Here is a 124550-nt window from a genome sequence, read left to right as displayed (position 1 = left end):
TTTTCAACACCTGACTAGAGGTGTTGATTGTGCTTCTGGAATATGGTGAGTCATTGTCAGTGGTGTAAACTACTTAAGTAAAAAATACTTGAAATACTTGTCTTTGTCCAGCAACCGGCTCAGAGGCTCACAGACTGTTGATAGGTGTGGCATGAACTTTGCAAGATAGTTTGCAAAGCCGATGAGAAGCTGTACTCCTTTTGCATCAGACGGGTTTGGCTTGTCGAGGATCACTCTGTCTTTGTCAAGGTCCGGCTTCGGGCCTTTGGCCGAGAGAATGCGACCATGGAAGTGGACATCTTTCACCTTGAACTGCAGCTTCTTCTGGCCAAGGCCAAGCTTAACTGATCGGCAGCGCTCCATCAGTGCCAGGAGCTTCACATCATGAATACGTTCTGCTTCTTCGTCTGTGTCACCACAGCCTACGATCAGGACATCACCGGCTATGGGTTCAATGCCCTTGAGCCCAGCCAGTAACTCGTGCTGCTTGCGTTGGTATACCTCAGGCGCCACTGAGACACCAAACGGGAGCTTGAGCCAGCGTTTCCCACCCCAGGGGTCCAGAAGGTAGTCATGAAGCTGCTTTCTTCGTCCAGCTTGCATTGAAGGAATGCATCTCGGGCATCCACCAAGGTGAAAATCCTGGCCTTTGGAAGCTTATAGAGGACATCCTCTAGTGTCGGCATGATGTAGTGGGATCGTTTCAGTGCTTGGTTCAGATGCTTTGGGTCGATGCAGACCCTCAGCTTCTCTGTTTTTTTCACTATGACCATATTGCTGATCCAGTCAGTTGGTTTAGTCACAGATGTCATGTGGCCATCTGCGCCTTGTCCAGCTGGGCCTTCACATTGCAATGGGCACATTGCGAGGAGCACACTGGACTGATGCTCTCATCCAATTCAAAGTGTACCTCCCCAGGCACTGATTCAACGGGCCTGTTGAATACATCGTCATATCTGCTGAGTAGTTGTTCTTTGGACAGGGGTCCATGCTGGACATGATCATTTGGTATCATACTGTACACATACCTAAACCTGAACTAAATACTATGTCAGGTATCATACAGTATACAGTGCCTTGCGAAAGTATTCGGCCCCCTTGAACTTTGCGACCTTTTGCCACATTTCAGGCTTCAAACATAAAGATATGTAAAAACTGTATTTTTTTGTGAAGAATCAACAACAAGTGGGACACAATCATGAAGTGGAACGACATTTATTGGATATTTCAAACTTTTTTAACAAATCAAAAACTGAAAAATTGGGCATGCAAAATTATTCAGCCCCTTTACTTTCAGTGCAGCAAACTCTCTCCAGAAGTTCAGTGAGGATCTCTGAATGATCCAATGTTGACCTAAATGACTAATGATGATAAATACAATCCACCTGTGTGTAATCAAGTCTCCGTATAAATGCACCTGCACTGTGATAGTCTCAGAGGTCCGTTAAAAGCGCAGAGAGCATCATGAAGAACAAGGAACACACCAGGCAGGTCCGAGATACTGTTGTGAAGAGGTTTAAAGCCGGATTTGGATACAAAAAGATTTCCCAAGCTTTAAACATCCCAAGGAGCACTGTGCAAGCGATAATATTGAAATGGAAGGAGTATCAGACCACTGCAAATCTACCAAGACCTGGCCGTCCCTCTAAACTTTCAGCTCATACAAGGAGAAGACTGATCAGAGATGCAGCCAAGAGGCCCATGATCACTCTGGATGAACTGCAGAGATCTACAGCTGAGGTGGGAGACTCTGTCCATAGGACAACAATCAGTCGTATATTGCACAAATCTGGCCTTTATGGAAGAGTGGCAAGAAGAAAGCCATTTCTTAAAGATATCCATAAAAAGTGTTGTTTAAAGTTTGCCACAAGCCACCTGGGAGACACACCAAACATGTGGAAGAAGGTGCTCTGGTCAGATGAAACCAAAATTGAACTTTTTGGCAACAATGCAAAACGTTATGTTTGGCGTAAAAGCAACACAGCTGAACACACCATCCCCACTGTCAAACATGGTGGTGGCAGCATCATGGTTTGGGCCTGATTTTCTTCAGCAGGGACAGGGAAGATGGTTAAAATTGATGGGAAGATGGATGGAGCCAAATACAGGACCATTCTGGAAGAAAACCTGATGGAGTCTGCAAAAGACCTGAGACTGGGACGGAGATTTGTCTTCCAACAAGACAATGATCCAAAACATAAAGCAAAATCTACAATGGAATGGTTCAAAAATAAACATATCCAGGTGTTAGAATGGCCAAGTCAAAGTCCAGACCTGAATCCAATCGAGAATCTGTGGAAAGAACTGAAAACTGCTGTTCACAAATGCTCTCCATCCAACCTCACTGAGCTCGAGCTGTTTTGCAAGGAGGAATGGGAAAAAATGTCAGTCTCTCGATGTGCAAAACTGATAGAGACATACCCCAAGCGACTTTCAGCTGTAATCGCAGCAAAAGGTGGCGCTACAAAGTATTAACTTAAGGGGGCTGAATAATTTTGCACGCCCAATTTTTCTGTTTTTGATTTGTTAAAAAAGTTTGAAATATCCAATAAATGTCGTTCCACTTCATGATTGTGTGCCACTTGTTGATTCTTCACAAAAAAATTACAGTTTTATATCTTTATGTTTGAAGCCTGAAATGTGGCAAAAGGTCGCAAAGTTCAAGGGGGCCGAATACTTTCGCAAGGCACTGTATTCATAGCTAGCACTAGCTCAAGATGTCCTCTTAAGGAGCCTAACCTCCCCGTTACTCCTTAAGGTCCAAGGACCTTCTGTTATTTTCAGAGGAAGACTGGCTCTGGCAGCCAAAACCTCTAAGCGCCAATCGATTCTCAAATGCGATACTAGAAAAATAAAGCCCTTTACTTTTATATCACATCAAAATAATTTAACAAATGCAAAATATACACATAATGGAAACCACAGGAGGATGGTGGCACCTTAATTGGGGAGGACAGGCTCGTGGTAATGGCTGGAGCGGAATAGTGGAATGGTATCAAATAAATAAAACATGGTTTCCATGTGTTTAATGCCATTCTATTAGCTCCTTTCCAGTCATTATTATGAACCGGCCTCCCCTCAGCGGCCTCCACTGCTGTATATTGTTTTTAACATTTTTATTTCACCTTTATTTAAACAGGTAGGCAAGCTGAGAAGAAGTTCTCATTTTCAACTGCGACCTGGCCAAGATAAAGCCAAGCAGTGCAACACAAACAACAGAGTTACACATGGAATAAACAAACATGCAGTCAATGATACAATAGAAAAAAGTCTATATAGTGTGTGCAAATGAGGTAGGATAAGGGAGGTAAGGCAATAAATTGGCCATAGTGGAGAAATAATTACAATATAGCAATTAAACACTGGAGTGATACATGTGCAGAAAATTAGTGTGCAAGTAGAGATACTGGGGTGCAAAGGAGCAAAATAAATAACAGTATGGGGGATGAGGTAGTTGGATGGGCTATTTACAGATGGGCTATATACAGGTGCAGTGATCTGCTCTGATAGCTGGTGCTTAAAGTTAGTGAGGGAGATATGGGTCTCCAGCTTCAGTGATTTTTGCAGTTCATTCCAGTCATTGGCAGCAGAGAACTAAGGAAAGGCGGCCAAAGGAGGAATTAGCTTTGTGGATGACCAGTGAGATAGATATACCTGCTGGAGCGTGTGCTATGGGTGGGTGCTGCTATGGTGACCAGTGAGCTGAGATAAGGCGGTGCTTTACCGGCGCCGACAGAGATGGCCGCCTTGCTTCGCGTTCCTAGGAAACTATGCAGTATTTTGTTGTTTTACGTGTTATTTCTTACATTGGTACCCCAGGTAATCTTAGGTTTTATTACATACAGTCGGGAGGAACTACTAAATATAAGAGCAACTCACCATCATTACAACCAGGAATATGACTTTCCCGAAGCGTATCCTGTGTTCTGCCTTCCACCCAGGACAATGGATTGGATGCCAGCTGGCGACCCAAAACAACGACGTCGTAAGAGAGGCAAACGAGGCGGTCTTCTGGTCAGGCTCCGGAGACGGGCACATCGCACACCACTCCCTAGCATACTACTCGCCAATGTCCAGTCTCTTGCCAACAAGGTTGATGAAATCCGAGCAAGGGTAGCATTCCAGAGAGACATCAGAGACTAACGTTCTTTGCTTCACGGAAACATGGCTAACTCGAGAGACGCTAACGGAGTCGGTGCACCTAGCTGGTTTCTTCACGCATCGCGCCGATAGAAACAAGCATCTTTCCGGTAAGAAGAGGGGCGGGGGGGTATGACTTATGGTTAACGAGACGTGGTGTGATCATAACAACATACAGGAACTCAAGTCCTTCTGTTCACCTGACTTAGAATTCCTCACAATCAAATGTCGACCGCATTACCTACCAAGGGAATTCTCTTCGATTATAATCACAGCCGTATATATTCCCCCCCAAGCAGACACATCGATGGCCCTGAACAAACTTTATTTGACTCTATGCAAACTGGAAACCACATATCCTGAGGCTGCACTCATTGTAGCTGGGGATTTTAACAAGGCTAATCTGAAAAGACTCCCTAAATTGTATCAGCATATCGATTGCGCAACCAGGGCTGGTAAAACCCTGGATCATTGTTATTCTAACTTCCGCGACGCATATAAGGCCCTCCCCCAACCTCCTTTCGGAAAAGCTGACCATGACTCCATTTTGTTGCTCCCTGCCTACAGACAGAAACTAAAACAAGAAGCTCCCGCGCTCAGGTCTGTTCAACGCTGGTCCGACCAATCTGATTCCACGCTTCAAGACTGCTTCGATCACGTGGATTGAGATATGTTCCGTATTGCGTCCAACAACAACATTGACGAATACGCTGATTCGGTGAGCGAGTTCATTAGAAAGTGCACTGACGATGTCGTACACAATAAGTATTTGGTCACCTACAAACAAGCAAGATTTCTGGCTTTCACAGACCTGTAACTTCTTATTTAAGAGGCTCCTCTGTCCTCCACTCGTTACCTGTATTAATGGCACCTGTTTGAACTTGTTATCAGTATAAAAGACACCTGTCCACAACCTCAAACAGTCACACTCCAAACTCCACTATGGCCAAGACCAAAGAGCTGTCAATGTACATCAGAAACAAAATTGTAGACCTGCACCAGGCTGGGAAGACCGAGTCTGCAATAAGTAAGCAGCTTGGTTTGAAGAACTCAACTGGAACTCAACTGTGGGAGCAAAAATCCAGAAAATCACATTGTAGGATTTTTAATGAATTTATTTGCAAATTATGGTGGAAAATAAGTATTTGGTCAAAAACAAACGTTTATCTCAATACTTTGTTATAAACCCTTTGTTGGCAATGACAGAGGTCAAACGTTTTCTGTTCCCGAGAAAGCAGTATATCGTTTGCATTGTGCTCGTCAGACTCATTAAAGGAAAAAAAGGATTCTGCCAGTCTGTGGTGAGTAATCACAGTCCTGATGTCCAGAAGTTATTTTCGATCATAAGAGACGGTAGCGGCAACATTATGTACATTATAAGTAAAAAAACAAGTTACAAACAACGCAAATAAAAAAACACAATTGGTTGGGGACACGTAAAACGACGGCCTTCTTCTCCGGTGCTATTTTACAACTGTCCTACCCAATCATCCGAACACAAAATAAAAGCTTGTTTTTACTCCAATGTTTGTAAACATAGTAAAAGTACACAAACACTATAACTTACCATTTTGATATCCTGGACGGTCAGTCCTTGCATCCATAGCTCTGTCTGTAAATTTAAGAGTGGTTACATTTATCCAGCCCTATCCCTCAGCTTTTTACCAAAACAGGGCCAGGGAAGACGTTTGGTTATTGTTTCAACTGCGGATTGACACTTTAAGATGGGTGGGGAATAACACATCAATTCTTCAGAAACACCGTTCTGTTAATAATTCCCTAAGGCTTATTGCAACATACTGGCCGCCTACTCGTCTTCAGTTATTCCATAGTACTGACTACTTCCTGATGTTATGGAATGGTAAAGAAATGTGGGCGATTACTGAGAAACATCCTCCTTTAACTTGTCACAGAATTCTAATGACTTCCATAGAGGGGTGTTGAGTAAAAACCTTCCAGAGAACCATTGTGAGTGGGAGTCATGCCTATTCTTCCAACATTGACACATTGAATAAACAATCTGAAGCATTCTATCAATTAACACACGCTAGTGTTAAGCGTCTGTTACAGAAAGGGTAGGTTTAAGGCCCTTTCTTACCAAGTCCTTTCCTCACTCCTGAGTCCTAAAGTAATGCCTTGGCACGTTGAGGAGAAAGTGACACTTTGAGAATGAGGAACCATTGCAGGAAAACGTTCAATAACAGATTTATTTTCATCACAGAAAAACTGATAGACTACTACAGGATTCTCTAGACATGGGATTTCACCAACTATGAACTTTGCAAGATAGTTTGCAAAGCCGATGAGAAGCTGTACTCCTTTTGCATCAGACGGGTTTGGCTTGTCGAGGATCACTCTGTCTTTGTCTAGGTCCGGCTTCGGGCCTTTGGCCGAGAGAATGCGACCATGGAAGTGGACATCTTTCACCTTGAACTGCAGCTTCTTCTGGCCAAGGCCAAGCTTAACTGATCGGCAGCGCTCCATCAGTGCCAGGAGCTTCACATCATGAATACGTTCTGCTTCTTCGTCTGTGTCACCACAGCCTACGATCAGGACATCACCGGCTATGGGTTCAATGCCCTTGAGCCCAGCCAGTAACTCGTGCTGCTTGCGTTGGTATACCTCAGGCGCCACTGAGACACCAAACGGGAGCTTGAGCCAGCGTCTCCCACCCCAGGGGTCCAGAAGGTAGTCATGAAGCTGCTTTCTTCGTCCAGCTTGCATTGAAGGAATGCATCTCGGGCATCCACCAAGGTGAAAATCCTGGCCTTGGGAAGCTTATAGAGGACATCCTCTAGTGTCGGCATGATGTAGTGGGATCGTTTCAGTGCTTGGTTCAGATGCTTCGGGTCGATGCAGACCCTCAGCTTCTCTGTTTTTTTCACTATGACCATATTGCTGATCCAGTCAGTTGGTTTAGTCACAGATGTCATGTGGCCATCTGGGCCTTGTCCAGCTGGGCCTTCACATTGCAATGGGCACATTGCGAGGAGCACACTGGACTGGAGTGATGCTCTCATCCAATTCAAAGTGTACCTCCCCAGGCACTGATTCAATGGGCATGTTGAATACATCGTCATATCTGCTGAGTAGTTGTTCTTTGGACAGGGGTCCATGCTGGACATGATCATTTGGTATCATACTGTACACATACCTAAACCTGAACTAACTACTATGTCAGGTATCATACAGTATACAGTGCCCTGCGAAAGTATTCGGCCCCCTTGAACTTTGCGACCTTTTGCCACATTTCAGGCTTCAAACATAAAGATATAAAACTGTAATTTTTTTGTGAAGAATCAACAAGTGGGACACAATCATGAAGTGGAACGACATTTATTGGATATTTCAAACTTTTTTAACAAATCAAAAACTGAAAAATTGGGCGTGCAAAATTATTCAGCCCCTTTAAGTTAATACTTTGTAGCGCCACCTTTTGCTGCGATTACAGCTGTAAGTCGCTTGGGGTATGTCTCTATCAGTTTTGCACATCGAGAGACTGACATTTTTTCCCATTCCTCCTTGCAAAACAGCTCGAGCTCAGTGAGGTTGGATGGAGAGCATTTGTGAACAGCAGTTTTCAGTTCTTTCCACAGATTCTCGATTGGATTCAGGTCTGGACTTTGACTTGGCCATTCTAACACCTGGATATGTTTATTTTTGAACCATTCCATTGTAGATTTTGCTTTATGTTTTGGATCATTGTCTTGTTGGAAGACAAATCTCCGTCCCAATCTCAGGTCTTTTGCAGACTCCATCAGGTTTTCTTCCAGAATGGTCCTGTATTTGGCTCCATCCATCTTCCCATCAATTTTAACCATCTTCCCTGTCCCTGCTGAAGAAAATCAGGCCCAAACCATGATGCTGCCACCACCATGTTTGACAGTGGGGATGGTGTGTTCAGCTGTGTTGCTTTTACGCCAAACATAACGTTTTGCATTGTTGCCAAAAAGTTCAATTTTGGTTTCATCTGACCAGAGCACCTTCTTCCACATGTTTGGTGTGTCTCCCAGGTGGCTTGTGGCAAACTTTAAACAACACTTTTTATGGATATCTTTAAGAAATGGCTTTCTTCTTGCCACTCTTCCATAAAGGCCAGATTTGTGCAATATACGACTGATTGTTGTCCTATGGACAGAGTCTCCCACCTCAGCTGTAGATCTCTGCAGTTCATCCAGAGTGCTCATGGGCCTCTTGGCTGCATCTCTGATCAGTCTTCTCCTTGTATGAGCTGAAAGTTTAGAGGGACGGCCAGATCTTGGTAGATTTGCAGTGGTCTGATACTCCTTCCATTTCAATATTATCGCTTGCACAGTGCTCCTTGGGATGTTTAAAGCTTGGGAAATCTTTTTGTATCCAAATCCGGCTTTAAACTTCTTCACAACAGTATCTCGGACCTGCCTGGTGTGTTCCTTGTTCTTCATGATGCTCTCTGCGCTTTTAACGGACCACTATCACAGTGCAGGTGCATTTATACGGAGACTTGATTACACACAGGTGGATTGTATTTATCATCATTAGTCATTTAGGTCAACATTGGATCATTCAGAGATCCTCACTGAACTTCTGGAGAGAGTTTGCTGCACTGAAAGTAAAGGGGCTGAATAATTTTGCACGCCCAATTTTTCAGTTTTTGATTTGTTAAAAAAGTTTGAAATATCCAATAAATGTCGTTCCACTTCATGATTGTGTCCCACTTGTTGTTGATTCTTCACAAAAAAATACAGTTTTATATCTTTATGTTTGAAGCCTGAAATGTGGCAAAAGGTCGCAAAGTTCAAGGGGGCCGAATACTTTCGCAAGGCACTGTACACACCATAACCTGGGCTAAATACTATGTCAGGTATCATACAGTATACATACCTACACCTGAACTAAATACTATGTCAGGTATCATACAGTATACACACCATAACCTGAACTAAATACTATGTCAGGTATCATACAGTATACACACCATAACCAGGGCTAACTACTATGTCAGGTATCATACAGTATACACACCATAACCAGGGCTAAATACTATGTCAGGTATCATACAGTATACACACCTAAACCTGAACTAAATACTATGTCAGGTATCATACAGTATACATACCTACACCTGAACTAAATACTATGTCAGGTATCAGGCGTTTGCATGTAGAGCCTGAGAGGAGAGAATGTTGACTGGTTTTCACAATCTCAAACTCCAGCTACTTTTTGCGTCCACGAATTACACATTCAGTCACAAAGATGCCCATAGAGCTCATTAGCTCTCCTGAGTACAGCTTTAGTCTAGTATCACTGGGCAAGAGGTGTGTATCAGGTGCCAGGTTGATTTTGTCTTTGTAGCTCATTACGTTGCTTGTTGTGTAATCGTAGTGTCACAAACCATTTCTTCCCTCTTGAGTGTACAGCCCCAATTGATTCATGCATGTAAATGTCACTTTCACTGTTCTGAAACTGAGTGACATCATCAACACAGTAAATCTTGCCCTCACTCACCCGTCTTTTTCTTTTGAGACACACTTTTACAAAGTGATTATTAGTTCCACAAGCTCTGCTTGGTTTTCCGTGGGCAGGGCAGTGCTCTTTGCCTCGTGCCTGTGTATTTTCACAGTATTTACATCAATGCAGGTGTAGCAGCACGGTGGCTAGGAAAAACTCCCTAAAAAGGCCAAAACCTAGGAAGAAACTTAGAGAGGAACCAGGCTATGAGGGGTGGCCAGTCCTCTTCTGGCTGTGCCGGGTGGGCATTATAACAGAACATGGCCAAGATGTTCAAATGTTCATAAATGACCAGCATGGTCGAATAATAATAATCATAGTAGTTGTTGAGGGTGCAGCAAGTCAGCACCTCAGGAGTAAATGTCAGTTGGCTTTTCATAGCCGATCATTGAGAGTATCTCTACCGCTCCTGCTGTCTCTAGAGAGTTGAAAACAGCAGGTCTGGGGCAGGTAGCACGTCCGGTGAACAGGTCAGGGTTCCATAGCCGCAGGCAGAACAGTTGAAACTGGAGCAGCAGCACGGCCAGGTGGACTGGGGACAGCAAGGAGTCATCATGCCAGGTAGTCCTGAGGCATGGTCCTAGGGCTCAGGTCCTCCAAGAGAGAGAGAGAGAAAGAAAGAAAGAATTAGAGAGAGCATACTTAAATTCACACAGGATACCAGATAAAACAGGAGAAATACTCCAGATATAACAGAATGACACTAGCCCCCCAACACATAAACTATTGCAGCATAAATACTGGAGGCTGAGACAGGAGGGGTCAGGAGACACTGTGGCCCCATCCGATGATACCTCCGGACAGGGCCAAACAGGCAGGATATAACCCCACCCACTTTGCCAAAGCACAGCCCCCACACCACTAGAGGGATATCTTCAACCATCAACTTACCATCCTGAGACAAGGCCAAGTATAGCCCACAAAGATCTCCTCCACGGCACAACCCAAGGGGAGGCGCCAACCCAGATACGTGCTATGGGGTTCTCTGTCTTCACCGTTCATGGTGAATTACTCTGCCTTGGTTTGTTTTGTCAGAATGTCTGCCTGGCAACAGCATGAACAGTATCAACGTCGGTGCATGGGGCCTCGATTTCCATTGCTCTCATTCTTATGTCACTGACTTCGGCAGTGCAGCACATTTCAAAGGCAGTTACTAATGTAGGCAGGGCAGGGCAGTGCTCTTTGCCTCGTGCGTGTGTATTTTCACAGTATTTACACCAAATCAAATGTATTCATATAGCCCTTCTTACATCAGCTGATATATCAAAGTGCTGTACAGAAACCCAGCCTAAAACCCTAAAGAGCAAGCAATGCGTCTCTCTCTTAGTAGACGCCGGCGCGTATCCTCATTTGCAATTCCCAGCACTATTTTGTTACGAATCAATTCATCTTTCAATCCCCAGTATTCACAAGTAGCGGATCTTTCTCTCAAACGTGTTACAAAGATGTGTACTGACTCACCCTGTTTGCAGCTTTCGAAAACGAACCAATCGTAAATGACGTTCCTGGTGGGTTTGAAGTAATTCTCCAATGCAATCCAATATAGCCTTTGCATCACACTGTTGTCGTGCTGTGAGGGTGAGTTTGTGCCGGTAGAAATGCCTGCATTCGCTGCCCATTAAACTCCTCAGTTGCCGCTTGGACCTCGTTGGGTTTCTTATGTAAACCGGTTGCCAGCGCATAGTCCTCGAATTCATCCCTGAAGTTGTACCAATTAGTATTCGAGACCCCTGTGAGAACCATGGGATTTGGTGGCGGAATGTTCGCTGCCATAGCGATGGAATAGGAGATATCTTTGCCTTCAGCCATCGGGGTAACATTAGGTAGTGATGCTAGCTTGCCAGCTAACAACAAGTTGATCAGTGTTGTGACTAGCAGTAGGAAACGGCGTGTGTTCGCATATGGGACGTAACCGCGCCAATACTGTACTTAGCTACAGAAATAACAGACGTGTGGTTTTCAAGACACTTCTGATACCATGTTTCAGTACGAAATGTTGGATAAAGGAATGAAGACAGACACCAATGTCAAGTTCAATAGCCTTGTTCAAGCATTGTACAAATAAATCCCTACACACGGAGTCCAGGAAACAGTCCGTGTAGTCGATTACCTATAAATTACACTCCGTAACAATCATCCTGGTAATTTCTACTGCCTCTGATCTAGCGGACTCACTAAACCCTAGCTTTGTTTGTAAATTATGTCTTCGTGTTTGAGCGTGCCCCTGGCTATTTGTAAATATATATATTTTTTTAATAGAAAATGGTGCAGTGTGGTCTGCTTAATATAAGGAATTTGAAATTATTCAACTTTTACTTTTGATACTTAAATATATTTAAAACCAAATATATATATATATATATATGTATTTGTTTTTTTACTCAAATATAATTTTACTGGGTGACTTTTACTTTTACTTTAGTCATTTTTTTATTAAGGTTTCTTTCCTTTTACTCAAATGACATTTGGGTACTTTTTCCCACCACTGGTCATTGTATCTATCATGTACATTTCTGCCGCATTTGGTCAAATTTAATGTACAGTGGACACCACCCATTTCCTCATCCTTATTACTCCACCCCCTTCACCTGAGCAGGGATATAAGGCCAGAGCTGCTTCATCACCGCACAACTGCAACCTGCAATTCACCTCTTCAATCTACTGCTCCTAAATACTTGGAAGTTCATTTAAGAATTTGAGGTAACTCCTATTTTAACGTGTGTTTTTTTAATTTATGTAATTCATGTATAGCCAGTTAAATTAGGTCTTAATGAGATGCATTTCTATTACTTTTGTGTATTATTTAGTTGTTTTTTACATTTGCCATTTAGAACTGAAATGATACATTCTCATTATAAAAGGGCTAGTTTAGGCACATTTCCTCTCTCTTCCTTTTGTCTAAATGTGTTTTGCTCCTTCCTGTTTGTGTGGGTGTTTACTATAATAAACTGCAGCGAATAAACAATATAAATTCTCTCTTTCAGAATCATGAGTATGAACTACATGAGCACCGAGAGGATTCTGCTGAAAGAGGACTACCTCCTCTCCAACAATGGACAATTTAAAGCTATCTTTCAGGTACAATAGTTAGTGAAACACTTACATTTCAATTATATTAACATTAGATATCTGGTCTGCAACTTATTTTGACCTTAGAAATGGTTTTTGTAGGGATGTAACGATTCATGCTGTGATCAGACAGTGTCATTAAATCAATGCTGTGTAATAAATTATGTAGTCAAACTTTAATTATATTTAAAAAATGTTTAATGGATATGTGTACAACAAAAGTTCAACATTCACCTTCTGCTTCCATTAACGTCAAGCCATCTAGCATACAGTTTGATGCATTCGATAAATCCAACATATGCACCACACAGAACTCACTGCAACTGACTCTGCAACGCAATGCTGCAAGGCGAACGCAGCGTTCAATTGGAAATGATGTTGCATATGTTGGATTTATCAAACGTATGCATCAAACTGTATGTGTAGACGGCTTGACATCAATGGTAGCAGAAAAAGTTACTGGCAAAGTGAGAGGATTTAACTCTGGTGCCTTCAGCTGAACCTTCATCTTGAAACATTATTTTTATTCTCTAATATATATAAAAAACGTTCAAAAGTTTGGGGCCACTTAGAAATGTCATTGTTTTTGAAAGATAAGCACATTTTTTGTCAATTAAAATAACATCAAATTGATCAGAAATAGGTTCGATTACAGGCTCAAAATGACCAGCAACAAATAACTTTCTTCTGAAACTCGTCAGTCTATTATTATTCTGAGAAATTAAGGCTATTCCATGTGAGAAATTGCCAAGAAACTAAAGATCGAGGCATCTGTTTTTTCTCTAAGTAAGAAAAGCTATTCAAGAATTTACTGGATAAAAAAAAAATGATAATGATCATTCTGATTAATTACACCAACAGAAAAATACACTTATTTTATTTTTTTCCCCTACACAGCAACTGTAGTAGGATAATCATCAGCGAGCATCTTCTGGATCCGAAAAGTATTAAATACGTAAATTAAAATATTTACCATTACAAATGTAGACAGAGGACAGAGAAAAGCTGATATAATTTGGTATGCATTTAAGGTGTACATTGGGGCGGCAAGTAGCCCAGTGGTTAAAGCGTTGGGCCAGTAACCGAAAGGTTGCTAGATTGAATCCCTGAACTGACAAGGAAAAAAATCTGTCCTTCTGCCCCCAAACGAGGCAGTTAACCAACTGTTCCTAGGCCGTCATTGTAAATAAGAATGTGTTCTGACTTGCCTAGTTAAATTACCATTTTTAAAAACATTAGGGGAATGATAATCTCATACTCTGCAAAAAGTTACATCTGATTTAGAAATTAAAATGCAAGATAAATAAATCACAATATTAGAAAGCCCATAACAAATCTTTACAAGATAAAGAAGAAAATAACATTTTCTAAATTTACGCAGGAATACGATCTTTTACTTTTGAAGAGAGCCAACAACTACAGGTTAAACTCAAATAAAGCATATTACTTAATGGAAGATAACCCTGGTAAATATCTCACAAAACGAATACACGCTAAACCAGTTATAATTGTAAAATATACAAATTCATGTTACGTAGAAACAACGCAATTAATGACAATTTTAAAAGCTTTATGGAAATTGATATAAATCCGAATTAAACAGTTGGACGAATCCTATAGCCTTAGACTCAACAACCCTGAAGCAATTATCAGCAGACGAAAAATAAATCACTCAACAGGCACCACTAAAAAAGAAATATTAGATGCTTTTAAAACATTCGCGTGGAGAAAAAGCACCAGGAATGGATAGCTTTATCATCGAATTACCTGCTGAATGGACTTAAAATAGATTTCATTTTTATTGTCCAGGTTCACGATCAGAAATAGTTTTGGTAGTTTTTCTTTAAACAATCGGTGTATACTAGATACATGGGCTCCGATATGAGACACAAATGATGTTTTAGTAGGAAACGATATGGTTTGATTAGAGAACGAATTGAGATTCAGTTCGATGCGATATGATTCTATGCACTGTTGCATGAACACATTAATTTCCCATTCTAAATGAATATCTCCTGCTGATGTAGATCATGAGATAGATGTTTTTATTTCACCTTTATTTAACCAGGTAGGCTAGTTTAGAACTGTCACGAACCGGCTCAAAGCCCGTAACAAAAGGGAGACAACGTGGAGATAAGGAGTAACAAAATATATATTTATTAACTAAAGCAACTAAGGAAAATATACAATGGTGTGTGTAATCAGTAGTGTAAGTGAGTGTTTTGCATGCATGAATGTGATAATGCAGGGTTTTGAAAGGTGCTAAAGCAAACAACCAAAAACCACCAAGAAACACAACAAAAAAACCTATCAAAGTGTCTGCATGGAGAGAGACTCCTCCATGAATGGGGAAGTGGTGTATTTATCCTGGGGAACACCTGGGCCCAGGTGTTTCCCATGTAGCTGAGGACCCTCCCAACTCCGCCCACCAGCATCCTAATAAGGGAACAACAGAGAGAATACGGCAGACCGAGTGGGAGGCTCGTCACAGAACTCTCATTTACAACTGCGACCTGGCCAAGATAAAGAGTTACACATGGAATAAACAAGCATAGACTCAATAACACAGTAGAAAAAAAAGTCTATATACAGTGTATGCAAATGGCGTGAGGAGTTAACGCAATAAATAGGCCATAGTAGCGAAGTAATTACAATTTAACAGATTAACACGAGTGATAGATGAGCAGCTGATGATGTGCAAGTAGTGATACCGGTGTGCAATAGAGCACAAAAGTAAATAAAAACAATATGGGGATGAGGTAGGTAGATTGGGTGGGCTATTTACAGATGGACTATGTTCAGCTGCAGCGATAGGTTAGCTGATGTTTAAAGTTAGTGAGGGAAATAAGTCTCCAGCTTCAGCAACTTTTTAAAATTATTATTTTAAATGATTTATTTATTTTGCAATTCATTCCAGTCACTGGCAACAGAGAACTGGAAGGAAAAGTGGCCAAAGTAGGTGTTGGCTTTGGGGATGACCAGTGAGATATACCTGCTGGAGCGCGTGCTACGGATGGGTGTTATCGTGACCAGTAAGCTGAGATAAGGCAGAGCTTTACCTAGCATAGACTTATAGATGACCTGGAGCCAGTGGGTCTGGCGACGAATATGTAGCGAGGGCCAGCCGACTAGAGCATACAGGTTGCAGTGGTGGGTGGTATATGGGGCCTTGGTAACAAAACGGATGGCACTGTGATAGACTGCATCCAGTTTGCTGTGTAGAGTATTGGATAGTCAGTTTTACGAGGGTAAGTTTGGCGGTGTGAGTGAAGGCGGCTTTGTTGCGAAATATAAAGCTGATTCTAGATTTCATTATAGATTGGAGATGTTTGATATAAGTCTGGAAGGAGAGTTTACAGTCTAGCCACACACCTAGAATGTGGACAACTACAAATTCCTAAGTCAGAACCGTCCAGAGTAGTGATGCTAGTCGTGCGGGTGGGTGCGGGCAGCGAACGTTTGAAAAGCATGCATTTTGTTTTACTAGCGTTTAAGAGCAGTTGGAGGCCACGGAAGGAGTGTTGTATGGCATTGAAGCTCGTTTGGAGGTTAGTTAAGTGTCCAAAGAAGGGCCAGATGTATACAGAATGGTGTCGTCTGCGTAGAGGTGGATCAGGGAATCACCCGCAGCAAGAGCGACATCGTTGATATATACAGAGAAAAGAGTCGGCCTGAGAATTGAACCCTGTGGCACCCCCATAGAGACTGCCAGAGTTCCGGACAACAGGCAGGGCAGGATGGATATAGGTCTATAACAGTTTTGGTCTAGAGTGTCACCTCCTTTGAAGAGGGGGAGGACCACGGCAGCTTTCCAATATTTAGGGATCTCGGACGATACGAAAGAGTGGTTGAACAGACTGGTAATAGGGGTTGCAACAATGGCGGCAGACCATTTTAGAAAGAGGGTCCAGATTGTCTAGCCCAGCTGATTTGTACGGGTCCAGGTTTAGCAGCTCTTTCAGAACATCTGTTATCTGGATTTGGGTGAAGGACAAGCTGGGGAGGCTCGGGCAAGTAGCTGCGGGGGTTGCGGAGCTGGTAGCCAGGAGGAAAGCGTGGCCAGCTGTAGAGAAATGCTTATTGAAATTTTCGATTATCATGGATTTATCGGTGGTGACCGTGTTACCTAGCCTCAGTGCAGTGGGCAGCTGGGAGGAGGTGCTCTCGTTTTCCATGGACTTTACAGTGTCCCAAAACATTTTGGAGTTTCTGTTTGAAAAAGTTAGCCTTTGCTTTCCTGACTGACTGCGTGTATTGGTTCCTGACTTCCCTGAACAGTTGCATATTGCGGGGACTATTCGATGCTAGTGCAGTCCGCCACAGGATGTTTTTGTGCTGGTCGAGGGCAGTCAGGTCTGGAGTTCTACATTTTTTTGAAAGGGGCATGCTTATTTAAGATGGTGAGGAAATTACTTTTAAAGAACGACCAGGCATCCTCGACTGACGGGATGAGGTCAATATCCTTCCAGGATACCTTGGCCAGGTCGATTAGAAAGGCCTGCTCGTAGAAGTGTTTTAGGGAGCGTTTGACAGTGATGAGGGGTGGTCATTTGACTGTGGACCCACAGCGGATACAGGCAATGAGGCAGTGATAGCTGAGATCCTGATTGAAAACAGCAGAGGTGTATTTGGAGGGCAAGTTGGTCAGGATAATGTCTATGAGGGTGCCCATGTTTTTGGATTTAGGGTTGTACCTAGTGGGTTCCTTGATAATTTGTGAGATTGAGGGCATCTAGCTTAGATTGTAGGACTGCTGGGATGTTAAGCATTTCCCAGTTTAGGTCACCTAACAGAACAAACTTTGAAGATGAGGGGCAATCAATTCACATATGGTGTCCAGGGCACAGCTGGGAGTTGAGGGGGGTCTATAACAGGCGGCAACAGTGAGAGACTTAATTCTGGAGGGATTCATTTTTAGAATTAGAAGTTCAAACTGTTTGGGCGTAGACCTGGAAAGTATGACAGAACTTTGCAAGCCATCTCTGCAGTAGATAGAACTGCCAAAGGGGGAGGAGTTGCAATCTTGATGAAAAATGTTGTAGTTTGGTATGGAAATCTCAGAATTCAGACACGGCAAGGACATCAGGGTTGGTGGAGTGTGCTAAAGCAGTGAGTAAAACAAATGTAGGGAGGCGGCTTCTGATAACATGCATGAAACCAAGGCTTTTTCGAAGTCAACAAATGAGTGCCTGGGGACACGCAGGACCTGGGTTCTGTGTGTGTGCGTGCGTGTAAATGATGTATGTCTATATAGGCACCTGAACTGAGCAATAATAGAGACTAGGCATCTACCACCCCACTCAATGTGGTCTCCGAGCATTTCGTATTATTCTGTAAGTAATTCAACAAGGTTGAATCATGACGTCAGTGATCTTCAGGTCGGAGCTCTAGAAAGAGGCCCGAGTTCACAACTTTGAATTCCGAGTTGAATGACCGTTCAAAAATGTATTTTCCCAGTCTGAGCTTGTTCCCCCCCCCCCCCCCCCCCCAGAGTTCCCTGTTGTCTTGAACTCATTAAAGTCTGAGATTTCCAAGTTTCCAGTTGTTTTGAATGCGGCAGAAGGCATGCTGGATTGACATCATGGCCAATGTATTCAAACTTTTCTGGCCCATGGTGTTGAATGTTTATCCTTTTAAGTTTGGAATAGAGACCCTTAAACCCAGACTTGGACCAAACACCCTCTCTACTGAATAGCAGGCTAATGATTGCTTTGCAACCACTCATTGTTGAATTTGCATTTTCCAACTTGTGTAATGTTTATGGTTGATGAGCAGCAATACATTTTATCTATAATTTCTCTTCATATGACAAGGATTGAAAAGGATTTGCCAGCAGACTGTCACCGTGATTCATGAAGATGACTGCTTGTCATGCTTGTTGACATGATCAGTCCAATCAAATCTACGGTAGATATAACGTGATTTAACAATTTATCTGTGGCCAACGACCTTGAGCCTTCTTGGATGGGCACTTCTAATGTAACTATGGCAGCACCCATGGGACTTGAATTTGAGGTCTCAATGTATATTTTGCGTTTATGTGGTGTCCCAATGAGTGACAGAACATTGAGCCAATCACTGCACAACTAGAATACATTACCAATCCCTAAGCTCTGTATTTTCCAATGGCTGTCCCACCACCACAGAAAGCAATGAGCTATGCTGAAACACCTGCATTTTGAAGCTGCCTTACTCAAGAAAGCAAAAAAAGAGACCATGTTTGTATGCGGATTTATTAACTTTTTTTAATTTTAATGTTTTTACATTGTTTGCAAACTGATATGTGACACGTATTAATGCCAAAATAACATGCAAAACAGGCTCTGCCCTCAATGACGGGTCACCATTGATATGTTACGTTTCCTAATGTGTGTATTCATTTGTGGATGTCCATTATACATTCTGATATGTTACGAATTGCAGATTTTAATTTAGAATGGGAAATTAAAATCTTAGTGCATCGATTTACATCGCATCAAACCAAATCGCATTGATTCATTCTCTAATCAAAACCGCATCGCATTGTTTCAAATGAAAACGTATCATTCCTGTATCATATCGCAGACCAAGTATCTAGATACGTATCGAATGGAATAAATGCACACCCCTAATATTTTGATTTAGCTGACGAACACTTGCCGCGAATATTGAAAAATAATTTGGGAAATATTTTTCACCCTAAACTTTAAGTAATCATTTAAGTGGATGAAAGGAATGCACAGCAGTACAGTGGTCATCTGTCTAACATGTTTATATGCAAATTAATTTTCTCTTTGCAGACCGATGGCAACTTTGTGCTCTACGGTTGGGGTCGGGTTGTCTGGGCATCAAACACTGTGAACAAAGATGCTCAGAGGCTCATCCTCCAAAAGGATGGCAACCTGGTCATCTACACCAAACAGGACCATCCCATTTGGTCAAGTAACACTGGCCGTTGCAACAATACACAAAGAGGCCACCTCACCCTCACTGACAAAGGTACCCTGGAGCTCTACAGAGACCGAGAGGTGATCTGGACATCGTAACATCGACCGGCCCAACAATGCACAGCGGTCACCTCACCCTCACTGACGAAGGTGCCCTGATGCTCTACAGTCCCAGAAATGTGGTCTGGTGCTCTCGTGAGGACACTAGTAATGAGGCAGAGTAACAGCTTCACTTGACCATACCTGTCTACATCTACCACTAAACTGTATTCAAAAGCCTTGAGGCTTTAACCCTTTGATTTGGTCAAATAAAACTGTATTGACTTAAAGTAGTCATTTGTGTTGTAATTATGTGCATTGTGTCAGGTACTCTCTATATTCAAAAGACAAATATCACTAACTTTTCATGAAGAAAATGGCTGTATTGGCTCATATAAAAGAGAACATGAGATCTGACTGTTTATGTATATTTTTATTATGAAAGACACTATCATGCATCACAACAGAATAATTTATGGAGGGACACATACACAACTGCAACGTTATAATCCATGTATGAGTCTGTTGGCGTTTGTCCCATAGAGAATGCTAGTGGCCTTGATGTCGCATGGGCAGCACCATCGAGGGCTTCCGCCATTTTAAAGTGGTCAAAGTAGTCAACTGAGTGGGGATTCCTATGGGTTATAGCCTCAATGGCACTGCCCATGCTGTCACAGATATAAAGATGAGTCCTATCTCTATGGGTGAGTGGGAGGGTGTGGGCCCATGTGTGATGTTACAGGAAGGCACACAGTCTCTCCAGTACAGAAGGGTTTCTGTTGCTGAGGAAGATCAGTTCTTTCTTCCCTTCCTCTGTCTGACCTTATAGAGAGAAATCTCTCAATCAGTTCAACATGTCATAATCTAAACCATCACAAACAGTGGTGAAAGTGAATATCTCTTACTGTGTGGGTGTTGTAGCCAGTGGCGGTCCAGGTAGTAGAGGTAACAGCTCTCAAACTCCTTCTCACTGTAGAGGGAGACTGGTACTGGGATAAATGGGTCCATGCTGTCAAAGCCCTCCTGTAGGAGGAACAGAGGATAGATGTTTTTAATATGTGAACTTCTGTTTCTATATGCATCATCAGTCAAATAAACACATCAGAAGGGTCTTGTCCAAAAACATCTACATCATTCCCTTGTTAGCCCAGATCAATAGACACCAAGGGTTAGAGGTAGTTTTTGGACTGGACATACAACAACATTAACCAGGGTGTAATCATGACCACTGCCTCTCCCAGCAGCTCCTGGGGCAGGTAGGCAGAGCTTGGAGCGTAGAGAGATCCTGTCTGAGACAGCGTGGCGATGACCGCCCCTCCACACTGAGGAGAGAGAGAGAGGAACAGAGGTGTAAATCACAATTGTCTAATGTCTATTACACAGAGGATAACCACCATGCAGTTCTCACCCAGTCATTGTTGATCATCTTCCTCAAGTTATGAACCAACGTCAACTCCTCTGGAGCCACCTGGCAGAGAGGAGAGACACGGGAAAAGTGACAGGGGAGAGAAAGGTCAGTCAAGTAAGCAATCTTTACACAGAAATTACAAAGGCAAAAATGGAAGCAATAGAAATCAACATTTTTTATAGATCCACAGTGAGGTGAATGAATGTATAGGTGTATTAGTACAGGGCTCTTGTCCTCCTTCTTGAGCGTGGTCCTTCCCCAGAGACCGTTGACTCCATCAACAGCCACAGCCAGCCTGAAGCCCCCCTCTGTCCCCCCAGCCTGTAGCCTCAGCTCCTTTAGAACTGCCCCCACCACATCACTGCTGCTCTTCACACGAGACACTCCCTGGGGAGAAAAAAGCACAGCTTAACAATGATACGTGGTATGAGATTCTTAAGAGAAGTGCACTGAACCAATTATGTTTCAGAACTGGAGCCCAGACGCAAGGCTTCCACATGAAAACAGTAGGGATTCTGCAATAAAGTCTTTGTTGTCATTCAACAAGAGATTACTTGTTTTCATGCAAATTTTTTTATTGAAAAATACTGCACAATACATCTTAGTTAAATATAAAATTGCATGACTAAGATCGCCTTGGCAAAAACGTCATAACAGATTAAGTTATTTTAGATTAATTCTGACTACGGCATCTCAAAAATGGACAAACAGCACTATTAACACTCATTTTTCAAGTGAAGGTCTTAAGGGAGCATGCGAGCACACTCGTTCGGCCAAACTGAAGGATGCTGACGCCTTAATAAAGGGCACGTTGACACTGGACTCACCATGTCCACCAGCTCCCCTAGTGGCCGTCCCTCCTCAGTGCTCTCTCTTTTAGTCCACACCTACCGCTGCCTCAACTTGATCTAAAACAACAAGGGGAGACACAGTCACGAATACAGGATGCCTCAAGGAGTAAAAATATGCTTAACAACTGTGTGCAATAGTATTTAAAATGACATCTCTGTACCCCACACACACAATTATCAGTAAGGTTCCTAAGTCAAACAATGAATTTCAAGCACAGATTCAACCAAAGGCCATGGTGCTTTTCCTGTGGTTCACAAAGGGCACCTATTGGTAGTTGGGTAAATATACAAATAAAACAGACATTGAATATCCCTTTGAGTATGGTGGAGCTATTATTGATGCACCATCCAAAGTGTAAAATTAAACCCACAACGATACAGGCGGCAATCCTAACATAGTTTCCGGAGAGGCAGGAACCGCTCAGGGATTTCACCATGAGGCGAATCGTGATTTAAATAAAGTTTGAGTTTAAAGGCTGTGATAGGAGATAACGGAGGATGGATCAACATAGTAGTTATTTCACAATACTAACATAATTGATAGAGTGAAAAGAAGGAAGCCATCCTGTTTGCAATAAGGCACTAAAGTAATACTGAAAAAATGTGGTATGAAATTAACTTTTTGTCCTGAATGCAAAGTGTTGTTTGGGGTAAATCCAACACAACAAACACATCACTGAGTATCATGTCATATTTTCAAGAGTGGTGGTGGCTGCATCATGTTATGGGTATACTTGTCATCGGCAAGGCCTCTGGAGTTTTTTTAGGATAAAAAGAAACCGACACTGTGAAACAAACAAAGTTTCATATACACTGGAATTGCTTACAAAGATGACGTTGAATGTTCCTTTTTTAAATATTAGGCAAATATGGTACAATCCAGGTATGCAAAGCTCTGAGACTTACCCAGAAAGACTCACAGCTGTAATTGCAGCCAAATGTGATTGACATGTATTAACTCAAATCAAAATATTAATTTTTTTATTTTCCATGAATTAAAAAAATAAAATGTTTCTTCCACTTTGAGAACTTGTGTAGATCGTTGACAAAAAACAACAATTAAATCAATTTTAATCCGGCTTTGTAACAACAAAATGTGGAAAAAGTCTAGGTGTGTGAATAGTTTCTGAAGGCACTGTATCTTACTTCTAATGTTAGGATTAGGGGATGGTAAACTGATCCTAGATGTGTTCCTACAGGCAACACATACAGTGCCAGTCAAAGGTTTGGACACACCTACTCATTCCAGGGTTTCTTTCTTTCTTTCTTTTACTATTTTCCACATTGTAGAATAATAGTGAAGACATCAAAACTATGTAATAACATATGGAATCATGTAGTAACCCAAAAAGTGATTACAGCTTTTTGGGTTTGTACGGTGTGCAAAGCCTTGACAGTTTTGCACACCGTGTGTCCAAACTTTTGACAGGCACTGTACCTGGCGCCCACTATCTATCTGAGGAGGAGGGGCTACCTTGGAGAGGAAGTGTTCATTGGTGGTTCTGAAGTTGCGTAGCCAGTTGGAGGCCTGTATTGGCTGGTCAAAGCGGGAGGCGTGGTAGGAGGAGGGCAACAGCTCCTTACAGTTCTTCACCCACAGGTGGGCTATAGAGAGGAGATTATTATCATCATCATCATCATCATTATTTTGTGTGTCTGTGTGTATGCCACGTCGGGGTGTGTGTGTGTTACTCACCATCTGGTATGTGTAGTACTAGCCATCCTTGTGTGGAGCAGTAGTGGACAGTTTGACAGAGAGACATGGTCTTCCCTCTGCCCTTCACCCCATCTACACAACCAGTCAAGGTCAACACCAACATAATTCAACACAATACAGGTAGACAACACAGGTCATAGAGAGGTACAGGGATGACTGTGTACAGTCGTGGCCAAAAGTTTTGAGAATGACACATTCATTTCCACAAAGTTTGCTGCCTCAGTTTGTATGATGGCATGGCAATTTGCATATACTCCAGAATGTTATGAAGAGTGATCAGATGAACTGCAATTAATTGCAAAGTCCCTCTTTGCAATGCAAATTAAATGAATCCCCAAAAAAACATTTCCACTGCATTTCAGCCCTGCCACAAAAGGACCAGCTGACATAATGTTAGTGATTCTCTCGTTAACACAGGTGTGAGTGTTGACGAGGACAAGGCTGAAGATCACTCTGTTATGTTGATTGAGTTCAAATAACAGATGCTTACCTGCAAGGAAACACGTGCCGTCATCATTGCTTTGCACAAAAAGGGCTTCACAGGCAAGGATATTGCTGCCAGTAATATTGCACCTAAATCAACCATTTATCGGATCATCAAGAACTTCAAGGAGAGCGGTTCAATTGTTGTGAAGAAGGCTTCTGGGCACCCAAGAAAGTCCAGCAAGCGCCCGGACCATCTCCTAAAGTTGATTCAGCTGCGGGATCGGGGCACCACCAGTACAGAGCTTGCTCAGGAATGGCAGCAGGCGTGTGTGTATCTGCACGCACAGTGAGGCGAAGACTTTTGGAGGATGGCCTGGTGTCAAGAAGGGCAGCAAAGAAGCCACTTCTCTTCAGGAAAAACATCATGGACAGACTGATATTCTGCAAAAGGTCATTTTCTCTGATGAATCCCCTTTCCGATTGTTTGGGACATCCGGAAAAAAAGCTTGTCCGGAGAAGACAAGGTGAGCGCTACCATCAGTCCTGTGTCATGCCAACCGTAAAGCATCCTGAGACCATTCATGTGTGGGGTTGCTTCTCAGCCAAGGGAGTGGGCTCACTCACAATTTTGCCTAAGAACACAGCTATGAATGAAGAATGGTACCAACACATCCTCCGAGAGCAACTTCTCCCAACCATCCAGGAACAGTTTGGTGATGAACAATGCCTTTTCCAACATGATGGAGCACCTTGCCATAAGGCAAAAGTGATAACTAAGTGGCTCAGGGAACAAAACATTGATATTTTGGGTCCATTGCCAGGAAACTCCCCAGACCTTAATCCCATTGAGAACTTGTGGTCAATCCTCAAGAGGCAGGTGGACAAACAAAACCCCACAAATTCGGACAAACTCCAAGCATTGATTATGCAAGAATGGGCTGCCATCAGTCAGGATGTGGCCCAGAAGTTAATTGACAGCAAGCCAGGGCAGATTTCAGAGGTCTTGAAAAAGAAGGGTCAACACTGCAAATATTGACTCTTTGCATCAACTTCTGGTAATTGTCAATAAAAGCGTTTGACACTTATGAAATGCTTGTAATTATACTTCAGTATTCCATAGCAACATATGACAAAAATATCTGAAGACACTGAAGCAGCAAACTTTGTGGAAATTAATATCTGTGTCATTCTCAAATGTTTTGGCCACGACTGTATATTAAATGTGTAAAGGTACACTGAGGTGTGATCAGGTATATTAGGTAGGGTAGGATACAGAGTAGGTAGCGCAGGGTGGGCTTGCTGTAGTCAGCTCTTTTCAGGTGAGATATCAGCTCCAGAGCTGGCTGCCTCACCATCACACAGCCCTCGTTAAACGTCTTCACCTGGACATGGGTACAGACAGTCAGTCATACTGTAACACACACACACACACACACACACACACACACTACCTGTTGTTGGTATCGTGGAGGCAGGCCATGGGGGAAGACAGTGTGGAAGTGGGAGGGGGGCACAGTGTAGTACTGCCCTAGGTGCTGTTCTGACTGACAGGCCTGGGGACAGAGGGAGATGAAACATCAGTACCCTCCACACTTATTACCACATGCTACAGAATAAAGTGTGGTTGATTATTCCACCTACCGGGTCGTTCTCCTGTGTTCTGAAGATGGAGAATGTCTCCGGTCTCATCTCCATGCCAACCGCCACCTGCTGCTGGCCACACCCACTGCCATGGAGCGGCCGCACCTGCGCTACCTGTCCGTGACATCATCACATTCCACAGGTAAGAGGCAGGTGTAGAGCGTCTATCATAGTCCAAAACGTGTACGCCTAAGCACAGCAGTGTTCTAGAATTTAGGACCGTTAGAATGAACTACAGTACAGTGGTGAAGCACAAAACACATTTTTACTAGTACCAGAAAGACATCTCCAGAAAGACATGTACTGTATATGTAGCGCTGACTTTTCAAAATGCATTGATCACATGGAAACTGACATCCCAATGCATCTTAAATGTTAATAAATATTCATAGCTAGCACTAGCTCAAGATGTCCTCTTAAGGAGCCTAACCTCCCCGTTACTCCTTAAGGTCCAAGGACCTTCTGTTATTTTCAGAGGTAGACTGGCTCTGGCAGTCAAAACCTCTAAGCGCCAATCGATTCTCAAATGCGATACTAGAAAAATAAAGCCCTTTACTTTTATATCACATCAAAATAATTTAACAAATGCAAAATATACACATACTGTACACCACAGGAGGATGGTGGCACCTTAATTGGGGAGGACAGGCTCGTGGTAATGGCTGGAATGGAATAAGTGGAATGGTATCAAATAAATAAAACATGGTTTCCATGTGTTTAATGCCATTCCATTAGCTCCTTTCCAGTCATTATTATGAACCGGCCTCCCCTCAGCGGCCTCCACTGCTGTATATTTTTATTTAACCAGTTAGGCTAGTTGAGAAGAAGTTCTCATTTTCAACTGTGACCTGGCCAAGATAAAGCCAAGCAGTGCGACACAAACAACAGAGTTACACATGGAATAAACAAACATGCAGTCAATTATACAATAGAAAAAAGTATATATACAGTGTGTGCAAACGAGGTAGGATAAGGGAGGTAAGGCAATAAATAGGCTATGGTGGAGAAATAATTACAATATAGAAATTAAACACTGGAGTGATAAATGTGCAGAAAATGAGTGTGCAAGTAGAGATACTGGGGTACAAAGGAGCAAAATAAATAACAGTATTGGGGATGAGGTAGCTGGATGGGCTATTTACAGATGCAGTGATCTGCTCTGATAGCTGGTGCTTAAAGTTAGTGAGGGAGATATGGGTCTCCAGCTTCAGTGATTTTTGCAGTTCATTCCAGTCATTGGCAGCAGAAAACTGTAAGGAAAGGCGGCCAAAGGAGGAATTAGCTTTGGGGATGACCAGTGAGATATACCTGCTGGAGCGCGTGCTATGGGTGGGTGCTGCTATGGTGACCAGTGAGCTGAGATAAGGCGGTGCTTTACCGGTGCCGACAGAGATGGCCGCCTTGTTTCGCGTTCCTAGGAAACTATGCAGTATTGGTATTGGTACCCCAGGTAATCTTAGGTTTTATTACATACAGTCGGGAGGAACTACTAAATATAAGAGCAACTCACCATCATTACAACCAGGAATATGACTTTCCCGAAGCGTATCCTGTGTTCTGCCTTCCACCCAGGACAATGGATTGGATGCCAGCCGGCGACCCAAAACAACGACGTCGTAAAAGAGGCAAACGAGGCGGTCTTCTGGTCAGGCTCCGGAAACGGGCAAATCACTCACCACTCCCTAGCATACTACTCGCCAATGTCCAGTCTCTTGACAACAAGGTTGATGAAATCCGAGCAAGGGTAGCATTCCAGAGAGACATCAGAGACTAACGTTCTTTGCTTCACAGAAACATGGCTCACTCGAGAGACGCTAACGGAGTCGGTGAACCTAGCTGGTTTCTTCAGACATCGCGCCGATAGAAATAAGCATCTTTCTGGTAAGAAGAGGGGTATGCCTTATGATTAACGAGTGTGATCATAACAACATACAGGAACTCAAGTCCTTCCGTTCACCTGACTTAGAATTCCTCACAATCAAATGTCGACCGCATTACCTACCAAGGGAATTCTCTTCGATTATAATCACAGCCGTATTCCCCCCCAAGCAGACACATCGATGGCCCTGAACAAACTTTATTTGACTCTATGCAAACTGGAAACCACATATCCTGAGGCTGCATTCATTGTAGCTGGGGATTTTAACAAGGCTAATCTGAAAAGACTCCCTAAATTGTATCAGCATATCGATTGCGCAACCAAGGCTGGTAAAACCCTGGATCATTGTTATTCTAACTTCCGCAACGCATATAAGGCCCTCCCCCCACCTCCTTTCGGAAAAGCTGACCACTACTCCATTTTGTTGCTCCCTGCCTACAGACAGAAACTAAAACAAGAAGCTCCCGCGCTCAGGTCTGTTCAACGCTGGTCCGACCAATCTGATTCCACGCTTCAAGACTGCTTCGATCACGTGGATTGGGATATGTTCCGTATTGCGTCCAACAACAACATTGACGAATACGCCGGTTCGGTGAGCGAGTTCATTAGAAAGTGCATTGACGATGTCGTACCCATAGCAACGATTAAAACATTCCCAAAAAAGAAACCGTGGATTGATGGCAGTATTCGCGTGAAACTGAAAGCGCGAACCACTGCTTTTAACCAGGGCAAGGTGACCGGAAACATGACCGAATACAAACAGTGTAGCTATTCCCTCCACAAGGCAATCAAACAAGCTAAGCGCCAGTATAGAGTCAAAGTAGAGTCGCAATTCAACGGCTCAGACACAAGAGGTATGTGGCAGGGTCTACAGTCAATCACGGATTACAAAAAGAAAACCAGCCCCGTCGCAGACCAGGATGTCTTGCTCCCAGACAGACTAAATCACTTTTTTGCCCGCTTTGAGGACAATACAGTGCTACTGACACAGCCCGCAACCAAAACCTGCGGAATCTCCTTCACTGCAGCCGATGTGAGTTAAACATTAAACGTGTTAACCCTCGCAAGGCTGTAGGAACAGACGGCATCCCCAGCCACGTCCTCAGAACATGCGCAGACCAGTTGGCTGGTGTGTTTACGGACATATTTAATCGAGCCTTATCCCAGTCTGCTGTTCCCACATGCTTCAAGAGGGCCACCATTGTCCCTGTTCTCAAGAAAACTAAGGTAACTGAGCTAAATGACTCAGTTCCGTCATCATGAAGTGCTTTGAGAGACTAGTCAAGGACCATATCACCTCCACCCTACCTGACACCCTAGACCCACTCCAATTTGCTTACCGCCCAAATAGGTCCACAGACGATGCAATCGCAACCACACTGCCCTAACCCATCTGGACAAGAGGAATACCTATGTGAGAATGCTGTTCATCGACTACAGCTCAGCATTTAACACCATAGTACCCTCCAAACTCGTCATCAAGCTCGAGACCCTGCGCAACTGGGTACTCGACTTCCTGACGGGCCACCAACAGGTGGTGAGGGTAGGTAACATCTCCACCCCGCTGATCCTCAACACTGGGGCCCCACAAGGGTGCGCTCTGAGACCTCTCCTGTACTCCCTGTTCACCCACGACTGTGTGGCCATGCATGCCTCCAACTCAATCATCAAGTTTGCGGACGACACTACAGTGGTATGCTTGATTACCAACAACGACGAGACGGCCTACAGGGAGGAGGTGAGGGCCCTCGGAGTGTGGTGTCAGGAAAATAACCTCACACTCAACGTCAACAAAACAAAGGAGATGATTGTGGACTTCAGGAAATAGCAGAGGGAGCACCCCCCTATCCACATCGACGGGACAGTAGTGGAGAGGTTAGTAAGTTAAGTTCCTCGGCGTACACATCACGGACAAACTGATTTGGTCCACCCACAGAGACAGCGTCGTGAAGAAGGCGCCTCTTCAACCTCAGGAGGCTGAAGAAATTTGGCTTGTCAACAAAAGCACTCACAAACTTCTACAGATGCACAATCGAGAGCATCCTGTCGGGCTGTATCACCGCCTGGTACGGCAACTGCTCCGCCCACAACCATAAGGCTCTCCAGTGGGTAGTGAGGTCTGCACAACGCATCACCGGGGGCAAACTACCTGCCCTCCAGGACACCTAAACCACCCGATGTCACAGGAAGGCCATAAAGATCATCAAGGACAACAACCACCCGAGCCACTGCCTGTTCACCCCGCTATCATCCAGAAGGCGAGGTCAGTACAGGTGCATCAAAGCAGGGACCGAGAGACTGAAAAACAGCTTCTATTTCAAGGCCATCAGACTGTTAAACAGCCACCACTAACATTGAGTGGCTGCTGCCAACACACTGACTCAACTACAGCCACTTTAATAATGGAAATTGATGTAAAATATATCACTAACCACTTTAAACAATGCTACTTAATATCATGTTTACATACCCTACATTACTCATCTCATACAGTGGGGCTAAAAAAGTATTTAGTCAGCCACCAATTGTGCAAGTTCTCCCACTTAAAAAGATGAGAGGCCTGTAATTTTCATCATAGGTACACTTCAACTATGACAGACAAAATTAGGGGAAAAAAATCCAGAAAATCACATTGTAGAATTTTTAATGAAATTATTTGCAAATTATGGTGGAAAATGCACGATTTCTGGCTCTCACAGACCTGTAACTTCTTCTTTAAGAGGCTCCTCTGTTCTCCACTCGTTACCTGTATTAATGGCACCTGTTTGAACTTGTTATCAGTATAAAAAGACACCTGTCCACAACCTCAAACACTCACACTCCAAACTCCACTATGGCAAAGACCAAAGAGCTGTCAAAGGACACCAGAAACAAAATTGTAGACCTGCACCAGGCTGGGAAGACTGAATCTGCAATAGGTAAGCAGCTTGGTTTGAAGAAATCAACTGTGGGAGCAGTTATTAGGAAATGGAAGACATACAAGACCACTGATAATCTCCCCCGATCTGGGGCTCCACGCAAGATCTCACCCCGTGGGGTCAAAATGATCACAAGAACGGTGAGCAAAAATCCCAGAACCCCACGGGGGGACCTAGTGAATGACCTGCAGAGAGCTGGGACCAAAGTAACAAAGCCTACAATCAGTAACACACTACGCCGACAGGGACTCAAATCCTGCAGTGCCAGACGTGTCCCCCTGCTTAAGCCAGTACATGTCCAGGCCCGTCTGAAGTTTGCTAGAGTGCATTTGGATGATCCAGAAGAAGATTGGGAGAATATCCTATGGTCAGATGAAACCAAAAAAGAACTTTTTGGTAAAAACTCAACTCGTCGTGTTTGGAGGACAAAGAATGCTGAGTTGCTTCCAAAGAACACCATACCTACTGTGAAGCATGGGGGTGGAAACATCATGCTTTGGGGCTGTTTTTCCGCAAAGGGACCAGGACAACTGATCCGTGTAAAGGAAAGAATGAATGGGGCCATGTATCGTGAGATATTGAGGGAAAACCTCCTTCCATCAGCAAGGGCATTGAAGATGAAACGTGGCTGGGTCTTTCAGCATGACAATGATCCCAAACACACCACCGGGTAACGAAGGAGTGGCTTCGTAAGAAGCATTTCAAGGTCCTGGAGTGGCCTAGTCAGTCTCCAGATCTCAACCCCATAGAAAATCTTTGGAGGGAGTTGAAAGTCCGTGTTGCCCAGCAACAGCCCCAAAACATCACTGCTCTAGAGGAGATCTGCATGGAGGAATGGGCCAAAATACCAGCAACAGTGTGTGAAAACCTTGTGAAGACTTACAGAAAACGTTTGACCTCTGTCATTGCCAACAAAGGGTATATAACAAAGTATTGAGATAAACTTTTGTTATTGACCAAATACTTATTTTCCACCATAATTTGCAAATAAATTCATTAAAAATCCTACAATGTGATTTTCTGTATTTTTTCTTCTCATTTTGTCTGTCATAGTTGAAGTGTACCTATGAAGAAAATTACAGGCATCTCTCATCTTTTTAAGTGGGAGAACTTGCACAATTGGTGGTTGACTAAATACTTTTTTGCCCCACTGTATGTGAGAATGCTATTCATTGACTATAGCTCAGCATTCAACGCCATAGTGCCTTCAGAGCTCATCAATAAGCTAAACACCTCCCTCTGCAACTGGATCCTGGACTTCCTGACGGGCCGCCCCCAGGAGGTAAAGGGAGGTAACGACACATCTGCCACACTGATCCTCAACACGAGCCCCTCAGGGATGCGTGCTCAGTCCCCTCCTGTACTCCCTGTTCACCCACGACTGCGTGGCCAGGCACGACTCCAACACCATTATCAAGTTTGCAGACATCACAACAGTGGTAGGCCTGATCCCCGACAACAACGAGACAGCCTATAGGGAGGAGGTCAGAGACCTGGCCGGGTGGTGCCAGAATAACAACCTATCTCTCAACGTAACCAAGACTAAAGAGATGATTGTGGACTTCAGGAAAAGGAGGACCAAACATAAGTATTTGGTCAAAAACAAAAGTTTATCTCAATACTTTGTTATAAACCCTTTGTTGGCAATGACAGAGGTCAAACGTTTTCTGTTCCCGAGAAAGCAGTATATCGTTTGCATTATGCTCGTCAGACTCATTAAAGGAAAAAAAGGATTCTGCCAGTCTGTGGTGAGTAATCACAGTCCTGATGTCCAGAAGTTATTTTCGATCATAAGAGACGGTAGCGGCAACATTATGTACATTATAAGTAAAAAAACAAGTTAAAAACGCAAATAAAAAAAACACAATTGGTTGGGGACACGTAAAACGACGGCCTTCTTCTCCGGTGCTATTTTACAACTGTCCTACCCAATCATCCGAACACAAAATAAAAGCTTGTTTTTACTCCAATGTTTGTAAACATAGTAAAAGTACACAAACACTATAACTTACCATTTTGATATCCTGGACGGTCAGTCCTTGCATCCATAGCTCTGTCTGTAAATTTAAGAGTGGTTACATTTATCCAGCCCTATCCCTCAGCTTTTTACCAAAACAGGGCCAGGGAAGACGTTTGGTTATTGTTTCAACTGCGGATTGACACTTTAAGATGGGTGGGGAATCACACATAAATTCTTCAGAAACACCGTTCTGTTAATAATTCCCTAAGGCTTATTGCAACATACTGGCCGCCTACTCGTCTTCAGTTATTCCATGGTACTGACTACTTCCTGATGTTATGGAATGATAAAGAAATGTGGGCGATTACTGAGAAACATCCTCCTTTAACTTCTAATGTCTAATGACTTCCATAGAGGGGTGTTGAGTAAAAACCTTCCAGAGAACCATTGTGAGTGGGAGTCATGCCTATTCTTCCAACATTGACACATTGAATAAACAATCTGAAGCATTCTATCAATTAACACACGCTAGTTTTAAGCGTCTGTTACAGAAAGGGTAGGTTTAAGGCCCTTTCTTACCAAGTCCTTTCCTCACTCCTGAGTCCTAAAGTAATGCCTTGGCACGTTGAGGAGAAAGTGACACTTTGAGAATGAGGAACCATTGCAGGAAAACGTTCAATAACAGATTTATTTTCATCACAGAAAAACTGATAGACTACTACAGGATTCTCTAGACATGGGATTTCCCCAACTATCTTTCTTTCCTCAAACCGTGGCAGAACTTAACTGCTTTATAATGGTGAATGTGGTATTTTCTGGTTTATTTGAATAGGGACAGGTACAAACACATTAACACATTTAATAAACAATAATCTGATGCATTGCACCATAGTGTATAGCTCATACTAGTTTTCAACACCTGACTAGAGGTGTTGATTGTGCTTCTGGAATATGGTGAGTCATTGTCAGTGGTGTAAACTACTTAAGTAAAAAATACTTGAAATACTTGTCTTTGTCCAGCAACCGGCTCAGAGGCTCACAGACTGTTGATAGGTGTGGCATGAACTTTGCAAGATAGTTTGCAAAGCCGATGAGAAGCTGTACTCCTTTTGCATCAGACGGGTTTGGCTTGTCGAGGATCACTCTGTCTTTGTCAAGGTCCGGCTTCGGGCCTTTGGCCGAGAGAATGCGACCATGGAAGTGGACATCTTTCACCTTGAACTGCAGCTTCTTCTGGCCAAGGCCAAGCTTAACTGATCGGCAGCGCTCCATCAGTGCCAGGAGCTTCACATCATGAATACGTTCTGCTTCTTCGTCTGTGTCACCACAGCCTACGATCAGGACATCACCGGCTATGGGTTCAATGCCCTTGAGCCCAGCCAGTAACTCGTGCTGCTTGCGTTGGTATACCTCAGGCGCCACTGAGACACCAAACGGGAGCTTGAGCCAGCGTTTCCCACCCCAGGGGTCCAGAAGGTAGTCATGAAGCTGCTTTCTTCGTCCAGCTTGCATTGAAGGAATGCATCTCGGGCATCCACCAAGGTGAAAATCCTGGCCTTTGGAAGCTTATAGAGGACATCCTCTAGTGTCGGCATGATGTAGTGGGATCGTTTCAGTGCTTGGTTCAGATGCTTTGGGTCGATGCAGACCCTCAGCTTCTCTGTTTTTTTCACTATGACCATATTGCTGATCCAGTCAGTTGGTTTAGTCACAGATGTCATGTGGCCATCTGCGCCTTGTCCAGCTGGGCCTTCACATTGCAATGGGCACATTGCGAGGAGCACACTGGACTGATGCTCTCATCCAATTCAAAGTGTACCTCCCCAGGCACTGATTCAACGGGCCTGTTGAATACATCGTCATATCTGCTGAGTAGTTGTTCTTTGGACAGGGGTCCATGCTGGACATGATCATTTGGTATCATACTGTACACATACCTAAACCTGAACTAAATACTATGTCAGGTATCATACAGTATACAGTGCCTTGCGAAAGTATTCGGCCCCCTTGAACTTTGCGACCTTTTGCCACATTTCAGGCTTCAAACATAAAGATATGTAAAAACTGTATTTTTTTGTGAAGAATCAACAACAAGTGGGACACAATCATGAAGTGGAACGACATTTATTGGATATTTCAAACTTTTTTAACAAATCAAAAACTGAAAAATTGGGCATGCAAAATTATTCAGCCCCTTTACTTTCAGTGCAGCAAACTCTCTCCAGAAGTTCAGTGAGGATCTCTGAATGATCCAATGTTGACCTAAATGACTAATGATGATAAATACAATCCACCTGTGTGTAATCAAGTCTCCGTATAAATGCACCTGCACTGTGATAGTCTCAGAGGTCCGTTAAAAGCGCAGAGAGCATCATGAAGAACAAGGAACACACCAGGCAGGTCCGAGATACTGTTGTGAAGAGGTTTAAAGCCGGATTTGGATACAAAAAGATTTCCCAAGCTTTAAACATCCCAAGGAGCACTGTGCAAGCGATAATATTGAAATGGAAGGAGTATCAGACCACTGCAAATCTACCAAGACCTGGCCGTCCCTCTAAACTTTCAGCTCATACAAGGAGAAGACTGATCAGAGATGCAGCCAAGAGGCCCATGATCACTCTGGATGAACTGCAGAGATCTACAGCTGAGGTGGGAGACTCTGTCCATAGGACAACAATCAGTCGTATATTGCACAAATCTGGCCTTTATGGAAGAGTGGCAAGAAGAAAGCCATTTCTTAAAGATATCCATAAAAAGTGTTGTTTAAAGTTTGCCACAAGCCACCTGGGAGACACACCAAACATGTGGAAGAAGGTGCTCTGGTCAGATGAAACCAAAATTGAACTTTTTGGCAACAATGCAAAACGTTATGTTTGGCGTAAAAGCAACACAGCTGAACACACCATCCCCACTGTCAAACATGGTGGTGGCAGCATCATGGTTTGGGCCTGATTTTCTTCAGCAGGGACAGGGAAGATGGTTAAAATTGATGGGAAGATGGATGGAGCCAAATACAGGACCATTCTGGAAGAAAACCTGATGGAGTCTGCAAAAGACCTGAGACTGGGACGGAGATTTGTCTTCCAACAAGACAATGATCCAAAACATAAAGCAAAATCTACAATGGAATGGTTCAAAAATAAACATATCCAGGTGTTAGAATGGCCAAGTCAAAGTCCAGACCTGAATCCAATCGAGAATCTGTGGAAAGAACTGAAAACTGCTGTTCACAAATGCTCTCCATCCAACCTCACTGAGCTCGAGCTGTTTTGCAAGGAGGAATGGGAAAAAATGTCAGTCTCTCGATGTGCAAAACTGATAGAGACATACCCCAAGCGACTTTCAGCTGTAATCGCAGCAAAAGGTGGCGCTACAAAGTATTAACTTAAGGGGGCTGAATAATTTTGCACGCCCAATTTTTCTGTTTTTGATTTGTTAAAAAAGTTTGAAATATCCAATAAATGTCGTTCCACTTCATGATTGTGTGCCACTTGTTGATTCTTCACAAAAAAATTACAGTTTTATATCTTTATGTTTGAAGCCTGAAATGTGGCAAAAGGTCGCAAAGTTCAAGGGGGCCGAATACTTTCGCAAGGCACTGTATTCATAGCTAGCACTAGCTCAAGATGTCCTCTTAAGGAGCCTAACCTCCCCGTTACTCCTTAAGGTCCAAGGACCTTCTGTTATTTTCAGAGGAAGACTGGCTCTGGCAGCCAAAACCTCTAAGCGCCAATCGATTCTCAAATGCGATACTAGAAAAATAAAGCCCTTTACTTTTATATCACATCAAAATAATTTAACAAATGCAAAATATACACATAATGGAAACCACAGGAGGATGGTGGCACCTTAATTGGGGAGGACAGGCTCGTGGTAATGGCTGGAGCGGAATAGTGGAATGGTATCAAATAAATAAAACATGGTTTCCATGTGTTTAATGCCATTCTATTAGCTCCTTTCCAGTCATTATTATGAACCGGCCTCCCCTCAGCGGCCTCCACTGCTGTATATTGTTTTTAACATTTTTATTTCACCTTTATTTAAACAGGTAGGCAAGCTGAGAAGAAGTTCTCATTTTCAACTGCGACCTGGCCAAGATAAAGCCAAGCAGTGCAACACAAACAACAGAGTTACACATGGAATAAACAAACATGCAGTCAATGATACAATAGAAAAAAGTCTATATAGTGTGTGCAAATGAGGTAGGATAAGGGAGGTAAGGCAATAAATTGGCCATAGTGGAGAAATAATTACAATATAGCAATTAAACACTGGAGTGATACATGTGCAGAAAATTAGTGTGCAAGTAGAGATACTGGGGTGCAAAGGAGCAAAATAAATAACAGTATGGGGGATGAGGTAGTTGGATGGGCTATTTACAGATGGGCTATATACAGGTGCAGTGATCTGCTCTGATAGCTGGTGCTTAAAGTTAGTGAGGGAGATATGGGTCTCCAGCTTCAGTGATTTTTGCAGTTCATTCCAGTCATTGGCAGCAGAGAACTAAGGAAAGGCGGCCAAAGGAGGAATTAGCTTTGTGGATGACCAGTGAGATAGATATACCTGCTGGAGCGTGTGCTATGGGTGGGTGCTGCTATGGTGACCAGTGAGCTGAGATAAGGCGGTGCTTTACCGGCGCCGACAGAGATGGCCGCCTTGCTTCGCGTTCCTAGGAAACTATGCAGTATTTTGTTGTTTTACGTGTTATTTCTTACATTGGTACCCCAGGTAATCTTAGGTTTTATTACATACAGTCGGGAGGAACTACTAAATATAAGAGCAACTCACCATCATTACAACCAGGAATATGACTTTCCCGAAGCGTATCCTGTGTTCTGCCTTCCACCCAGGACAATGGATTGGATGCCAGCTGGCGACCCAAAACAACGACGTCGTAAGAGAGGCAAACGAGGCGGTCTTCTGGTCAGGCTCCGGAGACGGGCACATCGCACACCACTCCCTAGCATACTACTCGCCAATGTCCAGTCTCTTGCCAACAAGGTTGATGAAATCCGAGCAAGGGTAGCATTCCAGAGAGACATCAGAGACTAACGTTCTTTGCTTCACGGAAACATGGCTAACTCGAGAGACGCTAACGGAGTCGGTGCACCTAGCTGGTTTCTTCACGCATCGCGCCGATAGAAACAAGCATCTTTCCGGTAAGAAGAGGGGCGGGGGGGTATGACTTATGGTTAACGAGACGTGGTGTGATCATAACAACATACAGGAACTCAAGTCCTTCTGTTCACCTGACTTAGAATTCCTCACAATCAAATGTCGACCGCATTACCTACCAAGGGAATTCTCTTCGATTATAATCACAGCCGTATATATTCCCCCCCAAGCAGACACATCGATGGCCCTGAACAAACTTTATTTGACTCTATGCAAACTGGAAACCACATATCCTGAGGCTGCACTCATTGTAGCTGGGGATTTTAACAAGGCTAATCTGAAAAGACTCCCTAAATTGTATCAGCATATCGATTGCGCAACCAGGGCTGGTAAAACCCTGGATCATTGTTATTCTAACTTCCGCGACGCATATAAGGCCCTCCCCCAACCTCCTTTCGGAAAAGCTGACCATGACTCCATTTTGTTGCTCCCTGCCTACAGACAGAAACTAAAACAAGAAGCTCCCGCGCTCAGGTCTGTTCAACGCTGGTCCGACCAATCTGATTCCACGCTTCAAGACTGCTTCGATCACGTGGATTGAGATATGTTCCGTATTGCGTCCAACAACAACATTGACGAATACGCTGATTCGGTGAGCGAGTTCATTAGAAAGTGCACTGACGATGTCGTACACAATAAGTATTTGGTCACCTACAAACAAGCAAGATTTCTGGCTTTCACAGACCTGTAACTTCTTATTTAAGAGGCTCCTCTGTCCTCCACTCGTTACCTGTATTAATGGCACCTGTTTGAACTTGTTATCAGTATAAAAGACACCTGTCCACAACCTCAAACAGTCACACTCCAAACTCCACTATGGCCAAGACCAAAGAGCTGTCAATGTACATCAGAAACAAAATTGTAGACCTGCACCAGGCTGGGAAGACCGAGTCTGCAATAAGTAAGCAGCTTGGTTTGAAGAACTCAACTGGAACTCAACTGTGGGAGCAAAAATCCAGAAAATCACATTGTAGGATTTTTAATGAATTTATTTGCAAATTATGGTGGAAAATAAGTATTTGGTCAAAAACAAACGTTTATCTCAATACTTTGTTATAAACCCTTTGTTGGCAATGACAGAGGTCAAACGTTTTCTGTTCCCGAGAAAGCAGTATATCGTTTGCATTGTGCTCGTCAGACTCATTAAAGGAAAAAAAGGATTCTGCCAGTCTGTGGTGAGTAATCACAGTCCTGATGTCCAGAAGTTATTTTCGATCATAAGAGACGGTAGCGGCAACATTATGTACATTATAAGTAAAAAAACAAGTTACAAACAACGCAAATAAAAAAACACAATTGGTTGGGGACACGTAAAACGACGGCCTTCTTCTCCGGTGCTATTTTACAACTGTCCTACCCAATCATCCGAACACAAAATAAAAGCTTGTTTTTACTCCAATGTTTGTAAACATAGTAAAAGTACACAAACACTATAACTTACCATTTTGATATCCTGGACGGTCAGTCCTTGCATCCATAGCTCTGTCTGTAAATTTAAGAGTGGTTACATTTATCCAGCCCTATCCCTCAGCTTTTTACCAAAACAGGGCCAGGGAAGACGTTTGGTTATTGTTTCAACTGCGGATTGACACTTTAAGATGGGTGGGGAATAACACATCAATTCTTCAGAAACACCGTTCTGTTAATAATTCCCTAAGGCTTATTGCAACATACTGGCCGCCTACTCGTCTTCAGTTATTCCATAGTACTGACTACTTCCTGATGTTATGGAATGGTAAAGAAATGTGGGCGATTACTGAGAAACATCCTCCTTTAACTTGTCACAGAATTCTAATGACTTCCATAGAGGGGTGTTGAGTAAAAACCTTCCAGAGAACCATTGTGAGTGGGAGTCATGCCTATTCTTCCAACATTGACACATTGAATAAACAATCTGAAGCATTCTATCAATTAACACACGCTAGTGTTAAGCGTCTGTTACAGAAAGGGTAGGTTTAAGGCCCTTTCTTACCAAGTCCTTTCCTCACTCCTGAGTCCTAAAGTAATGCCTTGGCACGTTGAGGAGAAAGTGACACTTTGAGAATGAGGAACCATTGCAGGAAAACGTTCAATAACAGATTTATTTTCATCACAGAAAAACTGATAGACTACTACAGGATTCTCTAGACATGGGATTTCACCAACTATGAACTTTGCAAGATAGTTTGCAAAGCCGATGAGAAGCTGTACTCCTTTTGCATCAGACGGGTTTGGCTTGTCGAGGATCACTCTGTCTTTGTCTAGGTCCGGCTTCGGGCCTTTGGCCGAGAGAATGCGACCATGGAAGTGGACATCTTTCACCTTGAACTGCAGCTTCTTCTGGCCAAGGCCAAGCTTAACTGATCGGCAGCGCTCCATCAGTGCCAGGAGCTTCACATCATGAATACGTTCTGCTTCTTCGTCTGTGTCACCACAGCCTACGATCAGGACATCACCGGCTATGGGTTCAATGCCCTTGAGCCCAGCCAGTAACTCGTGCTGCTTGCGTTGGTATACCTCAGGCGCCACTGAGACACCAAACGGGAGCTTGAGCCAGCGTCTCCCACCCCAGGGGTCCAGAAGGTAGTCATGAAGCTGCTTTCTTCGTCCAGCTTGCATTGAAGGAATGCATCTCGGGCATCCACCAAGGTGAAAATCCTGGCCTTGGGAAGCTTATAGAGGACATCCTCTAGTGTCGGCATGATGTAGTGGGATCGTTTCAGTGCTTGGTTCAGATGCTTCGGGTCGATGCAGACCCTCAGCTTCTCTGTTTTTTTCACTATGACCATATTGCTGATCCAGTCAGTTGGTTTAGTCACAGATGTCATGTGGCCATCTGGGCCTTGTCCAGCTGGGCCTTCACATTGCAATGGGCACATTGCGAGGAGCACACTGGACTGGAGTGATGCTCTCATCCAATTCAAAGTGTACCTCCCCAGGCACTGATTCAATGGGCATGTTGAATACATCGTCATATCTGCTGAGTAGTTGTTCTTTGGACAGGGGTCCATGCTGGACATGATCATTTGGTATCATACTGTACACATACCTAAACCTGAACTAACTACTATGTCAGGTATCATACAGTATACAGTGCCCTGCGAAAGTATTCGGCCCCCTTGAACTTTGCGACCTTTTGCCACATTTCAGGCTTCAAACATAAAGATATAAAACTGTAATTTTTTTGTGAAGAATCAACAAGTGGGACACAATCATGAAGTGGAACGACATTTATTGGATATTTCAAACTTTTTTAACAAATCAAAAACTGAAAAATTGGGCGTGCAAAATTATTCAGCCCCTTTAAGTTAATACTTTGTAGCGCCACCTTTTGCTGCGATTACAGCTGTAAGTCGCTTGGGGTATGTCTCTATCAGTTTTGCACATCGAGAGACTGACATTTTTTCCCATTCCTCCTTGCAAAACAGCTCGAGCTCAGTGAGGTTGGATGGAGAGCATTTGTGAACAGCAGTTTTCAGTTCTTTCCACAGATTCTCGATTGGATTCAGGTCTGGACTTTGACTTGGCCATTCTAACACCTGGATATGTTTATTTTTGAACCATTCCATTGTAGATTTTGCTTTATGTTTTGGATCATTGTCTTGTTGGAAGACAAATCTCCGTCCCAATCTCAGGTCTTTTGCAGACTCCATCAGGTTTTCTTCCAGAATGGTCCTGTATTTGGCTCCATCCATCTTCCCATCAATTTTAACCATCTTCCCTGTCCCTGCTGAAGAAAATCAGGCCCAAACCATGATGCTGCCACCACCATGTTTGACAGTGGGGATGGTGTGTTCAGCTGTGTTGCTTTTACGCCAAACATAACGTTTTGCATTGTTGCCAAAAAGTTCAATTTTGGTTTCATCTGACCAGAGCACCTTCTTCCACATGTTTGGTGTGTCTCCCAGGTGGCTTGTGGCAAACTTTAAACAACACTTTTTATGGATATCTTTAAGAAATGGCTTTCTTCTTGCCACTCTTCCATAAAGGCCAGATTTGTGCAATATACGACTGATTGTTGTCCTATGGACAGAGTCTCCCACCTCAGCTGTAGATCTCTGCAGTTCATCCAGAGTGCTCATGGGCCTCTTGGCTGCATCTCTGATCAGTCTTCTCCTTGTATGAGCTGAAAGTTTAGAGGGACGGCCAGATCTTGGTAGATTTGCAGTGGTCTGATACTCCTTCCATTTCAATATTATCGCTTGCACAGTGCTCCTTGGGATGTTTAAAGCTTGGGAAATCTTTTTGTATCCAAATCCGGCTTTAAACTTCTTCACAACAGTATCTCGGACCTGCCTGGTGTGTTCCTTGTTCTTCATGATGCTCTCTGCGCTTTTAACGGACCACTATCACAGTGCAGGTGCATTTATACGGAGACTTGATTACACACAGGTGGATTGTATTTATCATCATTAGTCATTTAGGTCAACATTGGATCATTCAGAGATCCTCACTGAACTTCTGGAGAGAGTTTGCTGCACTGAAAGTAAAGGGGCTGAATAATTTTGCACGCCCAATTTTTCAGTTTTTGATTTGTTAAAAAAGTTTGAAATATCCAATAAATGTCGTTCCACTTCATGATTGTGTCCCACTTGTTGTTGATTCTTCACAAAAAAATACAGTTTTATATCTTTATGTTTGAAGCCTGAAATGTGGCAAAAGGTCGCAAAGTTCAAGGGGGCCGAATACTTTCGCAAGGCACTGTACACACCATAACCTGGGCTAAATACTATGTCAGGTATCATACAGTATACATACCTACACCTGAACTAAATACTATGTCAGGTATCATACAGTATACACACCATAACCTGAACTAAATACTATGTCAGGTATCATACAGTATACACACCATAACCAGGGCTAACTACTATGTCAGGTATCATACAGTATACACACCATAACCAGGGCTAAATACTATGTCAGGTATCATACAGTATACACACCTAAACCTGAACTAAATACTATGTCAGGTATCATACAGTATACATACCTACACCTGAACTAAATACTATGTCAGGTATCAGGCGTTTGCATGTAGAGCCTGAGAGGAGAGAATGTTGACTGGTTTTCACAATCTCAAACTCCAGCTACTTTTTGCGTCCACGAATTACACATTCAGTCACAAAGATGCCCATAGAGCTCATTAGCTCTCCTGAGTACAGCTTTAGTCTAGTATCACTGGGCAAGAGGTGTGTATCAGGTGCCAGGTTGATTTTGTCTTTGTAGCTCATTACGTTGCTTGTTGTGTAATCGTAGTGTCACAAACCATTTCTTCCCTCTTGAGTGTACAGCCCCAATTGATTCATGCATGTAAATGTCACTTTCACTGTTCTGAAACTGAGTGACATCATCAACACAGTAAATCTTGCCCTCACTCACCCGTCTTTTTCTTTTGAGACACACTTTTACAAAGTGATTATTAGTTCCACAAGCTCTGCTTGGTTTTCCGTGGGCAGGGCAGTGCTCTTTGCCTCGTGCCTGTGTATTTTCACAGTATTTACATCAATGCAGGTGTAGCAGCACGGTGGCTAGGAAAAACTCCCTAAAAAGGCCAAAACCTAGGAAGAAACTTAGAGAGGAACCAGGCTATGAGGGGTGGCCAGTCCTCTTCTGGCTGTGCCGGGTGGGCATTATAACAGAACATGGCCAAGATGTTCAAATGTTCATAAATGACCAGCATGGTCGAATAATAATAATCATAGTAGTTGTTGAGGGTGCAGCAAGTCAGCACCTCAGGAGTAAATGTCAGTTGGCTTTTCATAGCCGATCATTGAGAGTATCTCTACCGCTCCTGCTGTCTCTAGAGAGTTGAAAACAGCAGGTCTGGGGCAGGTAGCACGTCCGGTGAACAGGTCAGGGTTCCATAGCCGCAGGCAGAACAGTTGAAACTGGAGCAGCAGCACGGCCAGGTGGACTGGGGACAGCAAGGAGTCATCATGCCAGGTAGTCCTGAGGCATGGTCCTAGGGCTCAGGTCCTCCAAGAGAGAGAGAGAGAAAGAAAGAAAGAATTAGAGAGAGCATACTTAAATTCACACAGGATACCAGATAAAACAGGAGAAATACTCCAGATATAACAGAATGACACTAGCCCCCCAACACATAAACTATTGCAGCATAAATACTGGAGGCTGAGACAGGAGGGGTCAGGAGACACTGTGGCCCCATCCGATGATACCTCCGGACAGGGCCAAACAGGCAGGATATAACCCCACCCACTTTGCCAAAGCACAGCCCCCACACCACTAGAGGGATATCTTCAACCATCAACTTACCATCCTGAGACAAGGCCAAGTATAGCCCACAAAGATCTCCTCCACGGCACAACCCAAGGGGAGGCGCCAACCCAGATACGTGCTATGGGGTTCTCTGTCTTCACCGTTCATGGTGAATTACTCTGCCTTGGTTTGTTTTGTCAGAATGTCTGCCTGGCAACAGCATGAACAGTATCAACGTCGGTGCATGGGGCCTCGATTTCCATTGCTCTCATTCTTATGTCACTGACTTCGGCAGTGCAGCACATTTCAAAGGCAGTTACTAATGTAGGCAGGGCAGGGCAGTGCTCTTTGCCTCGTGCGTGTGTATTTTCACAGTATTTACACCAAATCAAATGTATTCATATAGCCCTTCTTACATCAGCTGATATATCAAAGTGCTGTACAGAAACCCAGCCTAAAACCCTAAAGAGCAAGCAATGCGTCTCTCTCTTAGTAGACGCCGGCGCGTATCCTCATTTGCAATTCCCAGCACTATTTTGTTACGAATCAATTCATCTTTCAATCCCCAGTATTCACAAGTAGCGGATCTTTCTCTCAAACGTGTTACAAAGATGTGTACTGACTCACCCTGTTTGCAGCTTTCGAAAACGAACCAATCGTAAATGACGTTCCTGGTGGGTTTGAAGTAATTCTCCAATGCAATCCAATATAGCCTTTGCATCACACTGTTGTCGTGCTGTGAGGGTGAGTTTGTGCCGGTAGAAATGCCTGCATTCGCTGCCCATTAAACTCCTCAGTTGCCGCTTGGACCTCGTTGGGTTTCTTATGTAAACCGGTTGCCAGCGCATAGTCCTCGAATTCATCCCTGAAGTTGTACCAATTAGTATTCGAGACCCCTGTGAGAACCATGGGATTTGGTGGCGGAATGTTCGCTGCCATAGCGATGGAATAGGAGATATCTTTGCCTTCAGCCATCGGGGTAACATTAGGTAGTGATGCTAGCTTGCCAGCTAACAACAAGTTGATCAGTGTTGTGACTAGCAGTAGGAAACGGCGTGTGTTCGCATATGGGACGTAACCGCGCCAATACTGTACTTAGCTACAGAAATAACAGACGTGTGGTTTTCAAGACACTTCTGATACCATGTTTCAGTACGAAATGTTGGATAAAGGAATGAAGACAGACACCAATGTCAAGTTCAATAGCCTTGTTCAAGCATTGTACAAATAAATCCCTACACACGGAGTCCAGGAAACAGTCCGTGTAGTCGATTACCTATAAATTACACTCCGTAACAATCATCCTGGTAATTTCTACTGCCTCTGATCTAGCGGACTCACTAAACCCTAGCTTTGTTTGTAAATTATGTCTTCGTGTTTGAGCGTGCCCCTGGCTATTTGTAAATATATATATTTTTTTAATAGAAAATGGTGCAGTGTGGTCTGCTTAATATAAGGAATTTGAAATTATTCAACTTTTACTTTTGATACTTAAATATATTTAAAACCAAATATATATATATATATATATGTATTTGTTTTTTTACTCAAATATAATTTTACTGGGTGACTTTTACTTTTACTTTAGTCATTTTTTTATTAAGGTTTCTTTCCTTTTACTCAAATGACATTTGGGTACTTTTTCCCACCACTGGTCATTGTATCTATCATGTACATTTCTGCCGCATTTGGTCAAATTTAATGTACAGTGGACACCACCCATTTCCTCATCCTTATTACTCCACCCCCTTCACCTGAGCAGGGATATAAGGCCAGAGCTGCTTCATCACCGCACAACTGCAACCTGCAATTCACCTCTTCAATCTACTGCTCCTAAATACTTGGAAGTTCATTTAAGAATTTGAGGTAACTCCTATTTTAACGTGTGTTTTTTTAATTTATGTAATTCATGTATAGCCAGTTAAATTAGGTCTTAATGAGATGCATTTCTATTACTTTTGTGTATTATTTAGTTGTTTTTTACATTTGCCATTTAGAACTGAAATGATACATTCTCATTATAAAAGGGCTAGTTTAGGCACATTTCCTCTCTCTTCCTTTTGTCTAAATGTGTTTTGCTCCTTCCTGTTTGTGTGGGTGTTTACTATAATAAACTGCAGCGAATAAACAATATAAATTCTCTCTTTCAGAATCATGAGTATGAACTACATGAGCACCGAGAGGATTCTGCTGAAAGAGGACTACCTCCTCTCCAACAATGGACAATTTAAAGCTATCTTTCAGGTACAATAGTTAGTGAAACACTTACATTTCAATTATATTAACATTAGATATCTGGTCTGCAACTTATTTTGACCTTAGAAATGGTTTTTGTAGGGATGTAACGATTCATGCTGTGATCAGACAGTGTCATTAAATCAATGCTGTGTAATAAATTATGTAGTCAAACTTTAATTATATTTAAAAAATGTTTAATGGATATGTGTACAACAAAAGTTCAACATTCACCTTCTGCTTCCATTAACGTCAAGCCATCTAGCATACAGTTTGATGCATTCGATAAATCCAACATATGCACCACACAGAACTCACTGCAACTGACTCTGCAACGCAATGCTGCAAGGCGAACGCAGCGTTCAATTGGAAATGATGTTGCATATGTTGGATTTATCAAACGTATGCATCAAACTGTATGTGTAGACGGCTTGACATCAATGGTAGCAGAAAAAGTTACTGGCAAAGTGAGAGGATTTAACTCTGGTGCCTTCAGCTGAACCTTCATCTTGAAACATTATTTTTATTCTCTAATATATATAAAAAACGTTCAAAAGTTTGGGGCCACTTAGAAATGTCATTGTTTTTGAAAGATAAGCACATTTTTTGTCAATTAAAATAACATCAAATTGATCAGAAATAGGTTCGATTACAGGCTCAAAATGACCAGCAACAAATAACTTTCTTCTGAAACTCGTCAGTCTATTATTATTCTGAGAAATTAAGGCTATTCCATGTGAGAAATTGCCAAGAAACTAAAGATCGAGGCATCTGTTTTTTCTCTAAGTAAGAAAAGCTATTCAAGAATTTACTGGATAAAAAAAAAATGATAATGATCATTCTGATTAATTACACCAACAGAAAAATACACTTATTTTATTTTTTTCCCCTACACAGCAACTGTAGTAGGATAATCATCAGCGAGCATCTTCTGGATCCGAAAAGTATTAAATACGTAAATTAAAATATTTACCATTACAAATGTAGACAGAGGACAGAGAAAAGCTGATATAATTTGGTATGCATTTAAGGTGTACATTGGGGCGGCAAGTAGCCCAGTGGTTAAAGCGTTGGGCCAGTAACCGAAAGGTTGCTAGATTGAATCCCTGAACTGACAAGGAAAAAAATCTGTCCTTCTGCCCCCAAACGAGGCAGTTAACCAACTGTTCCTAGGCCGTCATTGTAAATAAGAATGTGTTCTGACTTGCCTAGTTAAATTACCATTTTTAAAAACATTAGGGGAATGATAATCTCATACTCTGCAAAAAGTTACATCTGATTTAGAAATTAAAATGCAAGATAAATAAATCACAATATTAGAAAGCCCATAACAAATCTTTACAAGATAAAGAAGAAAATAACATTTTCTAAATTTACGCAGGAATACGATCTTTTACTTTTGAAGAGAGCCAACAACTACAGGTTAAACTCAAATAAAGCATATTACTTAATGGAAGATAACCCTGGTAAATATCTCACAAAACGAATACACGCTAAACCAGTTATAATTGTAAAATATACAAATTCATGTTACGTAGAAACAACGCAATTAATGACAATTTTAAAAGCTTTATGGAAATTGATATAAATCCGAATTAAACAGTTGGACGAATCCTATAGCCTTAGACTCAACAACCCTGAAGCAATTATCAGCAGACGAAAAATAAATCACTCAACAGGCACCACTAAAAAAGAAATATTAGATGCTTTTAAAACATTCGCGTGGAGAAAAAGCACCAGGAATGGATAGCTTTATCATCGAATTACCTGCTGAATGGACTTAAAATAGATTTCATTTTTATTGTCCAGGTTCACGATCAGAAATAGTTTTGGTAGTTTTTCTTTAAACAATCGGTGTATACTAGATACATGGGCTCCGATATGAGACACAAATGATGTTTTAGTAGGAAACGATATGGTTTGATTAGAGAACGAATTGAGATTCAGTTCGATGCGATATGATTCTATGCACTGTTGCATGAACACATTAATTTCCCATTCTAAATGAATATCTCCTGCTGATGTAGATCATGAGATAGATGTTTTTATTTCACCTTTATTTAACCAGGTAGGCTAGTTTAGAACTGTCACGAACCGGCTCAAAGCCCGTAACAAAAGGGAGACAACGTGGAGATAAGGAGTAACAAAATATATATTTATTAACTAAAGCAACTAAGGAAAATATACAATGGTGTGTGTAATCAGTAGTGTAAGTGAGTGTTTTGCATGCATGAATGTGATAATGCAGGGTTTTGAAAGGTGCTAAAGCAAACAACCAAAAACCACCAAGAAACACAACAAAAAAACCTATCAAAGTGTCTGCATGGAGAGAGACTCCTCCATGAATGGGGAAGTGGTGTATTTATCCTGGGGAACACCTGGGCCCAGGTGTTTCCCATGTAGCTGAGGACCCTCCCAACTCCGCCCACCAGCATCCTAATAAGGGAACAACAGAGAGAATACGGCAGACCGAGTGGGAGGCTCGTCACAGAACTCTCATTTACAACTGCGACCTGGCCAAGATAAAGAGTTACACATGGAATAAACAAGCATAGACTCAATAACACAGTAGAAAAAAAAGTCTATATACAGTGTATGCAAATGGCGTGAGGAGTTAACGCAATAAATAGGCCATAGTAGCGAAGTAATTACAATTTAACAGATTAACACGAGTGATAGATGAGCAGCTGATGATGTGCAAGTAGTGATACCGGTGTGCAATAGAGCACAAAAGTAAATAAAAACAATATGGGGATGAGGTAGGTAGATTGGGTGGGCTATTTACAGATGGACTATGTTCAGCTGCAGCGATAGGTTAGCTGATGTTTAAAGTTAGTGAGGGAAATAAGTCTCCAGCTTCAGCAACTTTTTAAAATTATTATTTTAAATGATTTATTTATTTTGCAATTCATTCCAGTCACTGGCAACAGAGAACTGGAAGGAAAAGTGGCCAAAGTAGGTGTTGGCTTTGGGGATGACCAGTGAGATATACCTGCTGGAGCGCGTGCTACGGATGGGTGTTATCGTGACCAGTAAGCTGAGATAAGGCAGAGCTTTACCTAGCATAGACTTATAGATGACCTGGAGCCAGTGGGTCTGGCGACGAATATGTAGCGAGGGCCAGCCGACTAGAGCATACAGGTTGCAGTGGTGGGTGGTATATGGGGCCTTGGTAACAAAACGGATGGCACTGTGATAGACTGCATCCAGTTTGCTGTGTAGAGTATTGGATAGTCAGTTTTACGAGGGTAAGTTTGGCGGTGTGAGTGAAGGCGGCTTTGTTGCGAAATATAAAGCTGATTCTAGATTTCATTATAGATTGGAGATGTTTGATATAAGTCTGGAAGGAGAGTTTACAGTCTAGCCACACACCTAGAATGTGGACAACTACAAATTCCTAAGTCAGAACCGTCCAGAGTAGTGATGCTAGTCGTGCGGGTGGGTGCGGGCAGCGAACGTTTGAAAAGCATGCATTTTGTTTTACTAGCGTTTAAGAGCAGTTGGAGGCCACGGAAGGAGTGTTGTATGGCATTGAAGCTCGTTTGGAGGTTAGTTAAGTGTCCAAAGAAGGGCCAGATGTATACAGAATGGTGTCGTCTGCGTAGAGGTGGATCAGGGAATCACCCGCAGCAAGAGCGACATCGTTGATATATACAGAGAAAAGAGTCGGCCTGAGAATTGAACCCTGTGGCACCCCCATAGAGACTGCCAGAGTTCCGGACAACAGGCAGGGCAGGATGGATATAGGTCTATAACAGTTTTGGTCTAGAGTGTCACCTCCTTTGAAGAGGGGGAGGACCACGGCAGCTTTCCAATATTTAGGGATCTCGGACGATACGAAAGAGTGGTTGAACAGACTGGTAATAGGGGTTGCAACAATGGCGGCAGACCATTTTAGAAAGAGGGTCCAGATTGTCTAGCCCAGCTGATTTGTACGGGTCCAGGTTTAGCAGCTCTTTCAGAACATCTGTTATCTGGATTTGGGTGAAGGACAAGCTGGGGAGGCTCGGGCAAGTAGCTGCGGGGGTTGCGGAGCTGGTAGCCAGGAGGAAAGCGTGGCCAGCTGTAGAGAAATGCTTATTGAAATTTTCGATTATCATGGATTTATCGGTGGTGACCGTGTTACCTAGCCTCAGTGCAGTGGGCAGCTGGGAGGAGGTGCTCTCGTTTTCCATGGACTTTACAGTGTCCCAAAACATTTTGGAGTTTCTGTTTGAAAAAGTTAGCCTTTGCTTTCCTGACTGACTGCGTGTATTGGTTCCTGACTTCCCTGAACAGTTGCATATTGCGGGGACTATTCGATGCTAGTGCAGTCCGCCACAGGATGTTTTTGTGCTGGTCGAGGGCAGTCAGGTCTGGAGTTCTACATTTTTTTGAAAGGGGCATGCTTATTTAAGATGGTGAGGAAATTACTTTTAAAGAACGACCAGGCATCCTCGACTGACGGGATGAGGTCAATATCCTTCCAGGATACCTTGGCCAGGTCGATTAGAAAGGCCTGCTCGTAGAAGTGTTTTAGGGAGCGTTTGACAGTGATGAGGGGTGGTCATTTGACTGTGGACCCACAGCGGATACAGGCAATGAGGCAGTGATAGCTGAGATCCTGATTGAAAACAGCAGAGGTGTATTTGGAGGGCAAGTTGGTCAGGATAATGTCTATGAGGGTGCCCATGTTTTTGGATTTAGGGTTGTACCTAGTGGGTTCCTTGATAATTTGTGAGATTGAGGGCATCTAGCTTAGATTGTAGGACTGCTGGGATGTTAAGCATTTCCCAGTTTAGGTCACCTAACAGAACAAACTTTGAAGATGAGGGGCAATCAATTCACATATGGTGTCCAGGGCACAGCTGGGAGTTGAGGGGGGTCTATAACAGGCGGCAACAGTGAGAGACTTAATTCTGGAGGGATTCATTTTTAGAATTAGAAGTTCAAACTGTTTGGGCGTAGACCTGGAAAGTATGACAGAACTTTGCAAGCCATCTCTGCAGTAGATAGAACTGCCAAAGGGGGAGGAGTTGCAATCTTGATGAAAAATGTTGTAGTTTGGTATGGAAATCTCAGAATTCAGACACGGCAAGGACATCAGGGTTGGTGGAGTGTGCTAAAGCAGTGAGTAAAACAAATGTAGGGAGGCGGCTTCTGATAACATGCATGAAACCAAGGCTTTTTCGAAGTCAACAAATGAGTGCCTGGGGACACGCAGGACCTGGGTTCTGTGTGTGTGCGTGCGTGTAAATGATGTATGTCTATATAGGCACCTGAACTGAGCAATAATAGAGACTAGGCATCTACCACCCCACTCAATGTGGTCTCCGAGCATTTCGTATTATTCTGTAAGTAATTCAACAAGGTTGAATCATGACGTCAGTGATCTTCAGGTCGGAGCTCTAGAAAGAGGCCCGAGTTCACAACTTTGAATTCCGAGTTGAATGACCGTTCAAAAATGTATTTTCCCAGTCTGAGCTTGTTCCCCCCCCCCCCCCCCCCCCAGAGTTCCCTGTTGTCTTGAACTCATTAAAGTCTGAGATTTCCAAGTTTCCAGTTGTTTTGAATGCGGCAGAAGGCATGCTGGATTGACATCATGGCCAATGTATTCAAACTTTTCTGGCCCATGGTGTTGAATGTTTATCCTTTTAAGTTTGGAATAGAGACCCTTAAACCCAGACTTGGACCAAACACCCTCTCTACTGAATAGCAGGCTAATGATTGCTTTGCAACCACTCATTGTTGAATTTGCATTTTCCAACTTGTGTAATGTTTATGGTTGATGAGCAGCAATACATTTTATCTATAATTTCTCTTCATATGACAAGGATTGAAAAGGATTTGCCAGCAGACTGTCACCGTGATTCATGAAGATGACTGCTTGTCATGCTTGTTGACATGATCAGTCCAATCAAATCTACGGTAGATATAACGTGATTTAACAATTTATCTGTGGCCAACGACCTTGAGCCTTCTTGGATGGGCACTTCTAATGTAACTATGGCAGCACCCATGGGACTTGAATTTGAGGTCTCAATGTATATTTTGCGTTTATGTGGTGTCCCAATGAGTGACAGAACATTGAGCCAATCACTGCACAACTAGAATACATTACCAATCCCTAAGCTCTGTATTTTCCAATGGCTGTCCCACCACCACAGAAAGCAATGAGCTATGCTGAAACACCTGCATTTTGAAGCTGCCTTACTCAAGAAAGCAAAAAAAGAGACCATGTTTGTATGCGGATTTATTAACTTTTTTTAATTTTAATGTTTTTACATTGTTTGCAAACTGATATGTGACACGTATTAATGCCAAAATAACATGCAAAACAGGCTCTGCCCTCAATGACGGGTCACCATTGATATGTTACGTTTCCTAATGTGTGTATTCATTTGTGGATGTCCATTATACATTCTGATATGTTACGAATTGCAGATTTTAATTTAGAATGGGAAATTAAAATCTTAGTGCATCGATTTACATCGCATCAAACCAAATCGCATTGATTCATTCTCTAATCAAAACCGCATCGCATTGTTTCAAATGAAAACGTATCATTCCTGTATCATATCGCAGACCAAGTATCTAGATACGTATCGAATGGAATAAATGCACACCCCTAATATTTTGATTTAGCTGACGAACACTTGCCGCGAATATTGAAAAATAATTTGGGAAATATTTTTCACCCTAAACTTTAAGTAATCATTTAAGTGGATGAAAGGAATGCACAGCAGTACAGTGGTCATCTGTCTAACATGTTTATATGCAAATTAATTTTCTCTTTGCAGACCGATGGCAACTTTGTGCTCTACGGTTGGGGTCGGGTTGTCTGGGCATCAAACACTGTGAACAAAGATGCTCAGAGGCTCATCCTCCAAAAGGATGGCAACCTGGTCATCTACACCAAACAGGACCATCCCATTTGGTCAAGTAACACTGGCCGTTGCAACAATACACAAAGAGGCCACCTCACCCTCACTGACAAAGGTACCCTGGAGCTCTACAGAGACCGAGAGGTGATCTGGACATCGTAACATCGACCGGCCCAACAATGCACAGCGGTCACCTCACCCTCACTGACGAAGGTGCCCTGATGCTCTACAGTCCCAGAAATGTGGTCTGGTGCTCTCGTGAGGACACTAGTAATGAGGCAGAGTAACAGCTTCACTTGACCATACCTGTCTACATCTACCACTAAACTGTATTCAAAAGCCTTGAGGCTTTAACCCTTTGATTTGGTCAAATAAAACTGTATTGACTTAAAGTAGTCATTTGTGTTGTAATTATGTGCATTGTGTCAGGTACTCTCTATATTCAAAAGACAAATATCACTAACTTTTCATGAAGAAAATGGCTGTATTGGCTCATATAAAAGAGAACATGAGATCTGACTGTTTATGTATATTTTTATTATGAAAGACACTATCATGCATCACAACAGAATAATTTATGGAGGGACACATACACAACTGCAACGTTATAATCCATGTATGAGTCTGTTGGCGTTTGTCCCATAGAGAATGCTAGTGGCCTTGATGTCGCATGGGCAGCACCATCGAGGGCTTCCGCCATTTTAAAGTGGTCAAAGTAGTCAACTGAGTGGGGATTCCTATGGGTTATAGCCTCAATGGCACTGCCCATGCTGTCACAGATATAAAGATGAGTCCTATCTCTATGGGTGAGTGGGAGGGTGTGGGCCCATGTGTGATGTTACAGGAAGGCACACAGTCTCTCCAGTACAGAAGGGTTTCTGTTGCTGAGGAAGATCAGTTCTTTCTTCCCTTCCTCTGTCTGACCTTATAGAGAGAAATCTCTCAATCAGTTCAACATGTCATAATCTAAACCATCACAAACAGTGGTGAAAGTGAATATCTCTTACTGTGTGGGTGTTGTAGCCAGTGGCGGTCCAGGTAGTAGAGGTAACAGCTCTCAAACTCCTTCTCACTGTAGAGGGAGACTGGTACTGGGATAAATGGGTCCATGCTGTCAAAGCCCTCCTGTAGGAGGAACAGAGGATAGATGTTTTTAATATGTGAACTTCTGTTTCTATATGCATCATCAGTCAAATAAACACATCAGAAGGGTCTTGTCCAAAAACATCTACATCATTCCCTTGTTAGCCCAGATCAATAGACACCAAGGGTTAGAGGTAGTTTTTGGACTGGACATACAACAACATTAACCAGGGTGTAATCATGACCACTGCCTCTCCCAGCAGCTCCTGGGGCAGGTAGGCAGAGCTTGGAGCGTAGAGAGATCCTGTCTGAGACAGCGTGGCGATGACCGCCCCTCCACACTGAGGAGAGAGAGAGAGGAACAGAGGTGTAAATCACAATTGTCTAATGTCTATTACACAGAGGATAACCACCATGCAGTTCTCACCCAGTCATTGTTGATCATCTTCCTCAAGTTATGAACCAACGTCAACTCCTCTGGAGCCACCTGGCAGAGAGGAGAGACACGGGAAAAGTGACAGGGGAGAGAAAGGTCAGTCAAGTAAGCAATCTTTACACAGAAATTACAAAGGCAAAAATGGAAGCAATAGAAATCAACATTTTTTATAGATCCACAGTGAGGTGAATGAATGTATAGGTGTATTAGTACAGGGCTCTTGTCCTCCTTCTTGAGCGTGGTCCTTCCCCAGAGACCGTTGACTCCATCAACAGCCACAGCCAGCCTGAAGCCCCCCTCTGTCCCCCCAGCCTGTAGCCTCAGCTCCTTTAGAACTGCCCCCACCACATCACTGCTGCTCTTCACACGAGACACTCCCTGGGGAGAAAAAAGCACAGCTTAACAATGATACGTGGTATGAGATTCTTAAGAGAAGTGCACTGAACCAATTATGTTTCAGAACTGGAGCCCAGACGCAAGGCTTCCACATGAAAACAGTAGGGATTCTGCAATAAAGTCTTTGTTGTCATTCAACAAGAGATTACTTGTTTTCATGCAAATTTTTTTATTGAAAAATACTGCACAATACATCTTAGTTAAATATAAAATTGCATGACTAAGATCGCCTTGGCAAAAACGTCATAACAGATTAAGTTATTTTAGATTAATTCTGACTACGGCATCTCAAAAATGGACAAACAGCACTATTAACACTCATTTTTCAAGTGAAGGTCTTAAGGGAGCATGCGAGCACACTCGTTCGGCCAAACTGAAGGATGCTGACGCCTTAATAAAGGGCACGTTGACACTGGACTCACCATGTCCACCAGCTCCCCTAGTGGCCGTCCCTCCTCAGTGCTCTCTCTTTTAGTCCACACCTACCGCTGCCTCAACTTGATCTAAAACAACAAGGGGAGACACAGTCACGAATACAGGATGCCTCAAGGAGTAAAAATATGCTTAACAACTGTGTGCAATAGTATTTAAAATGACATCTCTGTACCCCACACACACAATTATCAGTAAGGTTCCTAAGTCAAACAATGAATTTCAAGCACAGATTCAACCAAAGGCCATGGTGCTTTTCCTGTGGTTCACAAAGGGCACCTATTGGTAGTTGGGTAAATATACAAATAAAACAGACATTGAATATCCCTTTGAGTATGGTGGAGCTATTATTGATGCACCATCCAAAGTGTAAAATTAAACCCACAACGATACAGGCGGCAATCCTAACATAGTTTCCGGAGAGGCAGGAACCGCTCAGGGATTTCACCATGAGGCGAATCGTGATTTAAATAAAGTTTGAGTTTAAAGGCTGTGATAGGAGATAACGGAGGATGGATCAACATAGTAGTTATTTCACAATACTAACATAATTGATAGAGTGAAAAGAAGGAAGCCATCCTGTTTGCAATAAGGCACTAAAGTAATACTGAAAAAATGTGGTATGAAATTAACTTTTTGTCCTGAATGCAAAGTGTTGTTTGGGGTAAATCCAACACAACAAACACATCACTGAGTATCATGTCATATTTTCAAGAGTGGTGGTGGCTGCATCATGTTATGGGTATACTTGTCATCGGCAAGGCCTCTGGAGTTTTTTTAGGATAAAAAGAAACCGACACTGTGAAACAAACAAAGTTTCATATACACTGGAATTGCTTACAAAGATGACGTTGAATGTTCCTTTTTTAAATATTAGGCAAATATGGTACAATCCAGGTATGCAAAGCTCTGAGACTTACCCAGAAAGACTCACAGCTGTAATTGCAGCCAAATGTGATTGACATGTATTAACTCAAATCAAAATATTAATTTTTTTATTTTCCATGAATTAAAAAAATAAAATGTTTCTTCCACTTTGAGAACTTGTGTAGATCGTTGACAAAAAACAACAATTAAATCAATTTTAATCCGGCTTTGTAACAACAAAATGTGGAAAAAGTCTAGGTGTGTGAATAGTTTCTGAAGGCACTGTATCTTACTTCTAATGTTAGGATTAGGGGATGGTAAACTGATCCTAGATGTGTTCCTACAGGCAACACATACAGTGCCAGTCAAAGGTTTGGACACACCTACTCATTCCAGGGTTTCTTTCTTTCTTTCTTTTACTATTTTCCACATTGTAGAATAATAGTGAAGACATCAAAACTATGTAATAACATATGGAATCATGTAGTAACCCAAAAAGTGATTACAGCTTTTTGGGTTTGTACGGTGTGCAAAGCCTTGACAGTTTTGCACACCGTGTGTCCAAACTTTTGACAGGCACTGTACCTGGCGCCCACTATCTATCTGAGGAGGAGGGGCTACCTTGGAGAGGAAGTGTTCATTGGTGGTTCTGAAGTTGCGTAGCCAGTTGGAGGCCTGTATTGGCTGGTCAAAGCGGGAGGCGTGGTAGGAGGAGGGCAACAGCTCCTTACAGTTCTTCACCCACAGGTGGGCTATAGAGAGGAGATTATTATCATCATCATCATCATCATTATTTTGTGTGTCTGTGTGTATGCCACGTCGGGGTGTGTGTGTGTTACTCACCATCTGGTATGTGTAGTACTAGCCATCCTTGTGTGGAGCAGTAGTGGACAGTTTGACAGAGAGACATGGTCTTCCCTCTGCCCTTCACCCCATCTACACAACCAGTCAAGGTCAACACCAACATAATTCAACACAATACAGGTAGACAACACAGGTCATAGAGAGGTACAGGGATGACTGTGTACAGTCGTGGCCAAAAGTTTTGAGAATGACACATTCATTTCCACAAAGTTTGCTGCCTCAGTTTGTATGATGGCATGGCAATTTGCATATACTCCAGAATGTTATGAAGAGTGATCAGATGAACTGCAATTAATTGCAAAGTCCCTCTTTGCAATGCAAATTAAATGAATCCCCAAAAAAACATTTCCACTGCATTTCAGCCCTGCCACAAAAGGACCAGCTGACATAATGTTAGTGATTCTCTCGTTAACACAGGTGTGAGTGTTGACGAGGACAAGGCTGAAGATCACTCTGTTATGTTGATTGAGTTCAAATAACAGATGCTTACCTGCAAGGAAACACGTGCCGTCATCATTGCTTTGCACAAAAAGGGCTTCACAGGCAAGGATATTGCTGCCAGTAATATTGCACCTAAATCAACCATTTATCGGATCATCAAGAACTTCAAGGAGAGCGGTTCAATTGTTGTGAAGAAGGCTTCTGGGCACCCAAGAAAGTCCAGCAAGCGCCCGGACCATCTCCTAAAGTTGATTCAGCTGCGGGATCGGGGCACCACCAGTACAGAGCTTGCTCAGGAATGGCAGCAGGCGTGTGTGCATCTGCACGCACAGTGAGGCGAAGACTTTTGGAGGATGGCCTGGTGTCAAGAAGGGCAGCAAAGAAGCCACTTCTCTTCAGGAAAAACATCATGGACAGACTGATATTCTGCAAAAGGTCATTTTCTCTGATGAATCCCCTTTCCGATTGTTTGGGACATCCGGAAAAAAAGCTTGTCCGGAGAAGACAAGGTGAGCGCTACCATCAGTCCTGTGTCATGCCAACCGTAAAGCATCCTGAGACCATTCATGTGTGGGGTTGCTTCTCAGCCAAGGGAGTGGGCTCACTCACAATTTTGCCTAAGAACACAGCTATGAATGAAGAATGGTACCAACACATCCTCCGAGAGCAACTTCTCCCAACCATCCAGGAACAGTTTGGTGATGAACAATGCCTTTTCCAACATGATGGAGCACCTTGCCATAAGTCAAAAGTGATAACTAAGTGGCTCAGGGAACAAAACATTGATATTTTGGGTCCATTGCCAGGAAACTCCCCAGACCTTAATCCCATTGAGAACTTGTGGTCAATCCTCAAGAGGCAGGTGGACAAACAAAACCCCACAAATTCGGACAAACTCCAAGCATTGATTATGCAAGAATGGGCTGCCATCAGTCAGGATGTGGCCCAGAAGTTAATTGACAGCAAGCCAGGGCAGATTTCAGAGGTCTTGAAAAAGAAGGGTCAACACTGCAAATATTGACTCTTTGCATCAACTTCTGGTAATTGTCAATAAAAGTGTTTGACACTTATGAAATGCTTGTAATTATACTTCAGTATTCCATAGCAACATATGACAAAAATATCTGAAGACACTGAAGCAGCAAACTTTGTGGAAATTAATATCTGTGTCATTCTCAAATGTTTTGGCCACGACTGTATATTAAATGTGTAAAGGTACACTGAGGTGTGATCAGGTATATTAGGTAGGGTAGGATACAGAGTAGGTAGCGCAGGTTGGGCTTGCTGTAGTCAGCTCGCTTCAGGTGAGATATCAGCTCCAGAGCTGGCTGCCTCACCATCACACAGCCCTCGTTAAACATCTTCACCTGGACACGGGTACAGACAGTCAGTCATACTGTAATAAACACACAAACACACACACACACACACACACACACTACCTGTTGTTGGTATCGTGGAGGCAGGCCATGGGGGAAGACAGTGTGGAAGTGGGAGGGGGGCACAGTGTAGTACTGCCCTAGGTGCTGTTCTGACTGACAGGCCTGGGGACAGAGGGAGATGAAACATCAGTACCCTCCACACTTATTACCACATGCTACAGAATAAAGTGTGGTTGATTATTCCACCTACCGGGTCGTTCTCCTGTGTTCTGAAGATGGAGAATGTCTCCGGTCTCATCTCCATGCCAACCGCCACCTGCTGCTGGCCACACCCACTGCCATGGAGCGGCCGCACCTGCGCTACCTGTCCGTGACATCATCACATTCCACAGGTAAGAGGCAGGTGTAGAGCGTCTATCATAGTCCAAAACGTGTACGCCTAAGCACAGCAGTGTTCTAGAATTTAGGACCGTTAGAATGAACTACAGTACAGTGGTGAAGCACAAAACACATTTTTACTAGTACCAGAAAGACATCTCCAGAAAGACATGTACTGTATATGTAGCGCTGACTTTTCAAAATGCATTGATCACATGGAAACTGACATCCCAATGCATCTTAAATGTTAATAAATATTCATAGCTAGCACTAGCTCAAGATGTCCTCTTAAGGAGCCTAACCTCCCCGTTACTCCTTAAGGTCCAAGGACCTTCTGTTATTTTCAGAGGTAGACTGGCTCTGGCAGTCAAAACCTCTAAGCGCCAATCGATTCTCAAATGCGATACTAGAAAAATAAAGCCCTTTACTTTTATATCACATCAAAATAATTTAACAAATGCAAAATATACACATACTGTACACCACAGGAGGATGGTGGCACCTTAATTGGGGAGGACAGGCTCGTGGTAATGGCTGGAATGGAATAAGTGGAATGGTATCAAATAAATAAAACATGGTTTCCATGTGTTTAATGCCATTCCATTAGCTCCTTTCCAGTCATTATTATGAACCGGCCTCCCCTCAGCGGCCTCCACTGCTGTATATTTTTATTTAACCAGTTAGGCTAGTTGAGAAGAAGTTCTCATTTTCAACTGTGACCTGGCCAAGATAAAGCCAAGCAGTGCGACACAAACAACAGAGTTACACATGGAATAAACAAACATGCAGTCAATAATACAATAGAAAAAAGTATATATACAGTGTGTGCAAACGAGGTAGGATAAGGGAGGTAAGGCAATAAATAGGCTATGGTGGAGAAATAATTACAATATAGCAATTAAACACTGGAGTGATAAATGTGCAGAAAATGAGTGTGCAAGTAGAGATACTGGGGTACAAAGGAGCAAAATAAATAACAGTATTGGGGATGAGGTAGCTGGATGGGCTATTTACAGATGCAGTGATCTGCTCTGATAGCTGGTGCTTAAAGTTAGTGAGGGAGATATGGGTCTCCAGCTTCAGTGATTTTTGCAGTTCATTCCAGTCATTGGCAGCAGAAAACTGTAAGGAAAGGCGGCCAAAGGAGGAATTAGCTTTGGGGATGACCAGTGAGATATACCTGCTGGAGCGCGTGCTATGGGTGGGTGCTGCTATGGTGACCAGTGAGCTGAGATAAGGCGGTGCTTTACCGGTGCCGACAGAGATGGCCGCCTTGTTTCGCGTTCCTAGGAAACTATGCAGTATTTGGTACCCCAGGTAATCTTAGGTTTTATTACATACAGTCGGGAGGAACTACTAAATATAAGAGCAACTCACCATCATTACAACCAGGAATATGACTTTCCCGAAGCGTATCCTGTGTTCTGCCTTCCACCCAGGACAATGGATTGGATGCCAGCCGGCGACCCAAAACAACGACGTCGTAAAAGAGGCAAACGAGGCGGTCTTCTGGTCAGGCTCCGGAAACGGGCAAATCACTCACCACTCCCTAGCATACTACTCGCCAATGTCCAGTCTCTTGACAACAAGGTTGATGAAATCCGAGCAAGGGTAGCATTCCAGAGAGACATCAGAGACTAACGTTCTTTGCTTCACAGAAACATGGCTCACTCGAGAGACGCTAACGGAGTCGGTGAACCTAGCTGGTTTCTTCAGACATCGCGCCGATAGAAATAAGCATCTTTCTGGTAAGAAGAGGGGCATGCCTTATGCCTTATGATTAACGAGTGTGATCATAACAACATACAGGAACTCAAGTCCTTCCGTTCACCTGACTTAGAATTCCTCACAATCAAATGTCGACCGCATTACCTACCAAGGGAATTCTCTTCGATTATAATCACAGCCGTATTCCCCCCCAAGCAGACACATCGATGGCCCTGAACAAACTTTATTTGACTCTATGCAAACTGGAAACCACATATCCTGAGGCTGCATTCATTGTAGCTGGGGATTTTAACAAGGCTAATCTGAAAAGACTCCCTAAATTGTATCAGCATATCGATTACGCAACCAAGGCTGGTAAAACCCTGGATCATTGTTATTCTAACTTCCGCAACGCATATAAGGCCCTCCCCCCACCCTCCTTTCGGAAAAGCTGACCACTACTCCATTTTGTTGCTCCCTGCCTACAGACAGAAACTAAAACAAGAAGCTCCCGCGCTCAGGTCTGTTCAACGCTGGTCCGACCAATCTGATTCCACGCTTCAAGACTGCTTCGATCACGTGGATTGGGATATGTTCCGTATTGCGTCCAACAACAACATTGACGAATACGCCGGTTCGGTGAGCGAGTTCATTAGAAAGTGCATTGACGATGTCGTACCCATAGCAACGATTAAAACATTCCCAAAAAAGAAACCGTGGATTGATGGCAGTATTCGCGTGAAACTGAAAGCGCGAACCACTGCTTTTAACCAGGGCAAGGTGACCGGAAACATGACCGAATACAAACAGTGTAGCTATTCCCTCCACAAGGCAATCAAACAAGCTAAGCGCCAGTATAGAGTCAAAGTAGAGTCGCAATTCAACGGCTCAGACACAAGAGGTATGTGGCAGGGTCTACAGTCAATCACGGATTACAAAAAGAAAACCAGCCCCGTCGCAGACCAGGATGTCTTGCTCCCAGACAGACTAAATCACTTTTTTGCCCGCTTTGAGGACAATACAGTGCTACTGACACAGCCCGCAACCAAAACCTGCGGAATCTCCTTCACTGCAGCCGATGTGAGTTAAACATTAAACGTGTTAACCCTCGCAAGGCTGTAGGAACAGACGGCATCCCCAGCCACGTCCTCAGAACATGCGCAGACCAGTTGGCTGGTGTGTTTACGGACATATTTAATCGAGCCTTATCCCAGTCTGCTGTTCCCACATGCTTCAAGAGGGCCACCATTGTCCCTGTTCTCAAGAAAACTAAGGTAACTGAGCTAAATGACTCAGTTCCGTCATCATGAAGTGCTTTGAGAGACTAGTCAAGGACCATATCACCTCCACCCTACCTGACACCCTAGACCCACTCCAATTTGCTTACCGCCCAAATAGGTCCACAGACGATGCAATCGCAACCACACTGCCCTAACCCATCTGGACAAGAGGAATACCTATGTGAGAATGCTGTTCATCGACTACAGCTCAGCATTTAACACCATAGTACCCTCCAAACTCGTCATCAAGCTCGAGACCCTGCGCAACTGGGTACTCGACTTCCTGACGGGCCACCAACAGGTGGTGAGGGTAGGTAACATCTCCACCCCGCTGATCCTCAACACTGGGGCCCCACAAGGGTGCGCTCTGAGACCTCTCCTGTACTCCCTGTTCACCCACGACTGTGTGGCCATGCATGCCTCCAACTCAATCATCAAGTTTGCGGACGACACTACAGTGGTATGCTTGATTACCAACAACGACGAGACGGCCTACAGGGAGGAGGTGAGGGCCCTCGGAGTGTGGTGTCAGGAAAATAACCTCACACTCAACGTCAACAAAACAAAGGAGATGATTGTGGACTTCAGGAAATAGCAGAGGGAGCACCCCCCTATCCACATCGACGGGACAGTAGTGGAGAGGTTAGTAAGTTAAGTTCCTCGGCGTACACATCACGGACAAACTGATTTGGTCCACCCACAGAGACAGCGTCGTGAAGAAGGCGCCTCTTCAACCTCAGGAGGCTGAAGAAATTTGGCTTGTCAACAAAAGCACTCACAAACTTCTACAGATGCACAATCGAGAGCATCCTGTCGGGCTGTATCACCGCCTGGTACGGCAACTGCTCCGCCCACAACCATAAGGCTCTCCAGTGGGTAGTGAGGTCTGCACAACGCATCACCGGGGGCAAACTACCTGCCCTCCAGGACACCTAAACCACCCGATGTCACAGGAAGGCCATAAAGATCATCAAGGACAACAACCACCCGAGCCACTGCCTGTTCACCCCGCTATCATCCAGAAGGCGAGGTCAGTACAGGTGCATCAAAGCAGGGACCGAGAGACTGAAAAACAGCTTCTATTTCAAGGCCATCAGACTGTTAAACAGCCACCACTAACATTGAGTGGCTGCTGCCAACACACTGACTCAACTACAGCCACTTTAATAATGGAAATTGATGTAAAATATATCACTAACCACTTTAAACAATGCTACTTAATATCATGTTTACATACCCTACATTACTCATCTCATACAGTGGGGCTAAAAAAGTATTTAGTCAGCCACCAATTGTGCAAGTTCTCCCACTTAAAAAGATGAGAGGCCTGTAATTTTCATCATAGGTACACTTCAACTATGACAGACAAAATTAGGGGAAAAAAATCCAGAAAATCACATTGTAGAATTTTTAATGAAATTATTTGCAAATTATGGTGGAAAATGCACGATTTCTGGCTCTCACAGACCTGTAACTTCTTCTTTAAGAGGCTCCTCTGTTCTCCACTCGTTACCTGTATTAATGGCACCTGTTTGAACTTGTTATCAGTATAAAAAGACACCTGTCCACAACCTCAAACACTCACACTCCAAACTCCACTATGGCAAAGACCAAAGAGCTGTCAAAGGACACCAGAAACAAAATTGTAGACCTGCACCAGGCTGGGAAGACTGAATCTGCAATAGGTAAGCAGCTTGGTTTGAAGAAATCAACTGTGGGAGCAGTTATTAGGAAATGGAAGACATACAAGACCACTGATAATCTCCCCCGATCTGGGGCTCCACGCAAGATCTCACCCGGTGGGGTCAAAATGATCACAAGAACGGTGAGCAAAAATCCCAGAACCCCACGGGGGGACCTAGTGAATGACCTGCAGAGAGCTGGGACCAAAGTAACAAAGCCTACAATCAGTAACACACTACGCCGACAGGGACTCAAATCCTGCAGTGCCAGACGTGTCCCCCTGCTTAAGCCAGTACATGTCCAGGCCCGTCTGAAGTTTGCTAGAGTGCATTTGGATGATCCAGAAGAAGATTGGGAGAATATCCTATGGTCAGATGAAACCAAAAAAGAACTTTTTGGTAAAAACTCAACTCGTCGTGTTTGGAGGACAAAGAATGCTGAGTTGCTTCCAAAGAACACCATACCTACTGTGAAGCATGGGGGTGGAAACATCATGCTTTGGGGCTGTTTTTCCGCAAAGGGACCAGGACAACTGATCCGTGTAAAGGAAAGAATGAATGGGGCCATGTATCGTGAGATATTGAGGGAAAACCTCCTTCCATCAGCAAGGGCATTGAAGATGAAACGTGGCTGGGTCTTTCAGCATGACAATGATCCCAAACACACCACCGGGTAACGAAGGAGTGGCTTCGTAAGAAGCATTTCAAGGTCCTGGAGTGGCCTAGTCAGTCTCCAGATCTCAACCCCATAGAAAATCTTTGGAGGGAGTTGAAAGTCCGTGTTGCCCAGCAACAGCCCCAAAACATCACTGCTCTAGAGGAGATCTGCATGGAGGAATGGGCCAAAATACCAGCAACAGTGTGTGAAAACCTTGTGAAGACTTACAGAAAACGTTTGACCTCTGTCATTGCCAACAAAGGGTATATAACAAAGTATTGAGATAAACTTTTGTTATTGACCAAATACTTATTTTCCACCATAATTTGCAAATAAATTCATTAAAAATCCTACAATGTGATTTTCTGTATTTTTTCTTCTCATTTTGTCTGTCATAGTTGAAGTGTACCTATGAAGAAAATTACAGGCATCTCTCATCTTTTTAAGTGGGAGAACTTGCACAATTGGTGGTTGACTAAATACTTTTTTGCCCCACTGTATGTGAGAATGCTATTCATTGACTATAGCTCAGCATTCAACGCCATAGTGCCTTCAGAGCTCATCAATAAGCTAAACACCTCCCTCTGCAACTGGATCCTGGACTTCCTGACGGGCCGCCCCCAGGAGGTAAAGGGAGGTAACGACACATCTGCCACACTGATCCTCAACACGAGCCCCTCAGGGATGCGTGCTCAGTCCCCTCCTGTACTCCCTGTTCACCCACGACTGCGTGGCCAGGCACGACTCCAACACCATTATCAAGTTTGCAGACATCACAACAGTGGTAGGCCTGATCCCCGACAACAACGAGACAGCCTATAGGGAGGAGGTCAGAGACCTGGCCGGGTGGTGCCAGAATAACAACCTATCTCTCAACGTAACCAAGACTAAAGAGATGATTGTGGACTTCAGGAAAAGGAGGACCAAACATAAGTATTTGGTCAAAAACAAAAGTTTATCTCAATACTTTGTTATATACCCTTTGTTGGCAATGACAGAGGTCAAACGTTTTCTGTTCCCGAGAAAGCAGTATATCGTTTGCATTATGCTCGTCAGACTCATTAAAGGAAAAAAAGGATTCTGCCAGTCTGTGGTGAGTAATCACAGTCCTGATGTCCAGAAGTTATTTTCGATCATAAGAGACGGTAGCGGCAACATTATGTACATTATAAGTAAAAAAACAAGTTAAAAACGCAAATAAAAAAAACACAATTGGTTGGGGACACGTAAAACGACGGCCTTCTTCTCCGGTGCTATTTTACAACTGTCCTACCCAATCATCCGAACACAAAATAAAAGCTTGTTTTTACTCCAATGTTTGTAAACATAGTAAAAGTACACAAACACTATAACTTACCATTTTGATATCCTGGACGGTCAGTCCTTGCATCCATAGCTCTGTCTGTAAATTTAAGAGTGGTTACATTTATCCAGCCCTATCCCTCAGCTTTTTACCAAAACAGGGCCAGGGAAGACGTTTGGTTATTGTTTCAACTGCGGATTGACACTTTAAGATGGGTGGGGAATCACACATAAATTCTTCAGAAACACCGTTCTGTTAATAATTCCCTAAGGCTTATTGCAACATACTGGCCGCCTACTCGTCTTCAGTTATTCCATGGTACTGACTACTTCCTGATGTTATGGAATGATAAAGAAATGTGGGCGATTACTGAGAAACATCCTCCTTTAACTTGTCACAGAATTCTAATGACTTCCATAGAGGGGTGTTGAGTAAAAACCTTCCAGAGAACCATTGTGAGTGGGAGTCATGCCTATTCTTCCAACATTGACACATTGAATAAACAATCTGAAGCATTCTATCAATTAACACACGCTAGTTTTAAGCGTCTGTTACAGAAAGGGTAGGTTTAAGGCCCTTTCTTACCAAGTCCTTTCCTCACTCCTGAGTCCTAAAGTAATGCCTTGGCACGTTGAGGAGAAAGTGACACTTTGAGAATGAGGAACCATTGCAGGAAAACGTTCAATAACAGATTTATTTTCATCACAGAAAAACTGATAGACTACTACAGGATTCTCTAGACATGGGATTTCCCCAACTATCTTTCTTTCCTCAAACCGTGGCAGAACTTAACTGCTTTATAATGGTGAATGTGGTATTTTCTGGTTTATTTGAATAGGGACAGGTACAAACACATTAACACATTTAATAAACAATAATCTGATGCATTGCACCATAGTGTATAGCTCATACTAGTTTTCAACACCTGACTAGAGGTGTTGATTGTGCTTCTGGAATATGGTGAGTCATTGTCAGTGGTGTAAACTACTTAAGTAAAAAATACTTGAAATACTTGTCTTTGTCCAGCAACCGGCTCAGAGGCTCACAGACTGTTGATAGGTGTGGCATGAACTTTGCAAGATAGTTTGCAAAGCCGATGAGAAGCTGTACTCCTTTTGCATCAGACGGGTTTGGCTTGTCGAGGATCACTCTGTCTTTGTCTAGGTCCGGCTTCGGGCCTTTGGCCGAGAGAATGCGACCATGGAAGTGGACATCTTTCACCTTGAACTGCAGCTTCTTCTGGCCAAGGCCAAGCTTAACTGATCGGCAGCGCTCCATCAGTGCCAGGAGCTTCACATCATGAATACGTTCTGCTTCTTCGTCTGTGTCACCACAGCCTACGATCAGGACATCACCGGCTATGGGTTCAATGCCCTTGAGCCCAGCCAGTAACTCGTGCTGCTTGCGTTGGTATACCTCAGGCGCCACTGAGACACCAAACGGGAGCTTGAGCCAGCGTTTCCCACCCCAGGGGTCCAGAAGGTAGTCATGAAGCTGCTTTCTTCGTCCAGCTTGCATTGAAGGAATGCATCTCGGGCATCCACCAAGGTGAAAATCCTGGCCTTTGGAAGCTTATAGAGGACATCCTCTAGTGTCGGCATGATGTAGTGGGATCGTTTCAGTGCTTGGTTCAGATGCTTTGGGTCGATGCAGACCCTCAGCTTCTCTGTTTTTTTCACTATGACCATATTGCTGATCCAGTCAGTTGGTTTAGTCACAGATGTCATGTGGCCATCTGCGCCTTGTCCAGCTGGGCCTTCACATTGCAATGGGCACATTGCGAGGAGCACACTGGACTGATGCTCTCATCCAATTCAAAGTGTACCTCCCCAGGCACTGATTCAACGGGCCTGTTGAATACATCGTCATATCTGCTGAGTAGTTGTTCTTTGGACAGGGGTCCATGCTGGACATGATCATTTGGTATCATACTGTACACATACCTAAACCTGAACTAAATACTATGTCAGGTATCATACAGTATACAGTGCCTTGCGAAAGTATTCGGCCCCCTTGAACTTTGCGACCTTTTGCCACATTTCAGGCTTCAAACATAAAGATATGTAAAAACTGTATTTTTTTGTGAAGAATCAACAACAAGTGGGACACAATCATGAAGTGGAACGACATTTATTGGATATTTCAAACTTTTTTAACAAATCAAAAACTGAAAAATTGGGCATGCAAAATTATTCAGCCCCTTTACTTTCAGTGCAGCAAACTCTCTCCAGAAGTTCAGTGAGGATCTCTGAATGATCCAATGTTGACCTAAATGACTAATGATGATAAATACAATCCACCTGTGTGTAATCAAGTCTCCGTATAAATGCACCTGCACTGTGATAGTCTCAGAGGTCCGTTAAAAGCGCAGAGAGCATCATGAAGAACAAGGAACACACCAGGCAGGTCCGAGATACTGTTGTGAAGAGGTTTAAAGCCGGATTTGGATACAAAAAGATTTCCCAAGCTTTAAACATCCCAAGGAGCACTGTGCAAGCGATAATATTGAAATGGAAGGAGTATCAGACCACTGCAAATCTACCAAGACCTGGCCGTCCCTCTAAACTTTCAGCTCATACAAGGAGAAGACTGATCAGAGATGCAGCCAAGAGGCCCATGATCACTCTGGATGAACTGCAGAGATCTACAGCTGAGGTGGGAGACTCTGTCCATAGGACAACAATCAGTCGTATATTGCACAAATCTGGCCTTTATGGAAGAGTGGCAAGAAGAAAGCCATTTCTTAAAGATATCCATAAAAAGTGTTGTTTAAAGTTTGCCACAAGCCACCTGGGAGACACACCAAACATGTGGAAGAAGGTGCTCTGGTCAGATGAAACCAAAATGGAACTTTTTGGCAACAATGCAAAACGTTATGTTTGGCGTAAAAGCAACACAGCTGAACACACCATCCCCACTGTCAAACATGGTGGTGGCAGCATCATGGTTTGGGCCTGATTTTCTTCAGCAGGGACAGGGAAGATGGTTAAAATTGATGGGAAGATGGATGGAGCCAAATACAGGACCATTCTGGAAGAAAACCTGATGGAGTCTGCAAAAGACCTGAGACTGGGACGGAGATTTGTCTTCCAACAAGACAATGATCCAAAACATAAAGCAAAATCTACAATGGAATGGTTCAAAAATAAACATATCCAGGTGTTAGAATGGCCAAGTCAAAGTCCAGACCTGAATCCAATCGAGAATCTGTGGAAAGAACTGAAAACTGCTGTTCACAAATGCTCTCCATCCAACCTCACTGAGCTCGAGCTGTTTTGCAAGGAGGAATGGGAAAAAATGTCAGTCTCTCGATGTGCAAAACTGATAGAGACATACCCCAAGCGACTTTCAGCTGTAATCGCAGCAAAAGGTGGCGCTACAAAGTATTAACTTAAGGGGGCTGAATAATTTTGCACGCCCAATTTTTCTGTTTTTGATTTGTTAAAAAAGTTTGAAATATCCAATAAATGTCGTTCCACTTCATGATTGTGTGCCACTTGTTGATTCTTCACAAAAAAATTACAGTTTTATATCTTTATGTTTGAAGCCTGAAATGTGGCAAAAGGTCGCAAAGTTCAAGGGGGCCGAATACTTTCGCAAGGCACTGTATTCATAGCTAGCACTAGCTCAAGATGTCCTCTTAAGGAGCCTAACCTCCCCGTTACTCCTTAAGGTCCAAGGACCTTCTGTTATTTTCAGAGGAAGACTGGCTCTGGCAGCCAAAACCTCTAAGCGCCAATCGATTCTCAAATGCGATACTAGAAAAATAAAGCCCTTTACTTTTATATCACATCAAAATAATTTAACAAATGCAAAATATACACATAATGGAAACCACAGGAGGATTGTGGCACCTTAATTGGGGAGGACAGGCTCGTGGTAATGGCTGGAGCGGAATAGTGGAATGGTATCAAATAAATAAAACATGGTTTCCATGTGTTTAATGCCATTCTATTAGCTCCTTTCCAGTCATTATTATGAACCGGCCTCCCCTCAGCGGCCTCCACTGCTGTATATTGTTTTTAACATTTTTATTTCACCTTTATTTAAACAGGTAGGCAAGCTGAGAAGAAGTTCTCATTTTCAACTGCGACCTGGCCAAGATAAAGCCAAGCAGTGCAACACAAACAACAGAGTTACACATGGAATAAACAAACATGCAGTCAATGATACAATAGAAAAAAGTCTATATAGTGTGTGCAAATGAGGTAGGATAAGGGAGGTAAGGCAATAAATTGGCCATAGTGGAGAAATAATTACAATATAGCAATTAAACACTGGAGTGATACATGTGCAGAAAATTAGTGTGCAAGTAGAGATACTGGGGTGCAAAGGAGCAAAATAAATAACAGTATGGGGGATGAGGTAGTTGGATGGGCTATTTACAGATGGGCTATATACAGGTGCAGTGATCTGCTCTGATAGCTGGTGCTTAAAGTTAGTGAGGGAGATATGGGTCTCCAGCTTCAGTGATTTTTGCAGTTCATTCCAGTCATTGGCAGCAGAGAACTAAGGAAAGGCGGCCAAAGGAGGAATTAGCTTTGTGGATGACCAGTGAGATAGATATACCTGCTGGAGCGTGTGCTATGGGTGGGTGCTGCTATGGTGACCAGTGAGCTGAGATAAGGCGGTGCTTTACCGGCGCCGACAGAGATGGCCGCCTTGCTTCGCGTTCCTAGGAAACTATGCAGTATTTTGTTGTTTTACGTGTTATTTCTTACATTGGTACCCCAGGTAATCTTAGGTTTTATTACATACAGTCGGGAGGAACTACTAAATATAAGAGCAACTCACCATCATTACAACCAGGAATATGACTTTCCCGAAGCGTATCCTGTGTTCTGCCTTCCACCCAGGATGGATGCCAGCTGGCGACCCAAAACAACGACGTCGTAAGAGAGGCAAACGAGGCGGTCTTCTGGTCAGGCTCCGGAGACGGGCACATCACACACATCTCCCTAGCATACTACTCGCCAATGTCCAGTCTCTTGCCAACAAGGTGGATGAAATCCGAGCAAGGGTAGCATTCCAGAGAGACATCAGAGACTAACGTTCTTTGCTTCACGGAAACATGGCTAACTCGAGAGACGCTAACGGAGTCGGTGCACCTAGCTGGTTTCTTCACGCATCGCGCCGATAGAAACAAGCATCTTTCCGGTAAGAAGAGGGGCGGGGGGGTATGACTTATGGTTAACGAGACGTGGTGTGATCATAACAACATACAGGAACTCAAGTCCTTCTGTTCACCTGACTTAGAATTCCTCACAATCAAATGTCGACCGCATTACCTACCAAGGGAATTCTCTTCGATTATAATCACAGCCGTATATATTCCCCCCCAAGCAGACACATCGATGGCCCTGAACAAACTTTATTTGACTCTATGCAAACTGGAAACCACATATCCTGAGGCTGCACTCATTGTAGCTGGGGATTTTAACAAGGCTAATCTGAAAAGACTCCCTAAATTGTATCAGAATATCGATTGCGCAACCAGGGCTGGTAAAACCCTGGATCATTGTTATTCTAACTTCCGCGACACATATAAGGCCCTCCCCCGACCTCCTTTCGGAAAAGCTGACCATGACTCCATTTTGTTGCTCCCTGCCTACAGACAGAAACTAAAACAAGAAGCTCCCGCGCTCAGGTCTGTTCAACGCTGGTCCGACCAATCTGATTCCACGCTTCAAGACTGCTTCGATCACGTGGATTGAGATATGTTCCGTATTGCGTCCAACAACAACATTGACGAATACGCTGATTCGGTGAGCGAGTTCATTAGAAAGTGCACTGACGATGTCGTACACAATAAGTATTTGGTCACCTACAAACAAGCAAGATTTCTGGCTTTCACAGACCTGTAACTTCTTATTTAAGAGGCTCCTCTGTCCTCCACTCGTTACCTGTATTAATGGCACCTGTTTGAACTTGTTATCAGTATAAAAGACACCTGTCCACAACCTCAAACAGTCACACTCCAAACTCCACTATGGCCAAGACCAAAGAGCTGTCAATGTACATCAGAAACAAAATTGTAGACCTGCACCAGGCTGGGAAGACTGAGTCTGCAATAAGTAAGCAGCTTGGTTTGAAGAACTCAACTGGAACTCAACTGTGGGAGCAAAAATCCAGAAAATCACATTGTAGGATTTTTAATGAATTTATTTGCAAATTATGGTGGAAAATAAGTATTTGGTCAAAAACAAAAGTTTATCTCAATACTTTGTTATAAACCCTTTGTTGGCAATGACAGAGGTCAAACGTTTTCTGTTCCCGAGAAAGCAGTATATCGTTTGCATTGTGCTCGTCAGACTCATTAAAGGAAAAAAAGGATTCTGCCAGTCTGTGGTGAGTAATCACAGTCCTGATGTCCAGAAGTTATTTTCGATCATAAGAGACGGTAGCGGCAACATTATGTACATTATAAGTAAAAAAACAAGTTACAAACAACGCAAATAAAAAAACACAATTGGTTGGGGACACGTAAAACGACGGCCTTCTTCTCCGGTGCTATTTTACAACTGTCCTACCCAATCATCCGAACACAAAATAAAAGCTTGTTTTTACTCCAATGTTTGTAAACATAGTAAAAGTACACAAACACTATAACTTACCACTTTGATATCCTGGACGGCCAGTCCTTGCATCCATAGCTCTGTCTGTAAATTTAAGAGTGGTTACATTTATCCAGCCCTATCCCTCAGCTTTTTACCAAAACAGGGCCAGGGAAGACGTTTGGTTATTGTTTCAACTGCGGATTGACACTTTAAGATGGGTGGGGAATAACACATCAATTCTTCAGAAACACCGTTCTGTTAATAATTCCCTAAGGCTTATTGCAACATACTGGCCGCCTACTCGTCTTCAGTTATTCCATAGTACTGACTACTTCCTGATGTTATGGAATGGTAAAGAAATGTGGGCGATTACTGAGAAACATCCTCCTTTAACTTGTCACAGAATTCTAATGACTTCCATAGAGGGGTGTTGAGTAAAAACCTTCCAGAGAACCATTGTGAGTGGGAGTCATGCCTATTCTTCCAACATTGACACATTGAATAAACAATCTGAAGCATTCTATCAATTAACACACGCTAGTGTTAAGCGTCTGTTACAGAAAGGGTAGGTTTAAGGCCCTTTCTTACCAAGTCCTTTCCTCACTCCTGAGTCCTAAAGTAATGCCTTGGCACGTTGAGGAGAAAGTGACACTTTGAGAATGAGGAACCATTGCAGGAAAACGTTCAATAACAGATTTATTTTCATCACAGAAAAACTGATAGACTACTACAGGATTCTCTAGACATGGGATTTCACCAACTATGAACTTTGCAAGATAGTTTGCAAAGCCGATGAGAAGCTGTACTCCTTTTGCACCAGACGGGTTTGGCTTGTCGAGGATCACTCTGTCTTTGTCTAGGTCCGGCTTTGGGCCTTTGGCCGAGAGAATGCGACCATGGAAGTGGACATCTTTCACCTTGAACTGCAGCTTCTTCTGGCCAAGGCCAAGCTTAACTGATCGGCAGCGCTCCATCAGTGCCAGGAGCTTCACATCATGAATACGTTCTGCTTCTTCGTCTGTGTCACCACAGCCTACGATCAGGACATCACCGGCTATGGGTTCAATGCCCTTGAGCCCAGCCAGTAACTCGTGCTGCTTGCGTTGGTATACCTCAGGCGCCACTGAGACACCAAACAGGAGCTTGAGCCAGCGTTTCCCACCCCAGGGGTCCAGAAGGTAGTCATGAAGCTGCTTTCTTCGTCCAGCTTGCATTGAAGGAATGCATCTCGGGCATCCACCAAGGTGAAAATCCTGGCCTTTGGAAGCTTATAGAGGACATCCTCTAGTGTCGGCATGATGTAGTGGGATCGTTTCAGTGCTTGGTTCAGATGCTTCGGGTCGATGCAGACCCTCAGCTTCTCTGTTTTTTTCACTATGACCATATTGCTGATCCAGTCAGTTGGTTTAGTCACAGATGTCATGTGGCCATCTGGGCCTTGTCCAGCTGGGCCTTCACATTGCAATGGGCACATTGCGAGGAGCACACTGGACTGATGCTCTCATCCAATTCAAAGTGTACCTCCCCAGGCACTGATTCAACGGGCCTGTTGAATACATCGTCATATCTGCTGAGTAGTTGTTCTTTGGACAGGGGTCCATGCTGGACATGATCCACGATGTGCAGATCATTTGGTATCATGCTGTACACATACCTAAACCTGAACTAAATACTATGTCAGGTATCATACAGTATACACACCTTAACCTGGGCTAAATACTATGTCAGGTATCATACAGTATACACACCTTAACCTGGGCTAAATACTATGTCAGGTATCATACTGTACACATACCTAAACCTGAACTAAATACTATGTCAGGTATCATACAGTATACACACCATAACCTGAACTAAATACTATGTCAGGTATCATACAGTATACATACCTACACCTGAACTAAATACTATGTCAGGTATCATACAGTATACACACCTTAACCTGGACGAAATACTATGTCATGTATCATACAGTATACACACCATAACCTGGGCTAAATACTATGTCAGGTATCATACAGTATACACACCATAACCTGGGCTAAATACTATGTCAGGTATCATACAGTATACATACCTAAACCTGAACTAAATACTATGTCAGGTATCATACAGTATACACACCATAACCAGGGCTAACTACTATGTCAGGTATCATACAGTATACACACCTTAACCTGGGCTAAATACTATGTCAGGTATCATACAGTATACACACCATAACCTGGGCTAAATACTATGTCAGGTATCATACAGTATACATACCTAAACCTGAACTAAATACTATGTCAGGTATCATACAGTATACACACCATAACCAGGGCTAACTACTATGTCAGGTATCATACAGTATACACACCTTAACCTGGGCTAAATACTATGTCAGGTATCATACAGTATACATACCTAAACCTGAACTAAATACTATGTCAGGTATCATACAGTATACACACCTTAACCTGGGCTAAATACTATGTCAGGTATCATACAGTATACACACCATAACCTGGGCTAAATACTATGTCAGGTATCATACAGTATACATACCTAAACCTGAACTAAATACTATGTCAGGTATCATACAGTATACACACCATAACCAGGGCTAACTACTATGTCAGGTATCATACAGTATACACACCTTAACCTGAACTAAATACTATGTCAGGTATCATACAGTATAGATACCTAAACCTGAACTAAATACTATGTCAGTTATCAGGCGTTTGCATGTAGAGCCTGAGAGGAGAGAATGTTTACTGGTTTTCACAATCTCCAGCTTGTTTTTGCGTCCACGAATTACACATTCGGTCACAAAGATGCCCATAGAGCTCATTAGCTCTCCTGAGTACAGCTTTAGTCTAGTATCACTGGGCAAGAGGTGTGTATCAGGTGCCAGGTTGATTTTGTCTTTGTAGCTCATTACGTTGCTTGTTGTGTAATCGTAGTGTCACAAACCATTTCTTCCCTCTTGAGTGTACAGCCCCAATTGATTCATGCATGTAAATGTCACTTTCACTGTTCTGAAACTGGGTGACATCATCAACACAGTAAATCTTGCCCTCTTTCACCCGTCTTTTTCTTTTGAGACACACTTTTACAAAGTGATTATTAGTTCCACAAGCTCTGCTTGGTTTTCCGTAGGCAGGGCAGTGCTCTTTACCTCGTGCCTGTGTATTTTCACAGTATTTACATCAATGCAGGTGTAGCAGCACGGTGGCTAGGAAAAACTCCCTAAAAAGGCCAAAACCTAGGAAGAAACCTAGAGAGGAACCAGGCTATGAGGGGTGGCCAGTCCTCTTCTGGCTGTGCCGGGTGGAGATTATAACAGAACATGGCCAAGATGTTCAAATGTTCATAAATGACCAGCATGGTCGAATAATAATAATCATAGTAGTTGTTGAGGGTGCAGCAAGTCAGCACCTCAGGAGTAAATGTCAGTTGGCTTTTCATAGTCGATCATTGAGAGTATCTCTACCGCTCCTGCTGTCTCTAGAGAGTTGAAAACAGCAGGTCTGGGGCAGGTAGCACGTCCGGTGAACAGGTCAGGGTTCCATAGGCGCAGGCAGAACAGTTGAAACTGGAGCAGCAGCACGGCCAGGTGGACTGGGGACAGCAAGGAGTCATCATGCCAGGTAGTCCTGAGGCATGGTCCTAGGGCTCAGGTCCTCCAAGAGAGAGAGAGAGAAAGAAAGAAAGAATTAGAGAGAGCATACTTAAATTCACACAGGATACCAGATAAGACAGGAGAAATACTCCAGATATAACAGAATGACACTAGCCCCCCAACACATAAACTACTGCAGCATAAATACTGGAGGCTGAGACAGGAGGGGTCAGGAGACACTGTGGCCCCATCCGATGATACCTCCGGTCAGGGCCAAACAGGCAGGATATAACCCCACCCACTTTGCCAAAGCACAGCCCCCACACCCCTAGAGGGATATCTTCAACCACCAACTTACCATCCTGAGACAAGGCCAAGTATAGCCCACAAAGATCTCCTCCACCGCACAACCCAAGGGGAGGCGCCAACCCAGATACGTGCTATGGGGTTCTCTGTCTTCACAGTTCATGGTAAATTACTCTGCCTTGGTTTGTTTTGTCAGAATGTCTGCCTGGCAACAGCATGAACAGTATCAACGTCGGTGCATGGGGCCTCGATTTCCATTGCTCTCATTCTTATGTCACTGACTTCGGCAGTGCAGCACATTTCAAAGGCAGTTACTAATGTAGGCAGGGCAGGGCAGTGCTCTTTGCCTCGTGCGTGTGTATTTTCACAGTATTTACACCAAATCAAATGTATTCATATAGCCCTTCTTACATCAGCTGATATATCAAAGTGCTGTACAGAAACCCAGCCTAAAACCCTAAAGAGCAAGCAATGCGTATCTCTCTTAGTAGACGCCGGCGCGTATCCTCATTTGCAATTCCCAGCACTATTTTGTCACGAATCAATTCATCTTTCAATCCCCAGGATTCACAAGTAGCGGATCTTTCTCTCAAACGTGTTACAAAGATGTGTACTGACTCACCCTGTTTGCAGCTTCCGAAAACGAACCAATCGTAAATGACGTTCCTGGTGGGTTTGAAGTAATTCTCCAATGCAATCCAATATAGCATTTGCATCACACTGTTGTCGTGCTGTGAGGGTGAGTTTGTGCCGGTAGAAATGCCTGCATTCGCTGCCCATTAAACTCCTCAGTTGCCGCTTGGACCTCGTTGGGTTTCTTATGTAAACCGGTTGCCAGCGCATAGTCCTCGAATTCATCCCTGAAGTTGTACCAATTAGTATTCGAGACCCCTGTGAGAACCATGGGATTTGGTGGCGGAATGTTCGCTGCCATAGCGATGGAATAGGAGATATCTTTGCCTTCAGCCATCGGGGTAACATTAGGTAGTGATGCTAGCTTGCCAGCTAACAACAAGTTGATCAGTGTTGTGACTAGCAGTAGGAAACGGCGTGTGTTCGCATATGGGACGTAACCGCGCCAATACTGTACTTAGCTACAGAAATAACAGACGTGTGGTTTTCAAGACACTTCTGATACCATGTTTCAGTACGAAATGTTGGATAAAGGAATGAAGACAGACACCAATGTCAAGTTCAATAGCCTTGTTCAAGCATTGTACAAATAAATCCCTACACACTGAGTCCAGGAAACAGTCCGTGTAGTCGATTACCTATAAATTACACTCCGTAACAATCATCCTGGTAATTTCTACTGCCTCTGATCTAGCGGACTCACTAAACCCTAGCTTTGTTTGTAAATTATGTCTTCGTGTTTGAGCGTGCCCCTGGCTATTTGTAAATATATATATTTTTTTAATAGAAAATGGTGCAGTGTGGTCTGCTTAATATAAGGAATTTGAAATTATTCAATTATTCAACTTTTACTTTTGATACTTAAATATATTTAAAACCAAATATATATATATATATATATATGTATTTGTTTTTTTACTCAAATATAATTTTACTGGGTGACTTTTACTTTTACTTTAGTCATTTTTTTATTAAGGTTTCTTTCCTTTTACTCAAATGACATTTGGGTACTTTTTCCCACCACTGGTCATTGTATCTATCATGTACATTTCTGCCGCATTTGGTCAAATTTAATGTACAGTGGACACCACCCATTTCCTCATCCTTATTACTCCACCCCCTTCACCTGAGCAGGGATATAAGGCCAGAGCTGCTTCATCACCGCACAACTGCCTCTTCAATCTACTGCTCCTAAATACTTGGAAGTTCATTTAAGAATTTGAGGTAACTCCTATTTTAACGTGTGTTTTTTTAATTTATGTAATTCATGTATAGCCAGTTAAATTAGGTCTTAATGAGATGCATTTCTATTACTTTTGTGTATTATTTAGTTGTTTTTTACATTTGTCATTTAGAACTGAAATGATACATTCTCATTATAAAAGGGCTAGTTTAGGCACATTTCCTCTCTCTTCCTTTTGTCTAAATGTGTTTCGCTCCTTCCTGTTTGTGTGGGTGTTTACTATAATTAATAAACAGCAGCAAATAAACAATATAAATTCTCTCTTTCAGAATCATGAGTATGAACTACATGAGCACTGAGAGGATTCTGCTGAAAGAGGACTACCTCCTCTCCAACAATGGACAATTTAAAGCTATCTTTCAGGTACAATAGTTAGTGAAACACTTACATTTCAATTATATTAACATTAGATATCTGGTCTGCAACTTATTTTGACCTTAGAAATGGTTTTTGTAGGGATGTAACGATTCATGCTGTGATCAGACAGACCGTGTCATTAAATCAATGCTGTGTAATAGATTATGTAGTCAAACTTTCATTATATTTAAAAAATGTTTAATGGGAATGTGTACAACAAAAGTTCAACATTCACCTTCTGCTTCCATTAACGTCAAGCCATCTAGCATACAGTTTGATGCATTCGATAAATCCAACATATGCACCACACAGAACTCACTGCAACTGACTCTGCAACGCAATGCTGCAAGGCAAACGCAGCGTTCAATTGGAAATGATGTTGCATATGTTGGATTTATCAAACGTATGCATCAAACTCTATGTGTAGACGGCTTGACATCAATGGTAGCAGAAAAAGTTACTGGTAAAGTGAGAGGATTTAACTCTGGTGCCTTCAGCTGAACCTTAATCTTGAAACATTATTTTTTATTCTCTTAGAAATGTCATTGTTTTTGAAAGATAAGCACATTTCTTGTCCATTAAAATAACATCAAATTGATCAGAAATAGGTTCGATTACAGGCTCAAAATGACCAGCAACAAAGAACTTCTGAAACTCGTCAGTCTATTATTATTCTGAGAAATGAAGGCTATTCCATGTGAGAAATTGCCAAGAAACTAAAGATCGAGGCATCTGTTTTTTCTCTAAGTAAGAAAAGCTATTCAAGAATTGACTACATTTCTTTCTCTCCAAAAATGCATTCAACAACTTACTGGATAAAAAAAAATGATAATGATCATTCTGATTAATTACACCAACAGAAAAATACACTTATTTTATTTTTTTCCCCTACACAGCAACTGTAGTAGGATAATCATCAGCGAGCATCTTCTGGATCCGAAAAGTATTAAATACGTAAATTAAAATATTTACCATTACAAATGTAGACAGAGGACAGAGAAAAGCTGATATAATTTGGTATGCATTTAAGGTGTACATTGGGGCGGCAAGTAGCCCAGTGGTTAAAGCGTTGGGCCAGTAACCGAAAGGTTGCTAGATTGAATCCCTGAACTGACAAGGAAAAAAATCTGTCCTTCTGCCCCCAAACGAGGCAGTTAACCAACTGTTCCTAGGCCGTCATTGTAAATAAGAATGTGTTCTGACTTGCCTAGTTAAATTACAATTTTTAAAAACATTAGGGGAATGATAATCTCATACTCTGCAAAAAGTTACATCTGATTTAGAAATTAAAATGCAAGATAAATAAATCACAATCTTAGAAAGCCCATAACAAATCTTTACAAGATAAAGAAGAAAATAACATTTTCTAAATTTACGCAGGAATACGATCTTTTACTTTTGAAGAGAGCCAACAACTACAGGTTAAACTCAAATAAAGCATATTACTTAATGGAAGATAACCCTGGTAAATATCTCACAAAACGAATACACGCTAAACCAGTTATAATTGTAAAATATACAAATTCATGTTACGTAGAAACAACGCAATTAATGACAATTTTAAAAGCTTTATGGAAATTGATATAAATCCGAATTAAACAGTTGGACGAATCCTATAGCCTTAGACTCAACAACCCTGAAGCAATTATCAGCAGACGAAAAATAAATCACTCAACAGGCACCACTAAAAAAGAAATATTAGATGCTTTTAAAACATTCGCGTGGAGAAAAAGCACCAGGAATGGCTAGCTTTATCATCGAATTACCTGCTGAATGGACTTAAAATAGATTTCATTTTTATTGTCCAGGTTCACGATCAGAAATAGTTTTGGTAGTTTTTCTTTAAACAATCAGGGTATACTAGATACATGGGCTCCGATATGAGACACAAATGATGTTTTAGTAGGAAACGATATGGTTTGATTAGAGAACGAATTGAGATTCAGTTCGATGCGATATGATTCTATGCACTGTTGCATGAGCACATTAATTTCCCATTCTAAATGAATATCTCCTGCTGATGTAGATCATGAGATAGATGTTTTTATTTCACCTTTATTTAACCAGGTAGGCTAGTTTAGAACTGTCACGAACCGGCTCAAAGCCCGTAACAAAAGGGAGACAACGTGGAGATAAGGAGTAACAAAATATATATATTTATTAACTAAAGCAACTAAGGAAAATATACAATGGTGTGTGTAATCAGTAGTGTAAGTGAGTGTTTTGCATGCATGAATGTGATAATGCAGGGTTTTGAAAGGTGCTAAAGCAAACAACCAAAAACCACCAAGAAACACAACAAAAAAACCTATCAAAGTGTCTGCATGGAGAGAGACTCCTCCATGAATGGGGAAGTGGTGTATTTATCCTGGGAAACACCTGGGCCCAGGTGTTTCCCATGTAGCTGAGGACCCTCCCAACTCCGCCCACCAGCATCCTAATAAGGGAACAACAGAGAGAATACGGCAGACAGAGTGGGAGGGTCGTCACAGAACTCTCTCATTTACAACTGCGACCTGGCCAAGATAAAGAGTTACACATGGAATAAACAAGCATAGACTCAATAACACAGTAGAAAAAAAAGTCTATATACAGTGTATGCAAATGGCGTGAGGAGTTAACGCAATAAATAGGCCATAGTAGCGAAGTAATTACAATTTAACAGATTAACACGAGTGATAGATGAGCAGATGATGATGTGCAAGTAGTGATACCGGTGTGCAATAGAGCACAAAAGTAAATAAAAACAATATGGGGATGAGGTAGGTAGATTGGGTGGGCTATTTACAGATGGACTATGTTCAGCTGCAGCGATAGGTTAGCTGATGTTTAAAGTTAGTGAGGGAAATAAGTCTCCAGCTTCAGCGAATTTTACATTATTTATTTATTTTGCAATTCATTCCAGTCACTGGCAGCAGAGAACTGGAAGGAAAAGTGTCCAAAGTAGGTGTTGGCTTTGGGGATGACCAGTGAGATATACCTGCTGGAGCGCGTGCTACGGATGGGTGTTATCGTGACCAGTGAGCTGAGATAAGGCGGAGCTTTACCTAGCATAGACTTATAGATGACCTGGAGCCAGTGGGTCAGGCGACGAATATGTAGCGAGGGCCAGCCGACTAGAGCATACAGGTTGCAGTGGTGGGTGGTATATGGGGCCTTGGTAACAAAACGGATGGCACTGTGATAGACTGCATCCAGTTTGCTGACAGGAGTATTGGATAGTCAGTTTTACAAGGGTAAGTTTGGCGGTGTGAGTGAAGGCGGCTTTGTTGCGAAATATAAAGCTGATTCTAGATTTCATTTTAGATTGGAGATGTTTGATATACGTCTGGAAGGAGAGTTTACAGTCTAGCCACACACCTAGAATGTGGACAACTACAAATTCCTAAGTCAGAACCGTCCAGAGTAGTGATGCTAGTCGTGCGGGTGGGTGCGGGCAGCGAACGTTTGAAAAGCATGCATTTTGTTTTACTAGCGTTTAAGAGCAGTTGGAGGCCACGGAAGGAGTGTTGTATGGCATTGAAGCTCGTTTGGAGGTTAGTTAAGTGTCCAAAGAAGGGCCAGATGTATACAGAATGGTGTCGTCTGCGTAGAGGTGGATCAGGGAATCACCCGCAGCAAGAGCGACATCGTTGATATATATACAGAGAAAAGAGTCGGCCCGAGAATTGAACCCTGTGGCACCCCCATAGAGACTGCCAGAGTTCCGGACAACAGGCAGGGCAGGATGGATATAGGTCTATAACAGTTTTGGTCTAGAGTGTCACCTCCTTTGAAGAGGGGGAGGACCACGGCAGCTTTCCAATATTTAGGGATCTCGGACGATACGAAAGAGCGGTTGAACAGACTGGTAATAGGGGTTGCAACAATGGTGGCAGATCATTTTAGAAAGAGGGTCCAGATTGTCTAGCCCAGCTGATTTGTACGGGTCCAGGTTTAGCAGCTCTTTCAGAACATCTGTTATCTGGATTTGGGTGAAGGAGAAGCTGGGGAGGCTCAGGCAAGTAGCTGCGGGGGGTGCGGAGCTGGTAGTCAGGAGGAAAGCATGGCCAGCTGTAGAGATGCTTATTGAAATTTCCGATTATCATGGATTTATCAGTGGTGACCGTGTTACCTAGCCTCATTGCAGTAGGCAGCTGGGAGGAGGTGCTCTCGTTTTCCATGGACTTTACAGTGTCCCAAAACATTTTGGAGTTTCTGTTTGAAAAAGCTAGCCTTTGCTTTCTTGACTGACTGCATGTATTGGTTCCTGACTTCCCTGAACAGTTGCATATTGCGGGGACTATTCGATGCTAGTGCAGTCCGCCACAGGATGTTTTTGTGCTGGTCGAGGGCAGTCAGGTCTGGAGTTCTACATTTTTTTGAAAGGGGCATGCTTATTTAAGATGGTGAGGAAATTACTTTTAAAGAACGACCAGGCATCCTCGACTGACGAGATGAGGTCGATATCCTTCCAGGATACCTTGGCCAGGTCAATTAGAAAGGCCTGCTCGTAGAAGTGTTTTAGGGAGCGTTTGACAGTGATGAGGGGTGGTCATTTGACTGTGGACCCATAGCGGATACAGGCAATGAGGCAGTGATAGCTGAGATCCTGATTGAAAACAGCAGAGGTGTATTTGGAGGGCAAGTTGGTCAGGATAATGTCTATGAGGGTGCCTATGTTTTTGGATTTAGGGTTGTACCTAGTGGGTTCCTTGACAATTTGTGAGATTGAGGGCATCTAGCTTAGATTGTAGGACTGCTGGGATGTTAAGCATTTCCCAGTTTAGGTCACCTAACAGAACGAACTCTGAAGAGGAGGGGCAATCAATTCACATATGGTGTCCAGAGCACAGCTGGGAGCTGAGGGGGGTCTATAACAGGAGGCAACAGTGAGAGACTTAATTCTGGAGGGATTCATTTTTAGAATTAGAAGTTCAAACTGTTTGGGCGTAGACCTGGAAAGTATGACAGAACTTTGCAAGCTATCTCTGCAGTAGATTGCAACTCCTCCCCCTTTGGCAGTTCTATCTTGATGGAAAATGTTGTAGTTTGGTATGGAAATCTCAGAATTCAGACACGGCAAGGACATCAGGGTTGGTGGAGTGTGCTAAAGCAGTGAGTAAAACAAATGTAGTGAGGCGGCTTCTGATAACATGCATGAAACCAAGGCTTTTTCGAAGTCAACAAATGAGTGCCTGAGGACACGCAGGACCTGGGTTCTGTGTGTGTGCGTGTGTGTAAATGATGTATGTCTATATAGGCACCTGAGCTGAGCAATAGAGACTAGGCATCTACCACCCCACTCAATGTGGTCTCCGAGCATTTCGTATTATTCTGTAAGTAAATCCAAGACACTGCATTTAGTATGGATATGCAGTGGCGATTTTAGCATGTAAATCTTGGTGGGTGAACAAAAAAATATGTTTTAGATGCATGACAGCAACGCCAATACAACACTAAGCAATACACGAATTGCACTACAATGGTGCCCACAAACTGTTAGGGCCTACAGAAAGCTGTCCCAACAGCAGAGCTTTCTTTTCAGCCCAATTGCGTGAATCATTATCACTGCTACACCTGGCTATCAGTGGAGTCTTGTCTGGCAGCGACACGGTTAATTCATCATTTACTGTAAAAACATAGCTGATATGGCTGACTTGCTTAAACAAATGTGGTTTCTACTGATAATTGAGTTGTACAAACTATGGTATAAGGGGACAACGAGCAGATAAGAGGCAATCTGTAATTTCGAGTACAACATTAATGAGCGGACGCAGTCAATATAGCTTTAAGCACTTTTGAAATGTACAGCGACAGAATTCAGAACATGGGCCGTTCTTACAGCATTCTCCCTGTACACCAAGTCAGTACCATAGGATAAAGGGGGCATATAAGCAGACAATGAAAGCTCTTACAATATTCAATGATTACATTACTCTAAAATAGGCTACATATAGGCACCACCAAGTCAGAACAGTAGGGGGGGAAGGGACCAAATTATTAGGGTGAGGCACATAGGCTACTAACAGCTTACTACACAAAATACACATAGTAGTACTTTCTTAGCTACAGTATACATATCTCCCTGTCATATTACATAATTTATGCAGCTGCAAACAAGACATTTTTGGACTCCCCTTGTTGTGCCGTGCTCACTTGAACAGGAAGGTGGCGCGGCGGTCCTTGTGGGCAAATTTTTCATCAGTCTGGCATTTCCTGGATTTATGGTGCTTTCAAGACAATTGGGAACTCGGGGGGGGGGGGGGGGGGGGGAAACAAGGTTGAATCATGACGTCAGTGATCTTCAGGTCGGAGCTCTAGAAAGAGGCCCGAGTAACAAGGTTGAATCATGACGTCAGTGATCTTCAGGTCGGAGCTCTAGAAAGAGGCCCGAGTTCACAACTTTGAATTCCGAGTTGAATGACCGTTCAAAAATGTATTTTCCCAGTCTGAGCTTGTTTTTTTCCCAGAGTTCCCTGTTGTCTTGAACTCATTAAAGTCTGAGATTTCCAAGTTTCCAGTTGTTTTGAATGCGGCAGAAGGCATGCTGGATTGACAGCATGGCCAATGTATTCAAACTTTTCTGGTTCATGGTGTTGAATGTTTATCCTTTTAAGCTTGGAATAGAGACCCTTAAACCCAGACTTGGACCAAACACCCTCTCTACTGAATAGCAGGCTAGTGATTGCTTTGCAATGCTTGCACTTAGCCACTGATTCTTTCCAAACCAATCATTGTTGAATTAGCATTTTCCAACTTGTGTAATGTTTATGGTCGATGAGCAGCAATACATTTTATCTATAATTTCTCTTCATATGACAAGGATTGAAAAGGATTTGCCAGCAGACTGTCACCGTGATTCATGAAGATGACTGCTTGTCATGCTTGTTGACATGATCAGTCCAATCAAATCTACGGTAGATATAACGTGATTTAACAATTTCTGTGGCCAACGACCTTGAACCTTCTTGGATGGGCACTTCTAATCTAACTATGGCAGCACCCATGGGACTTGAATTTGAGGTCTCAATGTATATTTTGCGTTTATGTGGTGTCCCAATGAGTGACAGAACATTGAGCCAATCACTGCACAACTAGAATACATTACCAATCCCTAAGCTCTGTATTTTCCAATGGTTGTCCCACCACCACAGAAAGCAATGAGCTATGCTGAAACACCTGCATTTTGAAGCTGCCTTACTCAAGAAAGCAAAAAATAGACCATGTTTGTATGCGGATTTATTCACTTTTTTTAATTTTAATGTTTTTACATTGTTTGCAAACTGATATGTGACACGTATTAATGCCAAAATAACATGCAAAACAGGCTCTGCCCTCTGACGGGTCACCATTGATATGTTACGTTTCCTAATGTGTGTATTCATTTGTGGATGTCCATTATACATTCTGACATGTTACGAATTGCAGATTTTAATTTAGAATGGGAAATGAAAATCTTAGTGCATCGATTTACATCGCATCAAACCAAATCGCATTGATTCATTCTCTAATCAAAACCGCATCGCATTGTTTCAAATGAAAACGTATCATTCCTGTATCATATCGCAGACCAAGTATCTAGATACGTATCGAATGGAATAAATGCACACCCCTAATATTTTGTTTTAGCTGACGAACACTTGCCGCGAATATTGAAAAATAATTTGGGAAATATTTTTCACCCTAAACTTTAAGTAATCATTTAAGTGGATGAAAGGAATGCACAGCAGTACAGTGGTCATCTGTCTAACATGTTTATATGCAAATTAATTTTCTCTTTGCAGACCGATGGCAACTTTGTGCTCTACGGTTGGGGTCGGGTTGTCTGGGCATCAAACACTGTGAACAAAGATGCTCAGAGGCTCATCCTCCAACAGGATGGAAACCTGGTCATCTACACCAAACAGGACCATCCCATTTGGTCAAGTAACACCGCCCGTTGCAACAATACACAAAGAGGCCACCTCACCCTCACTGACAAAGGTACCCTGGAGCTCTACAGAGACCGAGAGGTGATCTGGACATCGTAACATCGACCAGCCCAACAATGCACAGAGGTCACCTCACCCTCACTGACGAAGGTGCCCTGATGCTCTACAGTCCCAGAAATATGGTCTGGTGCTCTCGTGAGGACACTAGTAATGAGGCAGAGTAACAGCTTCACTTGACCATACCTGTCTACATCTACCACTAAACTGTATTCAAAAGCCTTGAGGCTTTTTAACCCTTTGATTTGGTCAAATAAAACTATTGACTTAAAGTAGTCATTTGTGTTGTAATTATGTGCATTGTGTCAGGTACTCTCTATATTCAAAAGACAAATATCACTAACTTTTCATGAAGAAAATGGCTGTATTGGCTCATATAAAAGAGAACATGAGATCTGACTGTTTATGTATATTTTTATTATGAAAGACACTATCATGCATCACAACAGAATAATTTATGGAGGGACACATACACAACTGCAACGTTATAATCCATGTATGAGTCTGTTGGCGTTTGTCCCATAGAGAATGCTAGTGGCCTTGATGTCGCATGGGCAGCACCATCGAGGGCTTCCGCCATTTTAAAGTGGTCAAAGTAGTCAACTGAGTGGGGATTCCTATGGGTTATAGCCTCAATGGCACTGCCCATGCTGTCACAGATATAAAGATGAGTCCTATCTCTATGGGTGAGTGGGAGGGTGTGGGCCCATGTGTGATGTTACAGGAAGGCACACAGTCTCTCCAGTACAGAAGGGTTTCTGTTGCTGAGGAAGATCAGTTCTTTCTTCCCTTCCTCTCTCTGACCTTATAGAGAGAAATCTCTCAATCAGTTCAACATGTCATAATCTAAACCATCACAAACAGTGGTGAAAGTGAATATCTCTTACTGTGTGGGTGTTGTAGCCAGTGGCGGTCCAGGTAGTAGAGGTAACAGCTCTCAAACTCCTTCTCACTGTAGAGGGAGACTGGTACTGGGATAAATGGGTCCATGCTGCCAAAGCCCTCCTGTAGGAGGAACAGAGGATAGATGTTTTTAATATGTGAACTTCTGTTTCTATATGCATCATCAGTCAAATAAACACATCAGAAGGGTCTTGTCCAAAAACATCTACATCATTCCCTTGTTAGCCCAGATCAATAGACACCAAGGGTTAGAGGTAGTTTTTGGACTGGACATACAACAACATTAACCAGGGTGTAATCATGACCACTGCCTCTCCCAGCAGCTCCTGGGGCAGGTAGGCAGAGCTTGGAGCGTAGAGAGATCCTGTCTGAGACAGCGTGGCGATGACCGCCCCTCCACACTGAGGAGAGAGAGAGAGGAACAGAGGTGTAAATCACAATTGTCTAATGTCTAGTACACAGAGGATAACCACCATGCAGTTCTCACCCAGTCATTGTTGATCATCTTCCTCAAGTTATGAACCAACGTCAACTCCTCTGGAGCCACCTGGCAGAGAGGAGAGACACAGAAAAAGTAGAGAGAGAAGGGAAAAGTGACAGGGGAGAGAAAGGTCAGTCAAGTAAGCAATCTTTACACAGAAATTACAAAGGCAAAAATGGAAGCAATAGAAATCAACATTTTTTATAGATCCACAGTGAGGTGAATGAATGTATAGGTGTATTAGTACAGGGCTCTTGTCCTCCTTCTTGAGCGTGGTCCTTCCCCAGAGACCGTTGACTCCATCAACAGCCACAGCCAGCCTGAAGCCCCCCTCTGTCCCCCCAGCCTGTAGCCTCAGCTCCTTTAGAACTGCCCCCACCACATCACTGCTGCTCTTCACACGAGACACTCCCTGGGGAGAAAAAAGCACAGCTTAACAATGATACGTGGTATGAGATTCTTAAGAGAAGTGCACTGAACCAATTATGTTTCAGAACTGGAGCCCAGACGCAAGGCTTCCACATGAAAACAGTAGGGATTCTGCAATAAAGTCTTTGTTGTCATTCAACAAGAGATTACTTGTTTTCATGCACATTTTTTTATTGAAAAATACTGCACAATACATCTTAGTTAAATATAAAATTGCATGACTAAGATCGCCTTGGCAAAAACGTCATAACAGATTAAGTTATTTTAGATTAATTCTGACTACGGCATCTCAAAAATGGACAAACAGCACTATTAACACTCATTTTTCAAGTGAAGGTCTTAAGGGAGCATGCGAGCACACTCGTTCGGCCAAACTGAAGGATGCTGACGCCTTAATAAAGGGCACGTTGACACTGGACTCACCATGTCCACCAGCTCCCCTAGTGGCCGTCCCTCCTCAGTGCTCTCTCTTTTAGTCCACACGTACCGCTGCCTCAACTTGATCTAAAACAACAAGGGGAGACACAGTCACGAATACAGGATGCCTCAAGGAGTAAAAATATGCTTACCAACTGTGTGCAATAGTATTTAAAATGACATCTCTGTACCCCACACACACAATTATCAGTAAGGTTCCTAAGTCAAACAATGAATTTCAAGCACAGATTCAACCAAAGGCCATGGTGCTTTTCCTGTGGTTCACAAAGGGCACCTATTGGTAGTTGGGTAAATATACAAATAAAACAGACATTGAATATCCCTTTGAGTATGGTGGAGCTATTATTGATGCACCATCCAAAGTGTAAAATTAAACCCACAACGATACAGGCGGCAATCCTAACGTAGTTTCCGGAGAGGCAGGAACCGCTCAGGGATTTCACCATGAGGCGAATCGTGATTTAAATAAAGTTTGAGTTTAAAGGCTGTGATAGGAGATAACGGAGGATGGATCAACATAGTAGTTATTTCACAATACTAACATAATTGATAGAGTGAAAAGAAGGAAGCCATCCTGTTTGCAATAAGGCACTAAAGTAATACTGAAAAAATGTGGTATGAAATTAACTTTTTGTCCTGAATGCAAAGTGTTGTTTGGGGTAAATCCAACACAACAAACACATCACTGAGTATCATGTCATATTTTCAAGAGTGGTGGTGGCTGCATCATGTTATGGGTATACTTGTCATCGGCAAGGCCTCTGGAGTTTTTTTAGGATAAAAAGAAACCGACACTGTGAAACAAACAAAGTTTCATATACACTGGAATTGCTTACAAAGATGACGTTGAATGTTCCTTTTTTAAATATTAGGCAAATATGGTACAATCCAGGTATGCAAAGCTCTGAGACTTACCCAGAAAGACTCACAGCTGTAATTGCTGCCAAATGTGATTGACATGTATTAACTCAAATCAAAATATTATTTTTTTTATTTTCCATGAATTAAAAAAATAAAATGTTTCTTCCACTTTGAGAACTTGTGTAGATCGTTGACAAAAAACAACAATTAAATCTATTTTAATCCGGCTTTGTAACAACAAAATGTGGAAAAAGTCTAGGTGTGTGAATAGTTTCTGAAGGCACTGTATCTTACTTCTAATGTTAGGATTAGGGGATGGTAAACTGATCCTAGATGTGTTCCTACAGGCAACACATACAGTGCCAGTCAAAGGTTTGGACACACCTACTCATTCCAGGGTTTCTTTCTTTCTTTCTTTTACTATTTTCCACATTGTAGAATAATAGTGAAGACATCAAAACTATGTAATAACATATGGAATCATGTAGTAACCCAAAAAGTGATTACAGCTTTTTGGGTTTGTACGGTGTGCAAAGCCTTGACAGTTTTGCACACCGTGTGTCCAAACTTTTGACAGGCACTGTACCTGGCGCCCACTATCTATCTGAGGAGGAGGGGCTACCTTGGAGAGGAAGTGTTCATTGGTGGTTCTGAAGTTGCGTAGCCAGTTGGAGGCCTGTATTGGCTGGTCAAAGCGGGAGGCGTGGTAGGAGGAGGGCAACAGCTCCTTACAGTTCTTCACCCACAGGTGGGCTATAGAGAGGAGATTATTATCATCATCATCATCATCATTATTTTGTGTGTCTGTGTGTATGCCACGTCGGGGTGTGTGTGTGTTACTCACCATCTGGTATGTGTAGTACTAGCCATCCTTGTGTGGAGCAGTAGTGGACAGTTTGACAGAGAGACATGGTCTTCCCTCTGCCCTTCACCCCATCTACACAACCAGTCAAGGTCAACACCAACATAATTCAACACAATACAGGTAGACAACACAGGTCATAGAGAGGTACAGGGATGACTGTGTACAGTCGTGGCCAAAAGTTTTGAGAATGACACATTCATTTCCACAAAGTTTGCTGCCTCAGTTTGTATGATGGCATGGCAATTTGCATATACTCCAGAATGTTATGAAGAGTGATCAGATGAACTGCAATTAATTGCAAAGTCCCTCTTTGCAATGCAAATTAAATGAATCCCCAAAAAAACATTTCCACTGCATTTCAGCCCTGCCACAAAAGGACCAGCTGACATAATGTTAGTGATTCTCTCGTTAACACAGGTGTGAGTGTTGACGAGGACAAGGCTAAAGATCACTCTGTTATGTTGATTGAGTTCAAATAACAGATGCTTACCTGCAAGGAAACACGTGCCGTCATCATTGCTTTGCACAAAAAGGGCTTCACAGGCAAGGATATTGCTGCCAGTAATATTGCACCTAAATCAACCATTTATCGGATCATCAAGAACTTCAAGGAGAGCGGTTCAATTGTTGTGAAGAAGGCTTCTGGGCACCCAAGAAAGTCCAGCAAGCGCCCGGACCATCTCCTAAAGTTGATTCAGCTGCGGGATCGGGGCACCACCAGTACAGAGCTTGCTCAGGAATGGCAGCAGGCGTGTGTGCATCTGCACGCACAGTGAGGCAAAGACTTTTGGAGGATGGCCTGGTGTCAAGAAGGGCAGCAAAGAAGCCACTTCTCTTCAGGAAAAACATCATGGACAGACTGATATTCTGCAAAAGGTCATTTTCTCTGATGAATCCCCTTTCCGATTGTTTGGGACATCTGGAAAAAAAGCTTGTCCGGAGAAGACAAGGTGAGCGCTACCATCAGTCCTGTGTCATGCCAACCGTAAAGCATCCTGAGACCATTCATGTGTGGGGTTGCTTCTCAGCCAAGGGAGTGGGCTCACTCACAATTTTGCCTAAGAACACAGCTATGAATGAAGAATGGTACCAACACATCCTCCGAGAGCAACTTCTCCCAACCATCCAGGAACAGTTTGGTGATGAACAATGCCTTTTCCAACATGATGGAGCACCTTGCCATAAGGCAAAAGTGATAACTAAGTGGCTCAGGGAACAAAACATTGATATTTTGGGTCCATTGCCAGGAAACTCCCCAGACCTTAATCCCATTGAGAACTTGTGGTCAATCCTCAAGAGGCAGGTGGACAAACAAAACCCCACAAATTCGGACAAACTCCAAGCATTGATTATGCAAGAATGGGCTGCCATCAGTCAGGATGTGGCCCAGAAGTTAATTGACAGCAAGCCAGGGCAGATTTCAGAGGTCTTGAAAAAGAAGGGTCAACACTGCAAATATTGACTCTTTGCATCAACTTCTGGTAATTGTCAATAAAAGCGTTTGACACTTATGAAATGCTTGTAATTATACTTCAGTATTCCATAGCAACATATGACAAAAATATCTGAAGACACTGAAGCAGCAAACTTTGTGGAAATTAATATCTGTGTCATTCTCAAATGTTTTGGCCACGACTGTATATTAAATGTGTAAAGGTACACTGAGGTGTGATCAGGTATATTAGGTAGGGTAGGATACAGAGTAGGTAGCGCAGGGTGGGCTTGCTGTAGTCAGCTCTTTTCAGGTGAGATATCAGCTCCAGAGCAGGCTGCCTTACCATCACACAGCCCTCGTTAAACGTCTTCACCTGGACATGGGTACAGACAGTCAGTCATACTGTAATAAACACACAAACACACACACACACACACACACACACACAACCTGTTGTTGGTATCGTGGAGGCAGGCCATGGGGGAAGACAGTGTGGAAGTGGGAGGGGGGCACAGTGTAGTACTGCCCTAGGTGCTGTTCTGACTGACAGGCCTGGGGACAGAGGGAGATGAAACATCAGTACCCTCCACACTTATTACCACATGCTACAGAATAAAGTGTGGTTGATTATTCCACCTACCGGGTCGTTCTCCTGTGTTCTGAAGATGGAGAATGTCTCCGGTCTCATCTCCATGCCAACCGCCTCCTGCTGCTGGCCACACCCACTGCCATGGAGCGGCCGCACCTGCGCTACCTGTCCGTGACATCATCACATTCCACAGGTAAGAGGCAGGTGTAGAGCGTCTATCATAGTCCAAAACGTGTACGCCTAAGCACAGCAGTGTTCTAGAATTTAGGACCGTTAGAATGAACTACAGTACAGTGGTGAAGCACAAAACACATTTTTACTAGTACCAGAAAGACATCTCCAGAAAGACATGTACTGTATATGTAGCGCTGACTTTTCAAAATGCATTGATCACATGGAAACTGACATCCCAATGCATCTTAAATGTTAATAAATATTCATAGCTAGCACTAGCTCAAGATGTCCTCTTAAGGAGCCTAACCTCCCCGTTACTCCTTAAGGTCCAAGGACCTTCTGTTATTTTCAGAGGTAGACTGGCTCTGGCAGTCAAAACCTCTAAGCGCCAATCGATTCTCAAATGCGATACTAGAAAAATAAAGCCCTTTACTTTTATATCACATCAAAATAATTTAACAAATGCAAAATATACACATACTGTACACCACAGGAGGATGGTGGCACCTTAATTGGGGAGGACAGGCTCGTGGTAATGGCTGGAATGGAATAAGTGGAATGGTATCAAATAAATAAAACATGGTTTCCATGTGTTTAATGCCATTCCATTAGCTCCTTTCCAGTCATTATTATGAACCGGACTCCCCTCAGCGGCCTCCACTGCTGTATATTTTTATTTAACCAGTTAGGCTAGTTGAGAAGAAGTTCTCATTTTCAACTGTGACCTGGCCAAGATAAAGCCAAGCAGTGCGACACAAACAACAGAGTTACACATGGAATAAACAAACATGCAGTCAATTATACAATAGAAAAAAGTATATATACAGTGTGTGCAAACGAGGTAGGATAAGGGAGGTAAGGCAATAAATAGGCTATGGTGGAGAAATAATTACAATATAGAAATTAAACACTGGAGTGATAAATGTGCAGAAAATGAGTGTGCAAGTAGAGATACTGGGGTACAAAGGAGCAAAATAAATAACAGTATTGGGGATGAGGTAGCTGGATGGGCTATTTACAGATGCAGTGATCTGCTCTGATAGCTGGTGCTTAAAGTTAGTGAGGGAGATATGGGTCTCCAGCTTCAGTGATTTTTGCAGTTCATTCCAGTCATTGGCAGCAGAAAACTGTAAGGAAAGGCGGCCAAAGGAGGAATTAGCTTTGGGGATGACCAGTGAGATATACCTGCTGGAGCGCGTGCTATGGGTGGGTGCTGCTATGGTGACCAGTGAGCTGAGATAAGGCGGTGCTTTACCGGTGCCGACAGAGATGGCCGCCTTGTTTCGCGTTCCTAGGAAACTATGCAGTATTTGGTACCCCAGGTAATCTTAGGTTTTATTACATACAGTCGGGAGGAACTACTAAATATAAGAGCAACTCACCATCATTACAACCAGGAATATGACTTTCCCGAAGCGTATCCTGTGTTCTGCCTTCCACCCAGGACAATGGATTGGATGCCAGCCGGCGACCCAAAACAACGACGTCGTAAAAGAGGCAAACGAGGCGGTCTTCTGGTCAGGCTCCGGAAACGGGCAAATCACTCACCACTCCCTAGCATACTACTCGCCAATGTCCAGTCTCTTGACAACAAGGTTGATGAAATCCGAGCAAGGGTAGCATTCCAGAGAGACATCAGAGACTAACGTTCTTTGCTTCACAGAAACATGGCTCACTCGAGAGACGCTAACGGAGTCGGTGAACCTAGCTGGTTTCTTCAGACATCGCGCCGATAGAAATAAGCATCTTTCTGGTAAGAAGAGGGGTGGGGGGTATGCCTTATGATTAACGAGTGTGATCATAACAACATACAGGAACTCAAGTCCTTCCGTTCACCTGACTTAGAATTCCTCACAATCAAATGTCGACCGCATTACCTACCAAGGGAATTCTCTTCGATTATAATCATAGCCGTATTCCCCCCCAAGCAGACACATCGATGGCCCTGAACAAACTTTATTTGACTCTATGCAAACTGGAAACCACATATCCTGAGGCTGCACTCATTGTAGCTGGGGATTTTAACAAGGCTAATCTGAAAAGACTCCCTAAATTGTATCAGCATATCGATTGCGCAACCAAGGCTGGTAAAACCCTGGATCATTGTTATTCTAACTTCCGCAACGCATATAAGGCCCTCCCCCCACCCTCCTTTCGGAAAAGCTGACCACTACTCCATTTTGTTGCTCCCTGCCTACAGACAGAAACTAAAACAAGAAGCTCCCGCGCTCAGGTCTGTTCAACGCTGGTCCGACCAATCTGATTCCACGCTTCAAGACTGCTTCGATCACGTGGATTGGGATATGTTCCGTATTGCGTCCAACAACAACATTGACGAATACGCCGGTTCGGTGAGCGAGTTCATTAGAAAGTGCATTGACGATGTCGTACCCATAGCAACGATTAAAACATTCCCAAAAAAGAAACCGTGGATTGATGGCAGTATTCGCGTGAAACTGAAAGCGCGAACCACTGCTTTTAACCAGGGCAAGGTGACCGGAAACATGACCGAATACAAACAGTGTAGCTATTCCCTCCACAAGGCAATCAAACAAGCTAAGCGCCAGTATAGAGTCAAAGTAGAGTCGCAATTCAACGGCTCAGACACAAGAGGTATGTGGCAGGGTCTACAGTCAATCACGGATTACAAAAAGAAAACCAGCCCCGTCGCAGACCAGGATGTCTTGCTCCCAGACAGACTAAATCACTTTTTTGCCCGCTTTGAGGACAATACAGTGCTACTGACACGGCCCGCAACCAAAACCTGCGGAATCTCCTTCACTGCAGCCGATGTGAGTTAAACATTAAACGTGTTAACCCTCGCAAGGCTGTAGGAACAGACGGCATCCCCAGCCACGTCCTCAGAACATGCGCAGACCAGTTGGCTGGTGTGTTTACGGACATATTTAATCCAGCCTTATCCCAGTCTGCTGTTCCCACATGCTTCAAGAGGGCCACCATTGTCCCTGTTCTCAAGAAAACTAAGGTAACTGAGCTAAATGACTCAGTTCCGTCATCATGAAGTGCTTTGAGAGACTAGTCAAGGACCATATCACCTCCACCCTACCTGACACCCTAGACCCACTCCAATTTGCTTACCGCCCAAATAGGTCCACAGACGATGCAATCGCAACCACACTGCCCTAACCCATCTGGACAAGAGGAATACCTATGTGAGAATGCTGTTCATCGACTACAGCTCAGCATTTAACACCATAGTACCCTCCAAACTCGTCATCAAGCTCGAGACCCTGCGCAACTGGGTACTCTACTTCCTGACGGGCCACCAACAGGTGGTGAGGGTAGGTAACATCTCCACCCCGCTGATCCTCAACACTGGGGCCCCACAAGGGTGCGCTCTGAGACCTCTCCTGTACTCCCTGTTCACCCACGACTGTGTGGCCATGCACGCCTCCAACTCAATCATCAAGTTTGCGGACGACACTACAGTGGTATGCTTGATTACCAACAACGACGAGACGGCCTACAGGGAGGAGGTGAGGGCCCTCGGAGTGTGGTGTCAGGAAAATAACCTCACACTCAACGTCAACAAAACAAAGGAGATGATTGTGGACTTCAGGAAATAGCAGAGGGAGCACCCCCCTATCCACATCGACGGGACAGTAGTGGAGAGGTTAGTAAGTTAAGTTCCTCGGCGTACACATCACGGACAAACTGATTTGGTCCACCCACAGAGACAGCGTCGTGAAGAAGGCGCCTCTTCAACCTCAGGAGGCTGAAGAAATTCGGCTTGTCAACAAAAGCACTCACAAACTTCTACAGATGCACAATCGAGAGCATCCTGTCGGGCTGTATCACCGCCTGGTACGGCAACTGCTCCGCCCACAACCATAAGGCTCTCCAGTGGGTAGTGAGGTCTGCACAACGCATCACCGGGGGCAAACTACCTGCCCTCCAGGACACCTAAACCACCCGATGTCACAGGAAGGCCATAAAGATCATCAAGGACAACAACCACCTGAGCCACTGCCTGTTCACCCCGCTATCATCCAGAAGGCGAGGTCAGTACAGGTGCATCAAAGCAGGGACCGAGAGACTGAAAAACAGCTTCTATTTCAAGGCCATCAGACTGTTAAACAGCCACCACTAACATTGAGTGGCTGCTGCCAACACACTGACTCAACTACAGCCACTTTAATAATGGAAATTGATGTAAAATATATCACTAACCACTTTAAACAATGCTACTTAATATCATGTTTACATACCCTACATTACTCATCTCATACAGTGGGGCTAAAAAAGTATTTAGTCAGCCACCAATTGTGCAAGTTCTCCCACTTAAAAAGATGAGAGGCCTGTAATTTTCATCATAGGTACACTTCAACTATGACAGACAAAATTAGGGAAAAAAAATCCAGAAAATCACATTGTAGAATTTTTAATGAAATTATTTGCAAATTATGGTGGAAAATAAGTATTTGGTCACCTACAAACAAGCACGATTTCTGGCTCTCACAGACCTGTAACTTCTTCTTTAAGAGGCTCCTCTGTTCTCCACTCGTTACCTGTATTAATGGCACCTGTTTGAACTTGTTATCAGTATAAAAAGACACCTGTCCACAACCTCAAACACTCACACTCCAAACTCCACTATGGCAAAGACCAAAGAGCTGTCAAAGGACACCAGAAACAAAATTGTAGACCTGCACCAGGCTGGGAAGACTGAATCTGCAATAGGTAAGCAGCTTGGTTTGAAGAAATCAACTGTGGGAGCAGTTATTAGGAAATGGAAGACATACAAGACCACTGATAATCTCCCCCGATCTGGGGCTCCACGCAAGATCTCACCCCGTGGGGTCAAAATGATCACAAGAACGGTGAGCAAAAATCCCAGAACCCCACGGGGGGACCTAGTGAATGACCTGCAGAGAGCTGGGACCAAAGTAACAAAGCCTACAATCAGTAACACACTACGCCAACAGGGACTCAAATCCTGCAGTGCCAGACGTGTCCCCCTGCTTAAGCCAGTACATGTCCAGGCCCGTCTGAAGTTTGCTAGAGTGCATTTGGATGATCCAGAAGAAGATTGGGAGAATATCCTATGGTCAGATGAAACCAAAAAAGAACTTTTTGGTAAAAACTCAACTCGTCGTGTTTGGAGGACAAAGAATGCTGAGTTGCTTCCAAAGAACACCATACCTACTGTGAAGCATGGGGGTGGAAACATCATGCTTTGGGGCTGTTTTTCCGCAAAGGGACCAGGACAACTGATCCATGTAAAGGAAAGAATGAATGGGGCCATGTATCGTGAGATATTGAGGGAAAACCTCCTTCCATCAGCAAGGGCATTGAAGATGAAACGTGGCTGGGTCTTTCAGCATGACAATGATCCCAAACACAACACCGGGTAACGAAGGAGTGGCTTCGTAAGAAGCATTTCAAGGTCCTGGAGTGGCCTAGTCAGTCTCCAGATCTCAACCCCATAGAAAATCTTTGCCCAGCAACAATCCCAAAACATCACTGCTCTAGAGGAGATCTGCATGGAGGAATGGGCAACAGTGTGTGAAAACCTTGTGAAGACTTACAGAAAACGTTTGACCTCTGTCATTGCCAACAAAGGGTATATAACAAAGTATTGAAATAAACTTTTGTTATTGACCAAATACTTATTTTCCACCATAATTTGCAAATAAATTCATAAAAAAATCCTACAATGTGATTTTCTGTATTTTTTCTTCTCATTTTGTCTGTCATAGTTGAAGTGTACCTATGAAGAAAATTACAGGCATCTCTCATCTTTTTAAGTGGGAGAACTTGCACAATTGGTGGTTGACTAAATACTTTTTTGCCCCACTGTATGTGAGAATGCTATTCATTGACTATAGCTCAGCATTCAACGCCATAGTGCCTTCAGAGCTCATCAATAAGCTAAACACCTCCCTCTGCAACTGGATCCTGGACTTCCTGACGGGCCGCCCCCAGGAGGTAAAGGGAGGTAACGACACATCTGCCACACTGATCCTCAACACGAGCCCCTCAGGGATGCGTGCTCAGTCCCCTCCTGTACTCCCTGTTCACCCACGACTGCGTGGCCAGGCACGACTCCAACACCATTATCAAGTTTGCAGACATCACAACAGTGGTAGGCCTGATCCCCGACAACAACGAGACAGCCTATAGGGAGGAGGTCAGAGACCTGGCCGGGTGGTGCCAGAATAACAACCTATCTCTCAACGTAACCAAGACTAAAGAGATGATTGTGGACTTCAGGAAAAGGAGGACCAAACATAAGTATTTGGTCAAAAACAAAAGTTTATCTCAATACTTTGTTATATACCCTTTGTTGGCAATGACAGAGGTCAAACGTTTTCTGTTCCCGAGAAAGCAGTATATCCTTTGCATTGTGCTCGTCAGACTCATTAAAGGAAAAAAAGGATTCTGCCAGTCTGTGGTGAGTAATCACAGTCCTGATGTCCAGAAGTTATTTTCGATCATAAGAGACGGTAGCGGCAACATTATGTCCATTATAAGTAAAAAAACAAGTTAAAAACGCAAATAAAAAAAACACAATTGGTTGGGGACACGTAAAACGACGGCCTTCTTCTCCGGTGCTATTTTACAACTGTCCTACCCAATCATCCGAACACAAAATAAAAGCTTGTTTTTACTCCAATGTTTGTAAACATAGTAAAAGTACACAAACACTATAACTTACCATTTTGATATCCTGGATGGTCAGTCCTTGCATCCATAGCTCTGTCTATAAATGTAAGAGTGGTTACATTTATCCAGCCCTATCCCTCAGCTTTTTACCAAAACAGGGCCAGGGAAGACGTTTGGTTATTGTTTCAACTGCGGATTGACACTTTAAGATGGGTGGGGAATAACACATCAATTCTTCAGAAACACCGTTCTGTTAATAATTCCCTAAGGCTTATTGCAACATACTGGCCGCCTACTCGTCTTCAGTTATTCCATGGTACTGACTACTTCCTGATGTTATGGAATGATAAAGAAATGTGGGCGATTACTGAGAAACATCCTCCTTTAACTTGTCACAGAATTCTAATGACTTCCATAGAGGGGTGTTGAGTAAAAACCTTCCAGAGAACCATTGTGAGTGGGAGTCATGCCTATTCTTCCAACATTGACACATTGAATAAACAATCTGAAGCATTCTATCAATTAACACACGCTAGTTTTAAGCGTCTGTTACAGAAAGGGTAGGTTTAAGGCCCTTTCTTACCAAGTCCTTTCCTCACTCCTGAGTCCTAAAGTAATGCCTTGGCACGTTGAGGAGAAAGTGACACTTTGAGAATGAGGAACCATTGCAGGAAAACGTTCAATAACAGATTTATTTTCATCACAGAAAAACTGATAGACTACTACAGGATTCTCTAGACATGGGATTTCCCCAACTATCTTTCTTTCCTCAAACCGTGGCAGAACTTAACTGCTTTATAATGGTGAATGTGGTATTTTCTGGTTTATTTGAATAGGGACAGGTACAAACACATTAACACATTTAATAAACAATAATCTGATGCATTGCACCATAGTGTATAGCTCATACTAGTTTTCAACACCTGACTAGAGGTGTTGATTGTGCTTCTGGAATATGGTGAGTCATTGTCAGTGGTGTAAACTACTTAAGTAAAAAATACTTGAAATACTTGTCTTTGTCCAGCAACCGGCTCAGAGGCTCACAGACTGTTGATAGGTGTGGCATGAACTTTGCAAGATAGTTTGCAAAGCCGATGAGAAGCTGTACTCCTTTTGCATCAGACGGGTTTGGCTTGTCGAGGATCACTCTGTCTTTGTCAAGGTCCGGCTTCGGGCCTTTGGCCGAGAGAATGCGACCATGGAAGTGGACATCTTTCACCTTGAACTGCAGCTTCTTCTGGCCAAGGCCAAGCTTAACTGATCGGCAGCGCTCCATCAGTGCCAGGAGCTTCACATCATGAATACGTTCTGCTTCTTCGTCTGTGTCACCACAGCCTACGATCAGGACATCACCGGCTATGGGTTCAATGCCCTTGAGCCCAGCCAGTAACTCGTGCTGCTTGCGTTGGTATACCTCAGGCGCCACTGAGACACCAAACGGGAGCTTGAGCCAGCGTTTCCCACCCCAGGGGTCCAGAAGGTAGTCATGAAGCTGCTTTCTTCGTCCAGCTTGCATTGAAGGAATGCATCTCGGGCATCCACCAAGGTGAAAATCCTGGCCTTGGGAAGCTTATAGAGGACATCCTCTAGTGTCGGCATGATGTAGTGGGATCGTTTCAGTGCTTGGTTCAGATGCTTTGGGTCGATGCAGACCCTCAGCTTCTCTGTTTTTTTCACTATGACCATATTGCTGATCCAGTCAGTTGGTTTAGTCACAGATGTCATGTGGCCATCTGCGCCTTGTCCAGCTGGGCCTTCACATTGCAATGGGCACATTGCGAGGAGCACACTGGACTGATGCTCTCATCCAATTCAAAGTGTACCTCCCCAGGCACTGATTCAACGGGCCTGTTGAATACATCGTCATATCTGCTGAGTAGTTGTTCTTTGGACAGGGGTCCATGCTGGACATGATCATTTGGTATCATACTGTACACATACCTAAACCTGAACTAAATACTATGTCAGGTATCATACAGTATACAGTGCCTTGCGAAAGTATTCGGCCCCCTTGAACTTTGCGACCTTTTGCCACATTTCAGGCTTCAAACATAAAGATATGTAAAAACTGTATTTTTTTGTGAAGAATCAACAACAAGTGGGACACAATCATGAAGTGGAACGACATTTATTGGATATTTCAAACTTTTTTAACAAATCAAAAACTGAAAAATTGGGCATGCAAAATTATTCAGCCCCTTTACTTTCAGTGCAGCAAACTCTCTCCAGAAGTTCAGTGAGGATCTCTGAATGATCCAATGTTGACCTAAATGACTAATGATGATAAATACAATCCACCTGTGTGTAATCAAGTCTCCGTATAAATGCACCTGCACTGTGATAGTCTCAGAGGTCCGTTAAAAGCGCAGAGAGCATCATGAAGAACAAGGAACACACCAGGCAGGTCCGAGATACTGTTGTGAAGAGGTTTAAAGCCGGATTTGGATACAAAAAGATTTCCCAAGCTTTAAACATCCCAAGGAGCACTGTGCAAGCGATAATATTGAAATGGAAGGAGTATCAGACCACTGCAAATCTACCAAGACCTGGCCGTCCCTCTAAACTTTCAGCTCATACAAGGAGAAGACTGATCAGAGATGCAGCCAAGAGGCCCATGATCACTCTGGATGAACTGCAGAGATCTACAGCTGAGGTGGGAGACTCTGTCCATAGGACAACAATCAGTCGTATATTGCACAAATCTGGCCTTTATGGAAGAGTGGCAAGAAGAAAGCCATTTCTTAAAGATATCCATAAAAAGTGTTGTTTAAAGTTTGCCACAAGCCACCTGGGAGACACACCAAACATGTGGAAGAAGGTGCTCTGGTCAGATGAAACCAAAATTGAACTTTTTGGCAACAATGCAAAACGTTATGTTTGGCGTAAAAGCAACACAGCTGAACACACCATCCCCACTGTCAAACATGGTGGTGGCAGCATCATGGTTTGGGCCTGATTTTCTTCAGCAGGGACAGGGAAGATGGTTAAAATTGATGGGAAGATGGATGGAGCCAAATACAGGACCATTCTGGAAGAAAACCTGATGGAGTCTGCAAAAGACCTGAGACTGGGACGGAGATTTGTCTTCCAACAAGACAATGATCCAAAACATAAAGCAAAATCTACAATGGAATGGTTCAAAAATAAACATATCCAGGTGTTAGAATGGCCAAGTCAAAGTCCAGACCTGAATCCAATCGAGAATCTGTGGAAAGAACTGAAAACTGCTGTTCACAAATGCTCTCCATCCAACCTCACTGAGCTCGAGCTGTTTTGCAAGGAGGAATGGGAAAAAATGTCAGTCTCTCGATGTGCAAAACTGATAGAGACATACCCCAAGCGACTTTCAGCTGTAATCGCAGCAAAACGTGGCGCTACAAAGTATTAACTTAAGGGGGCTGAATAATTTTGCACGCCCAATTTTTCTGTTTTTGATTTGTTAAAAAAGTTTGAAATATCCAATAAATGTCGTTCCACTTCATGATTGTGTGCCACTTGTTGATTCTTCACAAAAAAATTACAGTTTTATATCTTTATGTTTGAAGCCTGAAATGTGGCAAAAGGTCGCAAAGTTCAAGGGGGCCGAATACTTTCGCAAGGCACTGTATTCATAGCTAGCACTAGCTCAAGATGTCCTCTTAAGGAGCCTAACCTCCCCGTTACTCCTTAAGGTCCAAGGACCTTCTGTTATTTTCAGAGGAAGACTGGCTCTGGCAGCCAAAACCTCTAAGCGCCAATCGATTCTCAAATGCGATACTAGAAAAATAAAGCCCTTTACTTTTATATCACATCAAAATAATTTAACAAATGCAAAATATACACATAATGGAAACCACAGGAGGATGGTGGCACCTTAATTGGGGAGGACAGGCTCGTGGTAATGGCTGGAGCGGAATAGTGGAATGGTATCAAATAAATAAAACATGGTTTCCATGTGTTTAATGCCATTCTATTAGCTCCTTTCCAGTCATTATTATGAACCGGCCTCCCCTCAGCGGCCTCCACTGCTGTATATTGTTTTTAACATTTTTATTTCACCTTTATTTAAACAGGTAGGCAAGCTGAGAAGAAGTTCTCATTTTCAACTGCGACCTGGCCAAGATAAAGCCAAGCAGTGCAACACAAACAACAGAGTTACACATGGAATAAACAAACATGCAGTCAATGATACAATAGAAAAAAGTCTATATAGTGTGTGCAAATGAGGTAGGATAAGGGAGGTAAGGCAATAAATTGGCCATAGTGGAGAAATAATTACCATATAGCAATTAAACACTGGAGTGATACATGTGCAGAAAATTAGTGTGCAAGTAGAGATACTGGGGTGCAAAGGAGCAAAATAAATAACAGTATGGGGGATGAGGTAGTTGGATGGGCTATTTACAGATGGGCTATATACAGGTGCAGTGATCTGCTCTGATAGCTGGTGCTTAAAGTTAGTGAGGGAGATATGGGTCTCCAGCTTCAGTGATTTTTGCAGTTCATTCCAGTCATTGGCAGCAGAGAACTAAGGAAAGGCGGCCAAAGGAGGAATTAGCTTTGTGGATGACCAGTGAGATAGATATACCTGCTGGAGCGTGTGCTATGGGTGGGTGCTGCTATGGTGACCAGTGAGCTGAGATAAGGCGGTGCTTTACCGGCGCCGACAGAGATGGCCGCCTTGCTTCGCGTTCCTAGGAAACTATGCAGTATTTTGTTGTTTTACGTGTTATTTCTTACATTGGTACCCCAGGTAATCTTAGGTTTTATTACATACAGTCGGGAGGAACTACTAAATATAAGAGCAACTCACCATCATTACAACCAGGAATATGACTTTCCCGAAGCGTATCCTGTGTTCTGCCTTCCACCCAGGATGGATGCCAGCTGGCGACCCAAAACAACGACGTCGTAAGAGAGGCAAACGAGGCGGTCTTCTGGTCAGGCTCCGGAGACGGGCACATCACACACCACTCCCTAGCATACTACTCGCCAATGTCCAGTCTCTTGCCAACAAGGTTGATGAAATCCGAGCAAGGGTAGCATTCCAGAGAGACATCAGAGACTAACGTTCTTTGCTTCACGGAAACATGGCTAACTCGAGAGACGCTAACGGAGTCGGTGCACCTAGCTGGTTTCTTCACGCATCGCGCCGATAGAAACAAGCATCTTTCCGGTAAGAAGAGGGGCGGGGGGGTATGACTTATGGTTAACGAGACGTGGTGTGATCATAACAACATACAGGAACTCAAGTCCTTCTGTTCACCTGACTTAGAATTCCTCACAATCAAATGTCGACCGCATTACCTACCAAGGGAATTCTCTTCGATTATAATCACAGCCGTATATATTCCCCCCCAAGCAGACACATCGATGGCCCTGAACAAACTTTATTTGACTCTATGCAAACTGGAAACCACATATCCTGAGGCTGCACTCATTGTAGCTGGGGATTTTAACAAGGCTAATCTGAAAAGACTCCCTAAATTGTATCAGCATATCGATTGCGCAACCAGGGCTGGTAAAACCCTGGATCATTGTTATTCTAACTTCCGCGACGCATATAAGGCCCTCCCCCGACCTCCTTTCGGAAAAGCTGACCATGACTCCATTTTGTTGCTCCCTGCCTACAGACAGAAACTAAAACAAGAAGCTCCCGCGCTCAGGTCTGTTCAACGCTGGTCCGACCAATCTGATTCCACGCTTCAAGACTGCTTCGATCACGTGGATTGAGATATGTTCCGTATTGCGTCCAACAACAACATTGACGAATACGCTGATTCGGTGAGCGAGTTCATTAGAAAGTGCACTGACGATGTCGTACACAATAAGTATTTGGTCACCTACAAACAAGCAAGATTTCTGGCTTTCACAGACCTGTAACTTCTTATTTAAGAGGCTCCTCTGTCCTCCACTCGTTACCTGTATTAATGGCACCTGTTTGAACTTGTTATCAGTATAAAAGACACCTGTCCACAACCTCAAACAGTCACACTCCAAACTCCACTATGGCCAAGACCAAAGAGCTGTCAATGTACATCAGAAACAAAATTGTAGACCTGCACCAGGCTGGGAAGACTGAGTCTGCAATAAGTAAGCAGCTTGGTTTGAAGAACTCAACTGGAACTCAACTGTGGGAGCAAAAATCCAGAAAATCACATTGTAGGATTTTTAATGAATTTATTTGCAAATTATGGTGGAAAATAAGTATTTGGTCAAAAACAAAAGTTTATCTCAATACTTTGTTATAAACCCTTTGTTGGCAATGACAGAGGTCAAACGTTTTCTGTTCCCGAGAAAGCAGTATATCGTTTGCATTGTGCTCGTCAGACTCATTAAAGGAAAAAAAGGATTCTGCCAGTCTGTGGTGAGTAATCACAGTCCTGATGTCCAGAAGTTATTTTCGATCATAAGAGACGGTAGCGGCAACATTATGTACATTATAAGTAAAAAAACAAGTTACAAACAACGCAAATAAAAAAACACAATTGGTTGGGGACACGTAAAACGACGGCCTTCTTCTCCGGTGCTATTTTACAACTGTCCTACCCAATCATCCGAACACAAAATAAAAGCTTGTTTTTACTCCAATGTTTGTAAACATAGTAAAAGTACACAAACACTATAACTTACCACTTTGATATCCTGGACGGCCAGTCCTTGCATCCATAGCTCTGTCTGTAAATTTAAGAGTGGTTACATTTATCCAGCCCTATCCCTCAGCTTTTTACCAAAACAGGGCCAGGGAAGACGTTTGGTTATTGTTTCAACTGCGGATTGACACTTTAAGATGGGTGGGGAATAACACATCAATTCTTCAGAAACACCGTTCTGTTAATAATTCCCTAAGGCTTATTGCAACATACTGGCCGCCTACTCGTCTTCAGTTATTCCATGGTACTGACTACTTCCTGATGTTATGGAATGGTAAAGAAATGTGGGCGATTACTGAGAAACATCCTCCTTTAACTTGTCACAGAATTCTAATGACTTCCATAGAGGGGTGTTGAGTAAAAACCTTCCAGAGAACCATTGTGAGTGGGAGTCATGCCTATTCTTCCAACATTGACACATTGAATAAACAATCTGAAGCATTCTATCAATTAACACACGCTAGTTTTAAGCGTCTGTTACAGAAAGGGTAGGTTTAAGGCCCTTTCTTACCAAGTCCTTTCCTCACTCCTGAGTCCTAAAGTAATGCCTTGGCACGTTGAGGAGAAAGTGACACTTTGAGAATGAGGAACCATTGCAGGAAAACGTTCAATAACAGATTTATTTTCATCACAGAAAAACTGATAGACTACTACAGGATTCTCTAGACATGGGATTTCACCAACTATGAACTTTGCAAGATAGTTTGCAAAGCCGATGAGAAGCTGTACTCCTTTTGCACCAGACGGGTTTGGCTTGTCGAGGATCACTCTGTCTTTGTCTAGGTCCGGCTTTGGGCCTTTGGCCGAGAGAATGCGACCATGGAAGTGGACATCTTTCACCTTGAACTGCAGCTTCTTCTGGCCAAGGCCAAGCTTAACTGATCGGCAGCGCTCCATCAGTGCCAGGAGCTTCACATCATGAATACGTTCTGCTTCTTCGTCTGTGTCACCACAGCCTACGATCAGGACATCACCGGCTATGGGTTCAATGCCCTTGAGCCCAGCCAGTAACTCGTGCTGCTTGCGTTGGTATACCTCAGGCGCCACTGAGACACCAAACGGGAGCTTGAGCCAGCGTTTCCCACCCCAGGGGTCCAGAAGGTAGTCATGAAGCTGCTTTCTTCGTCCAGCTTGCATTGAAGGAATGCATCTCGGGCATCCACCAAGGTGAAAATCCTGGCCTTTGGAAGCTTATAGAGGACATCCTCTAGTGTCGGCATGATGTAGTGGGATCGTTTCAGTGCTTGGTTCAGATGCTTCGGGTCGATGCAGACCCTCAGCTTCTCTGTTTTTTTCACTATGACCATATTGCTGATCCAGTCAGTTGGTTTAGTCACAGATGTCATGTGGCCATCTGGGCCTTGTCCAGCTGGGCCTTCACATTGCAATGGGCACATTGCGAGGAGCACACTGGACTGATGCTCTCATCCAATTCAAAGTGTACCTCCCCAGGCACTGATTCAACGGGCCTGTTGAATACATCGTCATATCTGCTGAGTAGTTGTTCTTTGGACAGGGGTCCATGCTGGACATGATCCACGATGTGCAGATCATTTGGTATCATGCTGTACACATACCTAAACCTGAACTAAATACTATGTCAGGTATCATACAGTATACACACCTTAACCTGGGCTAAATACTATGTCAGGTATCATACAGTATACACACCTTAACCTGGGCTAAATACTATGTCAGGTATCATACTGTACACATACCTAAACCTGAACTAAATACTATGTCAGGTATCATACAGTATACACACCATAACCTGAACTAAATACTATGTCAGGTATCATACAGTATACATACCTACACCTGAACTAAATACTATGTCAGGTATCATACAGTATACACACCTTAACCTGGACGAAATACTATGTCATGTATCATACAGTATACACACCATAACCTGGGCTAAATACTATGTCAGGTATCATACAGTATACACACCATAACCTGGGCTAAATACTATGTCAGGTATCATACAGTATACACACCATAACCTGGGCTAAATACTATGTCAGGTATCATACAGTATACATACCTAAACCTGAACTAAATACTATGTCAGGTATCATACAGTATACACACCATAACCAGGGCTAACTACTATGTCAGGTATCATACAGTATACACACCTTAACCTGGGCTAAATACTATGTCAGGTATCATACAGTATACACACCATAACCTGGGCTAAATACTATGTCAGGTATCATACAGTATACACACCATAACCTGGGCTAAATACTATGTCAGGTATCATACAGTATACACACCATAACCTGGGCTAAATACTATGTCAGGTATCATACAGTATACATACCTAAACCTGAACTAAATACTATGTCAGGTATCATACAGTATACACACCATAACCAGGGCTAACTACTATGTCAGGTATCATACAGTATACACACCTTAACCTGGGCTAAATACTATGTCAGGTATCATACAGTATACATACCTAAACCTGAACTAAATACTATGTCAGGTATCATACAGTATACACACCTTAACCTGGGCTAAATACTATGTCAGGTATCATACAGTATACACACCATAACCTGGGCTAAATACTATGTCAGGTATCATACAGTATACATACCTAAACCTGAACTAAATACTATGTCAGGTATCATACAGTATACACACCATAACCAGGGCTAACTACTATGTCAGGTATCATACAGTATACACACCTTAACCTGAACTAAATACTATGTCAGGTATCATACAGTATAGATACCTAAACCTGAACTAAATACTATGTCAGTTATCAGGCGTTTGCATGTAGAGCCTGAGAGGAGAGAATGTTGACTGGTTTTCACAATCTCAAACTCCAGCTTGTTTTTGCGTCCACGAATTACACATTCGGTCACAAAGATGCCCATAGAGCTCATTAGCTCTCCTGAGTACAGCTTTAGTCTAGTATCACTGGGCAAGAGGTGTGTATCAGGTGCCAGGTTGATTTTGTCTTTGTAGCTCATTACGTTGCTTGTTGTGTAATCGTAGTGTCACAAACCATTTCTTCCCTCTTGAGTGTACAGCCCCAATTGATTCATGCATGTAAATGTCACTTTCACTGTTCTGAAACTGGGTGACATCATCAACACAGTAAATCTTGCCCTCACTCACCCGTCTTTTTCTTTTGAGACACACTTTTACAAAGTGATTATTAGTTCCACAAGCTCTGCTTGGTTTTCCGCAGGCAGGGCAGTGCTCTTTACCTCGTGCCTGTGTATTTTCACAGTATTTACATCAATGCAGGTGTAGCAGCACGGTGGCTAGGAAAAACTCCCTAAAAAGGCCAAAACCTAGGAAGAAACCTAGAGAGGAACCAGGCTATGAGGGGTGGCCAGTCCTCTTCTGGCTGTGCCGGGTGGAGATTATAACAGAACATGGCCAAGATGTTCAAATGTTCATAAATGACCAGCATGGTCGAATAATAATAATCATAGTAGTTGTTGAGGGTGCAGCAAGTCAGCACCTCAGGAGTAAATGTCAGTTGGCTTTTCATAGCCGATCATTGAGAGTATCTCTACCGCTCCTGCTGTCTCTAGAGAGTTGAAAACAGCAGGTCTGGGGCAGGTAGCACGTCCGGTGAACAGGTCAGGGTTCCATAGGCGCAGGCAGAACAGTTGAAACTGGAGCAGCAGCACGGCCAGGTGGACTGGGGACAGCAAGGAGTCATCATGCCAGGTAGTCCTGAGGCATGGTCCTAGGGCTCAGGTCCTCCAAGAGAGAGAGAGAGAAAGAAAGAAAGAATTAGAGAGAGCATACTTAAATTCACACAGGATACCAGATAAGACAGGAGAAATATTCCAGATATAACAGAATGACACTAGCCCCCCAACACATAAACTACTGCAGCATAAATACTGGAGGCTGAGACAGGAGGGGTCAGGAGACACTGTGGCCCCATCCGATGATACCTCCGGTCAGGGCCAAACAGGCAGGATATAACCCCACCCACTTTGCCAAAGCACAGCCCCCACACCCCTAGAGGGATATCTTCAACCACCAACTTACCATCCTGAGACAAGGCCAAGTATAGCCCACAAAGATCTCCTCCACCGCACAACCCAAGGGGAGGCGCCAACCCAGATACGTGCTATGGGGTTCTCTGTCTTCACCGTTCATGGTAAATTACTCTGCCTTGGTTTGTTTTGTCAGAATGTCTGCCTGGCAACAGCATGAACAGTATCAACGTCGGTGCATGGGGCCTCGATTTCCATTGCTCTCATTCTTATGTCACTGACTTCGGCAGTGCAGCACATTTCAAAGGCAGTTACTAATGTAGGCAGGGCAGGGCAGTGCTCTTTGCCTCGTGCGTGTGTATTTTCACAGTATTTACACCAAATCAAATGTATTCATATAGCCCTTCTTACATCAGCTGATATATCAAAGTGCTGTACAGAAACCCAGCCTAAAACCCTAAAGAGCAAGCAATGCGTATCTCTCTTAGTAGACGCCGGCGCGTATCCTCATTTGCAATTCCCAGCACTATTTTGTCACGAATCAATTCATCTTTCAATCCCCAGGATTCACAAGTAGCGGATCTTTCTCTCAAACGTGTTACAAAGATGTGTACTGACACACTGTTTGCAGCTTCCGAAAACGAACCAATCGTAAATGACGTTCCTGGTGGGTTTGAAGTAATTCTACAATGCAATCCAATATAGCATTTGCATCACACTGTTGTCGTGCTGTGAGGGTGAGTTTGTGCCGGTAGAAATGCCTGCATTCGCTGCCCATTAAACTCCTCAGTTGCCGCTTGGACCTCGTTGGGTTTCTTATGTAAACCGGTTGCCGGCGCATAGTCCTCGAATTCATCCCTGAAGTTGTACCAATTAGTATTCGAGACTCCTGTGAGAACCATGGGATTTGGTGGCGGAATGTTCGCTGCCATAGCGATGGAATAGGAGATATCTTTGCCTTCAGCCATCGGGGTAACATTAGGTAGTGATGCTAGCTTGCCAGCTAACAACAAGTTGATCAGTGTTGTGACTAGCAGTAGGAAACGGCGTGTGTTCGCATATGGGACGTAACCGCGCCAATACTGTACTTAGCTACAGAAATAACAGACGTGTGGTTTTCAAGACACTTCTGATACCATGTTTCAGTACGAAATGTTGGATAAAGGAATGAAGACAGACACCAATGTCAAGTTCAATAGCCTTGTTCAAGCATTGTACAAATCCCTACACACTGAGTCCAGGAAACAGTCCGTGTAGTCGATTACCTATAAATTACACTCCGTAACAATCATCCTGGTAATTTCTACTGCCTCTGATCTAGCGGACTCACTAAACCCTAGCTTTGTTTGTAAATTATGTCTTCGTGTTTGAGCGTGCCCCTGGCTATTTGTAAATATATATATTTTTTTAATAGAAAATGGTGCAGTGTGGTCTGCTTAATATAAGGAATTTGAAATTATTCAATTATTCAACTTTTACTTTTGATACTTAAATATATTTAAAACCAAATATATATATATATATATATGTATTTGTTTTTTTACTCAAATATAATTTTACTGGGTGACTTTTACTTTTACTTTAGTCATTTTTTTATTAAGGTTTCTTTCCTTTTACTCAAATGACATTTGGGTACTTTTTCCCACCACTGGTCATTGTATCTATCATGTACATTTCTGCCGCATTTGGTCAAATTTAATGTACAGTGGACACCAACCATTTCCTCATCCTTATTACTCCACCCCCTTCACCTGAGCAGGGATATAAGGCCAGAGCTGCTTCATCACCGCACAACTGCCTCTTCAATCTACTGCTCCTAAATACTTGGAAGTTCATTTAAGAATTTGAGGTAACTCCTATTTTAACGTGTGTTTTTTTAATTTATGTAATTCATGTATAGCCAGTTAAATTAGGTCTTAATGAGATGCATTTCTATTACTTTTGTGTATTATTTAGTTGTTTTTTACATTTGTCATTTAGAACTGAAATGATACATTCTCATTATAAAAGGGCTAGTTTAGGCACATTTCCTCTCTCTTCCTTTTGTCTAAATGTGTTTCGCTCCTTCCTGTTTGTGTGGGTGTTTACTATAATTAATAAACAGCAGCAAATAAACAATATAAATTCTCTCTTTCAGAATCATGAGTATGAACTACATGAGCACTGAGAGGATTCTGCTGAAAGAGGACTACCTCCTCTCCAACAATGGACAATTTAAAGCTATCTTTCAGGTACAATAGTTAGTGAAACACTTACATTTCAATTATATTAACATTAGATATCTGGTCTGCAACTTATTTTGACCTTAGAAATGGTTTTTGTAGGGATGTAACGATTCATGCTGTGATCAGACAGACCGTGTCATTAAATCAATGCTGTGTAATAAATGATGTAGTCAAACTTTCATTATATTTAAAAAATGTTTAATGGGAATGTGTACAACAAAAGTTCAACATTCACCTTCTGCTTCCATTAACGTCAAGCCATCTAGCATACAGTTTGATGCATTCGATAAATCCAACATATGCACCACACAGAACTCACTGCAACTGACTCTGCAACGCAATGCTGCAAGGCAAACGCAGCGTTCAATTGGAAATGATGTTGCATATGTTGGATTTATCAAACGTATGCATCAAACTCTATGTGTAGACGGCTTGACATCAATGGTAGCAGAAAAAGTTACTGGTAAAGTGAGAGGATTTAACTCTGGTGCCTTCAGCTGAACCTTAATCTTGAAACATTATTTTTTATTCTCTTAGAAATGTCATTGTTTTTGAAAGATAAGCACATTTCTTGTCCATTAAAATAACATCAAATTGATCAGAAATAGGTTCGATTACAGGCTCAAAATGACCAGCAACAAAGAACTTCTGAAACTCGTCAGTCTATTATTATTCTGAGAAATGAAGGCTATTCCATGTGAGAAATTGCCAAGAAACTAAAGATCGAGGCATCTGTTTTTTCTCTAAGTAAGAAAAGCTATTCAAGAATTGACTACATTTCTTTCTCTCCAAAAATGCATTCAACAACTTACTGGATAAAAAAAATGATAATGATCATTCTGATTAATTACACCAACAGAAAAATACACTTATTTTATTTTTTTCCCCTACACAGCAACTGTAGTAGGATAATCATCAGCGAGCATCTTCTGGATCCGAAAAGTATTAAATACGTAAATTAAAATATTTACCATTACAAATGTAGACAGAGGACAGAGAAAAGCTGATATAATTTGGTATGCATTTAAGGTGTACATTGGGGCGGCAAGTAGCCCAGTGGTTAAAGCGTTGGGCCAGTAACCGAAAGGTTGCTAGATTGAATCCCTGAACTGACAAGGAAAAAAATCTGTCCTTCTGCCCCCAAACGAGGCAGTTAACCAACTGTTCCTAGGCCGTCATTGTAAATAAGAATGTGTTCTGACTTGCCTAGTTAAATTACCATTTTTAAAAACATTAGGGGAATGATAATCTCATACTCTGCAAAAAGTTACATCTGATTTAGAAATTAAAATGCAAGATAAATAAATCACAATCTTAGAAAGCCCATAACAAATCTTTACAAGATAAAGAAGAAAATAACATTTTCTAAATTTACGCAGGAATACGATCTTTTACTTTTGAAGAGAGCCAACAACTACAGGTTAAACTCAAATAAAGCATATTACTTAATGGAAGATAACCCTGGTAAATATCTCACAAAACGAATACACGCTAAACCAGTTATAATTGAAAAATATACAAATTCATGTTACGTAGAAACAACGCAATTAATGACAATTTTAAAAGCTTTATGGAAATTGATATAAATCCGAATTAAACAGTTGGACGAATCCTATAGCCTTATACTCAACAACCCTGAAGCAATTATCAGCAGACGAAAAATAAATCACTCAACAGGCACCACTAAAAAATAAATATGAGATGCTTTTAAAACATTCGCGTGGAGAAAAAGCACCAGGAATGGATAGCTTTATCATCGAATTACCTGCTGAATGGACTTAAAATAGATTTCATTTTTATTGTCCAGGTTCACGATCAGAAATAGTTTTGGTAGTTTTTCTTTAAACAATCAGTGTATACTAGATACATGGGCTCCGATATGAGACACAAATGATGTTTTAGTAGGAAACGATATGGTTTGATTAGAGAACGAATTGAGATTCAGTTCGATGCGATATGATTCTATGCACTGTTGCATGAACACATTAATTTCCCATTCGAAATGAATATCTCCTGCTGATGTAGATCATGAGATAGATGTTTTTATTTCACCTTTATTTAACCAGGTAGGCTAGTTTAGAACTGTCACGAACCGGCTCAAAGCCCGTAACAAAAGGGAGACAACGTGGAGATAAGGAGTAACAAAATATATATATTTATTAACTAAAGCAACTAAGGAAAATATACAATGGTGTGTGTAATCAGTAGTGTAAGTGAGTGTTTTGCATGCATGAATGTGATAATGCAGGGTTTTGAAAGGTGCTAAAGCAAACAACCAAAAACCACCAAGAAACACAACAAAAAAACCTATCAAAGTGTCTGCATGGAGAGAGACTCCTCCATGAATGGGGAAGTGGTGTATTTATCCTGGGAAACACCTGGGCCCAGGTGTTTCCCATGTAGCTGAGGACCCTCCCAACTCCGCCCACCAGCATCCTAATAAGGGAACAACAGAGAGAATACGGCAGACCGAGTGGGAGGCTCGTCACAGAACTCTCATTTACAACTGCGACCTGGCCAAGATAAAGAGTTACACATGGAATAAACAAGCATAGACTCAATAACACAGTAGAAAAAAAAGTCTATATACAGTGTATGCAAATGGCGTGAGGAGTTAACGCAATAAATAGGCCATAGTAGCGAAGTAATTACAATTTAACAGATTAACACGAGTGATAGATGAGCAGATGATGATGTGCAAGTAGTGATACCGGTGTGCAATAGAGCACAAAAGTAAATAAAAACAATATGGGGATGAGGTAGGTAGATTGGGTGGGCTATTTACAGATGGACTATGTTCAGCTGCAGCGATAGGTTAGCTGATGTTTAAAGTTAGTGAGGGAAATAAGTCTCCAGCTTCAGCGAATTTTACATTATTTATTTATTTTGCAATTCATTCCAGTCACTGGCAGCAGAGAACTGGAAGGAAAAGTGGCCAAAGTAGGTGTTGGCTTTGGGGATGACCAGTGAGATATACCTGCTGGAGCGCGTGCTACGGATGGGTGTTATCGTGACCAGTGAGCTGAGATAAGGCGGAGCTTTACCTAGCATAGACTTATAGATGACCTGGAGCCAGTGGGTCAGGCGACGAATATGTAGCGAGGGCCAGCCGACTAGAGCATACAGGTTGCAGTGGTGGGTGGTATATGGGGCCTTGGTAACAAAACGGATGGCACTGTGATAGACTGCATCCAGTTTGCTGACAGGAGTATTGGATAGTCAGTTTTACAAGGGTAAGTTTGGCGGTGTGAGTGAAGGCGGCTTTGTTGCGAAATATAAAGCTGATTCTAGATTTCATTTTAGATTGGAGATGTTTGATATACGTCTGGAAGGAGAGTTTACAGTCTAGCCAGACACCTAGAATGTGGACAACTACAAATTCCTAAGTCAGAACCGTCCAGAGTAGTGATGCTAGTCGTGCGGGTGGGTGCGGGCAGCGAACGTTTGAAAAGCATGCATTTTGTTTTACTAGCGTTTAAGAGCAGTTGGAGGCCACGGAAGGAGTGTTGTATGGCATTGAAGCTCGTTTGGAGGTTAGTTAAGTGTCCAAAGAAGGGCCAGATGTATACAGAATGGTGTCGTCTGCGTAGAGGTGGATCAGGGAATCACCCGCAGCAAGAGCGACATCGTTGATATATATACAGAGAAAAGAGTCGGCCCGAGAATTGAACCCTGTGGCACCCCCATAGAGACTGCCAGAGTTCCGGACAACAGGCAGGGCAGGATGGATATAGGTCTATAACAGTTTTGGTCTAGAGTGTCACCTCCTTTGAAGAGGGGGAGGACCACGGCAGCTTTCCAATATTTAGGGATCTCGGACGATACGAAAGAGCGGTTGAACAGACTGGTAATAGGGGTTGCAACAATGGCGGCAGATCATTTTAGAAAGAGGGTCCAGATTGTCTAGCCCAGCTGATTTGTACGGGTCCAGGTTTAGCAGCTCTTTCAGAACATCTGTTATCTGGATTTGGGTGAAGGAGAAGCTGGGGAGGCTCAGGCAAGTAGCTGCGGGGGGTGCGGAGCTGGTAGTCAGGAGGAAAGCATGGCCAGCTGTAGAGATGCTTATTGAAATTTCCGATTATCATGGATTTATCAGTGGTGACCGTGTTACCTAGCCTCATTGCAGTAGGCAGCTGGGAGGAGGTGCTCTCGTTTTCCATGGACTTTACAGTGTCCCAAAACATTTTGGAGTTTCTGTTTGAAAAAGCTAGCCTTTGCTTTCTTGACTGACTGCATGTATTGGTTCCTGACTTCCCTGAACAGTTGCATATTGCGGGGACTATTCGATGCTAGTGCAGTCCGCCACAGGATGTTTTTGTGCTGGTCGAGGGCAGTCAGGTCTGGAGTTCTACATTTTTTTGAAAGGGGCATGCTTATTTAAGATGGTGAGGAAATTACTTTTAAAGAACGACCAGGCATCCTCGACTGACGAGATGAGGTCGATATCCTTCCAGGATACCTTGGCCAGGTCAATTAGAAAGGCCTGCTCGTAGAAGTGTTTTAGGGAGCGTTTGACAGTGATGAGGGGTGGTCATTTGACTGTGGACCCATAGCGGATACAGGCAATGAGGCAGTGATAGCTGAGATCCTGATTGAAAACAGCAGAGGTGTATTTGGAGGGCAAGTTGGTCAGGATAATGTCTATGAGGGTGCCTATGTTTTTGGATTTAGGGTTGTACCTAGTGGGTTCCTTGACAATTTGTGAGATTGAGGGCATCTAGCTTAGATTGTAGGACTGCTGGGATGTTAAGCATTTCCCAGTTTAGGTCACCTAACAGAACGAACTCTGAAGAGGAGGGGCAATCAATTCACATATGGTGTCCAGAGCACAGCTGGGAGCTGAGGGGGGTCTATAACAGGAGGCAACAGTGAGAGACTTAATTCTGGAGGGATTCATTTTTAGAATTAGAAGTTCAAACTGTTTGGGCGTAGACCTGGAAAGTATGACAGAACTTTGCAAGCTATCTCTGCAGTAGATTGCAACTCCTCCCCCTTTGGCAGTTCTATCTTGATGGAAAATGTTGTAGTTTGGTATGGAAATCTCAGAATTCAGACACGGCAAGGACATCAGGGTTGGTGGAGTGTGCTAAAGCAGTGAGTAAAACAAATGTAGTGAGGCGGCTTCTGATAACATGCATGAAACCAAGGCTTTTTCGAAGTCAACAAATGAGTGCCTGAGGACACGCAGGACCTGGGTTCTGTGTGTGTGCGTGTGTGTAAATGATGTATGTCTATATAGGCACCTGAGCTGAGCAATAGAGACTAGGCATCTACCACCCCACTCAATGTGGTCTCCGAGCATTTCGTATTATTCTGTAAGTAAATCCAAGACACTGCATTTAGTATGGATATGCAGTGGCGATTTTAGCATGTAAATCTTGGTGGGTGAACAAAAAAAGATGTTTTAGATGCATGACAGCAACGCCAATACAACACTAAGCAATACACGAATTGCACTACAATGGTGCCCACAAACTGTTAGGGCCTACAGAAAGCTGTCCCAACAGCAGAGCTTTCTTTTCAGCCCAATTGCGTGAATCATTATCACTGCTACACCTGGCTATCAGTGGAGTCTTGTCTGGCAGCGACACGGTTAATTCATCATTTACTGTAAAAACATAGCTGATATGGCTGACTTGCTTAAACAAATGTGGTTTCTACTGATAATTGAGTTGTACAAACTATGGCATAAGGGGACAACGAGCAGATAAGTGGCAATCTGTAATTTCGAGTACAACATTAATGAGCGGACGCAGTCAATATAGCTTTAAGCACTTTTGAAATGTACAGCGACAGAATTCAGAACATGGGCCGTTCTTACAGCATTCTCCCTGTACACCAAGTCAGTACCATAGGATAAAGGGGGCATATAAGCAGACAATGAAAGCTCTTACAATATTCAATGATTACATTACTCTAAAATAGGCTACATGGGCACCACCAAGTCAGAACAGTAGGGGGGGAAGGGACCAAATTATTAGGGTGAGGCACATAGGCTACTAACAGCTTACTACACAAAATACACATAGTAGTACTTTCTTAGCTACAGTATACATATCTCCCTGTCATATTACATAATTTATGCAGCTGCAAACAAGACATTTTTGGACTCCCCTTGTTGTGTCGTGCTCACTTGAACAGGAAGGTGGCGCGGCGGTCGTTGTGGGCAGATTTTTCCTCTGTCTGGCATTTCCTGGATTTATGGTGCTTTCAAGACAATTGGGAACTCGGGGGGGGGGGGGAAACAAGGTTGAATCATGACGTCAGTGATCTTCAGGTCGGAGCTCTAGAAAGAGGCCCGAGTTCACAACTTTGAATTCCGAGTTGAATGACCGTTCAAAAATGTATTTTCCCAGTCTGAGCTTGTTTTTTTCCCAGAGTTCCCTGTTGTCTTGAACTCATTAAAGTCTGAGATTTCCAAGTTTCCAGTTGTTTTGAATGCGGCAGAAGGCATGCTGGATTGACAGCATGGCCAATGTATTCAAACTTTTCTGGTTCATGGTGTTGAATGTTTATCCTTTTAAGCTTGGAATAGAGACCCTTAAACCCAGACTTGGACCAAACACCCTCTCTACTGAATAGCAGGCTAGTGATTGCTTTGCAATGCTTGCACTTAGCCACTGATTCTTTCCAAACCAATCATTGTTGAATTAGCATTTTCCAACTTGTGTAATGTTTATGGTCGATGAGCAGCAATACATTTTATCTATAATTTCTCTTCATATGACAAGGATTGAAAAGGATTTGCCAGCAGACTGTCACCGTGATTCATGAAGATGACTGCTTGTCATGCTTGTTGACATGATCAGTCCAATCAAATCTACGGTAGATATAACGTGATTTAACAATTTCTGTGGCCAACGACCTTGAACCTTCTTGGATGGGCACTTCTAATCTAACTATGGCAGCACCCATGGGACTTGAATTTGAGGTCTCAATGTATATTTTGCGTTTATGTGGTGTCCCAATGAGTGACAGAACATTGAGCCAATCACTGCACAACTAGAATACATTACCAATCCCTAAGCTCTGTATTTTCCAATGGTTGTCCCACCACCACAGAAAGCAATGAGCTATGCTGAAACACCTGCATTTTGAAGCTGCCTTACTCAAGAAAGCAAAAAATAGACCATGTTTGTATGCGGATTTATTCACTTTTTTTAATTTTAATGTTTTTACATTGTTTGCAAACTGATATGTGACACGTATTAATGCCAAAATAACATGCAAAACAGGCTCTGCCCTCTGACGGGTCACCATTGATATGTTACGTTTCCTAATGTGTGTATTCATTTGTGGATGTCCATTATACATTCTGACATGTTACGAATTGCAGATTTTAATTTAGAATGGGAAATGAAAATCTTAGTGCATCGATTTACATCGCATCAAACCAAATCGCATTGATTCATTCTCTAATCAAAACCGCATCGCATTGTTTCAAATGAAAACGTATCATTCCTGTATCATATCGCAGACCAAGTATCTAGATACGTATTGAATGGAATAAATGCACACCCCTAATATTTTGATTTAGCTGACGAACACTTGCTGCGAATATTGAAAAATAATTTGGGAAATATTTTTCACCCTAAACTTTAAGTGATCATTTAAAAGTGGATGAAAGGAATGCACAGCAGTACAGTGGTCATCTGTCTAACATGTTTATATGCAAATTAATTTTCTCTTTGCAGACCGATGGCAACTTTGTGCTCTACGGTTGGGGTCGGGTTGTCTGGGCATCAAACACTGTGAACAAAGATGCTCAGAGGCTCATCCTCCAAAAGGATGGCAACCTGGTCATCTACACCAAACAGGACCATCCCATTTGGTCAAGTAACACCGCCCGTTGCAACAATACACAAAGAGGCCACCTCACCCTCACTGACAAAGGTACCCTGGAGCTCTACAGAGACCGAGAGGTGATCTGGACATCGTAACATCGACCGGCCCAACAATGCACAGAGGTCACCTCACCCTCACTGACGAAGGTGCCCTGATGCTCTACAGTCCCAGAAATGTGGTCTGGTGCTCTCGTGAGGACACTAGTAATGAGGCAGAGTAACAGCTTCACTTGACCATACCTGTCTACATCTACCACTAAACTGTATTCAAAAGCCTTGAGGCTTTAACCCTTTGATTTGGTCAAATAAAACTGTATTGACTTAAAGTAGTCATTTGTGTTGTAATTATGTGCATTGTGTCAGGTACTCTCTATATTCAAAAGACAAATATCACTAACTTTTCATGAAGAAAATGGCTGTATTGGCTCATATAAAAGAGAACATGAGATCTGACTGTTTTTCATGTATATTTTTATTATGAAAGACACTATCATGCATCACAACAGAATCATTTATGGGGGGACACATGCACAACTGCAACGTTATAATCCATGTATGAGTCTGTTGGCGTTTGTCCCATAGAGAATTCTAGTGGCCTTGATGTCGCATGGGCAGCACCATCGAGGGCTTCCGCCATTTTAAAGTGGTCAAAGTAGTCAACTGAGTGGGGATTCCTATGGGTTGTAGCCTCAAGGCCACTGCCCATGCTGTCACAGATATAAAGCTGAGTCCTATCTCTATGGGTGAGTGGGAGGGTGTGGGCCCATGTGTGATGTTACAGGAAGGCACACAGTCTCTCCAGTACAGAAGGGTTTCTGTTGCTGAGGAAGATCAGTTCTTTCTTCCCTTCCTCTGTCTGACCTTAGAGAGAAATCTCTCAATCAGTTCAACATGTCATAATCTAAACCATCACAAACAGTGGTGAAAGTGAAAATCTCTTACTGTGTGGGTGTTGTAGCCAGTGGCGGTCCAGGTAGTAGAGGTAACAGCTCTCAAACTCCTTCTCACTGTAGAGGGAGACTGGTACTGGGATAAATGGGTCCATGCTGTCAAAGCCCTCCTGTAGGAGGAACACAGAGGATAGATGTTTTTAATAGGTGAACTTCTGTTTCTATTTGACTGATGATGCATATAAACACATCAGAAGGGTCTTGTCCAAAAGCATCTAGATCATTCCCTTGTTAGCCCAGATCAATAGACACCAAGGGTTAGAGGTAGTTTTTGGACTGGACATACAACATTAACCAGGATGTAATCATGACTCCTGACCTCTCCCAGCAGCTCCTGGGGCAGGTAGGCAGAGCTTGGAGCGTAGAGAGACCTTGTCTGAGACAGCGTGGCGATGACCGCCCCTCCACACTGAGGAGAGAGAGAGAGGAACAGAGGTGTAAATCACAATTGTCTAATGTCTATTACACAGAGGATAACCACCATGCAGTTCTCACCCAGTCATTGTTGATCATCTTCCTCAAGTTATGAACCAATGTCAACTCGTCTGGAGCCACCTGGCAGAGAGGAGAGACACAGAAAAAGTAGAGAGAGAAGGGAAAAGTGACTGGGGAGAGAAAGGTCAGTCAAGTAAGCAATCTTTACACAGAAATTACAAAGGCAAAAATGGAAGCAATAGAAAAACTTTTTTTTATAGATCCACAGTGAGGTGAATGAATGTATAGGTGTATTAGTACAGGGCTCTTGTCCTCCTTCTTGAGCGTGGTCCTTCCCCAGAGACCGTTGACTCCATCAACAGCCACAGCCAGCCTGAAGCCCCCCTCTGTCCCCCCAGCCTGTAGCCTCAACTCCTTTAGAACTGCCCCCACCACATCACTGCTGCTCTTCACACGAGACACTCCCTGGGGTGAAAAAAGCACAGCTTAACAATGATACGTGGTATGAGATTCTTAAGAGAAGTGCACTGAACCAATTATGTTTCAGAACTGGAGCCCAGACGCAAGGCTTCCACATGAAAACAGTAGGGATTCTGCAATAAAGTCTTTGTTGTCATTCAACAAGAGATTACTTGTTTTCATGCACAATACATCTTAGTTAAATATAAAATTGCATGACTAAGATCGCCTTGGCAAAAACGTCATAACAGATTAAGTTATTTTAGATTAATTCTGACTACGGCATCTCAAAAATGGACAAACAGCACTATTAACACTCATTTTTCAAGTGAAGGTCTTAAGGGAGCATGCGAGCACACTCGTTCGGCCAAACTGAAGGATGCTGACGCCTTAATAAAGGGCACGTTGACACTGGACTCACCATGTCCACCAGCTCCCCTAGTGGCCGTCCCTCCTCAGTGCTCTCTCTTTTAGTCCACACCTACCGCTGCCTCAACTTGATCTAAAACAACAAGGGGAGACACAGTCACAAATACAGGATGCCTCAAGGAGTAAAAATATGCTTAACAACTGTGTGCAATAGTATTTAAAATGACATCTCTGTACCCCACACACACAATTATCAGTAAGGTTCCTAAGTCAAACAATGAATTTCAAGCACAGATTCAACCAAAGGCCATGGAGCTTTTCCTGTGGTTCACAAAGGGCACCTATTGGTAGTTGGGTAAATATACAAATAAAACAGACATTGAATATCCCTTTGAGTATGGTGGAGCTATTATTGATGCACCATCCAAAGTGTAAAATTAAACCCACAACGATACAGGCGGCAATCCTAACGTAGTTTCCGGAGAGGCAGGAACCACTCAGGGATTTCACCATGAGGCGAATCGTGATTTAAATAAAGTTTGAGTTTAAAGGCTGTGATAGGAGATAACGGAGGATGGATCAACATAGTAGTTATTTCACAATACTAACATAATTGATAGAGTGAAAAGAAGGAAGCCATCCTGTTTGCAATAAGGCACTAAAGTAATACTGAAAAAATGTGGTATGAAATTAACTTTTTGTCCTGAATGCAAAGTGTTGTTTGGGGTAAATCCAACACAACAAACACATCACTGAGTATCATGTCATATTTTCAAGAGTGGTGGTGGCTGCATCATGTTATGGGTATACTTGTCATCGGCAAGGCCTCTGGAGTTTTTTTAGGATAAAAAGAAACCGACACTGTGAAACAAACAAAGTTTCATATACACTGGAATTGCTTACAAAGATGACGTTGAATGTTCCTTTTTTAAATATTAGGCAAATATGGTACAATCCAGGTATGCAAAGCTCTGAGACTTACCCAGAAAGACTCACAGCTGTAATTGCTGCCAAATGTGATTGACATGTATTAACTCAAATCAAAATATTACTTTTTTTATTTTCCATTAATTAAAAAAATAAAATGTTTCTTCCACTTTGAGAACTTGTGTAGATCGTTGACAAAAAACAACAATTAAATCAATTTTAATCCGGCTTTGTAACAACAAAATGTGGAAAAAGTCTAGGTGTGTGAATAGTTTCTGAAGGCACTGTATCTTACTTCTAATGTTAGGATTAGGGGATGGTAAACTGATCCTAGATGTGTTCCTACAGGCAACACATACAGTGCCAGTCAAAGGTTTGGACACACCTACTCATTCCAGGGTTTCTTTCTTTCTTTCTTTTACTATTTTCCACATTGTAGAATAATAGTGAAGACATCAAAACTATGTAATAACATATGGAATCATGTAGTAACCCAAAAAGTGATTACAGCTTTTTGGGTTTGTACGGTGTGCAAAGCCTTGACAGTTTTGCACACCGTGTGTCCAAACTTTTGACAGGCACTGTACCTGGCGCCCACTATCTATCTGAGGAGGAGGGGCTACCTTGGAGAGGAAGTGTTCATTGGTGGTTCTGAAGTTGCGTAGCCAGTTGGAGGCCTGTATTGGCTGGTCAAAGCGGGAGGCGTGGTAGGAGGAGGGCAACAGCTCCTTACAGTTCTTCACCCACAGGTGGGCTATAGAGGGGAGATTATTATCATCATCATCATCATCATTATTTTGTGTGTCTGTGTGTATGCCACGTCGGGGTGTGTGTGTGTTACTCACCATCTGGTATGTGTAGTACTAGCCATCCTTGTGTGGAGCAGTAGTGGACAGTTTGACAGAGAGACATGGTCTTCCCTCTGCCCTTCACCCCATCTACACAACCAGTCAAGGTCAACACCAACATAATTCAACACAATACAGGTAGACAACACAGGTCATAGAGAGGTACAGGGATGACTGTGTACAGTCGTGGCCAAAAGTTTTGAGAATGACACATTCATTTCCACAAAGTTTGCTGCCTCAGTTTGTATGATGGCATGGCAATTTGCATATACTCCAGAATGTTATCAAGAGTGATCAGATGAACTGCAATTAATTGCAAAGTCCCTCTTTGCAATGCAAATTAAATGAATCCCCAAAAAAACATTTCCACTGCATTTCAGCCCTGCCACAAAAGGACCAGCTGACATAATGTTAGTGATTCTCTCGTTAACACAGGTGTGAGTGTTGACGAGGACAAGGCTGAAGATCACTCTGTTATGTTGATTGAGTTCAAATAACAGATGCTTACCTGCAAGGAAACACGTGCCGTCATCATTGCTTTGCACAAAAAGGGCTTCAC

The 124550-nt window shown here is 42.9% G+C and overlaps 7 protein-coding genes, 2 long non-coding RNA genes and 2 pseudogenes across 13 annotated transcripts in view; 4 read left to right on the top strand and 7 right to left on the bottom strand.

Moving 5' to 3' along the window:
* Nucleotides 1-6329: 6329 nt before the first annotated feature.
* Nucleotides 6330-11731, bottom strand: LOC149984444 (uncharacterized). The gene is made up of 2 exons (XR_016492577.1): nucleotides 11092-11731; nucleotides 6330-10224 (listed from the first exon to the last, which is right to left on the bottom strand). It is a non-coding gene; the product is annotated as an uncharacterized LOC149984444 (long non-coding RNA).
* Nucleotides 11178-19954, top strand: LOC149984443 (B-type lectin plumieribetin-like). Of its 2 annotated transcripts, none has more exons than XM_090224149.1 (4): nucleotides 11178-11208; nucleotides 12227-12330; nucleotides 12615-12708; nucleotides 19479-19954. In XM_090224149.1, the coding sequence occupies exons 3-4, from the start codon at nucleotides 12619-12621 to the stop codon at nucleotides 19722-19724; spliced, it is 336 nt and encodes a 111-aa protein (XP_090080275.1). In that variant the 5' UTR covers nucleotides 11178-11208; nucleotides 12227-12330; nucleotides 12615-12618; the 3' UTR covers nucleotides 19725-19954. The 2 variants fall into 2 exon arrangements, with proteins under 2 accessions (XP_090080275.1, XP_090080271.1); XM_090224145.1 differs by lacking the exon at nucleotides 11178-11208 and adding an exon at nucleotides 11314-11453.
* Nucleotides 19955-20082: 128 nt separating this feature from the next.
* Nucleotides 20083-32633, bottom strand: LOC110520801 (small ribosomal subunit protein mS29-like; annotated as a pseudogene). The gene is made up of 12 exons (XR_016492573.1): nucleotides 32517-32633; nucleotides 25708-25821; nucleotides 25518-25619; nucleotides 25340-25448; nucleotides 23620-23712; nucleotides 23398-23528; nucleotides 21900-21980; nucleotides 21295-21459; nucleotides 21073-21132; nucleotides 20894-20986; nucleotides 20570-20684; nucleotides 20083-20486 (listed from the first exon to the last, which is right to left on the bottom strand). The product of XR_016492573.1 is annotated as a small ribosomal subunit protein mS29-like (transcript).
* Nucleotides 32634-39702: 7069 nt separating this feature from the next.
* On the bottom strand, nucleotides 39703-45094 carry LOC149984442 (uncharacterized). The gene is made up of 2 exons (XR_016492571.1): nucleotides 44465-45094; nucleotides 39703-43597 (listed from the first exon to the last, which is right to left on the bottom strand). It is a non-coding gene; the product is annotated as an uncharacterized LOC149984442 (long non-coding RNA).
* LOC110520883 (B-type lectin plumieribetin) lies at nucleotides 44551-53327 on the top strand. Of its 2 annotated transcripts, none has more exons than XM_090224122.1 (4): nucleotides 44551-44581; nucleotides 45600-45703; nucleotides 45988-46081; nucleotides 52852-53327. In XM_090224122.1, the coding sequence occupies exons 3-4, from the start codon at nucleotides 45992-45994 to the stop codon at nucleotides 53095-53097; spliced, it is 336 nt and encodes a 111-aa protein (XP_090080248.1). In that variant the 5' UTR covers nucleotides 44551-44581; nucleotides 45600-45703; nucleotides 45988-45991; the 3' UTR covers nucleotides 53098-53327. The 2 variants fall into 2 exon arrangements, with proteins under 2 accessions (XP_090080248.1, XP_021454003.1); XM_021598328.3 differs by lacking the exon at nucleotides 44551-44581 and adding an exon at nucleotides 44687-44826.
* Nucleotides 53328-53451: 124 nt separating this feature from the next.
* Nucleotides 53452-66011, bottom strand: LOC149984441 (small ribosomal subunit protein mS29-like; annotated as a pseudogene). The gene is made up of 12 exons (XR_016492556.1): nucleotides 65899-66011; nucleotides 59087-59200; nucleotides 58897-58998; nucleotides 58713-58821; nucleotides 56993-57085; nucleotides 56771-56901; nucleotides 55273-55353; nucleotides 54668-54832; nucleotides 54446-54505; nucleotides 54267-54359; nucleotides 53943-54057; nucleotides 53452-53859 (listed from the first exon to the last, which is right to left on the bottom strand). The product of XR_016492556.1 is annotated as a small ribosomal subunit protein mS29-like (transcript).
* An 11036-nt stretch (nucleotides 66012-77047) lies between these two features.
* LOC149984440 (B-type lectin plumieribetin-like) lies at nucleotides 77048-86792 on the top strand. The gene is made up of 4 exons (XM_090224107.1): nucleotides 77048-77298; nucleotides 78082-78171; nucleotides 78460-78553; nucleotides 86314-86792. The coding sequence occupies exons 3-4, from the start codon at nucleotides 78464-78466 to the stop codon at nucleotides 86557-86559; spliced, it is 336 nt and encodes a 111-aa protein (XP_090080233.1). The 5' UTR covers nucleotides 77048-77298; nucleotides 78082-78171; nucleotides 78460-78463; the 3' UTR covers nucleotides 86560-86792.
* Nucleotides 86793-87668: 876 nt separating this feature from the next.
* On the bottom strand, nucleotides 87669-93199 carry LOC110520850 (small ribosomal subunit protein mS29). Its single transcript, XM_090224098.1, has 9 exons — nucleotides 92570-93199; nucleotides 92380-92481; nucleotides 92194-92302; nucleotides 90474-90566; nucleotides 90252-90382; nucleotides 88754-88834; nucleotides 88149-88313; nucleotides 87908-87967; nucleotides 87669-87821 (listed from the first exon to the last, which is right to left on the bottom strand). Exons 1-9 carry the CDS (start codon nucleotides 92621-92623, stop codon nucleotides 87669-87671), a joined length of 948 nt encoding a protein of 315 aa, XP_090080224.1. The 5' UTR covers nucleotides 92624-93199.
* An 18489-nt stretch (nucleotides 93200-111688) lies between these two features.
* LOC110520884 (B-type lectin plumieribetin) lies at nucleotides 111689-120329 on the top strand. Its single transcript, XM_036967983.2, has 3 exons — nucleotides 111689-111783; nucleotides 112072-112165; nucleotides 119854-120329. Exons 2-3 carry the CDS (start codon nucleotides 112076-112078, stop codon nucleotides 120097-120099), a joined length of 336 nt encoding a protein of 111 aa, XP_036823878.1. The 5' UTR covers nucleotides 111689-111783; nucleotides 112072-112075; the 3' UTR covers nucleotides 120100-120329.
* Nucleotides 120330-120459: 130 nt separating this feature from the next.
* LOC149984439 (small ribosomal subunit protein mS29-like) lies at nucleotides 120460-121848 on the bottom strand. Its single transcript, XM_090224085.1, has 5 exons — nucleotides 121689-121848; nucleotides 121449-121508; nucleotides 121273-121362; nucleotides 120946-121063; nucleotides 120460-120864 (listed from the first exon to the last, which is right to left on the bottom strand). Exons 2-5 carry the CDS (start codon nucleotides 121464-121466, stop codon nucleotides 120779-120781), a joined length of 312 nt encoding a protein of 103 aa, XP_090080211.1. The 5' UTR covers nucleotides 121467-121508; nucleotides 121689-121848; the 3' UTR covers nucleotides 120460-120778.
* The window catches only part of LOC110516768 (small ribosomal subunit protein mS29-like), a 12153-nt gene continuing 9358 nt past the window's right edge, over nucleotides 121756-124550 (bottom strand). Inside the window, exons 5-8 of the mRNA XM_090230561.1 lie at nucleotides 123989-124081; nucleotides 123767-123897; nucleotides 122269-122349; nucleotides 121756-121853 (exon numbers count right to left, since the gene is read on the bottom strand). Coding sequence (XP_090086687.1) covers nucleotides 122329-122349; nucleotides 123767-123897; nucleotides 123989-124081 — 245 coding nt within the window. The 3' untranslated portion in view covers nucleotides 121756-121853; nucleotides 122269-122328. The remainder of the gene's footprint in view (nucleotides 121854-122268; nucleotides 122350-123766; nucleotides 123898-123988; nucleotides 124082-124550) is intronic.

This window comes from Oncorhynchus mykiss, chromosome 3, assembly GCF_057628025.1.
Source record: "Oncorhynchus mykiss isolate SJ-2025 chromosome 3, ASM5762802v1, whole genome shotgun sequence".
In the NCBI taxonomy this organism is placed as follows: Eukaryota; Metazoa; Chordata; class Actinopteri; order Salmoniformes; family Salmonidae; genus Oncorhynchus; species Oncorhynchus mykiss.
This window is presented reverse-complemented; position numbering and strand designations above follow the sequence as displayed.

Coding starts and splice junctions, on each gene's coding strand:
- LOC149984443 (XM_090224149.1), top strand. CDS start 12,619: ATGAGTATGAACTACATGAGCACCGAGAGGATTCTGCTGAAAGAGGAC. Junction 12,709..19,478: donor AATTTAAAGCTATCTTTCAG/GTACAATAGTTA, acceptor TTCTCTTTGCAG/ACCGATGGCAACTTTGTGCT.
- LOC110520884 (XM_036967983.2), top strand. CDS start 112,076: ATGAGTATGAACTACATGAGCACTGAGAGGATTCTGCTGAAAGAGGAC. Junction 112,166..119,853: donor AATTTAAAGCTATCTTTCAG/GTACAATAGTTA, acceptor TTCTCTTTGCAG/ACCGATGGCAACTTTGTGCT.
- LOC110520883 (XM_090224122.1), top strand. CDS start 45,992: ATGAGTATGAACTACATGAGCACCGAGAGGATTCTGCTGAAAGAGGAC. Junction 46,082..52,851: donor AATTTAAAGCTATCTTTCAG/GTACAATAGTTA, acceptor TTCTCTTTGCAG/ACCGATGGCAACTTTGTGCT.
- LOC149984439 (XM_090224085.1), bottom strand. Junction 121,064..121,272: donor CCCAGGAGCTGCTGGGAGAG/GTCAGGAGTCAT, acceptor TTCCTCCTACAG/GAGGGCTTTGACAGCATGGA. Junction 120,865..120,945: donor CTGGCTACAACACCCACACA/GTAAGAGATTTT, acceptor TTTCTCTCTAAG/GTCAGACAGAGGAAGGGAAG.
- LOC110520850 (XM_090224098.1), bottom strand. CDS start 92,623: ATGGAGATGAGACCGGAGACATTCTCCATCTTCAGAACACAGGAGAAC. Junction 90,383..90,473: donor AGTACTACACATACCAGATG/GTGAGTAACACA, acceptor TCCTCTCTATAG/CCCACCTGTGGGTGAAGAAC. Junction 87,822..87,907: donor AGATGATCAACAATGACTGG/GTGAGAACTGCA, acceptor CTCTCTCCTCAG/TGTGGAGGGGCGGTCATCGC.
- LOC149984440 (XM_090224107.1), top strand. CDS start 78,464: ATGAGTATGAACTACATGAGCACTGAGAGGATTCTGCTGAAAGAGGAC. Junction 78,554..86,313: donor AATTTAAAGCTATCTTTCAG/GTACAATAGTTA, acceptor TTCTCTTTGCAG/ACCGATGGCAACTTTGTGCT.